The sequence below is a fragment of the Sorex fumeus genome, unplaced genomic scaffold (genome assembly GCF_029834395.1).
Source record: "Sorex fumeus unplaced genomic scaffold, SorFum_2.1 ptg000019l, whole genome shotgun sequence".
NCBI lineage: Eukaryota > Metazoa > Chordata > Mammalia > Eulipotyphla > Soricidae > Sorex > Sorex fumeus.
Window position 1 is genome coordinate 428,543 of NW_026606076.1, and position 124,053 is coordinate 552,595.

Consider the following 124,053-nt stretch of genomic DNA (forward strand, 5'->3'; position numbering starts at 1 on the left):
AAAAAAAAAAAATGAATCTTTACGGAGTGTGAAAGTCACAGGGGCTGGAGCAATATCACAGTGGGTAGGGCGTCTGCCTTGCACGTGGCCAACCCAGGTTCGATTCCCAGCATCCCATATGGTCCCCTGAGCACCGCCAGAGGTAATTCCTGAGCGCAGCAAGCCAGGAGTGACCCCTGTGCATTGCCAGGTATGACTCAAAAAGCAAAAAAAAAAAAAAAAAAGTCAGGGGGCTGGAGCGATAGCACAGCGGGTAGGACGTTTGCCTTGCACGCAACCAACCCAGGTTCGATTCCCAGCATCCCATATGGTCCCCTGCGCACCGCCAGGAGTGATTCCTGAGTGCAGAGCCAGGAGGAACCGAAAAAGGAAAAAAAAAAAGAAGAAGGGGCTGGAGAGATAGCACAGCGGGTAGGACGTTTGCCTTGCACGCAACCAACCCAGGTTCGATTCCCAGCATCCCATAGGGTCCCCCGAGTGCATGAGCCAGGAGTTTAAGTAACCCCTGTGCATCGGTGGGTGTGACCCAAAAAGCCAAGAGAAAAAAAAAAAAAAAGAAAGTCAGGTCAGTACCCAGGGCAATCCCCAGAAGCCCCGCCCTCTCGCTCCGCCCCTGCCTGGCCTTATCCAACCACAACTCTCCGTCTCTCGTGGGCGTGCTCGCCCCGCCCAGTCACTCGCGGCCGCCTTCGCAAAACCTGCCCAATCACGTACCGAACTCTCTAGGAATTCCCCGCCCCCTCACCGTCCAGGCTCCGCCCAGCAGGCGGAACTCCCTCGCAGGCCCCGCCTTCTTCCCCCGGGCGGTTCCGCCCAATCAGAAGAGACTTCCAATCGCTCGCCCCGCCCCCGCCCGCTCTTCCCAGGCCTTCGCCGCGCCCGGCGGCCGCGGCGGATGACGTCAGCAGCCCGCGCCGCCAGAAGGTCACACGGGCTTTTCCAACATGGCGGCGGCGGCGCTGCGAGGTGGCTGGTGCCGCTGCCCGCGGGTGAGCCGAGTCGTGGGGCCGGGAAGGCGGGCCCGGGGGGCTCCCGGTCCACTCGTGGTCCGGGGGTCTCGCCCTCCGCGGGGTCTTGGCTCCGCGAGCGCCGCGGGGCTGGCTGGGGCAGCCGGAGCCGAGCCGGGGCGGGGTGGCGCGGGGGGTCCCGTGCGAGGCCTCGAGGCGGACCCGGCCCGGGGGGCGGCGCTGCCCCGAGCCCGGCGGGGAGCGAGTGACCCCTCGGCTCCTCGAGATGGTGATGCAGGTGCCCGCGGCGCCCGGGGGTGGGGTGGGGGGGCAAAGGCGCCACCCCCGGACCCCTCTCACCCCCCCGCGACAGCCGCAGCTCGCGTGGACCCGCCGCCCGTGTCGCGTCGCGGAGCCCCTCGGCGACAGCGGGCGGGAGGAGGACGACGACAGGGGTCCCGGGGGTCCCCGCCAAGAGCTCGGGCAGCTCCCGGCAGCCCCGCGAAGAACGTGCTCCGTGGGGCTGGAGTGATAGCACAGCGGGGAGGGCGTTTGCCTTGCAACGCGGCCGACCCGGGTTCGATTCCCAGCACCCCATAGGGTCCCCTGAGCACCGCCAGGAGTCGTTCCTGAGTGCATGAACCAGGAGGAACCCCTAAGCATCGCCGGGTGTGACCCAGAAAGCAAAAAAAAAGAAAAGTGCAGGGGCTGGAGAGAGAGCACAGCGGGGAGGGTGTTTAGCTTGCAACGAGGCCGACCCGGGTTCGATTCCCAGCATCCCATATGGTCCCCTGAGCACCGCCAGGGGTAACTCCTGAGTGCATGAGCCAGGAGGAACCCCTGAGCATCGCCAGTGTGGCCTTCAAATTAAAGATAGGGGCTGGAGCAATAGCACAGCGGGGAGGGCGTTTGCCTTGCAACGCGGCCGACCCGGGTTCGATTCCCAGCATCCCATAGGGTCCCCTGAGCACCGCCAGGGGTAATTCCTGAGCGCAGAGCCAGGAGGAACCCCTGAGCATCGCCAGGTGTGACCCAGAAAGCAAAAAAAAAGCGAGAAATCTTGCCCTTTTTTGGGGGGGGACGTGGGTGGGTGAGATTTGGGCGAAAGTGCTCGGGGCCTACTCCCGGCAGTGCTCAGGAGTCCCTAGGTGGTAATGGGGATTGAAGTGGGTTCCAGTGCATATGTGATAAGCACCTACATTCCTGTAGTATCTCTCTGGGCCCCTAACACGTCTTGCAGAGAGGGATGGAACTGGGGGTTTCACATCTGTGAGATACACCCTAGCCCCCTTTTGCTAATCTACCCCCACTGAGAAGCAGAATTATAGGAAGGTTGAATGCTTTTTGTTTTGTTTTTTTTGGGGGGGGCTATACCCAGTAGTGTTCAGGTATCACTCCTGGTGGAGTTTGGGGGACCTTATGTGCCACCAGCGGTGCAAAGGTGAGCACCTTCCCAGGTGTCCTGTCTCTCCAGCTCAGAAGCAGCAGAATCTGGTGCCGTACCTCGAGGGCCTTGGCGACCCCCAAACTCTGAATCTAAGAAAAATCAGATGGGATCCCCAGAAAAGCGAGGAGCCCCCCGGGCAGGCAGAGAGTTGCTCTTTCTGGGTGGGGCGCCCAGCAACCCTTAAGAGAAGAATCGAAGCTCTGCGGGGCTGCAGAGATGTTACAATGGGCGTCGAACTCCCAGGAAGCCCACCTGGGTTCCATTTCCGCACCTACATAGGGTCCCCCAGAGCACCGCCAGGAGGGAGGGATCCCGGGGCACAGAGTCCTGAGCCCCTCCAGGCATGACCCCCAAACACTCCGGAATCAAAGCCCCTTTCTTCCGACGCATTTTCCTCCCCTCTCCCTAGAATCCGGAGGCTCTGCAAGGCATCAGGATCGGGGCTGTGGGGAACCCCAGCAATGGAACCCCAGCAATGCACAGGGGTTCCTCCTGGCTCTGCACTCAGGAATTACTCCTGGCGGTGCTCAGAGGACCCTATGGGATGCTGGGAATCGAACTCGGGTCAGATGTGTGCAAGGCAAACACCTTACCCGCTGTGGTATCACTCCAGCCCTAAGACTCCTTGCTTTTTATTTAGTTTTTTGCTTTTTGGGTCACACCTGGCGATGCACAGGGCTTATTCCTGCCTCATGCACTCAGGAATTACTCCTGGCGGTGCTTGGGGGACCCTATGGGATGCTGGGAATCGAACTCGGGTCAGATGTGTGCAAGGCAAACACCTTACCCGCTGTGGTATCACTCCAGCCCTAAGACTCCTTGCTTTTTATTTATTTAGTTTTTTGCTTTTTGGGTCACACTGGCGATGCACAGGGCTTATTCCTGCCTCATGCACTCAGGAATTACTCCTGGCGGTGCTTGGGGGACCCTATGGGATGCTGGGAATCGAACCCGGGTCGGCTGCGTGCAAGGCAAACACCCTACCCGCTGTGCTGTAACTCCAGCCCCAAGACTCCTTGCTTTTTTTAAAAAAAAAAAAAATTTGTTTTGGGAGCACACCCAGTAGTGCTCAGGGCTTACTCCTGGCTCTGCACTTAACAGTTACTCCTGGCAGTGCTCAGGGAACCATATGGGAGGCCAGGGTTCGAACCCGAGTCAGCTGCGTGCAAGGCAGACGCTCTACCCGTTAGACTATCACTCTGGCCCCACTTTTTAAAAGATCTTAAAAATAGTTTTATTCAAAGAAAACTTTGGAGGTGGCTCACGCCCAGTGGAACTCAGGCTCTGTGCTCAGGGATCACTCCTGGCGGTGCGTAGGGGACCCTATGGGATGCTAGTGATGGACTCGGGTCAGCCGCATGCCAGGCCAGCATCTGGCCACTGTCCTGTCACTAGAGGGCCCCGGGACACCCTCCTTTTCTCACGCGTGCACACCCCCCTGCCGGCCCCTCTCCTGAAGGGATCTTCCTCTCTCCTCCCCCCCATCAGACATGTCTCAGCAGCAGAGCCCCGTTTCTTTCCAGCCATGCCCTCATGCCACCCCCTCATGGTACCTATCAGCTGCGCCAACCTGGCAGAGAGCTACCCCTGGTGAGTAACTCAGGACCCCCAGCCAGGGGGCAGCAGGGGGTGGGCCGAAGAGAGGGCTGCTGGGGGGGGGGCTGGTCTTGGCAGGGTCTGTGCCCCGCCACCCCCGGTGTGTGTGTGAAATTGTCAGGACTGAGACCCCAGGGCTACGCAAGGGGTCAGGGGCTTTCCTTGCCGGTGGCTGGCATCCCCGCACTGCCCAGGGTCACGCCCCGTCCCCTCTAGCCTTGATCCCTGAGCTCGGAGCCCGGGCACCGCCGGGTAGGGCCCGAACTCCCACTTGGGCCACCAGGAAAATAAATTGTTGGTGGGGCTGGAGTGATAGCACAGCGGGTAGGGCGTTTGCCTTGCTAGCAGCTGACCCGGGTTCAATTCCCAGCATCCCATATGGTCCCCTGAGCACTGCCAGGGGTAACTTCTGAGCGCAGAGCCAGGAGTGACCCCCTGTGCATTGCCGGGTGTGACCCAAAAAGCAAAAAATAAAGAAAGAAAGAAATTGTTGGGTTCCGGCCTTGCGAGAGAGTCGGCCGAGGTGCTCAGCGGTTACTCCTGGCTGCGCGCTCAGGAATCACTCCTGGAGGGGCTCTGCGGTGCCAGGGATCGAACCCCAGGTGGACCGCGTGCAAGGCAAGTGCCCTGTGTGCTGTACTCTGTGCCGTGACCGGGGTGTGGGGGTGTGTGGAGATTTAGGGTAGTGAAGGGACAGTGGAAGACTAGTGCATGGAGACAGGGGAGCCTCCGAGGGACCCCCGGGGAACCAGGGAATCTGTGCTTTTGGAAACTTGAACTTCAGGGACTGACATTGTATCTGTATGGCCATGAGTTGCAACAATGTCGCAGCTTCCGCAGGCTAGCGGGAAGGGTCCTGGAGCTAGTCCTGGTTCCTTCCAGGCTCAAGTCTTCACTCCAGCCTTGGGGCTGGGCCGCTTGCTCGGAGGGCACCCCAGGTTGGACCTCTCTTTTTTTTTTTTGCTTTTGCTTTTTGGGTCACACCCGGTGATGCACAGGGGTTACTTCTGGCTCATGCACTCAGGAATCACTCCTGGCGGTGCTCAGGGACCATATGGGATGCTGGGAATCGAACCTGGGTTGGCCGCATGCAAGGCAAACGCCCTACCCGCTGTGCTATCACTCCAGCCCCCCTCTCTTTTTTTTTTTTTTTTGCTTTTGGGGTCACACCCGGTGATGCACAGGGGTTACTTCTGGCTCTGCACTCAGGAATTACTCCTGGCGGTGTTCGGGGGACCCTATGGGATGCTGGGAATCGAACCTGGGTTGGCTGCATGCAAGGCAAACGCCCTACCCGCTGTGCTATCACTCCAGCCACCCTCTCTTTTTTTTCTTTTTTTGGCTTTTTGCGTCACACCCAGCGATGCACAGGGGTTCCTCCTGGCTCTACGCTCAGGAATTACTCCTGGTGGTGTTCGGGGGACCCTATGGGATGCTGGGAATCGAACCCGGGTCAGGCGCATACAAGGCAAACACCTTTCCCTCTGTGCTAGCACTCCATCCCCTGGACCTCTCTTGAGAACTTCTATGTCCCGTCCCTGCCCCAAACAAAACCCCCATCTGTTGCCTTCTCACATTGGCTTCTTCCTTGTCCTTGTTCATGGACGCTTCCTCCATGTCATTTTCTATTATTTTTTGTGGAGGGGGGGGGGTTGGGGACTCATCACCAGTGCTCAGGGCTGACCCCTGACTCTGTGCTCAGGAGGAATGACTCCTGGCTCTGTGCTTGGGGCTGGCTCCTAGCCCTGGGCTCAAGGTTGACTCCTGGTGGGGCTCAGGGGACCCTTTGCAGTGCCAGGGTCAAACTCAGCTCAGCCGCGTGCAAAGCCACTGCCCTCCCTCCTGAACCAGCTCTCCAGACTCTCTGTGTTTTTTCCTTTCTCATTCCTGTCCTGTTTTTTATTTGTTTTGCTTTTTGGGTCACACCCAGCGATGCACAGGGGTTACTCCTGGTTCATGCACTCAGGAATCACTCCTGGCCGTGCTCGGGGGACCACATGGGATGCTGGGAATCCAACCTGGGTCAGGCAGCATGCAAGGCAAATGCCCTACCCGCTGTGCCATCACTCCAGCCCCTGTCCTGTTTTTTTTTTTTTCATTCTCTTCGGTGCCAGGGATTGAACCGCCTCCCTGGCCCTGCCTTTTCTCTTTTGTTACGGTTCGGAGGCCACAGCCAGCCGCACTGGGTGGTGGCCTCAGCTCTGTGTTCACGGTTTGCTTCCAGAGGTGCTGGCGGAGCAGGCCAGGCTGGACATGGAACCTGGAGCTTCCTCACGCGAAGCCTGATGAGACCGGAGTGATAGTACAGAGACAGGGTACTGGTCTTGCATGCAGCTGACCTGGGTTTGAGTCCTGAGCCTAGAGCCAGAAGTAACCCCTGAGTACTGCCATCCATGTGTGAGTTAAACTAAATAAATAAATAACTTCCATTTTATACACAGCCTGACCTCCAGCCTTTTTTTTTTTTCCTTTTGGGTCACACCCGGAGATGCACAGGGGTTCCTCCTGGCTCTGCACTCAGGAGTTACTCCTGGCGGTGCTCAGGGGACCCTATGGGATGCTGGGAATCGAACCCGGGTCGGCTGCGTGGAAGGCAAACGCCCTACCGCTGTGCTGTCTCTCCAGCCCCTTCACCCTTTTTTTATTTTGTTTCGGGCCCATACTCAGGAGTGCTCAGGGATCACTCCTGATGGGACTGGGGGGGGGGGGGGGTCCTATGGGATGCCGAGGATCGAACTTGAGTCTGCCTCTCTGTCTCTCCGGCCCGCCCCAGCCCTGTGACCCATGTCCCTACCCCTCATTTGCCATTCTTATTAGAGATGTGGCTCTTTGTTCAGTAGAAGGGAGAAAGTCAGGCCAGGGAGCATCGAAGCCGGAAGGCCCTTGCCTGGCCCATGGCTCACCCTGGTTTGACCTGCATATGCTCCTGTGAGCACTACCAGCAGTAACCCCAAGCATCATGGGGTGTGGGTCAAAACCCATTGTCCCTTCTAAGAAGAAGGGGAAGAAAGTCAAAAAAAAAAATCATACTGGAAGGATAGTGTGCAGCAGGGAGGGCATTTGGGGAGGCATTTGCCTTGCACGCTGTAGACCCGGACTTGGACCCCATATGGTCCCCCAAGCCTTCCAGGAGTGACCCCTGAGTGCAGAGCCAGGGGTAAGCCTTAAGCATCACTAGGTGTGCTTCCCTCCCAAAACAATTCCCTCTGGGGCTGGAGCGATATAGCACAGCAGGTAGGGCGTTTGCCTTGCATGCGGGCGACCTGGGTTCGATTCCCAGCACCCCATATAATCCCCCGAGCACCGCCAGGAGTAACTCCTGAGTGCATGAGCCAGGAGGAACCCCTGTGCAAAGCCGGGTGTGACCCAAAAAGCAAAAAAAAAAAAAGAAAACAAGTTCTTGGGGGCAGGGAGGTGCCTTGGTAGGTGAGTTGGTAGTAAATGTGTTAGTTCCTGGGTTCGATCCCTGGCACCTCTCTCTTCAACCTGCCTTCAAACCCCACCCCCCCCCCAAAAAAAAAAACAAACCAAAAACTTCATCTCTCGAACTTTCTCTCTAGTCCAGATCCTATTCTTCTGGAAACAGAAAAGGTTTCCTCTCGGGTTTGGTCGATAACATCAAACAAGAGCTCGCCAAGAACAAGGAAATGAAAGAGAGCATCCAGAAATTTCGCGACGAGGCTCGGAAGCTTGAGGAATCCGATGCGCTCCAGGAAGCCCGGAGGAAATACGTGAGCGGGGAGGGGGGGGCGCAGACGTGGGAGGGGGTGCGCGTGGTTCTGGGGGCCTTCTGTTGTGGGGACTGTGTGTGAGAGGGGTGGCATGTGACTGATGATGGCCCCCGGCGCTCTCGCTGTCGGCACTGGGCGCCCACCCCGGGGCCTCGCACCCGCGTGGCCGGGCGCTTTTGGTGTCTTGAGGACCACACCCCGCGATGTGCATGCGGGGGGCCGACTCTTGGCTCAGCACTCAGGGATCACTCCTGAAAGGCCCCCAGTGGGCTGCCGGGGATTGAACCCAGGTCGGGCTGCAGGCAAGACAAGCGTCGTCCCCGCTGTCCTGTCGCTCTGGCCCTGGCTTGGCTTGACTTGGCTTGACTTGGGTTCGCTTCGTTTTTGTTCCACTGGCGAGCGATTCTGGTCTGGGGGCCGCCCCCCCACCCCCGGCGTGGAAGTGGGGCGTCCCGCCCACAGCGCCCGCCCTCTCTCTCCTAGAAAACCATCGAGTCGGAGACAGTCCGCACAGGCGAGGTGATCCGGAAGAAGCTGGGGGAGCTCACGGGCTCCGTGAAGGAGGTACTCCTCTCGCGCCTGCCTCTCGGGGCCCCCCTCCCGGGGGGACGCAGCCCCCAACCATCAGGGCCCAGGGGCAGGAGGGGGGCAGGGTGTGCGCCCTTGGGTAGCCCCTACTGACCTTAAGATCCAGGGACCTTGGGATCTCAGCGGGGGCCGGTCCCCACCCATTCTGGGGAGAGGCAGGTGGTGGTGGGGGGCGGGGGGAGCTGGGTTTCTGGGTGGGGTGGCCCCAGGGAGCGCCGACGCCCCCATCTGTGTCTCAGTAGAGTCTCGATGAAGTCAGTAAGAGCGACCTGGGCCGGAAGATCAAGGAGGGCGTGGAAGGGGCCGCCAAGACGGCGAAGCAGTCGGCAGAGTCGGTGTCCAAGGGCGGTGAGAAGCTGGGCCGCACGGCCGCCTTCAAAGCCCTGTCCCAGGTGAGGGCTCCGGGGGGCGGGGGGGTACCTGGGGGTCCCTTGTGCCCAGCCCTGGAAGGAGTCAGTCTCGTGAGGGTGCTGCCACCAGGTCCTCTCCTCACTCCCGTCCCGACGGTGGCCTTGAGCAGCTCAGGGCCTCAACCTCTTCAGCGTGGAGCCTGGTGGGGGGCAGGGGTGGGTCCCCAGCTGATGACAACCCAATCCGTCCTCCATAAGGAGGAAAATGGGGTCTGAGAGATATTGCAGGGGGTTGGCGCCTGCCGGCATCCCAGAGGGTCCCCCTAGGCCAGAGCCAGAGTGACCCCCAGACCAAAAGGAAGTGGGGTTAAAGGTCCAGTCACGGGGCTGGAGAGATAGCACAGCGGGGAGGGCGTTTGCCTCGCACGCGGCCGACCCGGGTTCGATTCCCAGCATCCCATCTGGTCCCCTGAGCACCGCCAGGAGTAACTCCTGAGTGCAGAGCCAGGAGGAACCCCTGTGCATCGCCGGGTGTGACCCAAAAAGCAAAAAAAAATAAATAAAAGGTCCAGTCACCTCCCAGTTCATGGAGACAATTTTTTTTTCCCACTTTTTTGGGTCACACCCAACAATACTCGGGTTACTCCTGGCTCTGCACTCAGGAATTACTCCTAGTGGTGTTGGGGACCTTATGGGAGGCCTTCCCCGCTGTACTATCGCTCCAGCCCCTCACTCCCTGTGTTTGGAGAGAGGGAGCACCCTACTTGTGAGGGGCTGAGCTAGGGCCCAGGGGCCCATCTCAGGACTCCTCTGTGGCGTCCGAGGGGTCAGTTCCAGCATCGAGGGGTGTCCGGAGTGGCAGGAGGGCTTCCTGCGTTGAGGGTCCCTCATCCACCTGGCCCGGCCGTGCCGTCCCGCAGGGTGTGGAGTCGGTGAAGAAGGAGATTGACGAGAGCGTGCTGGGCCAGACTGGGCCCTACCGGCGGCCCGTGAGGCTTCGCAAACGGAAGGAGTTCGCCGGCGAGAAGCTCAAGGAGGAGAAAGTGTTCGAGCCCAACGAGTAGGTGTCTGGGTGGGCTCCCCCCACCCACCCACCCCTCCTCCAGGGGCTGTGGGCGACAGGGAAGACCAGGCCCCCCTCACCACCGCCGTCTCCCGCAGGGAGGCCCTGGGCGTCGTCCTACACAAGGACTCCAAGTGGTACCAGCAGTGGAAAGACTTCAAGGACAACAACGTGGTGTTCACGCGTGAGTGGGGGCGCCCCCGGCCCCGGGTGGGGGTTATTCCCCGGCTCCGCAGCTGTCGGGCACAGGTGGGTCCTGAGAGTCGAGGCAGGAAGGCATTTGCCGTGCACGCTGCCCACCGGGTTCGATCCCGGGCACCCCATAGGATCCCCCGGCCAGGAATAACGCCTGAGTCCAGAGCCAGGAGCGACCCCCGAGCATCGCGGGGTGTGGCCCCCCAAACAGAAAATACCGTTGGGTCCTCAGGTGTGACTGAGGGAGCCCGGCTTGGAGAGGCCCCTCTGACTCCGTCCCCCCACACCCCCAGGCTTCTTCGAGATGAAGATGAAGTACGACGAGAGCGACAATGCGTTCATCCGGGCCTCCCGGGCACTGACGGACAAGGTCACGGACCTGCTGGGTGAGGCCCCCTCGCCTCCCCCCCCACACACACCCTTTCCCCAGGCGGGTGGGCAGCCGGCCAGCCGGGTCCCAGCACCTCACCCACTCTGCGGCGGCCTGGCTGCCTCCAGGGGGCCTGTTCTCCAAAACGGAGATGTCGGAGGTGTTGACCGAGATTCTGCGCGTGGACCCCGCCTTCGACAAGGACCGCTTCCTGCAGCAGTGCGAGAACGACATCATCCCCAACGTGCTGGAGGTGGGCACCCACCCCCACCCCCACCCCCGCACCCCTAGCCTAGCGCCTTGGGCTCTGGAGGGCGTTTGGCTGAGCGGGGACGGGGCCCAGCTGGCCCCCACAGTGGGACTGGGATTCCCACCTCAACCCCCCTCCCAGGGGCGCCCACCCACTGCTCCAGCTTCTCCACGGCACCTTTCCCGGGCTGGATCAGAGGCCGCCACAGCCCACCCTCCACGAGCCCCCTCTCTGGCCTGATTTCTGGGGAGCCGCTGGCCTGAGGCCACGCCCCCGGGCTGGTCTGGTCACGCCTCTGAGCCCCGCCCCTTCCGTTGATCCCTGCCCCTCTGGGCCCATCTCTTCCCTAAGGCCCACCCCTCCCCTTAGCCCCGCCTCCCTGGGTCCCGCCCTCACCGCCCCCCCTCAAGTCTCCCCTCCCAGTCGGTGTTTCCCCCCAGGCACGGCCTTGGCTCGCTGCTCTTTGACTCAGTTTCCCCAGCTGGTCTGGAATCAGAGCCTAGCACACCTTCCGCATTCCCACCCCCTCCACGGCCCACTGTGGGGAACCCCCAGATGCCACCAAGGCTAGCGCCTCCTCAGTGCCTACTACCTGGCACCTGGAGGCGGGACCCGCCCCTGCTGCAGCCCAAACCCATCCTTGCGGGCCCCTTGGAGCGTGTATCCTCCCCCAGACACGCGAGTAGCCTCACCGCCAAAGCCTCCTCCTTCCCAGCTTAGTAATTTCCTTTTCTTTTTTCTTTTTTGGTCTTTCCCTTTTTAGGCCATGATTTCTGGAGAGCTTGACATCCTCAAAGACTGGTGCTATGAAGCTGTGAGTACCCCCGCCGGTTCTGTTCAGGCCTGAGAAGTGACGCCTCGGCCCAGGGGAGCGGCCGGGGTGCGGGGCGGGGAGGGGGGGCCCTTCTCCTGGCTCCAGGGCCCTTGTGAACTGCACGAGGGTGCAGCCCGCAGCCCACCTTGCAGCACGGGCCTCTGGGACTCAAATATCTCAGCGGTCCTCTCTCCCTCCCTTCTGTTCCTGGTACCCCTGGGGACCATCCTCGAGCACAGAGCCAGGAGTAGCCCCAGGCGTCACTGGATGTGGCCCCCGAATCCCACAATCCCTCCCCCGCCGAGTGGGGTTATTTCTCAGGAGAGATTTGAGCCATCAGAAGGTGGTGGTGGTGGTGTGTGTGTGTGTGTGTGTGTGTGTGTGTGTGTGTGTGTGTGTGTGTGGCAGAGGGGGGATTCGGGTGACCCAAGTGGCAGAAATCCAGGCCCTGGGTTTCCTGGATCAGCCTGGGGTGTGGCCCAGAGGCCCAGGGGTTGGGGTGCAGGAGGAAGGCGTGAGGAGTTCTGCTGCTCTGGTCCAGATGTGAGTGGTTGGTAGCGCTTGGGACCCAGGGCTCCGAGCGGTCCAGCTGTTGTTTTATTACTGGGGGGTCCAGCAGAACTGGAGGCACCGGGACCCCTGCCGCGTGCTGAGGGCTTGGGGGGCCGGGCGTGTGCTGTGCCTGGCACCCCACTCGGGCCTTGAGAATATGCACCCACCAGCTGCCACCCTTTGAGCCGTCTCCGGAGCGCTGTCCCCGCTTCCCGCACTCCCGTGCCTCATCGAGGGCCCTCCTGCGCCTGGGGGTGCCAGGGCTGCCCCCCCTTCCTCATGGCGCCAGACGCACTTGATGGATTCATGAGCTTTTCTCCCCGCAAGATCCCGAAAGCCGCGGAAACAGATGCCCCAGACGTCCCGCCGGGGAAGGCGCGACCCGGTGCCACCCAGCGGCTCCTGGAGTCGGGCCTGAGCGCCCTGGCACGCAGCCCGGAGGCCCGCCACGCGCTCCCAGGAGCCCAGGCGTCTGCCCCCCTGGCGGCCAGCCGCCCGGCCGGCCCCCCACCCACACCCAGCTCCCTCCTGGCCCCGCCTTCCTTGGGGTGGGCACCCCCACCCCTACCCCCACTCCGGGGCGTCTAGCAAACGCCGCCTTTTTTTTTTTTTTTAGGCTGAGTCTATTGTCCCCAGATCACAAACAACTGGGGAAAAGCAGGGGAAGAAGATGTCAGGGTGGCTTTTAAAATACTCCCCTGCGCGGTGACTAATCGCTGGGGAGAGGGGAGCACTGCGCGTGAGTGTGCGTGTGTGTGTGCGTGCGCGCGTGGTGTGTGCGCGTGCCGAGCCGAGCTGGGGCTGCCGGGCGCTGGGACACGGCCAGGCTCGCTCCCTCCCCATCGCGCCCCCGCCCTCGCGTCTGTCCACTCGCCCACCAGGGCCACGTTCCTGGCGCACCGGTCTGGGCACCGGCTGCAGAGCCGCCGTAGCAAGGCACCGGGTTGATGACGGGGGTGGGGTTGGGGGCGCGGTGTGTCCCGGGGGCCCCTCTGGTGCGTGAGGGCGGCCCTCAAGGTCATCCCCTGGCAGAGTCTGGGCAGTGTCGGGGTGAGCCCCCCACCCCCACTGCCTGTCCCGGCAGTGGCGCCCCGAGTTGGCCCTTGGTGTTTGCCCACCAAGAGGAAACCCTGGGCTGGGCCTGGGAGGCGGGGGGTGCCCACGGGAGCTCCCCGGCCTTGGGGGCACCTGCTCTGGGCTGTGCGTGTGTGCGTGCATGTGCGTGCATGTGTGTGCGTGTGCGCGCGTCTGGGTCTGTGTGTGGCTGACTGCGAGTCTGGCACCCAGCGGGCTGTCGCTGCGTCCGGCTGTCCCGCGTCTGTCGGGCCATGTGCGCGCCTCGGCCCACAGCCCCCCGGCTTGTCGTTGCAGACCTACAGCCAGCTGGCCGTGCCCATCCAGCAGGCCAAGGCCCTCGGCCTGCAGTTCCACTCCCACGTCCTGGACATTGACAACGTGGACGTAAGCGCGGGCGGGGCGGGCCGGGCCTGGGGTGGGGGGGTGGGGGCCGGCCCCGTACCTCCCGGGGGAAGAGGATTTTGGTCCGGGCAGCCCGCCCCCACCCCACATGCCCCCCCACCCCCACCCCCGGGGGAAGCAAGCTTGTCACCCTGATTTGGGGGACCTGGGGGTGGGTTCCCGACAGCCTCGACTGCAAATCACAATTAGGGGCGAAGCTCGTCCGGGTGGTGGGGCTTGGGGTTCCCTCCCGCCCCCGGGCCTGGGGGGCGGGGCCTCGTGCTGAGCCACGCCCCCCCTCACCTTCCGCCCCCCCCGCCCCCCACCCAGCTGGCCATGGGCAAGATGATGGAACAGGGCCCGGTGCTGATCATCACCTTCCAGGCGCAGCTGGTGATGGTGATCAAGAACCCCAAAGGCGAGGTGGTGGAGGGCGACCCGGTGAGTGCGGGCGCCCCCCGCGCCCCCCCTCCGCCCTCATCCCGCGTGCGTGCCCCCCCCCACCCCCGCTGACCACCAGCCCGCACCCCCAGGACAAGGTGCTGCGCATGCTGTACGTGTGGGCGCTGTGCCGCGACCAGGACGAGCTCAACCCCTACGCCGCCTGGCGCCTCCTGGACATCTCGGCCTCCAGCACCGAGCAGGTCCTCTGAGCGCCGCGGGCACCGAGCCCAGCGGGACCGGACTCGGCGCCGCTCCCCGCCCACCCCGAGCCAGCCGGACCTGGACGGGGAGCCCGAGGGGCCGCCGCCCCACCGCGCCTGCGCCTGCCCCTGCCCCTGCCCCTGCCCACCCTCCTGGCCTGGGGACTGCTGCAGGGCTGGGGTGGGGGGGTGGGGCAGACCGTGCCAAGAGCCCCGTTCCAGGGACTCCCTCCGTGGGGGCGGGGGCCAGGCCCTTTGAGCTCCGCTCATTTTTTTAACCAGTGTCCTTACCGTGTACATACGCTTGAGATTTGGAAATAAAGCACCAGCGTGCAGGAAAACGGTGTGTTGGTCGTGTGTGTGCGTGCGTGTGTGTGCATGTGTCTGTGCATGTGTGCGCGTGCGTGCGTGTGTGCGTGTGTGTGTGACCGAGGGGGGCCCGGGAACAGGACCCGCCTGCGGTGGTCGGGGAGGGGCTCCCCGTGCCGAGCTCGGAGGCTGCTGCTGGAGCCGAGGGGGGAGGAGGAGGAGGAGGAGGAGGAGGAGGGGGAGGGGTCTCCCGGCTGGGTGGGGGGAGCCGGTGGGGCCGCCGGTGGGCTTCGAGTGCCCGATTTAGACATCGGGGGGCGGGCCTCGAGGTCCAGCCACCTCGGACATCTCGCCGGGAGGCTCCGCCGCGCCCGCGGGGGGCGGCTGGCGAGGTCCCCGGCCCCGGGGTCGGGCGCGGGCGCCTCGCGGGGCGGGGAGCCGGCGGGTCCGGGGCGCGGCCCCGAGCCCCCCACGCCGCTCCCCGCGCAGGCTCCGCCCTCGCCGGGCCCCGCCCCCGTCGCCATGGGAACAGCCGCGGCGCCCGGCTCCGTCTCCGCCGCTCCAGGGGCGGGCGGGGTGGGCTGAGCCGGGGCCGCGCCGGGGCCGAGCCGGGGCCGAGCCGGGGCCGAGCCGCGGCCGCCAGCGCCGCCCGGAGAGGCCGGAGGCAGCGCCCGCGCGGGGCCCGGAGGGGGTCGGCGCCCGTCCCGCTGGAGGCCAGGGTGAGCGGCGCGCCGGGGGTCCCGGGGCGGGGTCGGGCGGCGGGGGAGGGGTCCCGGGGGCGCCCGAGCGGCGTCGCACCTGTTGTGCGCGGCCCGGCCGGGACCCCCCGAGCTGCGCGCGCGCCCCGAGCCAGGCGCCCGCGGGACACCTCGGGCAGGGGCGCAGTCCGGGGCGGCGAGCGCGCGCGGGCTGGGGCCGGGGCTGGGGGTGGGGGTGGGGGTGGGGGTGGGGGGGCTGGGGGGCTGACGGTGGGGGGGGGCGGCCGGGGCGCCGGGGGACGCGCAGCCTCGTCGCCCTCGCCCCTCCCGGGCGGCTCGGACCCTCCCCACGCTCCCCACGCAGGGCGCGCGGCGATGTGAGCCATGAGCGCGGCGTGGACGCTGCCCCCCGAGCCGCGGCCGCCGTCGACGGGGCCCCCGGTGGGCGCGGGCCTGGACGCCGAGCAGCGCACCGTGTTCGCCTTCGTGCTGTGCCTGCTCGTGGTGCTGGCGCTGCTGCTGGTGCGCTGCGTGCGAATCCTGCTCGACCCCTACAGCCGCATGCCCGCCTCGTCCTGGACCGACCACAAGGAGGCGCTCGAGCGCGGCCAGTTCGACTACGCGCTGGTCTGAGGGGCGTGGCGCCCCCCCCCCCCCCCGGGCCGGGCCCCGTCCCACCCCGCCCCGGCCCCGCGCCCCCTCCCCCCGCCCAGCCCTCCCTACGGCGCCCCCGTCTCGCCCCCCTCTGGCCAGCCCCCCGCCCCCGCCCCACTCTGTGCCTTTGTCCCTCCGTCCCCGCCCCCACCCGGCGGACCCCCGACTCTGACGCCCGTCCACCCCCCACCCCCAGCCGGCGTTGTAGGCAGGTCGCTCTCGGCTCCGGCCCAGCCTCTGACCATGAGGGCCCTGTCCGTTCCGAGAGGCGGGGACCCCCCTTTTCCCTGCCTCCTCCCCGCCCTGCCCGCTGACCCTCGGCCCCCCGGCCCCCCTGCCCCCAAGTGTTAAGCCCCTCCTTGGGCCCCTGCCCGGCGGGGCAGGCCCTCCTGGGCCCCCGGGGAGAGTGTCCGCTTGCCTGTAAGGGCCGCCGTGTCCAGGATGCGTGTGGCGTGTCCTGCCCCCGTCCTGACTCCACTGCCAGTCTGCCAGCCCCTCACAGACCCTTCTGCCACTGGGCACCTTCCTCTTCCTCCCCTGCCCTGCCTCTGATCCCCTGGTGATAATAAAAGCTGTTACTGAGCGCTCACGACCTGCTAAGTGCCTGCCTGTTGTTGCTTCGGGGGCTGGGGCTGAGGGTCTTACCCAGGAAGGTGAATGAAGAGTTAAGTGGCCCCAGGTGGGCCCACCCCGCCCCAGGACTGGGATTTGAACTCAGGTCTGACTCTTTTTTTATTTTTATTTTATTTTTTCTTTGCTTTTTGGGTCACACCTGGCAGCGCGCACAGGGGTTACTCCTGGCGGTGCTCGGGGGACCCTATGGGATGCTGGGAATCGAACCCGGGTCGGCCGCGTGCAAGGCAGACGCCCTCCCCGCTGTGCTATCTCTCCGGCCCCAGGTCTGACTCTTGAAGGGTTCTGGCTGTTGTTTTGCTTTGGCAGCCTCACCCAGGAGTGCTCAGGGCTCTGTGCTCAGGGCTCTCTTTTGACGGGGCTCAGGGTCTCTATGGAATACCCGGGGTTGAACCCGGGTCTAAAGCGTGCAAGGCAGGGGGCTGGAGAGATAGCACAGCGGGGAGGGCGTCTGCCTTGCACGCAGCCCACCCGGGTTCGATTCCCAGCATCCCATGTGATCCCCAGAGCACCACCAGGAGTGATTCCTGAGTGCAGAGCCAGGAGGAACCCCTGTGCATCACCAGGTGTGACCCAAAAAGCAAAAAATAAAATAAAATAAAATAAAATAAAATAAAGCGTGCAAGACAGACGTTTTAGCTGCTGTGCCATCTTTCTAGTCCCTCTTGTGTTTTTTGGGGGGCACATCTGGATGGCACTCTGGGGCCCCGCCCGGTGGTGTCTGAGGTGCCAGGGTCCCCCATTACGAAAGTGCCTGAGCTCCAGCCCACTGAATTCTCTCTCCCTTTCTTCTCAGCAGCTGTGGGGGGCCGCAGGCGCTCCCTGACCCGGGCTTGCGGGGAGGGGAGGGTGGTTGATGAGTAACTAGCTTCACCCCCACTCCAGGCCCAGCTGAGAACCTCCTTTTCTTTCCCGGAATCTGGGGAGCCGGGGAGGAGGGGGGGGCTGTCATGGGACAGACTCTCGGGCTGACGCCGAGCTGGGCCGGGGCGCCCTCAGCCGGCCCTTGGCGCCTGTCTCCCAGAACTGGCATGGCCTCCTGGTGCTGGCCTGGGCCTGCCAGCCTCAGCCTGGGATCCTGGCCACGGGTCTCCGGTGCTCGGGTCCCCTCCCTTGGGGTGGGGGTGGGGGCCGGTGGCCCCACTGCGTGGCGCTGGGGCTGGCTGTGCTCCACAGCCCGGAGAGGGGGTGTGCTGCGAGCAGGCGTGTTTCTATAAAAGGAAGCCTGTGTGTGAGGGTTCCGCGCCGTGGGCGGACGTGATCCTCCCCAGATGAGGGTGCGGCTGGAGAGGGACCTCTGGAGATCCGGGGTTCTGCCACCCCCCAAGGCTGGCTCTCCCCAGCTCTGCTCCCCCCCCCCCCAGCCACCTCAGTGACCATCTTCTGCTGTGATCTGTCCCACAGAGTGGCCCGCCCTGGACCCCCACCCCTCCATCCGATCACCCCACTTGGACAACTCTGAGAATCCCACCGCTCCTTACAACCATCAGCACTCCCCCACCCACACACACACAACACACACACTCGCTGGCCAAAGCCAGGCGGCCTTGGCTAGAACCAGGATGTAGGGGGTGACTTTGCAGGTGACCAGCCGGGCACAACCTCTCAGGCTTCAGGAACCCCGAGATGTCTCCTTTTTTGTGTGTGTATGTCACACTCGGCGATGCACAGGGGATAGGGGTTCCTCCTGGCTCATGCACTCAGGAATTACTCCTGGGCGGTGCTCGGGGGACCATATGGGATCCTGGGAATCGAACCCGGATCGTGTGTCACACTCGGCGATGCACAGGGGTTCCTCCTGGCTCATGCACTCAGGAACTGCTCCTGAGTGGTGCTCGGGGGACCATATGGGATCCTGGGAATCGAACCCGGATCGGCTGCGTGCAAGGCAAACGCCCTCCGCGCTGTGCTATTGCTCCAGCCCCGAGATCTGCCTCCTGATTTAACCCTCTGCCTGCACCCCTGTCCCATTTTTCAGGAAAGAGGGGGACAGATAAACTGTATCTTTATTCAATCGTAGGACACGGGGCTCAGGACTCAGAGATGGGGCACAGCAGAGTGAAGGCAGGGGGGTCCCTACTACCCCCCCCCGCCATGGCTAACCCCCATTCCCAAGACCAGCTCGTCCCCCCCAGGACCTCCCGATGACCTGGTGCCAGCCTGAGCAGGACCGAGCCTCTAGGGACTCACAAGTGGAGGGTGTCCTTTGGCCCCGCACCCCTCACCGTGGAGGGCTGGCGGCCCGGCCCAGGAGCTCCAGGGGCACCAGGAATGGGTTTAGGGGGCAGACGCCGGACACCTGCCAGGGTGATCGCGAGTCTCTGGGCTCGGTGCTCCCAGGGGGGTCGGGAGGGGAGGGGGTCGGGCTGGCCTGCTGCTCCCTGGGATCTGTCCTCGTATCTGTCACCTGGGGAGGCGACCCCGCGCTGGCAGGGTCGGGCTGGGGGGCTGTCAGGTGCTGATACTTGTCTGAGAGGTGCTGGACCAGGGCGCCGCAGGGCAGGTGCTGCAGTTCCTCGCGGAGGGCCAGGAGCAGGTCAAGGACCACCGCGGACTCTGGGAGTCATGGAGAGAGGAAGGGTCAGGGGGGCAGGGCGGTCTTGCCTCCAGAGATCCCCGTTCCGCCCAGCCGCTGCACCCAGTCAATTCTCACCGGCTGCCGAGAGCTCGGGCCCATGGCCACTGCGTGACAGGGACGACAGGTACTTATAGATCTTCTCAAAATCCACAGTGAAGTCTCCAGGGGGCGCCAGAGGATCAGGAGGGGTGGGGCCAGGCACCTCTGGGGCGGGGCCAGGGATGCTAGGGGCGGGGCCAGGCCTCTCTGGGGCGGGGCCATGTATCTTTGGGGCAGGGTCAGGGATGCTAGGGGTGGGGCCAGGCACCTCTGGGGCGGGGCCAGGGATGCTAGGGGCGGGGCCAGGCCTCTCTGGGGCGGGGCCATGTATCTTTGGGGCGGGATCAGGGATGCTAGGGGTGGGGCCAGGTATCTCCGGGGCGGGGCCAGGGATGCTAGGGGCAGGGCCAGACATCTCTGGGGCAGGGCCAGGGATGCTAGGGGCGGGGCCAGGGATGCTAGGGGCGGGGCCAGGTGGCTTGGTTGCTGCGTCTGGGGCACCAGGGACCGAGCCAGGTATCCCCAGGATGGAGCCAAGAGGGTCAGGAGCTGGGCTGGGGGCCTTGGGAGCAGGGCAGGAGGGCTCAGCGGTGGGGTCCTCTTGTCCTGCAGGAGTGCTGACAACCACCGGCCGTCCACGTGCCTTTGTTGGCTTGGGGGGTATGGAGTGCAGAAGGCTGATGGGCTCTGTGGCAGCGATGGTGAGCACCTGCGGGTGGGGGGGAAGGGTGGGCGAGACCAGGGCGGGCGTCTGAGGCTCAGGAAGTCCATGACAAGCCAGAATCACAGAGCTGTTGAGAGGAAGGGCCCAGGAGGCAAACCCACCCTCAATGGGCTCTTATCCACAACCCTGGCCCATGGGAGCCCACCCCCCACTCTGCCTGGGGGGAGGGTTTCCTGTACCTGTGAGAAGGCTACCATGAGGGCTTCCTCCAGCGGGCCTGTCATCTTCTCGACCAGATCCAGCCATACCTGAACAGGGCAGCCGGATGTACAAGTGGTCAGCCTCGCTGGGCTGCAGGCTCAAGCCTGGAGCGGGGCGCATTGAAGCCCTACTCCCCGGACCAGACTGGAGGCCGTGCCCAGCTGCCTCACCTCGATGGGGGCCGGAGTCTGCGTTTCCTGGCGCCCTGGATATACTTTCTGAATGGCTTCCCGGGCCACGCAGCCCTTAAGATGCCGGAGGAAGTCCCGGACCTGGGAAGACAGAAAAGAGAAGATGGAAAGGGCATTCCAGAATCCCCAGGCTGGCGGAAAAAGAAAAGCCCCCCTCCTCCCTGCCAGCACAGTGGGAAGGATTTTCGTGATGTTGGCTGGGTGTTGGGACAATGCCCAGCCTAGCATGGCCCCTCCGAGAGGCACCCTATTCGGCTCCATCCATCCCTCTCCATCCCTCATGTCTCCAATCTGCACACTCATTCCGGCCCATTTCTGGGTGTCTGCTTCCCAGTCACTCATGGGAGGGCATAGATTTCGCCCCGCCCATACCTCCTCGCCCTGCCCCTGTGCCTTTCACACGTGTATAACACCAGCCTTGATTTACCACCAGACTCTTTTCTTTTCTTTTCTTTTTTTTGCCTTTTGGGTCACACCCGGCAATGCACAGGGGTTACTCCTGGCTCTGTGCTCAGGAATCACCCCTGGCGGTGCTCAGGGGACCATATGGGATGCTGGGAATTGAACCCGGGTTGGCCGCGTGCAAGGCAAACACCCTACCCGCTGTGCTATTGCTCCAGCTCTTTATTTTTTGCTTTTCGGGGTTACTCCTGGCTCTGCACTCAGGAATTGCTCCTGGCAGTGCTTGGGGGATCGAGCCCGGGTCAGTCCAGTGCAAGGCAAATCGCTCCAGCCCCAGGCCTCGTTCTTTCGTCCTGCTTCCCAGGCCTCGAACCCGCAGCACTTCCACGCCAGGCCCCGTCCCCCCCAGAGCCACGCCCCGACTCGCCAGGACCGCTTCCTCCTCCCGCTCGCGCCTATTAGCCCCGCCCACCATTAGCCCGGCCCCTCTGACTCGCTGGCCGGGCGTCATCGCCCTTACCCACAAGCCTCGCCCAGGACGCGTGGACACGACTCAATCGCCCCGCCTCCTAGGCTCCGCCCACCCCTCCCCCAAGCTCGTCCATCGCCTCACGACCCTTCATCTTAAGTCATCACCCCGCCTACCCTCTTAGATCCGCCCTTTCGTAGCCCCGCCCATCCTAGGCCACGCCCATCGACTTCATTTCCCCCATGCCACGCCCCTCCGCGATGCCCCGCCCACACCCCCGCGGTCCTTATCAGCTTGCCCCCCCAGACCCAAGGACACGACCCAATCGCCCCGCCTACTAGGCCCCGCCCACCGCCCACCCCTCCCCCCGGGCTTGTCAATAGCCTCACCGACCCTTCATCTTACGTCATCACCCCGCCTACCCTCTTAGACCCGCCCTTTCGTAGCCCCGCCCACCTACTTCATCCTCCGACGCCACGCCCCTCCGCGATGCCCCGCCCATACCCCCCCGCGGTCCTCATCAGCTTGCCCCGCCCAAGACACGCGGACACGACCCAATAGCCCCGCCTCCTAGGCCCCGCCCACCCCTCCCCCAGGCTCGTCCATAGCCTCGACCCTTCGTCTTACGTCACCACCCCCTACCCTCTTAGATCCGCCCTTTCGTAGCCCCGCCCATTCTAGGCCACGCCCATCGACTTCATTTCCCCATGCCACGCCCCTCCGCGATGCCCCGCCCACAACCCCGTGGTTCTCATCCGCTTGCCCCCTCCAAGACGCAAGGACACGACCCAATCGCCCCGCCTCCTAGGCCCCGCCCACCGCCCACCCCTCCCCCCCGGCTCGTCAATAGCCTCACCCACCCTTCATCTTACGTCACCACCCCCGCCTACCCTCTTAGACCCGCCCTTGTATAGTCCCGCCCATTCTAGGCCCCGCCCACCGACTTTATTTCCCCCCCGTGCCACGCCCCTCCGCGATGCCCCGCCCACGCCCCGCGGTCCTCATCGGCTTGCTCCGCCCAAGACGCGCGGACACGACCCAATCGCCCCGCCTCCTAGGCCCCGCCCACCGCCCACCCCTCCCCCGGGCTCGTCAATAGCCTCACCAACCCTTTATCTTACGTCACCACCCCGCCCACCCTCTTAGGCCCGCCCCTTTGCAGCCCCGCCCGTTCTAGGCCCCGCCCACAGATTTCATCCTGTCACGCCCCTCCCGCGATGCCCCGCCCACGCCCCGCGGTCCTCCTCGGCTTGCCCCGCCCCCAGCTTCGCGAAACGCGTCCCGTCCCCGAAGATCCTGGTCCGGGCCCCTCCCTCCGTCCCCCTCCACGTTCAGGCCCCGTCCCCGGCCTCGCTTGCACCCGGGACTCCCCTCACCTCGGCCTCGCTCCGGCCCGGCAGCTCCCGGGCCAGCTCGGCCGCGTCCGGCTCCGGCTGGCCCCGCCGCGCGTGCAGGAGTCGCAGCAGCTGCCGCTTCTCTCGGGCGCTCCAGGCCGCGGGGCCGCTCAGCTCGCCCAGATAGCGAGCCGGGGCCGCTCGCCGCCGCTGCGGGGGCTTCATGCCGGCGTGCACGGCGTCCGCGCTCCGGGGTCGCTTCCGCGGTCGTTTCCGCGGTCGTTTCCGCGGTGGGCGGGGCTACGGAAGCCGCAGGAGCCAGAAGGCCCCGCGCGGAGGCGCAAGTCGCTGGAGGGGTGGGCGTGCGTTTGCTGGCGGAAGGGAACCACCTCCGCACAAAACGACTTGAGAACCTGGCACCCCGTGCAAGCAGGAACGCACGAGACCCACCCCTCGCTTTTTTTTTTGCTTTTTGCGTCACACCCCGCGATGCACGGGGGTTCCTTCTGGCTCTGCACTCAGGAGTTACTCCTGGCGGTGCTCAGGGGACCCTATGGGATGCTGGGAATTGAACCCGGGTTGGCTGCGTGCAAGGCAAACGCCCTACCCGCTGTGCTTTCTCTCCAGCCCCAATCTTATTTTGTGTGTGTGTGTGGGGGGGGGGCACACCTAGCAGTGCCCAGGGGTTACTCCTGGCTCTGTTCTCAGGGATCACTCTGTGGGACTTGGGGAACCTTAGGGGGGCCGAGGATCAAAATTCGGTGGGCCACATGCAGGGTCTTCTCCGTATTATTATTATTGCACGGCAGAGCCTGGTAAGCTCCCTGTGGTGTATTGGATATGCCAAAAACAGTAACAACAAATCTCACAATGAAGATGTTACTGTTGCCCGCTCAAGCAATCCATGAACAAAGGGATGACAGTTCTACAATGCATTATTATTACTTTTGCTTTTTTGGGTCACACCTGGCGATGCACAGGGATTACTCCTGGCTCTGCACTCAGGAATTACTCCTAGCGGTGCTCGGGGGACCAGATGGGATTCTGGGAATCGAACCCGGGTCGGCCGCGTGCAAGGCAAACGCCCTACCCGCTGTGCTATCTATCGCTCCAGCCCCCACCCCTCGCTTTTGACGTCCTTTGCGAACTGGAGCTGAGACTTGAGACCCTCCACCCAGCTTGGGAGAGCCACACGGTGACCCTTCCTCTGGCAGAGGGGTGGACCCTCAGCTCGGTACTCTGCGATCAGATCAGGGCTAAGAGCTTTTGTTTCTGCTTTGGGGCCACACCCGGCGGTGCTCAGGGTTTATTCCTGGCTCTGTGCTCAGGGATTAAGGCTCTGTGCCAGGATTACTCCTGGCGGGGCTCGGGGCATCCTATGAAATGCCAGAGATCGAACCGGGATCGGTGGCGGTGGCATGCAAGGGATCCCTCCAGCCCCAAGGTCCCAACCCGGCGCCCCGAGGTACAGACAGACCTCAGAACCCAGAGCTTTGGAGTCCAGATGTTGATTTGGAGCCCAGATGTAGCAGGAGGAGGAGGAGGAGGAGAAACCGGGGAGTGCAGGGTGCAGGGATGGATTCTGGTCCCAGCGGGTCGAAGGTCCAGGGCGGCTGCTACAGTCCTGGTGGGCCTGGTCCCTGGACCCCGTGGGGGGTGCCTCATCTCTGGCGAGGGACCACCCAGGCGGAGCGTGGGAGCGGATCCCACGCACCCCACCTCCCTTTCCAAGCCCATCCTTGACATTGCCTCGTCCGCCTGGCGCCTGCGGAGGCTCTCAAGGTCTCATTCGTGACTCTTGAGTGGTCCTGCGCACTGCCCACTGCGCACAGGCTAAGTGGTCCCCTCCCCCATAATTAATTACCTGCCCTACTGAGGCCTCCTAGGCTGGGGGGGCTGCTGGGAGAGGCTCTAGGAGGTGGGCGTTGGGGGTGGGGGGGTCCTGCAAGGTAGAAGCGGCGGCAGGCTGGGCAAGGGCGCCCCCTGGGGGCTGCTGGGGGCGTAGCGTAGGTCAGGAGGTGGTGGACCCCCCGCGGGGGTCCCGGCCATCCCAGGTCCGTACCTGAGCGAGCGCGCGCAGGCGAGACCTAGGCCGGCGGCCAGCGCGGCGCCCAGCACGAAGGCGGCCAGCGCCAGGGCCACGACGGCCGGGGCCGCTGCGGGAGGGGAGGGTCGCGCGGCTCGGCCCGGGGCGCCCTTGGGGGGCCCTGCGGGGAAGCGCCGAGCTGAGAGCGCGCCCCGGCCGGACCCAGAGATCCGCCCCACCCAGCTTCGCGGGCGCCGGGGAGCACTGCGGGAGGAGGGCTGCGCGCTCACGGGGAGGGCGGCGGCCGCGGCACGGTGACCACGATGGGCTGGGTCAGCTGCGTGTGCAGCTGGGGCCCGTGGGCGCTCAGGGGCTCCCCGCGGCCGGTGCCCGCGCACGCCTGGTCCGTCCTGAGGCTGGCACTGGGGGGGTGGAGGGCACGGAGAGGTCAGCGGACCCGGTCCCCGCAAGGATGCGCGCACCCCCTTCCCTCCCTTTCCGGGCCACACCCCGCGGTGCTCAGGGCTGACTCCAGGTGGGCTCCGGGAATCCCGTGGGGTACCAGGGATCGAACCCGGGTGGAAGGCGAGGACCCGCTAAACTCCTAGCCCCCGTGCTCATTTCCTGCTCCCACCGACCTGGGACCGGTTAGTGGGAGTGGAGGTGGTCTCTCTCTTTTTTATTTTTGGGTCACACCCGGCGATGCACAGGGGTCACTCCTGGCTCATGCACTCAGGAATTGCTCCTGGCGGTGCTCGGGGGACCATATGGGATGCTGGGAATCGAACCCGGGTCTGCCGCGTGCAAGGCAAACGCCCTCCCCGCTGGGTGCTATTGCTCCAGCCCCCAGAGGTGGTCTCCTGAGTTCCAGCCTGAGACCCTGTCGCCAACCGGCCTCCCAGTCCACCCGCTGTCCGGAGCTCAGGCCCGTTCGGATCACGTGATCTAGCTCCCCGGGCACCTCACCTGGGCACATCGGTACTTTTGGGGATCCCCCTCCAGTGCGCTGCTTTCCAGCGCGGCGGGGGATCCCGGCGCCCCACCAAAGGGGCTCTGGACTCCTGCCCTTGGGGTGCAAAGCCCCTCGCGCGGAACCCCAGTGCCCAGCCCGGGTCCCTGTTCCTGAAGCCCAAAAGTGATGCCTGAAACGCGGATACCCCGCCCGTTCTCCCTAAGCCCCGACGCCCCCCGAGCTCGCCCCGGGAGACGGGGTGGGCGCGGCGGGCTGCCGGGAGGCGGCGGCGGCGGCTGAGCTGACAGTGCAGGAACTGCACGGACGCGTTGAAGACGGCGCGCAGGCGTCGGCCTCGGTGGGCCGCTGCGGGAAGGGGGTGCTGATGGGGAGAAGTGGGGAGACACGGGGTGGGGGGGTAGCGCTGTCCCCCGCGGCGCTCCGGGCACTCGGCCCACACCCGCCGCCCACCGCAGTGCTGCGATCCTGCGGGGTTTCTCCCCCAGCCCCAGCATCATAGCCAGGGCAGGTGGGGGAAGCGCTTGCTGGGGATGGGGTCCTGGGGGGCGGGGGAGGGGTCCCGATGTCCATCCAGGCCGCGCACCCCTGTCCTGCCTCAGCAGACGGCTGGGGGCAGCACCCACACCCCCCTGCCTGGGGGGAGGCTTGGACTGGCAGGGTAGGGCGGTTCCCCCTCCCACTCCTCAACCTCCCTGCTGCGGTAGGACCCCCCCACCCTGCCTCTTCTTGGAGGGAGGGAGCTGAAGAGCAGGTGGAGAGGGGGTCCCCTGGGGTCCCCGTGGCTGGTCCAGGCGTGTGAGCAGCGCGACTAGTAGGAGCCCCGTGGTACTGCAGGCCCAGGGCAGAGTGGGGGCCCCCTGGGGCCCGCAGGTGGGCAGACAGGTCCTTGGCTGGGCACAGAGGGGGGACACGGCTGGGCCTTGAGCCAGGGCCCAAAGGTCAGTGGGGATTAAGGACCAGGCGCTGGAGGCGGGGTGCGGGGTGGGGACCCTCTCCGGCTGCCAGATGTGGGGCCAAGAGCGACCCCCAGCTCCAGCCTCAGACTCCCGGCCCCCCTCCCCAGGCCCACCACACAGCAGACCAGAAGAAAAGGGAGGGCTTTATTCTCAAGCATCTAAGAATTTACAAACGAGGGCGTTTCCTTTCAAAAAGGGGCCGAGGAAGCAATACTGGCGGCCTGAGAAGGGGGTTGTGGGTGGGTCCCCCACCCTGGGTGTGGGCCCGGCCAGGCTGTCAAGGGCCCCAGCCTGCCTGGTGCAGGGGTGCTGGCTAGTGAAGGGGGAGGCAGGGGCGGGGGTGACACACTCACCAAAGAGAAAATCAAGTTCAATAAAATTTTTTTTGTCGTTAAAAAAAAAAAAAAACCCACAAACCCCATGTGGCCCAGCCCCACGCCCAGCTGTGCCGTGTCCAGCTGCCCCAAGGCTGAGGGGAGCGGCCAGGCCTCCCGATGACAGCCCCTCGCCAGGAAACGCAGGGCAAGGGGGCTTGCAGAACCCCCAGCCCCCGGGGCTGGAGCAGACACGACTCGGACTTTTGCAGCGTGTGGCCGGTGGCGCTTCGCGGCTGCCGAGGGGTCACTGGGCAGGCGGGCTTTGTCCACGAGCCTCTCTGGTGGCAGCTGGTTTCGTGGGGTCTTTTCGTTTTTGTTATTCCACGTGTTGTCCACTTTTGATTTGCATGCATCACCAACGAAAAATGGGGGGGAGGAAACCCCCCAGCTCCCCCTCGGCTGTGGCGGAGGCTCCGGGGCCCTGGCTCTCCCTCCGGGGGGCTGGTCTCAGTGAGTCAAGGGGTGCTCAGGGGGGCGCATCTGTCTCCACATACCTCAGCCTTCCACGCGTCCTGCCTCTGTCCCTGCCCAACATCCCTGAACCCTCACACATCTCCCCACCCATCACTCCTGCTCCAAGAACGGTCCGGCCCAGGGCGTCCAGGCCCCCCGTCATCACCAGCTCCCTCCACACCTCCCGGCTATGCCCCCACTCGCCGCCCGGCCCGGCCCGGCCTCCTTCCCTGAAGGGCCCCTGTGCGGCCGCGGCTGCTCCTCCTCGGGCCCCCTGAGCTAGCTCCTCCTCGACTCACCCGTACCCCTAAGCTGTGTCTCCAGTCTCCAGCCCCCAGGGGGAAGCCCCTCCCTGCTCCCCGGGGTCCCCGCCTGTCGGGGACTCTCCCCCCCGGGGCCAGCGCCCCCGTCCCCTCCCGAGCAGCTCAACATGACTTTGGTAGTTTCGGAAGGTACCGACGAGCTCCGGAACGCGCTCCCCACCCGCACCCCCCGGTACAATAAAATACAATAAACTTCAAAAAGGACCCCCTGAGATCAGAGAGAGCGAGAGCGAGAGAGGGAAGAGAGAGGGAGAGAGAGGAGAAGGGGTGGGGAGGAGCGCACAGCGGCGGCAAGGGCAGCGGCTCCCCAAGGTCCTGGGGCAGGGGGCGCCCAGGGCAGGGGCCGGCGGGCAGGGAGAGGTAGAGAGGGGGCGCAGAGACAGCGTGTCTGCGGGGCGGGAAGGCGCGGGCACGCAGGCGGCGCTCTCCTGGGCCCCGAGGTTCGGCTGAATAAATAGCGAGTCCGTGCGGCGCCTGCTCACAGCCCTTCACAGTGTCTGTCGGGGCGCCCAGGGCCGGCAGCCTGGTGGCCCGTCTGTCCACGGCCGGTGGGCGGGGGGACGAGGGGCGGCGCCCCCCACCCCCGCGTGCTGTCCTCAGCCCTCAGCGGACCCGGTTCTCCCCCAGCTGGGGGAGCGGCGGGCGGGGGGCCGGGGGGCCGGGGTGGGGGGCCGTGGCCGGGCCCCTGGCCTCCCCGCCCCCGGGGTGGCCGGCTGCAGCCCCCCGGCTACCTGAAGAAGGGCAGGTGGTGTTGGCTCAGGACGCTGCTGCTGCGGGGGGACTCTGTCTTCGCCATGACGTCCTTGAACCAAGTGGCCACGTCCACGTCCAGCGTCTCGTAGCGCTTGATGAAGCTGTGTTCCTGCAGGCCGAGGTCAAGGGTCAGCGCAGGCTGGCCCAGGGCGGGGGTGCTGGGGGCAGGGGCAGGACTGGGGGGGGGGGACCCAGTACTCACAAGTAGCTTATTATACTTTGGTCTCTTCCTGTGATCTTTAGTAAGGCTGCGAGAGGCGGAGACGGGAAGCGAGTTAGTAGCCGGGCACGGTGGGGGGGGAAGGGGGGGGCTCAGCTGCCCCCCCTCCCAGCGGCTCCCCCGCATCCGTCCCACTCCTTGGAAGCTTCCTGAGAGCTGGGGTGGGGTGGGGTGGGGGCTTGCTTGGGGGAAAGGGCTCTGTCAAGAGGCCCTGAGAAGACTCGCAAGATGCCACCTCCAGGGGCTGGAGCGATGGCACAGCGGGTAGGGCGTTTGCCTGGCACGCGGCCGATCCGGGTTCGATTCCCAGCATCCCATAGGGTCCCCCGAGCACCGCCAGGAGTCATTCCTGAGTGCAGAGCTAGAGGGAACCCCTGTGCATTGCCGGGTATGACCCAAAAAGCAAAAAAAAATAAAAAAAATAAAAAAATAAGGTGCCACCTCCACTGAAAAAGCCACAGCCCTGAGCGAGACCAGGTGGACGGTGGAGGCGGCCCAGAAGCAGTGGCTGTGCGGCAAAGGCCCCCTGCTGGTCATGGCTGCACTGGGCCAGCCCCGAGGGTCACGAGTGGCCGAGCCGCACATGCCGCCCTCCCTGGACCACTCCCACGCCCGGCCGTCTCTCCACCATCACGCCTCCTTCGTGGAGCCCCTTCCCACCCCAGCTCCAGGCCCCAAACCCCTCCAGGCGCCAGGAGTGCAGGGTGTTCCCACACTCCCCCCACCCGCCGTGACCGCCCCCCAGCTCACCAGTCTTTGACGAAGGACTGGAAGTCCCCCGAGAAGTCCATGTGGCCGGGCAGGAGCGGGGGCTCCTCCTGCAGGACCTTGGTGAGGACCTCGAAGTCCGTCTTGCAGTTCTTGTAAGGGAACTGCCCCGTGGCCAGCTCCACCTAGGAGAGACCCGGGCGGGCGGGGCTGGCAGGGACACAGCGGCAGCCCCTCCCTGCTCCCTCTGTGCCCCCCAAAGACCTTCCCAACGACGCCCCCCCAGCTCCCGCAAAAAAGGGGGCCACAGCTCACCAATGAAATGCCCAGGCTCCACACGTCGGCCCGGATGTCGTAGTCGGGTTTGGTGGGGTCCGGGGGGTCGATGCGCTCAGGCTGCGGAACGGGTGAGAAAGGTGAGGCTGCGCCTCGGGGAGCTGGGGCAGGGGGCACCCCGGCCCCGGCCCCACCCAGGGGCACGCCACCCACCGCCATGTAAGCGGCGCAGCCGGCGCTCCGCGTCTTGGCCTTGGAGTCCACGAGGCGGCCGCTGATGCCGAAGTCGCAGAGTTTGATCTGGCCCCGCTCGTCCAGCAGGATGTTGGAGGGTTTGACGTCGCGGTGGATCACGCCGTGCTTCTCCTTCAGGTAGAAGAGCGCCTTGACGATCTGGGACGCGGGCGGAGACACGGGCGATGGTGAGGGTGGCCCGACGCCCGCCCGCGCCCTCCCCTCTTCCCTCCACTGCCCCCAGCTCACCGCCACTGTCATCTTGCCCAGGATCCGCTCCGGGATGGGGCCCTGCACCCGCTTCTTGAGTTTCTCTGCACACGTGCCCATCAGCTCCATGGCAATAAAGACGTCCGTCTGGGGGAGGGCCAAGAGGCTGGGGGCGGCTGGACCCTCAGGGCCCACCTGTCCCCAGGGCAGGGCTCAGAGGCGAGGCCCGATTCCCAGGGGCAGGACAAGAGCGTGGCCTTCTAGGGAGTACAGTGACTTCCAAAAGGGTGGGTGGGGGGGGGGGACACAAAAGCGTAGCCTTCTTAGGGGCGGAGCCTTTGCAGCAAGGGCGGGGCAGGATCTTTTCTCAGAGGCGGGGTCTGGCTCGCAGGGGCGTGGCCTTCTCAGGAGCAGACGCCCAGAGGCCGGAGAAGGGCGTGGCCTACTCTAGGGGGCGGGGCCCGACTCCAGGGGTGGGGCAGAATCTTTTCTCAGAGGCGGAGCCTGGCTCGCAGGGGTGTGGCCTTCTCAAGAGCAGTGACTCTGAGCGCGGACAAGGGCGTGGCCTTCTCTAGGGGGCGGAGCCTGATTCCAGGGGCGGGGCAGGGCCTTTTCTTAGAGGTGGAGACTGGCTCCCAGGGGCGTGGCCTTCTCAGTAGTCTGACCTCCCAGAGGCAGGACTAGGGCGTGGCCTTTTCTCAGGGGCGGAGCCTTTACGGCAAGGGCGGGGCAGGATCTTTTCTCAGAGGCGGAACCTGGCTCGCAGGGGCGTGGCCTTCTCAAGAGCAGTGACTCTAAGACCGGACAAGGGCGTGGCCTTCTCTAGGGGGCGGAGCCTGATTCCAGGGGTGGGGCAGGGCCTTTTCTTAGAGGTGGAGACTGGCTCCCAGGGGCGTGGCCTTCTCAGTAGTCCGACCTCCCAGAGGCAGGACTAAGGCGTGGCCTTTTCTCGGGGGCGGAGCCTTTACAGCAAGGGCGGGGCAGGGTTTTCTCTCAAAGGCGGATCCTGGCTCGCAGGGGCGTGGTCTTCTCAGGAGCAGACTCCCAGAGGCCGGACAAGGGCGTGGCCTTCTCTAGGGGGCGGAGCCTGACTCCAGGGGTGGGGCAGAATCGTCTCAGAGGTGGAGCCTAGCTCGCAGGGGCGTGGCCTTCTCAGTAGTCTGACCTCCCAGAGGCAGGACTAGGGCGTGGCCTTTTCTCAGGGGCGGAGCCTGGTTCCCAGGGGCGGAGCCTGACTCTGGGGGCGGGGCCTCATCTCAGGGGCACGACGCTCACATTGGTGATGAAAGTCCCGAAGCACTGCACGATGTAGGGGCAGTCGTGGCTCTTGAGCACCACGTCCAGGTCCATGAGGATCCGCTTGTTCTCTTCCTTGTTCCCAGAGCGCCGCATTTGCTGCACAGAGTCGGGGCTCACCTCAGCACACGGGGGACGGGTCCCCTCCATCCCCAGGTCTGGGGGCTGTGTGTGTGGGGTGGGGACAGACTCACCTTGACAGCGATGATGTGCCCCGTAGTCCGGAAGCGCATCTTCCACACCTGGCCGCAGGTGCCACTGCCCATCTCCCCCAGGTTCTCCAGGTCACTGATTTCTGCCTGGTAGCGCTGGCGGGGGGGCAGTCCGGAATTGAGGGGCTGCTGGGTCTTTGCCCAGCCCGCCCCCACCACCCCAGGGGCTGAGGGAAGGGGGTACCTGGCCCCCGATGGTTAGATAACCCGTCTGCTTCATGATCTCTTGCAGCTTCTGGTCGATCTCGATGCTGGGGGAACAGAGGGCGGCGTGGTCGTGAGAAGGGGACCCCACCCCACCCGAGTGCCTCCCGCAGGGGCGTCCAGGGGGCATCGCCCCTCCCCACGTGGGCCTGCCCCAGCTCACCTCTCCATGCTGCGGGGTGCGAACAGCGTGGACGGGAGTCCCAGCATGTGGCGGGGCCGGCTGGGGGGCGTGGGGTGCTGTGGGGTGCTCTCCGAGGACGGTGAACGGGTGCCCCCATCGTTGACCAACGGGAGTGGCAGGGCTGGGGGGGGGGAGAGCCAGGGGCAGGGAAGGGGTGAGCTCCCAGCCACCCGAGACCCAGGGCTGCCACTGGGGGGTGGGGGGGCGCTCACCTGATCCCCGTGGGACTGCCCAGGCAGGTCAGTACTGCTCTTCGCCCCCCCCCCCCCCCACAAGCCTGGGCTAGAGGAGCTGGGACTCCCCTCGGCACCCCCAGATCATCCTGAGAGGGTGCCTGCTCCCAGCCCGCCAGGGAGTGGGCTGCAGGGGAGGGGGCACCCAGAGGCTGAAGCTTCCCCCCGGAGTCTACGTTAGCAGAAAAATGAGGCCCCAAGGCTATATCCTAATGGTGCCCCCTCAGCCGGGTGCTCCCTGTGCTGGGACCGCCCCCCTTCGTTCTTCTCTGTCCAGCCCGTGCCTGGCTGGCAGCAGCACTGAGCCCACCCTGCCAGGAACCCAGGGACCCCCCCAATCCCCCACCACTGGAGGCCAGCTCATCTGTACCACTCCCGCCTGGCCTGCCGAGCTGGGGCCCAGAGGGGCAGTGGCCGGACTCCAGGCCGGGTCTCTCTACTCTGGGGGGCCCTGGCACTCCAGAGGCTGGCAGAACAGGGGGTCTTGGGGGTGAGGTGGTCTCGTTCTCCCCAGCAGCCTGCATGCAGACAGCTCGGACATGCTACAGGCAGGCGGGGCGGGCAGGCGGGCAGCGGGCGGGCAGCGGGCACCCCAGGAGGGGCAGGCGGTATTAGGGGAGGGGTGCAGACAGACAGACTTGGGGCTCAGCCGCATGGAGACAGGCCGGAGAGAGGCCCAGGCCAGGGGAGAGCAGGTTCTGGGGGGCCTGGCCCGGATGGGCAGCAGAAGGGGGTTTCCATCCCAGAGACCGGGGCCTGTCCTCCTCCCCCTGGCCCGCGGGCGCCCCTTCTCCCACCTGGCCGAAGGTGGGGGACACACAGCAGCGGAGCTGCGGGTGGCCAGGCCCTCTGTCGCCCTGTGGGGACCCGAGTGGAGGCACCCCTGACTAGCCGGCAGGGCGCAGAGGCCACAAGGGCCTGGCCCCTCTAAGAAGCAGCTCTGGCAACCCGGGGCATATGGCCAGGCCTGGTGTCCCCCGAGTGTCTGCTTCAACCACATCAGGGTCCTTGCCCTCCCTCTCTGGCTTGACAGCCTATAGAGCCCCCCACTTTCCCCTGCACCCCAACACTGGAGGACCCTCCTCACACCTCAGGGGCTCGATTGGTTCCTATCTTGAAGGCGATGGGCTGCCTCAGAATCTGGGCCCCAGAAATGAAGTGCGATGTGGGGGGGGGGTTAAGAGGGGCTGGTGGGAAGGTGGGGGCAGGGGCGGAGACGCACCAAGAGTGGGTGAGAACAGAGATCTGAAAGGGGGTGATGGGCACCGGGGGCTCAGGAGAGGGAGCCGGGGCGGGGCTGGGTGGGGCATCCCCACGAGCACTCACACACACTCACACACACACACACACACACACACACACACACACACACGCACGCACGCATGCACACCCGAGTAGCCCATCGGGAGCTGCAGAGATGAGCTCAGGACCCAATGCTCTTGCGTGCCCTGACACAGGGAGATGTGGCCAGCCCCCCTCATCCCCCCCTCTCTGTCTCACACACGCACGTACACATCACACCCCTGCTCTCCTCTTCAGCCTCCCACCGCGCCCACCCCCCAAGTCCCACTCTCTTCAGATGCTGTCCCCAAGCGGCCCTGCGGAACCTCAAACCCTGTTCTGCTCTGCCATCCCCTAAGCTCCAGGTCACTCTTCCAGGAAACCCCACGCCCACCCCCAGGAGGCCAAGTGTGTGTGTGTGTGTGTGTGTGTGTGTGTGTGTGTGTGTCCCTGTCAAGGTCCCCAGCATGCTGAGGTCTGTTCAACAGCTGGAATAGAGTCGGGGGCACCGCCCCCCCAACCTGGTTCCATAAGGTTGCTTGCACGCGTACACACACACACACACACACACACACACACACACTCATGCAGAGCACACAGGGGGCCTCAGGTGGGTGAGCGGGGGCCCCATTTCCTCCTCTCGGGGTTCCCCGCTGGAGCAGGAGCTGGAAAAAGGAGCTGAGAAGACAGCGGGGGGCGGGCCCGAGACAAATGGGGTGAAAGGAGAGAGTCGGGGCGCAGGCGCACGGGCACACACAGCGGGAGCCAGGGTGGCATTCTGCGGCCGGGCAGCGGTTAGGGGGGTGGGGCGGGGGTCAGTGGTGCAGAGGCCCAAGCGGTGATGATAAAAAGGCTGGTACCTGCTCGTTGGGACGGGGCAGGAGCAGGGCTTAGAGTGATCACAATAACTGGATGGGGGGGAAAAAGGAAGAAAAAAAAAAAAGGAAACAAAAAAAAAAAACAAAACAACACCACGATAAATCACAACAGAAACCACCCATCCGTCCAACAGAAAAAGAAATCAAACCATGACGAGAAGGGGCCGAGGGCAGAGATGGGCGGAAACCGACAGATGGGTGCATGGGATGGAGCCGACCGACAAACGCCTGGGCGAGGGGGGCAGGGGGCGGGTGGGGGGTGACAGCCTGCGTGCCCTGGGCCTCGCCGTGCCACGCTACACAGCCGGGACAGCCACCCCGTGCCCTGGACCCCCACCTGTCCCCTTCACACTGGGGGGCCAACCCTCGGGGGGTGGGGGGGAGTTGTGGGCTTCCAGGCTCTCCTGCATCACTGCCTTCAGGACCCTTTCTGGGTCCCCCAAGGGACACTCCACCCCCACCCTGCCACTCTGGGAACAACCGACACCCCCTCCCCCAGGTGCCCGCAGGGAGTGGTGGGAAAGCCAGGCTGGGTGAACGGGGGGTGCTCAGGGTAGCTGATTGCAGGAATCTCTGACCTCTGCTTTTCCCAATGACCTCTGGGGGGGAGGGGTCAGCTGTCAGCCATCGGGGGTCAGTCGCCCCAGAAGGGAAATCGGCTGGATCCAAAAAAAAAAAAAATACTTCCAGGGCAGCTCTTTGTGGGGGAAGGGGGGGCCTTGCAGGGAGGGGGACATCTATGTCAGGGACCCAGAGGGAGGGAGGGAAGCTGTCCCGCCTGGCAAGTGGCCGACCCGGGTGCCATTCCCAGCGCTGCCCAAGGTTCCCTGACCCCTGGAAGCGGTGACCCCAGAGGCGGGAGTAAGCCGGGTACAGCCTCCAACAACACACGACCCAAACCCCCCAACCTAACAGGGGCCCCCGGCCTGAGCCAATGAGGGCGGGGGCGGGGGGGTGGGTTTTCTCTCTTGGACCCAACACGGACACCAGCTGTGGCCAGGCAGCTCCTTGGCCAGCGGTCAGTGCTGGAACTCCAGATGGGGTTGGGGGGGAGGGGGAGGGCACCGCACGGCAAGGGGGGAGGGGGAGGGGTCGTCGTCGGGAAACCCACTCCAGGAAAAGGGGGACAAGGTTGGAACGGGGACAGGGGCTGGGGGGGTGCCCAGGGGAGCGGAGGGGGGGGGTCATGGGACCCCAGGTGCGGCCCGGCCCAGATGTGCGTGGGCTGGCGACAAGCCCCCCCCCCCCCCCGGTCCCCACGCAGGCAGGAGGGTGCAGGGGCACGGACGCCCGGGGCGGAGGGTCGATCTCATCTTCTGGCCCACCCGGAGGCACCAGCACGTGCCCGCGGTGGCTCCTCCCCGCAGGTGACAGATGCGCCCGGGATCCCGGGGACCCGGCGCGCGGGTGGGCCGGCAGGTGCGGGGCGGGGTCGCGGGGCGGGGGGCGGGGGCTGGGGGCACCTGGCCGGGAAGGGAGGGGGCCGCCCGGGCCCCAGGCCGCGCCCGCCGGCCCCGCGCCCTCCCCTGCCCACCCCGGGTCACCGTGACCCTCGCCCCGCGAGACGCCGGCGCGCGGGGGGGAGGCCGGAGGGGCGGGGCGAGCGCGCCCCGGAAGCGGGGGCGGGGCCTGCCGGCGGGGGCGGGGCCTCCCGCCGCCGCGCGCGCCTCGCCCGCCCCCTCCCCCACGCCGCCGCGCTTACTGGGCCGGGGCCGCTGCGGGCTGATATCCAGGTTGAGGTCGATCCTCCGCCGGGCCTCGCGGTTCTCCTGCTTCAGCTTGGCCTCCAGGCGGGACAGCTTCTGCTCCAGGGAGGACGCCGCCATCTTCCCCGCCGCCGTCGCCGCCGCGCACCGCCCGGCCGCCCGTCAGTCCGGCAGACAAACACCGCACTGCGCCTGCGCCGGGATGACCCCGCCGAGCCGCCGTCTCTCCCGGCACGGCGCATGCTCGCGGCGCGCGCCCGCCCTGCTCGCCGCCGGCCCACGGCTGCGCACGCGCACTTCGTCCCGGGCGCCGCTCTGTCGCCACCTAGAGGCCCAGCCGGGCACTAGCCCGCCCATTCAACACACCCTTGGGGAAAAGGGGGGGGAAAAACCCCGAGGCGCGCATGCGCAAGCTGCCCGCCGCTCGGGGGCGTGGCAGCGAGCCACGCGTGCGCACTGGGGCCAGACGCGGTCACACGCGAGGCGGCCCCGGCTCCTGGTGCGTCCGCTCGATCTCCTGGTTGGGTCCCCAGCTTCCTCCTCGTTCTTTCCCGTTTTGGTCTGTTTCTTCGGCCAGCCTCCGGGCCGCCTCCTGGTTCTGCACTCCGGGATCGCTGCTGGCGGGGCTGGAGGTCGAAACACGTCGGACGCGTGCCAGGCAAACGCCCTCCCCTCGGTTTTTTTTTTTTTTTTGCTTTTTTTTTTTTTTTTGGGTCACTCCTGGCTCTGCGCTCAGGAATTACCCCTGGCGGTGCTCGGGGGATCATATGGGATGCTGGGGATCGAACCCGGGTCGGCTGCGTGCAAGGCAAACACCCTACCTGCTGTGCTATCTCTCCAGCCCCTGCACTTTTTTTTAATTTTTTTGCTTTTTGGGTCACACCTGGCAATGCACAGGGGTCACTCCTGGCTCATGCACTCAGGAATTACCCCTGGCGGTGCTCGCGGGACCATATGGGATGCTGGGGATCGAACCCGGGTCGGCCGCGTGCAAGGCAAATGCCCTCCCCGCTGTGCTATCGCTCCAGCCCTTCCCCTCGGTTTTATCGCTCCGGCTTGCTCCCAACTCTTCGTTCTTGCTGGTTCTGCCCAAGTTTGGCACCTACTTAGCCCTCGCTGAATGCCTGTCACGGTCCAGACAGTGCTTTAATGAAAGCATTAAATGAAAGCCCCGTTATGCTGCCACCTCCCTATAATTAGACACCGTGGGACGCGCTTTCATTACTTGCAAGTTTCGAGTTTGGCCAAGGACAGGCGGGAGGGGCGGGCTAAGGACTCGGGGCGACTGTCGCGGGGAATCTGGGAATCCACTGATGCGATTCCTGATGTGGGCAACGGGGCTGAGGTCCAGGACCACCAGCTCAGGGACATCCCAGTGGGACATTGAAGATATCTTCCCCCCCACACACACACCCCAATCTCTTCTGAAATGCAGCACCCCCTGTCCTCCTGCTCCCACTTCTGATGACAACGGAAAAGAGTCCCCAGCACTTGACTTTTTTTTTTTTTTTTGCTTTTTGGGTCACACCTGGCGACGCACAGGGGTTCCTCCTGGCTCATGCACTCAGGAATCAGCCCTGGCAGTGCTCAGGGGACCATATGGGATGCTGGGAATCGAACCCGGGTTGGCCACGTGCAAGGCGAACACCCTACGCGCTGTGCTATCGCTCCAGCCCCAGCACTTGACTTTTGAAGGGTGATCTCTGCTGCCATAATGGGTCCTTTAACGGGTTTAGAGGAGGACGCTGGGAAAAATGCCCCCATCTTCCAGGAGGTGAGAGAAGAACTTTGGGGGGACCAGGGAGCCAGTTTCTGCCCACCAGGAATGCACCCAGCTACTTGAACGACTTCCCTAGTCCCAAGAGGACAGTATTTGGGGCTGGAGTGATAGTACAGCAGGTAGAGCACTCGCGTTGCACACAGCAGAGCCAGGTTCGATTCCCGGCACCCCAAGTGGTCCCCAAGCACCCGCCCCCGGGAATGATGCTTGAGCACTGAGCCAGGAGTTAGGCTTGAGCACAGCAGGGTGTGTCCCAGGAACAAAGCAGGAGGACTGTATTCTGCAGAGACGGTGGTGACCAAGCAGGAGGTTATGGGACCAAGTTGGCTGTACTAAGTATCCAGCCTGGTGACACTAGGACAGGTGCTTAAGATTTGTGGGGACTCCTGGTGACAACTTAAAGGTGAAGCGTCTACAAGACTGCACTGGGACGGATGAAAGGGAAGAAGAGGGGGCTGGAGCAATAGCACAGCGGGTAGGGCGTTTGCCTTGCACGCGGCCGACCCGGGTTCGATTCCCAGCATCCCATAGGGTCCCCTGAGCACCGCCAGGAGTGATTCCTGAGTGCAGAGAGCCAGGAATAACCCCTGTGCATTGCCAGGTGTGACCCAAAAAGCAAAAAAAAAAAAAAAAAGAAAAAAGGAAAGAAGAGGGGCTGGAGCATAGTACAGCGGGTAGGACGTTTGCCTTGCACACGGCCCACCTGGTTTTGATCCCTGGCATCCCAGAATGTCACCCAAGTACCACCAGGAATAATTCCTGAGTGGAGAGCCAGGAGTAACCCCTGAGCAACATCGGGTGTAATGCAAAGAGACAAAAAAAAAAAAAAAAAGGAGGGGAAGAAGAAAAAGAGAAAGTGTAGGCCAAAGAGACAATACAGGAGGTAAGGTCTTTGCCTTGCATGTAGTCAACCTGGTTTGAATCCCTGGCATCACATCACAGGGTCCCCTGAGCACTGCCGGGGGTCACTCCTGAGTACACAATCAAGAATAATCCTAGGGGGCTGGAGAGATGGCACAGCGGGGAGGGCGTTTGCCTTGCACGCGGCCGACCTGGGTTCAATTCCCAGCAGCCCATATGGTCCCCTAAGCACCGCCAGGAGTAACTCCTGAGTGCAGAGCCAGGAGTTACCCCTGTGCATCGCCGGGTGTGACCCAAAAAGCAAAAAATAAACAAATAAATAAATAAATAATCCTAAAGGGACTGAAGCAATAGCACAGCAGGTAGGGCGTTTGGTAGCCCAGATTCGATCCCTGGCATCCCATATGAGTGCAAAACCAGAAGTAACCCCTGAGCACTGCCAGGTTTGACCTAAAAATCATGAAATAAAAATAATAGTTCCTTGGGGCTGGAGCCATAGCACAGCGGGTAGGGCGTTTGCCTTGCATGCGGCCGACCTGGGTTCGATTCCCAGCACCCCATATGGTCCCCCAAGCACCGCCAGGAGTGATTCCTGAGTGCAGAGCCAGGAGGAACCCCTGAGCATCAGCTGGGTGCAACCCAAAAAGCAAAATAATAATAATAATAATAATAATAGTTCCTGAGCTACTTCTGGGCGTTGGCTCACTTATAACCCCTACTGTCCCCACCCCCCCATGAAGAAAGACAAGTGAAAACATTTTCCAGGGAAATGGCTAATTGGGTTGCATTACATGGTTTGCATGCTGAAATTACGGGTTCAAAACCCAGCATCGGGGCTGGAGCGATAGCACAGCGGGGACGGCGTTTGCCTTGCACGTGGCTGACCCGGGTTCGATTCCCAGCATCCCATATGGCCCCCTGAGCACCGCCAGGAGTAACTCCTGAGTGCAGAGCCAGGAGGAACCCCTGTGCATCGCTGGGTGTGACCCAAAAAAGAAAAAAAAAACCAGCGTCAACCAGTCCCCAAAGCACTCAATCCAGAGTAGCCCCCGAGAACCCCCAAACAGCTAGGCAGACAATGCTATCTACTTCCTCTCATAGATCAGCTAAGCTCTCCACACCCCCACTCTCATCTCCCCTTTTCAGCATCTCTGATCCCCGGATAGAGGTTAGACCTTTGACACATGCACTGGAATGGCGCCACCGACCTAACCAGTGACAGAAGAGACTTAGAAGAAATTAGCACAAGCGATCAGAACAATAGTTCTCATGGGTAGCATTTATTAAGCACCCACAGATCTGAGTGTCCTTGCAAGAGTGCAAAAAAAATGCATGGTCCACCATTCATGCACCACCTCCCACAGTAGCGCCCCCTGGAGGACCCAACGGAAACTGCTGGGTGCTGAAAATTACTAGCAGAACCTCGTGTAGGTTGTGGTGCCCGTAGGTGTATTTTCCCAAGGAGAAAATTCCCGTCGTAAATTCCATCAGAGTCCCTGCCTGAGACCCGAACTTCTTCTTTTTTTTTTTTTTTGCTTTTTGGGTCACACCCAGCGATGCTCAGGGGTTCCTCCTGGCTCATGCACTCAGGAATCGCTCCTGGCGGTGCTCGGGGGACCATACGGGGCGCTGGGAATCGAACCTGTGTCGGTCAACGCCCTACCCGCCGCGCTATCACTCCAGCCCCGAGACCCGAACTTCTTCAGCTGTGGCTCACAACTGGTCACATCGCTGAATGAGGGGGGTCGCAGAAACGATCGGGCAACAGAGGTTCCTGAACATGCAATGACCAAAATTAAATCAGAGCCAGTGGGAGAAATTCAGATGAGCACATGCTTTGTATGTGGGGCCCAGTTCCATCGCCGGGTCAACACAGTTTCCAGACGAGAGGAACTCCTGAGCACGGAGCATGGAATACACAACCCCCCGCAAAAAATATATATATATAATCCAAATTCAACTGTGTCATAAATTCCAGGTAGTTTCTGGCAGTGCTCATTTTTATTGCATGTCTTCAGGCGAAAAGGGGTCCCTCGTGGAAAAACTCGAAGGGGAGAGAGGTCAGCGGGCAAGGCCAATCCTGGTTTGAACCCTGGCATCACATGTGGTTCTCCTAGCACCGCCAGGGGTCACTCTTGAGCAGAGAATCAGGAGAAGTCCCTGAGCACCACTGGGTACAGCCCCCCACCCCATAGAAACAAGATCGCGACCCCCATCCCAATAGCCTCATTTAGACCCCCAAAGATCCTGCCAGCCAACACATCCACACACAGCCCTGGGTCACCTGCTTCAAAGTTACGCGGGCTTCTGAGTTACCGACAAGTTCCTGGTCTCCTTCCAAAGTTCCTAAGTCAATTTTTAGGGGTGGGGCCTGGAATGTTACGGTGTGTTCCTGGGTTTTGTTTTGCTTTAAGGGCAACGAGGTTGATCTTATTGCCTTGCCAAACATGAGAACCATTTCCCCCCCTCCCCCCCAAGTCCGTAACCTGCAGAGCAAACCACATATAAATAAGGAAATCGCATCAAGTTAGGGGCAAGGGACTTTTTCCGTGGCGTCTGTGTCCTCTCCTTGGGAGAGAACCCCAGATACAAGCAATTAGGTTGCAGGGGGGGGACAGGGTTGAAATCCCATTGGGATGGTCCCCTCCCCCCGTAGGTAGTGACGTCGGAGGAGGACTGGGTGGGAGGCGGGGGGGGGGGGGGGGGGGGAACAGGAGAAGCACAGCCTCACCTGGCCCCGGGCAAGGGCGGGGTGGGTGGGGGTGGGGGCGGGGTAGCCAGGCCTGCCAGCCGGAGAACACAGGGGTGGGGTGTCTCTGAGGATCCCACGGTCTGAGTTAATCCCTCCATGACGTACCACCCCCAATCCACAGCGTCTGCATCTCCCCAAACCAGTCTTGGGATCTTGCCTGGGCTCCGGGCTGGCGTATTTGCGACTTCTCTCCTGGCCCCTGGCCCAGGTGGCCGCCTCCCTTCCAAACCTTCCAAAAGAGCCAAAGCAAGAGCCAGCAAGGGATGGAGGGGGCGGGGCCGGCTGGAAGCCCCGCCCACGAGACGCCCCGCCCCTCACTCCTCCTCCATCCGGTCCGCACCTCAGCGGGTAGGGCATCCTACAGGGCCGGCAGGGATGGAGGGGGCGGGGCCGGATGAAAGCCCCGCCCCTCGACGCCCCGCCCCCTTCACTCCTCCTCCATCCGGTCCGCACCTCAGCGGGCAGGGCTTCGTATAGGGCCGGCAGGGATGGAGGGGGCGGGGCCGGATGAAAGCCCCGCCCACGAGACGCCCCGCCCCCTCTCTCCTCCTCCATCCGGTCCCGCACCTCAGCGGGCAGGGCTTCGTACAGGGCCGGCAGGGATGGAGGGGGCGGGGCCGGCTGGAAGCCCCGCCCACGAGACGCCCCGCCCCCTCACTCCTCCTCCATCCGGTCCGCACCTCAGTGGGCAGGGCATCCTACAGGGCCGGCAGGGATGGAGGGGGCGGGGCCGGCTGGAAGCCCCGCCCCCACGACGCCCCGCCCCCTCACTCCTCCTCCATCCGGTCCGCACCTCAGCGGGCAGGGCATCCTACAGGGCCGGCAGGGATGGAGGGGGCGGGGCCGGCTGGAAGCCCCGCCCACCCCACGCCCCGCCCCCTCACTCCTCCTCCATCCGGTCCCGCACCTCGGCGGGCAGAGCATCGTACAGGGCGTCCTCCACCAGGAGCCCGGCTCTCTTGAGCCCCCCGCAGCTGCCGAGTTCCTCGGGCAGCCCTTCCAGGCGGTTGCCCTTGAGCTCCAGGCGGCTGAGAGCCCGGAGGGCCCCGACCTGGGGCGAGAGCTGGCTCAGATGGTTGTAACCCAGCAGCAGAGTCCGCAGCTTGCGACAGCTGAAGAGCTCCTCGGGCAGCGTCTCCAGGGCGTTGTAGGAGAGCGCCAGGTGCTGCAGGTTCTGGAGCAGGCCCAGCTCGGGGGGCAGCGCCCGCAGCCCGTTGTGCGCCACGTCCAGCAGGCGGAGGCCCGAGCACATGCCCAGCTGGCTGGGAAGCGTCTCCAGCTTGTTGTGGCTCAGGTACAGCTGCTCCAGGCCCCGCAGCTTGCGCACGTGCTCGGGGACGTAGGCGATCTGGTTGTGCCACAGCCGGAGCGTCACGAGCTTGCGACAGTGCTGGAAGCTGAGGATCTCCTCGATGGAGCGCAGGTGGTTGTCCTGGAGGTCCAGCTCCTGCAGCGCGCCCAGGCTGAAGACGGCGTGGGGGATGCGCTCCAGGCCACAGGCCACCAGCTCCAGCTCGCGCAGCGCCGCCAGCTTCTTGAGGCTGTTGAGGGCCACCAGGCGCGCCCCGTCGTTGTGCAGGCTGAGCCGCTGCAGGTGGCCGGCCACATCGGTCACGCTGGCCGGCACCTTGCCCGCGTTGCTCCGGAGAGACAGCACCTTGAGCTGTTTCAGCTCCCGCAGGCTCTCCAAGTTGGCGGCGCGCGCCAGTTCCGGGGGGAAGAGCCCCTCCAGGTGCAACTCCTCCAGCCCCCGCAGACCGAACACCCAGAGGGGCACCTCCCGGAGTTCCTCGCACTTGACCCGGATGACCTTGAGGCGGTCCCGCAGGAAGATCTGCGAGGAGAAGGGCAGCCGGGCGGGCGAGTGCAGCAAACTGAGTTCCTGGAGCTGGACCAGTTGGGAGAGGCCAGGGGGGAAGGTGATGTCGCCCACGGCTTCCAGCCGCAGCGCCTCCACCTCGCTGCCCAGCTCGAACACAGTGTCCGGCAGGCCCGGCAGCATGCACAGTGCCAGCTCCTGCCGGCCCCGCGCGTTGCGCTGCAGTTTCTGTCGCAGCTTCTCGGGCGTCCACTCGTGGTTGAGGTTGAGCTGTTTGAGGCGGCTCTCACTGACCTCGGAGAGGAAGACGGCAAAGCGCTTGGAGTAGAGCGAGTCGTACTGGTCGATGAGGTGGAGCATGAAGGCGAAGTCGTTCTTGACGTCGGGGATGTCGCCCATGCCCGTCTCCTCGCGCACCGAGCGGAAGGAGTACTCCTTGAGAGGTCGGTGGAAGAGCCAATAGAGGGTGTAGAGGCACGTGAGCCCGTAGACGCACACGAAGGAGATGTAGCAGAAGGCCAGCTTGGAGAAGAGGTGGGCCTTGGTGTGGTTGCAGCAGAAGCTGGCGTAGCCCGTCACCTCGGACGTCTCCACCCGGCACGACACCAGGAAGCTGATCTTCTCCACGTAGACCACGTTGTAGACCAGGATGGCCAAGAACTTGCAAACCTGGGGGAGGCAGGACGGCGGTAAGGCGCTGGCCTTGCTCACAGCTGAGCCTGGTTTCTGTCGTGGGGCCCACACCAAACGGGGCTCAGGGCTGACTCCGGGCTCTTTGCTCAGGGATCGTTCCTAGTGGGTCTCCGAGGACCCTGTGTGATCTTGGGGGATTGAATCTGTTGCATGCAGAGAAGACAACCTACCCACTAGACTCTCTCTCTCTCTCTGGTCCCTGATCCTGGTTTGATCCCTGGCACTGGATAGGGACCCCGGACCACTGTCAGGAGTGATCCCTGAGCTCTGAGCCAGGAGTAGGCCTGGAGCACCTCGGGTGTGACCCCAACCCCTCAACTCCCCATGTGCACCCCAAATAACTTGCAAACTGGGCCAGGGCCATGGTACAACAGATAAGGTGCTTGCCTTGCACGTGGCCAACATAGGTTTGATCTCCGGAACCCCATAGCGTCCCCAAAGCACTGTCCGGAGTTATCCATGAGCTCAGAACCAGGAAGAAGCCCCGAGTACCACAGATGTGGCCCCCAAAATCAAAAGAAAGAGTGGCCGGAGCCATAGCACAGAGGGGAGGGCGCTTGCCTTGCACATGGCTGACCCAGATTTGATTCCTGGCATCCCATATGGCCCCCTGAGCTCGCCAGGAGTAATTCCTCAGCACAGAGTCAGGAGTAAGCCCTGAGCATCACCAAGTGGGGCTGGAGCTATAGCACAGCGGGGAGGGCGTTTGCCTTGCACGCAGCTGACCCTGGTTCGATTCCCAGCATCCCATATAGTCCCCAGAGTACCGCCAGGAATAACTCCTGAGTGCAGAGCCAGTAGGAACCCCTGTGCATTGCTGGGTGTGACACAAAAAGCAAAAAAAAAAAAAAAAGTACTAACCTTAAGCACTGTCTGCCGGATGTACATAGTATACAGGATGTCCCCTTCTTCTACATGGACACGGAACTTCTTGACCTTCTCAAACAGGGCCTTGGCCTGTTCACCCTCCTTCTTGTCCAGCAGGGTGACCACCGGCGGCTCAGTCACCACCTTCTCGGGCTCGGCCAGCACTTTCTCCTTCTCACCCTCAGCCGCCTTCCCTGGCCCGGTCACAGTGACCACCGCTGCCGCTGCTGCCGCCCGGCCGACCACAGGGCCTTTGTTATTCTCCCCAGAGACCTCAGACAGGGCCCGTGTGGTCCAGGGCGAGTCAAAACACTTGCCCAGGATGGAGATGAAGTGCTCGATCTTGGAGCTGGTACCCGGGAACTTGAACCAGAAACTGGTGCACACCATGAAGATAAGCGTGTGGATGACCACCAGGTAGGGGAAGTACTTGGCGTACCAGTGCAGAGCCGTCTCGTAGCACAGCTGGTTGATGAAACTATACTGTTGCAGGTCCAGGTTGTTTTTGAGGCCGCTGACCTCCCGCAGGCCGTCCCCCTGCTCTGTGACCCCCCTCGGGAGCAGCTGCTGGCACGGGGCTTCCGACTGATTCTCCCGAGACTCGTGACTAGGCAGACAGATGATCTTGTCCTGGGTCACCTGAAGGGGTGTGGGGTGAGGGGAGAGGATCAAAGAGAGCGAACGAGAGAGCTGGCGCTGGCCCTCCCTGTGTGGCCAACCTGGGTTCGAGCCCCAGCATCCCACAGGGTCCCCTGAGCCCCGCCAGGAGTGATCCCTGCGTGCAGAGCCACGAGGAAGCCCAGAGCACCGCTGGGGGTGGCCCCGAGACAAACCCCAAAATGAGGGTGGGGCTGGAGAGATAGCACAGCGGGTAGGGCGTTTGCCTTGCACGCGGCCGACCCGGGTTCGATTCCCAGCATCCCAGATCGTCCCCTGAGCACCGCCAGGAGTAACTCCTGAGTGCAGAACCAGGAGGAACCCCTGTGCATCGCCAGGTGTGACCCAAAAAGAAAAAACAAAACAAACAAAAAACCAAAAATGAGGGTGAAAGAGCTTTGCTGGCCCTGAGAGTTGTTGTAGGGATGGACAGAGGCAGGAGAGAAGCGGGTGAAAGGCGGAAGGGACCTTTCTTTCCGAAAGCTGGTTGGAATTTCAGACTCTTAGTCTGATAGTACTTTGTGACAGCTTAGGTTTGGATGCTGCCAGGTTTTTTCTAGATACTGGGAGGAGAAAACCCAGTACTAGGACCAGAGGCAGACAGAATACAATAAAGTTAAGCAAATGCTTTGCAAGTAAGTGGGAGGCACCCTGCAGAATTCCAAACACTGTATTTTCCCTACCCTCAGCACCCTGGGTGTGGGCCCCACACAAAAGCAATCAAAACCCCCGGTATCACAAAAGAAAGGGCAGGGACCAAAGAGATAGCACAGTGGGTGGGGGTTAGGCTTGCCTTGCACGCCTACTGGCTGACTCTTGCTTCCATAATCCCTGGGACCCCATAGGCTTTTCCTAAGCCCTGCCTGTGGCTGATCCGAGTTGGAGTCCCCAGCATCCTATAGGGTCTCCCGAACAACTTCAGGAGTCCTTTCTGAGTGCAGAGCCTGGAGGAAGCCCTAAACATTAGTGGGTGTGACCCAAAACCAAAAAAGAAAAGAAAGGGCTGCCCATCCCAGAGGTGCCACTGGAGGTGCTGGCAGGAATGGGAAAGTGTCAGAATGGGTCTGGGTGGGAGTGTCCTGCAGTCATTTCTGGACTCCCGGCCCACCCTGACCAGGCTCTGCCCTGATGACCCAGCCTCCCCAAGCCCCGCTCCCGATCAAGCCCTGCCCCATCAGACCCTGCCTAGGTTGGGCACCGCCCCACAAAACCCAGCCCCGCCCACAACACCCCTCGACCAGAACCCGCCTCCCCAAGCCCCGCCCATCAAACCCTGCCTGGATTGGGCATTGCCCCACCAGGCCCCGCCCTGAACAGGCTCCGCCTCCCCAAAGCCCCGCCCCATCACACCCTGCCTGGATTGGGCATCCCCCACCAAGCCCCGCCTCACCAGACCCCGCGCTTCGAACAGGCCCGCCTCCCCAAGCCCCGCCCATCAAACCCTACCTGGATTGGGCATTGCCCCACCAAGCCCCGCCCCCGAACAGGCTCCGCCTCCCCAAAGCCCCGCCCCATCAAACCCTGCCTGGATTGGGCATTGCCCCACCAAGCCCCGCCCCCGAACAGGCTCCGCCTCCCCAAAGCCCCGCCCCATCAAACCCTGCCTGGATTGAGCATTTCCCCACCAAGCCCCGCCCCAAACAGGCCTCGCCTCCTCAAGCCCCAATCAGACCCTGCCTGGAATGGGCATTGCCCCACCAAGCCCTGCCCCTAACAGGCTCCGCCTCCCCAAAGCCCCGCCCCATCATACCCCGCCTGGCTTGTGCATCACCCCATCAAGCCCCGCACCACCAGACCCCCGCTTCGAACAGGCCCGCCTCCTCAAGCCCCGCCCATCAGACCCTGCCTGGATTGGGCATTGAGCCACCAAGCCCCGCCCCAAACAGGCCCCGCCTCCCAAGCCCCGCCCATCAAACCCTGCCTGGTTTGGGCATTGCCCCACCAAGCCCCGCTCCACCAAACCCCGCCTCCCCAAGCCCCGCCCCATCATACCCCGCCTGGATTGGGCATCCCCATCAAGCCCCGCCCCACCAGACCCCGCCCCCGAAGCCCCGCCCCACCAGACCCAGCCCCGACAGGCACCGCCTCCCTAAAGCCCCGCCCCATCATACCCCGCCTGGCTTGTGCATCACCCCATCAAGTCCCGCACCACCAGACACCCCCCCTTCAAACAGGCCCGCCTCCCCAAGCCCTGCCCATCAAACCCTGCCTGGATTGGGCATTGCCCCACCAAGCCCCGCCCTTAACAGGCTCCGCCTCCCCAAAGCCCCGCCCCCATCAAACCCTGCCTGGATTGGGCATTGCCCCACCAAGCCCCGCCCTGAACAGGCTCCGCCTCCCCAAAGCCCCGCCCCATCAAACCCTGCCTGGATTGGACATTGCCCCACCAAGCCCCGCCCCAAACAGGCCCCGCCTCCCAAGCCCCGCCCATCAAACCTGCCTGGATTGGGCATTGCCCACCAAGCCCCGCCCCGAACAGGCCCCACCTCCCAAGCCCCGCCCATCAAACCCTGCCTGGATTGGGCATTGCCCCACCAAGCCCCGCCCTGAACAGGCCCCACCTCCCAAGCCCCGCCCATCAAACCTGCCTGGATTGGGCATTGTCCCACCAAGCCCCGCCCCACCAGACCCCGCCCCGACAGGCACCGCCTCCCTAAAGCCCCGCCTGGATTGGGCAGCGCCTCCCCAAGCCCCGCCCCTTACCTGCAGGGTGCAGCCGAAGACCCCAATCATGAGCATGGCCACAGTGAGGTATTCTGCCAGCACATCCCACCAGGGTTTCAGCACCTTGAAGGCAGGTTGCTGCTCCGTGAACTGCTTAAACTCGGCCACGGGAATCATCCTGCGAATGGGGAAGAGGAGAGGGAGAAGGAAGGCGTGGGGTGGTGGGTCTGGAAAGGACCCCCGGGCTGCGTGGGTCCCCGTGGCCTCTGAGCCCCGCTGTCCCCCGCCGCCCCCGCGCCCCCAGCCTCACCTCCTTCCTTCCCCGAGCCGAGTGCTCAGCCCTTGGCCACCCCTGGCCTGCGGTTCTCTTCAGCACCCAGGAGTGGCCGAGCTCAGGGCCCGGGCTGTGGCCTCCTGCCGGAATCCTGCCATGTCCAGCCCACCCGTGGCGCCGAGCCCGGACGGGCCCGGCCCCTCTGCCCAGATCCAGACACCCCTGGGTCGGGCCCTTCAGCTCCAGGATTCAGGCCGAAGCTCGGGACTTCCGGGGCGTGGGCCACCCCCTCCTGCCCCCTACAGGGACACACTGGGCACCACCTCCAACCGGAAAAGCCGGCTGGGGCCTGGTTCTGGTTACGGGGCCCCAAGGGCAGGGATTGGCAAAGCTGGTCATTCCTTTGGGGGGGGTTGTTGGGGTGAGCCCCAGAGGGGGGCAGCCCGGAACACTGAACACCTGGGTTTGTGGAGGGGCCCAGTCCCCGGCTCCCGGGTGGATGCCAGCGCCCCCCTCCACACCAGGAGGGGCGGGCAGGGTGGTGGTGCCAGGATGGCTGGAGGCAGAGGTTCCGGATGTGGGCATGACTCTGGGAGCCAGCCAGCGTGACACCTACGACTGACAGGGCCAGGCCTGGCAGCCGGACTCCCGGGCAACTGGCCCACTCCGTCTGTCCCTGGCTTTCATTTTGCACCAAGGTATCATTAGTCCCCGAGCCAGACAGACAGCCATGCCCCACGCGTGTCACATGGGGGCAGAGGTGGAACTGGGCTGGGGCCTCCCCCCGCTCCCCCTCTCCCCGGGGTTGCTGGAGCAAAGGGAGGGCACACTTTTTTGTTTGTTTGTTTGTCTGTTTTTCTGTTTTGGGCCACAACTGGCGATGCTCAGGACTTACTCCTGGCTCTGCACTCGGGGATCACTCCTGGCGGGGCTTCGGGGGCCCTAATGACATACCGGGGATCGAACCCAGGTTGGCCACATGCGAGGCAAATGCTGTACTATATCTCTGGCCCCCCCCATTTTTTTTCTTTTTGCTTTTTGGGTCACACCCGGCGATGCACAGGGGTTACTCCTGGCTCTGCACTCAGGAATCACCCCTGGCGGTGCTCAGGGGACCATATGGGATGCTGGGAATCGAACCCAGGTCGGCAGCGTGCAAGGCAAACGCCCTACCCGCTGTGCTATTGCTCCAGCCCCTCTCTGGCCTCTTTTAAATATTAAAAAAAAAAACATCTGGGGCGGGGAGGGACACAAATCCTATAGGACTCCGACACCAACTACCCTATCCTGGAGCCAGGATCCCCCAACCAATGCCCTGTTTGCCCCCCACAGGGATCTTGAAGATTCAGGGCACAGGCTGGGCAGGAAAAGGGGCCCCCTGCAGTGGAGTGGCAGGGAGATAGCTTGATGGCTGGGGCATGGACCACGTGCAGGAGGCTGGGTTCCATCCCGAGCACTGAGCTGTGAATAGCCCCTGAGCACCACCAGGCATAGCAAACAATATTTTTTTTATAAAACACACACACTCACACAGGGGGCTGGAGCAATAGCACAGCGGGTAGGGCATCTGCCTTGCATGCGGCCGACCCTGGTTCGATTCCCAGCATCCCATATAGTCCCCTGAGCACCGCCAGGGATAATTCCTGAGTGCAGAGCCAGGAGGAACCCCTGTGCATTGCCAGGTGTGACCCAAAAAGCAAAAAAAAAAAAAAACACACATACACATATATGTGTGTGTGTGTGTGTGTATATATATATATATATATATATGTATATTTCAGCCAAAGAAATTGTACAGCGGGTAGGCCACTTGCCTTAACACAAAGGTCCCTCAAGCACAGTCTAAGAGCCAGAACTAAGCCTGAGCATAATTGGGGGTGGTCTCCACACACACGTGTGTGTATGTGTGTGTGTGTGTGCACATTATACACATACACACATACACACAAAGCCAGCAGAGGCCTGGTTTTATACGCACACACACACACACACACACATAGGTGGAGAAAGATTATGAAGGTGAAGAGCGTGGCTTGCACACAGCTGACCCCGGTTCGATCCCCAGAACCACATACAGTCCCTTGAGCCTGCCTGGGTGACCCCTGAGCACCACTGTGTGCCGTCCAAACCCTCCTCCCCTCAGATACAGAGAGAGGCGAGGGTTCAAGAGATAACTCAATGGGCTGGACACGTTTTGGGGTTTCCTTGTTTGTTCGTTTTTTTGGGGGAGAATCCAGGCAGCTCAGGGAGTTCACCTAGTTGGGGCTCAAGGGACTATATGGGTTGCCGGGGATTGAACCAGGTTAGCTGTGTGCAGGGTAAGCGCCCTCCTCATAGTCCCATTGCTTCGGCCCCAGAGCACATGCTTTGTTCATGGGAGCCCCAAGTTCCATTTCAGGCACTGCATCTGGTCCACCAGCACCCCCAGGAGTGATCCGCCTCTCCAAGCACCAAGCCTGAGTAAGATCTGAGTAGCACTGGATGTGGCCCCCGAGGTAACAGCATCTAGATGGATCTCTCACTTCACATCCGTCTCCTGGGAAGGGCCCTGTCCCCCAACCCCGAGCCACACCTCAGTCCATCTCTCGCCCAACTCCAGCCTTGAACCAGGGGGGCGGGGCTGCGGTGGGCGGGGATTCAGGGCAAGGCCTCGCCCACTTGGGAAGGACAGGATCCAAGGACAGGATGGTGCCCAACCCACCCCTTAATCCCATCCCACCTCAATACCAGGGATGGGCCCGCCAGGGGCGGTCACAAGCCTGCCCACGCCCAGACTCCTGGGCCCCCTGACTCAGGCCCTGAGTCACCCAGAACCAGGGAGACATACGGGGGTAACTGGGGAGGGCAGAGGGTCCCTCCCACTACCGCTGACACCTTATCCCCAGGGGAACGCCCACTGACTGACGTCACTCGTGGACAGTGTCATTCACCAGGGTGTCCAATCGCCGTGGCCTAGGACCGGCCCGGGCAGAGGGCTCAGAGCACTGATGTAGGGCTTTGCTGATGGGGACCCCAGCTCCATGCCAGGCTCTGCTCCATCCGGACCCCTCTAGGAGAGACCCACCAGCACCGGGAGTGGCCACCACCTCTCTGTCCCCACCGACATCAGCACTGGGAAGGGCCCCTGAGCCCTGCTGGGTGTCCCAAGAAAAATACCCATGGGGTGTCCCAAGAAAAATGCCCATGATAACTCAAGAGCACCCCAGTGGCTAGTTTTTTCTTTTGGGTGTTGGTTTCAGGGCCACACCTGGTGTTGCTCAGGGGTGTCTCCTGGCTCTGCACCCAGGAATCACTCGTGGCAGACTCAGTGGATCCTACGGGATGCCGGGGACCGTAGGAGGGTCACCCCATTGCCAGGCAAACACCCTGCCCATTGTATTGTCACCCCACCCCGCTAGCTGTATCTTGTCCACAGCAAAAGAAAACCGTGGAGGGTCAGAAAAATAGGGCAGAGAGTAAGGAGTTTGCCTTGCACATGGCAGACCAGGGTTCGATTCCTGGTACCCCAGAGGATTGCCTGAGCCCCAGAAGGAGCGATTCCTGCACGCAGACCCAGGAGTAAACCCTGAGCACCACGGGATGTAACACCCCCACCCTCCCCCCAAATAAAAGAAACTGTAAAGGATGCATGGTGGGGGACTGGGGTGGGGGTGGGGACAGCCTGAACTCATGGGACTCCAGAACCCGCCAACCACCAATTGTTCCCCTTGCCTTGGTCCTGACCCTGCCAGCCTGACCATCAGTGAGTGCCCCCTCTACAAGAGGAAGGATATACAGATGCCTGAGGATGGATGGCTGCACTCTGGGGCCACACACTCACGGCACCCAGGTCACATCTGTCAGCTCTGCCACTCGTCACCCCAGATCTGAAGGCAGACGCGACACGGCCGGGTCCCTGTGAAGGGCGGCGTGGTTCCCAGGGAGCAAGGTGGATGCGAACACACAGTCAGAGGCAGACGGGTGGGGGGGGGGGGAAGAGCCGCGGGGGGGGGGGGTATCATTATCTGTCTCCATGACTCAAACCCCGTCATCCGGAACTGGCCATTAAAGTTCCAGCAGACACAGGCTGCCCCCCCACAAACACAGTGTGTCTGAACAGGGCCGTGGGAGGGTTCAGGGAAAAGAGTTCTCAGAGGAGGTACCCCCCCCCCGAAAAAAAAAATCAGGCTGAGCAAATATTTCCAGTGTCCCAAATTGAGTCCTACTGGATGAGGAGACCGGGGTGGGGGAACCTCCTTTTTCAGGGGGAATGGACGAAGGATTCCTAACTCCAAGTATTACACATATTATTGGGGGCTCAACTGACTTTTACATCTAAATGCTGACACACCCATTTTATTATATATATATATATATCCCATTCTATCCCATAATTTTTTTTTATTTTTGGGTCACACCCAGCAATGCTCAGGGGTTCCTCCTGGCTCTGCACTCAGGAATTACTCCTGGCGGTGCTCAGGGGACCATGTGGGACGCCGGGGCTTGAACCTGGGTCGGCCGTGTGGAAGGCAAACGCCCTACCCGCTGTGTTATCGCTCTGGCCCCCTATTCCATAAATTTGATCCTTTAAAAAACTGGGGGGTCCAACCCAGCAATGCCCAGGGCTTACTCCTGACAGGGCTCAGGGGAGCCTATGGGATGCCGGGGATCGAACCTGGTTCAGCCACGTGCCAGCAAGCATCCTTCCCGCTGTCCTATCACTGTGGACCCTGTATGTTGTTTTGATTTGGGGGGTGCTATGCCCTGTGGACTCACATGGTCCCAGAGATGAAACCAGGGTCCCCACTTGCTCAGTCTAAGTTCCTGCTCTTTGAGGGCTCCTTGTCCCTGCACACACAAACACACACACACACACACCTGCGCTCTCCGCCCCTCCCCCGCCCCAGCCCCTGCAGTAACCTGTATCTTGAGGTCTTCGTAGCAAAGTGGGATTTTTGTTTCATACAAGGGAGCACTGGGGTGCGAGAGAGGGGTCCAGGGACCCCCCCAAATAAGGGGCACTCTGAGGACCCGAGAGACCCTGATGTGGGGAAGGCTCTTATTTGCCTTGCGTGTGGCCCACCTGAGGTTCGATCCCAGGCTCGGCAGAGGGTACCCCAAGCCTGAGTACTACCAGACTGACCCCCCCCCCAAAGAAACACACAACCAAGAAAGCCCGACTCCCAATCTGGCCACCCCTGAGCTTTAGTGAGGGACGGAACCTAGGGTCTCTGGCACACTCAGCAAATCTCTCACACATGCCCATCCACCCAGTACTTTTCCAAGCTGTCCTGCCCAGACTTATTTTTTTTTGGGGGGGGAGAGGGTGCGGAACTGGGGGCCTCTTGAGGTACAGGAACCCCTGGGGGGGTAGGTTAGGGGGGAGGCAGTGCTCCTGGTGACCACGCCAAGGACATGGACACATGGACGGACAACCTGAGGAAGTTCGTCTCCAGCCGGGGAGGAGGTGGGAAGGAGTGAGCGCCCCCTCCCACGCCCCCTTACCTCCTGGGGGATCCCCAACTTTTTTAGACCGGCACGCCAGGGTCCCGGGCCAAGACGGGGCCGGGCCAGCCCTGCAATTGCCCGACAGGCGCCTTGGGCCAAGTCTGGCTGCCACCGCCCCCACCCCGGACTCCTGCCCCGCCCACCAGGGCCCCCCAGAACCCGAGCGCTGCGCCCCCCGCCAGATCCCCGCCCCGGCCCGCCCCGCCCCTGCCCCCCAGCCCAGCGGGGCCACTCACGCGCTGCTCCCGACGGGACACTGGGCCCAAGTCCTGGGTCCCTGGGAGCCGGCGGCCGGGGACTCCCGCAGAGCTGGGGCGGCCGTGGGTGAGTCAGGGCGGGCGGGCCGGACCGGACCCGGGAGCCGCCCCGCCGCGCCCGCCCCGCCCGCGCCCGCCCAGCGCCGCCCCCTCGGCGCGCCCGGGGACGCCCCCCGCGCCCCGCGCCCGGGCTCCGGCCCCGATCGGCGTGGACGGGGCGAGCTCCGCTGGTGCGGCTGGGTCCGAGGTGGACCGGGGGCGCCGGGGAGGCTGAGAGTTTAGCTCCTGGGTGGGGAAAAGGGGGATCAAGGGGGGCCAGCACCCCCTCCCCTCGGGGAACGTGCTCCCAAGAGGTGGTCACCTGGCGCGCGTGTGTGCGCGCGCGCGCGCGCGCGTGTGTGTGTGACACCTGCGTTCTGGGGAAGGGGTGACCCCGCTGCCTCCTTTGGCCACTACCCAGCAGGTGTCTGCCCACTGCTCTCACCTACCAACCTCAAGGCTGGCCCTTATTTGGGCAGGGTGGGCTTTGCACCGTGGAAGGATGCTCAGGGCTGACTCCTGCGGAGTCCGTCCTGGTGGGTGGGTGTCAGGGGACCCTGCGAAGTGGCCAGTGGCCGGGATCCAGCCAGGGTCAGCTGAGTGTGAGACACTTGCCTTCCGGGCTGTCTAATCTCGGTTTCCTTTGGGTTTTGAGTTTTGCAAACCACACCCAGTTGTGCTCAGGGCTGACTCCCGGCTCTGTGCTTGGGGATCAGTCCTGGTGGGGTTCAGGGGAACCTTCTGCGGTGTTGGGGGGTCGAACCCAGGTGGGGTCAGCTTCCGGCCACGCAAATGCTTTAACCACTGTACAACCCCTCTGGCCCTTGGGGCTCAGGCTTGGAGTCTAGCTCCTCTGGAAAAAAAAAATGGACTAGAACCCCTCCAGGCCCCACCCCGCCTCAGTCTCCTGAGTCTGGGACAGGCACCAGGGGGACAGGTCAGGGCTAGGACAGAGGAGCTAATCTCCTAATCCATCCCTCCGGGCTTGAAGCAGGTGTTGTTTGATTTGGGACCACACCTGCTGATAATACAGTGGAGAGGGCTCTAGCCTAGCATGTGGCCGAGCCAGGCTCAATTCCCGGCACCTGATAGGGTCCCCAGAGCCCACCAGGTATAATTCCTGAGCGCAGAGCCAGGAGTCAGCCCTGAGCCCCTCTGGGTGTGGTCCAAAAATCTTAAAAAAAAAAATTCCTTTGGGTCCTTGATTGCAAGCATGTGCCCTTTAAGTTTGCTCGGGCCCCAGTGTCTGAACCTTGATCTTCTGGGTGGACAATTCCTAGGGGCCACAGGGAAGGGGCCAGGGCTAAGGTGGTTTCTCTTTTTTGTTTTTTTTTTCCTTTTTGGGTCACACCCGGCAATGCACAGGGGTTCCACCTGGCTCTGCACTCAGGAATTACTCCTGGCAGTGCTCAGGGGACCCTATGGGATGCTGGGAATCGAACCCGGGTCGGCTGCGTGCAAGGCAAAAGTCCTCCCCGCTGTGCTATCTCTCCAGCCCCTAAGGTGGTTTCTCTTACAAGACCCCCTGGACCAGCCACCAATAGCAGCCACTTACCGCCGAACCCCAAGTCTGAAGACAAGTAAAAACACTTTGTACCAGGGGCTGGAAGATAGCACAGTGGGTAGGGCATTTGCCTTGCACGCGGCCGACCCGGGTTCGATTCCCAGCATCCCAGATGGTCCCCTGAGCACCACCAGGAGTGACTCCTGAGTGCAGAGCCAGGAGTAACCCCTGTGCATCGCCAGGTGTGACCCAAAAAGCAAAAATAAATAAATAAATAAAACCAAAAAACAAAAAACACTTTGTACCGAAAGAGGTTGAAGCTTGGCAGAGATCAGGCAGTCCCTGAGATTATGCGGGAGGAGGAACTCCTGCATGCAAAGCCCGAGTTTGAGCCACTTCAGCTGACTCTGCAGGCCCTGAAGTCCCAATCTTTCTCGATAAGGGAATCTCCCTGTTCTCCGAGCCTCTGTCCCCCGGAGGCAGGCCAGCCCAGGGAAAGGCAACAGGCCAGGAGATGGTATCGGTTTACAAGAATTGATGGGCCCAGAGGGCCCAAAGGACAAGGACCATCCCAGAGGGAACTCATTCTGGAACTTTCTCCATTTCTGGTTTCTCCTCTCTTTGTCCTCTCTACCTCTCCCAGCCGAGCTGTTTCCAGGTTTTTCATTTGGTTTGCTTTGGGCGCCACGCCTGGCAGTGCTCAGGGCTGCCTCCTGGCTCTGGGCTCAGGGATCTCCCCTGGCGGTACCAGGAATCGAACCAGATCTGACACGTGCAAGGCAAACGCCCTACCTGCTGTGCTATCTCTTTGGTCTGTTTCCCAGTTTCTAGTTTGCTTGGGGGCCACTCAGCTGTGCTCCTGGGTTACTCCTGGCTGGGCTTGGGGCACCCGATGTTGTGTTGGGGATCAAACCCGGGTACTCTTGCCACAACCCCTTCCTTCTGACTTTCCCTGCATATGTGCAGGCACTGAGTGCTCAGGGGAGTTCTTAAAGCACCATGCCCTGGGGCTGGAGCGATAGCATAGTGGGTAGGGCGTTTGCCTTGCACGCGGCTGACCAGGGTTTGATTCCCAGCATCCCATCTGGTTCTCTGAGCACTGAGTGCTGAGTGCATGAGCCAGGAGTAACCCCTGTGCATTGCCGGATGTGACCCCAAAAAGAAAAAAAAAAAGCACCATCCCAAGGAGACTTGGGGTGGAATGGCTTTTCTTGGTGACACAGTGATATATTTTGTAGACCTCTCCGGAAATGTCACCTTCTGTCCATTGGTGGTGGTGACCATGAAGTCACTTCCAACATCTCAGAACCAGTGAGCTGGAGACTGGGTATTTGCCCAGCAGGCAAATGGGCCTGGGTTCTATCTCGGGGACCACATGGGGTCCCAGCAAGCCCCTGGGCACAGAGCCAGGAGTGAACCCTGAGCTCAGGCCTATGTGACCCCAAAACAAAAGAAAAAAACAAGAAGGAACGTTGGAACTCTAAATGGTCACAATATTATAACCATGTTTCCTAAATGATAATAATAATAAAAATGAAGATAGAGGTGACCTCTTTTCTGTCTTGCTATTCCGGTCTTGCATTCTTTCTTTGTTCTTGGGCCATATTTGTTGGTGCTCAAGGCTGACTCCTGGCTCTGAGTTCAGGGAATCCGATGGGATGTGGGAATCAAACCCTGGTCTGCCGCATGCAAGGTGAACGCCCTCCTTGCTGTGCTAAAAGGTTTGGCCCCGGGGCTGGAGGGATACCACAGCAGGTAGGGCGTTTGCCTTGCACTCAGCCAACCCGGGTTCGATTCCCAGCAACCCATATGGTCCCCTGAGCACTGCCAGGAGTAATTCCTGAGTGCATGAGCCAGAAGTAACTCCTGTGTAAAGCCAGGTGTGACCCCCCCCCAAAAAATTAAAAATAATAAAAGGTTTGGCCCCAGACCTCTCTTCATTCCCACCAATAGTGTTGGAGGGTTAGTTTTTTTTCACATGAATAACACCCAGCCTTTGGGGGATGAGGGTGGCCACACTTGGGGGTGCTCTAGGATTATTCCTGGCAGTGTTAAGGGTACCCGGCACTGGTAGGGACTGAACCAGGCTTGACTGCAAGCACTTTAATCCTCTTTGGCCCATCCTTTTAATTATTTATTTTTAATTATTTTATTTATTTATATTTTTGCGTTTTGGGTCACAACCGGCAATGCACAGGGTTTACTCCTGCACTCAGAAATTACTCCTGGTTGGGGCTGGAGCGATAGCACAGCGGGTAGGGCGTTTGCCTTGCACGCGGCCGACCCGGGTTCGATTCCCAGCATCCCATATGGTCCCCTGAGCACCGCCAGGAGTAATTCCTGAGTGCAGAGCCAGGTGGAACCCCTGTGCATCGTCAGGTGTGACCCCAAAAGCAATAAATAAATAAATAAATAAATAAATCTTGGCGGTGCTCAGGGGACCATATAGGATGCTGGGAATTGAACCCGGGTCAGCCGCGTGCAAGGCAAATGCCCTACCCACTGTGCTATCGCTCCAGCCCCCTTATTTTGTTTTACTTTACTCGTATTTTTTTTGCTTTTTGGGTCACACCTAGCGATGCACAGGGGTTACTCCTGGCTCTGCACTCAGGAATTACTCCTGGCGGTGCTCAGGGGACGATGTGGGATGCTGGGAATCAAACCCGGGTCGGCTGCGTGCAAGGCAAACGCCTTCCCCGCTGTGCTATCTCTCCAGCCCCAAGCCCCTTTATTTTAAAAATTATTTTAGTTTTCGGTTTGGGGGCCATACCTGGCGGTGCTCAGGGCTTATTCCTGGCTGTGTGCTCAGGGAATCACTTGGGGGCTTGGGGGATCCCATGGAGTGCCGGGGATTGAACCCAGGTAGGCTGTGTGCAAGGCAAGTGCCCTCCCAGCTGTATTATCGCTCTGCAACTCCCTAGCAACCCCCGTTCTTTCCTCACCACATTCTCTTTTTATTGAGTCACCATGAGATACACTTACAAAGCCTGTTCTTTTATTTTTTTATTTTTTTTGCTTTTTGGGTCACACCCAGCAATGCACAGGGGTCACTCCTGGCTCTGCACTCAGGAATCACCCCTGGCGGTGCTCAGGGGACCATATGGGATGCTGGGAATAGAACCCGGGTCGGCCGGGTGCAAGGCAAACGCCCTTACCGCTGTGCTATTGCTCCAGCCCCATGTTCTTTTATTTTTGAATTCTTTTCATCTGAGGGTCATTCCCAAGATGCTCAGGGCTTACTCCCGGCTCTGTACTCAGGGATCACTCCTGGTGGGATTCAAAATTTTGGAGACCAAACCAGGGCCAGCACGTGCAAGACAAGAGCTGGAGAGAGAGGACAGCAGATAATTTTGAATATAATTGTACGTTTATGTTATTTTAAAATAATTGTGGTAATGAGTAAACATAGTGTTTCAAACGCACCATTTCTAAACACTTCCCAGGGGCCTGAAACACATTCACGGGTTGTGCCACCCACACCCTCACCCTCCCACCCTCCTGTTCTAGAACTTTCTCTCTGACTAGGGAAATGACTCAAAGGGCTGGAACATATGCTTTGCAAGAGGGAGATGTGGGATGGATCCCATAAACAGAACTCTCTCATCTATTCCAACTGCAACCCTATCCTACTCACCCTTCTTCCCTCCTCCCCGGGCGGTGCTCAGGGCACCATATGGGAATGGCAGGGATGGAACCCGGGTCAGCCACATGCAAGGCAACACCCTCCCAGCTGTACTATCACTCGGGCCCCTAGACATACTTTTATTTAAAGTGTTTTTTTTGTTTTTGTTTTTGTTTTTGTTTTTTTGCTTTTTGGGTCACACCTGGCTATGCACAGGGGTTCCTCCTGGCTCTGCACTCAGGAGTTACTCCTGGCTGTGCTCAGGGGACCCTATGGGGTGCTGGGAATCGAACCCGGGTCGGCCGCATGCAAGGCAAACGCCCTACCCGCTGTGCCATCTCTCCAGCCCCTATTTAAAGTGTTTTTATTCTATTTGTGTCACAACCGGGGATGCTCAGGATGACTCCTGGTCCTGCACTCAGGAATCGCTCCTGGCGGTGCTTGGGGGAACCATATGAAATGCCGAGGATCGAACCCGGGTCGGCTGCATGCAAGGCAAACGCCCTCCCCGCTGTACTATTGCGCCCGCCCCTAGACCTAAGTTTTAAATTCGCATAGATCCCAGACATTTGGTCTCCCCCAAGCCTGGCTTGGCCATGCCTCCTTCCTGTGTGCCCTAAAGATCTCTTTCCCTTTCTCTGTTCCCCTAAACCTGGACTGCGATTCTGGAATTCAAAGCAGTCACACCCTCCCCGCTCCATCCCCGCCCCTCCTCAATTACGTTAGGGACTTTCCTACTTTCCTGGGGTCCGGGGAAAGCCTTAAGAGAAGAAAGATAGCATAGTGGGTAGGCGTTTGCCTTGCACGCGGCCGACCCGGGTTCGATTCCCAGCATCCCATATGGTCCCCTGAGCACCGCCAGGAGTAATTCCTGAGTGCATGAGCCAGGAGTAACCCCTGTATATCGCCGGGTGAGACCCAAAAAGCCAAAAAAATGAAAATTAAAAAAATAAATAAATTCTTGGGGCTGGAGAGATAGCACAACGGGTAGGGCATTTGCCTTGCACGCGGCCGACCCGGGTTCGATTCCCAACATCCCATATGGTCCCCTGAGCACCGCCAGGAGTAACTCCTGAGTGCAGAGCCAGGAGGAACCCCTGTGCATCGCCAGGTGTGATCCAAAAAGCAAAAAAAAAAAAGAGAGAGAAGAGAGAGAAGAGAGACCGAGGCTCCTGGGACTTGGGGGTGGCGTGGGGGGTGGGGTAGGGGACAGGCCTCCGCCGTCGCTAAGGAGCGGACCGGGAATCTGGACGCCGAGCGGTGGGATTGGTCGATCGGCCGTTGTCCCGCCTCCCGGTTGCCGGGCTGCAGCCTATCCGCGTGCAGGCCGGCCTGGGCCGCCAGGTGTTTGCAGAGCCGGCCGGTGCAGGTGTGCGTAACCTGGGAGCATCGAGGGAAGGGCCGATCCGGGACCCCCTCCGGGACCCCGGCGCCCCTCCGCGCGGGTGCGCGAGATCGCCGGGCGGGAGGCGGCCCCCAGCGCCCCCTCCAGCCCGCCCCTCCCGGAGAGGCGCGCGTCGGCCCCTCGCGCGCTCCCGCTCGCCGCCTCCCGGGGTCCCGATCACGCGCGCGCGCCCCCCGCTCCCCGCCCGCCCGCCCGCCCGCCGCCGAGGGGCGGGGCGCCCGGATCTCTCGGCGCGGCCGCCCGCATCCCGCTCGGCTCGCCCGGCCCCCGCGCCCCGCCGCGCCCCAGCCCAGGCCAGCCCGCTCGGCCCCGGAGCCCGAGGTGAGAGAGCAGGTGGCGGGGCGCCGGAGCCCACCCGGGACCCCCGGTGGGGGAGGGGACGGGCCCCGGCCGCGGCTCTTTGTCTCCCGGAGCCGGTGCGCGGGCAGCCGGGGCCGCTCCGGGTCCCTGGCAGGTGCCAGCATCCCCCGGGAGGCCCCGAGAGGGACCCCTCCCCGCTGTCGCGCGCCCCACGACCCCCACCCGCCGCGGGCTGTGGCTTGGGAGGGCCGGGGGGGCTGGCAGGGGCGCGGGTCTGGGGTCCAGCAGGGGAGCCGAGGTGGAGGAGGAGGAGGGGGAGCCGGGCCTGGGGGAGGGCGCTGGGGGTGTGGGTGGGCGTTGGGTGTGGGTGCCGAGTGGATAAAGGAGGATGGGGTGGGACGGACGCGGAGCTGGGCGATCGGGGCGCCCGGAGGTGGCGAAGCTGGGGAAGGGGCGGCGAGGGGGTGGGGAGGGTCGGGGGTGGGCCAGTCCTGATCGGGGGGGGGGGGTCTGTGTATCCATTCAGGTACGAGATGGACAAGAGGAACAAGACCAAAGTGGGGGCTGCCACGCGGACCCCCGCCTCCCGTCCCCCCGGGCTTCCGACCCCCAGACCCCCGGGGTCTCCTCGGCCCCTCCCCCCAGTCACCAGTGCTGCGCTCCGAGTTCTGGGAGCCGCAGGGGCCGCGGGTCGGGGGCCTCTGGCCCAGCGTGCGCCGGGGACCCGGGGCCCGGCCACTGCTGCCGAGGCTGTCCCCCGGGGGATGGGATCGCCGCGGAGCACCGGGGCCGGCCCGCGGAGCCCAGGTAGGCAGCCACTTCTCACCGAGTCTTCTTCCCCCCTTTCACCTGGCATACCCAGTGAAACTGGCTTCTCCCTCCTTCCCCCCCAGCCTCCAGAGCCCCTGCAGCTGGCAGAGAACAGACTCCTGCGAAGACTTCTGGCCCGGGCTTAGCCACCGGTGGGGCACGCGCCAGTGGGCCCACCAGGTAACACGTCCCCTTCCCAATCTCCCCCCACCAAGGGTGAATGTCTCTTCCTACATTTTATTTTTAATTTATTTATTTATTAAATTTGCTTTTTGGGTCACACCCGGAGATGCACAGGGGTTACTCCTGGCTCTTCACTCAGGAATGACTCCTGGCGGTGCTCGGGGGACCCTATGGGATGCTGGGAATCGAACCTGGGTCAGCTGCGTGCAAGGCAAACGCCCTACCCGCTGTGCTATTGCTCCAGCTCCTCTTCTTACCTTTTAGGTCTTTTTTAAATTTTATTTTATATTTTTTAAAAAAAATTTTTTGGGGGGTGGAGCCACACCCAGGGATGCTCAGGGGTAACTCCTGGCTCTGCCAGGCATCTTTCCTGGCCGGCTCAGGGGGACTATATGGGATGCCAGGGATTGAACCTGCCAAGTCATTCCTTACCCATGTACTATGACTCCAGCCCTGAGACTTTTTGGGTGTGGAGGTGGGGATTGGGAGGGTGGGGAGTCAGTGGGTGCTGAAGATTAAATTGAGGTCTTCCATATGCAAAGACTCTTTCTCCTCTCCAGTCCAGTCCCTGACCCTATTTCGATTTATTTATTTTTCTGAGTCATTCCCAGTAGTGTTCAGGGCTTACTCCTGGCTCTGGGTTCAAGGATCACTCCCAGTGTGGCTCGGGAGGACTATGGGGTACCAGGGATCGAACTGGGGTCGGTCATGCCCCAAACAAGCACCCTATCTGCTGTATTACTAGTCTGGGCAGCTCTGCCATTCAATTTTATCCCAGAATTGGGGCATTCTGCAGATGACTGGGGGCCAACTAGACTATTTTTGGTTATTGCTTTGGGGTCACACCTAACTGCCCAGGGCTTACTCTTGGTTCTGTGCTCAGGGATCACTCCGGGAACCCTAGGGGGTGTCGTGATTGAACCTGGCTTGGTCACATGCCTGCAAGCTCCCTTCCAGCTGTACTATTGCTCCAGCAATAGCACAAAAGACTATTGATCTGCCGAGGGTTTAGAGATGCACCAGGTCCCAAATGGAAATGTGGATTTGGAGGTCTTGTGTGCAGCTGGGGTGCTGCCCTGAGTGTGACCCCCTCTTGTTTCCAGGTTAGGGTCTCTTGGACAGAAGGGGCCTCGTCCCCTGGCAGAAGAGCCTGTGGACCCAGGAAAAGCCCCAGAAGTTCTCAGGCGCAGTGCCCTGGGTCCTGGAGCTCGGAGAGGTAGGTGATTTGGGATAAACGAAATTTCTGGGACCCTGAGATTTCTGGGACAGGTGGGAGACCAGTCCGGAAATGCCCAATGACTCCCGCCTTCTTGTGATTTCTCCCCAGAATCTTCTGGGCTCGCCCCAGGGGCTTCCTCCCCAGCCCTCTCTCGCCGGGCCCGGCCTGCAGGTGCTGATGGGGGTCTGCCTCGCACCGCTCCGAGTGCCCGGCCCAGCAAGCCCCCAAATGAAGCACCCAGGAAAGCTGGGAGCGTCGCCCCTGAGCGCAGCAGAGCTGAGCAGAGCCCCACGACCAAGAGGCGACCAGGCGCCGGCGGGGGTCTCCAGAGGCCAGTCTCGCGCCCCCTGGGCTCCAGCACCACCACCCCTCTGTCCTCCCCTGCACGCTCCGGGGTCTCCTCCGCTGCGGGTGCACCCCGCGCTCTGGGCCACCCCTCCCAGCCCAAGTCCAAAGGGCTGCCCACTATGCGCCCCCCGCAAGCCACACCCCCAAGGAAGGGAGCCCCCTCGGCCCAGGGCCTTGCTCCCCCCTTGGCCACACCCGCTCCACCGGGTCGCAAGTCGCAGCTGCCACAGTCGCGCCAAGTCACGGCCACTCCTCTGCCAGATGCGCTGCCACCCTCGCCGCCCACGACGCCCCCTTCCCAGGCCCTGCCGGCTCCGTTGGCCACGCCCCTTCCACTAGCTCCTCCCTCCCCACCCGTCCCTCCGGGCCTGCAGACCCTCCCCTCTCCTCCGGCCACGCCCCCTCTGTCAGCTCCGCCCACACCCCTGGGCGCCTCCTTGGAGGGCTCTGCCTCGCCCCTGGCCTCCCCGAATTCCCCTTCTTTACTCACTCCATCAGCTTCCTCCTCCCCCCCGAGTGTGCCCCCCACACAAGTCTCTCCGGTTGTGTCCCCCCTTCCGCCTCTCCCCTCCCCACTGGCCACCCCTCCTCTGCCAGCCCCTCTGCCACCAGCCTCGGCCCTTCTTCAAGCCCCCCTTTCTCAGGCAGCCATCCTGCTGAACCCGGCGGCTGCCCTGTCCACACCCCTCCTCCCAGCTCTTTCCCCCCTGGCCACGCTCCAGACCCTCGGTTCTCCCGCGTCCACGCCCCCGCCTCAAGCCACGCCTCCCTCCCTGACTCCGCCCCCCTCGCTGGCCCCGCCTTTGGCCGCACTTCCGCCCTCTCCGGCCGCACACCCTCCGCGGAGCCCGTCTCCGGACGCTCTGGCTCCCCTGGCTTCTCCGTCGCTGCACGCCCCTTCCTCGCTCCTGGCCACGACCCGTCCTCAGATCCCGTCGCCTCGGGCCACGAGCCCGCAGCAGGCCTCTTCGTCCCTGCTGCCCCTGGCCCCTAAGCAGCCTACCCCTCCTGTGGCCGCGCCCCTCCTGCTGGCCACGCCCTCTCCCCAGGCCCCGCCGGCCCTGGACTTGCCCCCTCTGCAGACCCTGCCGTCTCCTCCTGCCTCGCCCCCTCTGCAGGTCCCCGCCACTCCCCAGGGCTTGCCCCCTCTTCCGATCCCTCTTTCTCCTCCTGCTTCACCCTCTTCACCTCCCTTAGCCTTGCCCTCGACACAGGCTCCACCTTCTCGGGTCTGGTCTCCGCTGCAAGCTCTTCGCTCTCCCAATGGCTCACCCCCTCTGCAGGCGCCTCCCTCTCTTACCAGCACGCCCCTGCCACAGACTCCACCTCCTCTGGCCTTGCCCCCTCTGCAGGCCCCGCCCTCTCCCAGGGCCACGTCCCCTTTGCAGGCCCCGACCCCTCCCAGGGCCACACCCCCTCTACAGGCTCCGCCCTCTCCCAGGGCCACGCCCCCTCTACAGACACCATCCTCTCCCAGGGCCACACCCCCTCTACAGGCTCCACCCTCTCCCAGGGCCACACCCCCTCTACAGGCCCCACCCTCTCCCAGGGCCACACCCCCTCTCCAGGCCCCGCCCTCTCCCAGGGCCACACCTCCCCTACAGACCCCGCCTGCTCTGTCTGTGTCACCGCCCCCTTCCACGACCACGCCCCTTTCTCAGGCTCCGCCTCCTTTGGTCTTGCCTCCTCTTCAGTCCCCTCCTCTTTTGGCCTCCTTCCCACAGCCTGCACCTTCTCGGCCCTTATCCCCTTTGCTGGTGCCTTCTCCAGGCTCACCCACGCTGCAGGCCCCTCCCTCTCCTAGGACCACGCCCCCTCCACAGCCCCCGCCCTCTCCCAGGGCCACGCCCCCTCCACAGGCCCCGCCCTCTCCCAGGGCCACGCCCCCTCCACAGGCCCCTCCTTCTCTGGCTGTGTCCCCACCCTCCGTGACCACACCCCCTCGTCAGGCTTCCTCTCCTTTGGCCTTGCCCCCTCTGCAGAGCCCTCCCTCGCTGGCCACGCCCCAGCCGCAGGCTCCTCCTTCTCTGGCCACGCCCCAACCACAGACCCCGCCCCTGGCCACGCCCCAGCCCCCGCCCCCGCCCGCTCTGGCCACGCCCCAGCCCCAGGCCCCCCCTTCGCTGGTGCTGCCCCCTCTGCAGTCCTCCCCTTCTCCACCCACCTCCCCCCCGCGGCAGGGCCCCCGCCGCCCCCCGACCCCGGGTCCCGATGCCCCGATCCCGGGCCCACGGCTGACCCTGGCGCTAGCCCCGGTGCCGCCGCCGCCTTCCCGGAGCCCGTCCAGTACGCTGAGCGGCCCGGACCTGGCGGGCCACAGCAGCAGCGCCACCAGCACGCCCGAGGAGCTGCGCGGCTACGACAGCGGGCCCGAGGGTGGCACCGCGGCCTCCCCGCCCGCCGACGCCGAGCTCGCCGCCTGCCACCCCGCCGCCTGGAGCCGAGGTCCCGCGCCGCCGCTGGCCCTGCGGGGAAACCCGGGTGAGTGGCGCGCGCGGGGTGGGGCACGAGGCTCGGGAAGCGCCAGAGCCACCCGGGGCGGGGACGCGACCCCGGGACAGCGGCGTGGGCGGGGCGCGTGCGAGCGTGGGCCGCTGTCCTGCGCGGGCGCGGGGCTTCCCGGCTCGCGCGACCCTCCCTCCAGCCTGGGCTCTCCACCCCGCAGGGGCGCCTCTGCCGTGGTCTCCTGCGGCCGGATCGGGCTCCGCCGACGGCCTGTGCACCATCTACGAGGCGGAAGGACCCGAGTCGGCCACGGCCACCCCGGACACGCTGGACCCCGAGTCCGGGTCCTGCGCGGGCGCGGGCAAGGCGGCGACGGGCGTGGGCGCGGGCGCGGCGTCGCGGGGCGCGAAGCCCGCGCGCCTGGGCGAGCTGCCGCTGGGCGCGCTGCAGGCCAGCGTCGTGCAGCAGCTGCTGAGCCGGACGCTGATGCTGGCGGCGGCCGAGGGGGCGGCGGGGGGCGGCCCCGGCGGCGCGGGAGGGGGCGGCGTGGCGGGGGGGGCCCGCACCGCGCTCAGCGACGCCGAGCTGGGCCGCTGGGCCGAACTGCTGTCTCCGCTGGATGAGTCCCGCGCCAGCATCACCTCGGTCACCAGCTTCTCCCCCGACGACGTGGCCTCCCCGCAGGGGGACTGGACAGTGGTGGAGGTGGAGACCTTCCACTGAGCCGGATGCTAATCCAGTCCACCAGCCCTCGCCCTGGCATTATGCCTCTTAGCCTCCCGCACCCCTTACTGCTCCTGGAGTTGTGCTCTTGGGGGAGGGGAGGGGGGATTGTTCTTAGTCCCCTAGGACCCCGATCTTTCGACCTAGACTTAACGTCCCACTCTCCTCGCTGCCCTCCCCACATAGCCAACGCTTTGTCTGACCCGAGTTTGCAATAAAGCCGGAATCTTCGGCCAGCGCGCCTTTGAGGTCTTTCTTGGGGACTGGGGGACTCCTATGGGATTCCGGGGTGATGCCAGGGGCCAGACCAATGAGATGTGCAGGCGTTGGCTTGTGGCTCTGGCTGGCGATGAAGCAGCTCTGTGAGTAGTAAGAAGGGGAGTCTCCATCCTCATGCCGAACCCCGGCTTCCCTCTGGCTTGATCCTGATGGGAATGTGAGCTGTACATGGCCCCCAAGTCGGTCTTCTGACTCTGGAGGGTCTGGTAAAGGGGGGTCCAGTCTGGTTTATCTCAGGTCCTCGGAAGACCCAAGAATCCTCTTCCTCTTTCTGTCTCCCAGGAATCTCCCTTGTCCCCCGTTTGACTGATGTCCTCCCCAATCCCCTCCAGCCAGTCCTTGCCTGGTGCTCCCTCCTTGTCTCTTTTTTCTTTTTGGGTCACACCCGGCGATGCACAGGGGTTACTCCTGGCTCTGCACTCAGGAATTACCCCTGGCGGTGCTCAGGGGACCCTATGGGATGCTGGGAGTCGAACCCGGGTCGGCTGCGTGCAAGGCAAACGCCCTACCCGCTGTGCTATCGCTCCAGCCCCCTCAATTGTCACTTGTCACTAGGCAGAGACCACGGCCCCCCACCAGGGGGCTGGGGCCACAGTAAAGAAGGGAAGTGGAGGCTGGGGGACGCCCCCCTGTGCTCCCCCAGCTAGGAGACTTGTCCCTGGAGTCCCTCAATAGTGTTCTGGCTTGAGTCTTGCGTTTTCCCAAGTATCCATATGGGAGCTGTCCCCCACCCCCACACTGTAAGCCCTTTTCTGCCTTTGAGCCGCTGCTTCATTTTGCAAATGACAGGACAGCCAGGAGGGAACCGCACTCCACAGGGCTTCTTGGAGGACCTGTGTCTGCGCATCCACTTCCCCTAGCTGGGGTCCTAGCACATATCCTTGAGTGGGGCCCCCTCCTGACCTAGAGTCTGGGGAGAAATCAACTCAGTCCCAAAGAGATACCTCCATGCCTGGGAACCAGGTGGAGTGGTCTTTTTCGGGGCGCACGGGGCTACACCTAGCAGTGTTCAGGAGTGACCCTTGGTGGTGACTGGAGATGGGAACTTGGTCCTAGGTGGCAAGTGTCTTAACTTATGTGTTCTCTTTGAGCTACGGGATTTTTTTTTGTGCTTTTTGGGTCACACCCAGCGATGCTCAGGGGTTACTCCTGGCTCTGCGCTCAGGAATTACGCCTGGCGTTGCTCAGGGGACCATATGAGACTCTGGGAATCGAACCCGGGTCGGCCGTGTGCAAGGCAAACGCCCTACCCGCTGTGCTATTGCTCCAGCCCCAAGCCATGGGATTTTTTTTTTTTTTTGCTTTTTGGGTCACACCCAGCGATGCTCAGGGGTTACTCCTGGCTGCGCTCAGGAATTACGCCTGGCGTTGCTCAGGGGACCATATGGAACTCTGGGAATCGAACCCGGGTCAGCCGTGTGCAAGGCAAACGCCCTACCCGCTGTGCTATTGCTCCAGCCCCAAGCCATGGGATTTTTTTTTTTTTTTTTTGCTTTTTGGGTCACACCCGGTGATGCTCAGGGGTTACAGAGCCATGGGATATCTTTCTTGTTCCGCTTCTGCTCAGGGCTTTACTCCTGGCAAATATTCTCTCTTTTATTGGGGGGGGAGGGGGGATTTGGGCCACTGCTGGATGTGCTCTTGCTTTTGTGCTCATGGATCACTCCTGCACATGCTCAAGGAGTCCTATGGGGGGCGGGGGTGCTGGAGTGACAGCACAGTGGGTAGGGCATTAGCCTTGCATGCGGCCAACCCGGGTTTGATTCCCAGCATCCCATGTGGTCCCCCACATCCCATGTGGCACACTGAGGCATAATTCCTCAGTACAGAGCCAGGAGTAAACGCTGGGCATCGCCGGGTGTGACCCAAAAAGGAAAAAAAAAGGGGGGGTCCTATTGGAGCATGGGGGACCAAATGGGGGCTGAGTTGTGTCAAGCACCTTAACCACTGCACTGTTGCTCTAGTCCCAGCTAACATTTTTGTTTTGGGGTCACATCAGCAGTGCTTGGCAGGTAACCGCTGGTGAACCACAGGTAACCAGATAACAGTGGCAGGTAACCACTGGCAGGGTCAACTATGTGCAAGGTAGGAGATCTCCCCGCAGTCCTATAGCTCTGGACCCATTATTATTTTTTTTTCCTTTTTGGGTCATACCCGGCAATGCTCAGGGGTCATTCCTGGCTTTGCACTCAGGAATCACTCCTGGCGGTGCTCGGGGGGACCATATGGGATGCTGGGATTCGAACCCGGGTGGGCCGCGTGCAAGGCAAACGCCCTCCCCGCTGTGCTATCGCTCCAGCCCCCCAGTAAGTATTTTTTGTTTTCTCTCCTTTCAGCATCTAATTTAGTCCCTGCGCTAAATGCTACTCCCAATTCTCTTAAATGTCAAGGGTTTTTGGTTTTTTTTTTGCTTTTTGGGTCACACCTGGCAATACACAGGGGTTAGTCCTGGCTCTGCACTCAGGAATTACTCCTGGCGGTGCTCAGGGGATGGGATGCTGGGACTTGAACCCGGGTCGGCTGCGTGCAAGGCAAATGCCCTACCCGCTGTGCTATCGCTCCAGCCCAATGTCAAGGGTTTTTCATGGGCCTGGGAGGGGAGAACCCCAAATGCTGCATACTGGGACACGGAGTCTGCGGGACACACTGAGGACCTACCATGTGCTCCATGCTCTGAGTGGCTTTGTGGGGTTACATGCACGTGTGTCACGAGTCTGTGGGGACCTGGCACCTCGCTGTCCCTTGCCACCACCAACCCCACCCCAGGACCGGGGGCACCGGGCGACCCGGGGCCGTGTCAATACATTTTTATTTTTCGTTCTTCCCGCCTGGGCGACATGTGGAGAGTGTGCAAAAATGGTGATGGGCAGTGTGGGCGCGCCCCGCCGTCACCCACCCTGGTCCCCGGGTCTCTGAAACACGGAGGAGGGGACACCCAGGAAGTGGGAGCGTGTATCAGAGCGTGAATCCCCACCCCAGGAAGCGCCGGGGAGATTGCATGTGACGCTACTGCTGCTGCTTTTTGGGGTTCTGGGAGCACCGAGAGACTCCACCGCGAGGGTGGTTGAGGCCCTCGGGGGGTGGGGGACCGCGGGGGTGGGGGACACTGTTGGACTTTGGCACTGGTCTCACTTGTCACTAGGCAGAGACCACGGCCCCCCACCAGGGGGCTGGGGCCACAGTAAAGAAGGGAAGTGGAGGCTGGGGGACGTCCCCCCCCCTGGGCTCCCCCAGCTAGGAGGAGGCTTGAACCCCTCATCACTGCCAAGGCGGCAAAATGGGAGTGTCACACATGGGGAAAGGTGGGGCGGAAATGTCCACTTCCGGGCAGCCGGTCTGCCCTCGCCCCCCAGGGGCAGAGCCGGGAGCCCCCTCAGCTGACGCTGCACGGTCGTGGGGACTTTGGTTTGGACCGCAGGGGCCGTGCTGCCTGCACCAGGCTGTCCCCCACCCCAGCAGCAGCTGCGGCTGCCAGAGGCCGGGCCCGATGGACCCTGCCGGCCCCCTTCCGTTCTCAGGCCTCCTCCAGCCCGGACCCTTCCCAGCAGGGCACACTTGTCCGGCAGAACTGCGCGGGGCAGGCGGCTGACCTCCCCGTCTTGGCTCGGCTTCCTGCCCTCGCTGCTGTCCCCCGGGGCCAGCGGTCCAGGCCCGGCCCGGCCCTCCCCTAGGCGTCCAGCTGCGCTGGGGGCGGGCTGCGGGCGGGGAGTTCCAGAAGTGGGGTTCGCGCCGAGCCCCGCGGCGCCCCCGGCCCTGGCTCCTCCGGGCACGGCCTCAGTTGTCCAGGCCCTGGCTGTAGGGCGCGGCCAGCTCGTCGGCGTCGCTGTCCGAGCTGCCCTCGCTGTCCTTGGGCGGCCGCTCGAGGCGGCGGAAGAAGCGCGCGTCGCGGGGGGACAGCGGGTACAGGGCGCCCTGCAGCGCCGCGCCCACGCCCAGCAGCTCCTCGTCCGACGACGGCAACGAGTCCTCGTCCAGGTGGCGCGCCAGGCCCAGCCCGTCGAAGGCCAGCGGGTCCTCGAAGGCCGGCGGGCCCTTCAGCAGCCGCACCTGGGGCGGGCGGGGAGGCGGCGCTGGAGCCGGGCGGGGAGGGAGCCGCGCGCGCCCCCCCGCCGCGCACCCCCACCCCTTCCCGAGCCCGAGCCCCGCAGGCGCCGCCCCGCGCTCACCTCCGCCTTCAGCTCCTCGATCTGGTCCTTGAGCTCGCGGATGTACTGCGACGAGTCCGAGTGGTTCAGCTGGCCCTGGATGCGGCCCTCCTCCCGCTGCGGGAGCCGCCTGGTCACCGCGGGGCGGGTGCCCGACGGGTCTCACCCCTCCCCGCCCCGGTCCAACCCGGGCCCCGCCCCAGGGCTTGGCCCCGCCCCGAACCCATCCAGGCCCCGCCTCGAAGCCATGCCACGCCCCTTTTACCATAGGCCCTGCCTCTCCCCTCCCAGGACCTAACCCCGCCCCAGACGACCCGCCTGGTCACCGCGGGGCGGGTGCCCGACGGGTCTCACCCCTCCCAGCCCCGGTCCAACCCAGGCCCCGCCCCGGGGCTTGGCCCCGCCCCGAATTCACCCAGGCCCCGCCTCAAAGCCATGCCACGCCCCTTTCGCCCTCGGCCCCGCCCCTCCCCCAGGACCTAGACCCGCCCCAGACGACCCTCCTGGTCACCATGGGGCGGATGCTCGAAGGGTCTCACCCGCCCCCGCCCCGGTCCAACCCAGGCCCCGCCCCAAAACCATGCCACGCCCCCTTTCGCCCTCGGCCCCGCCCCCTCCCAGGACCTAGCCCCGCCCCAGACGACCCGCCTGGTCACCGCGGGGCGGGTGCCCGAAGGGTCTCACCCCTCCCCGCCCGGGTCCAACCCAGGCCCCGCCCCAAAACCATGCCACGCCCCCTTTCGCCCTCGGCCCCGCCCACTCCCAGGACCTAGCCCTGCCCCAGACGACCCGCCTGGTCAACGCGGGGCGGGTGCCCGAAGGGTCTCACCCCTCCCCGCCCCGGTCCAACCCAGGCCCCGCCCCAGGGCTTGGCCCCGCCCCGAACCCACCCAGGCCCCGCCTCGAAACCGTGCCACGCCCCTTTCGCCCTCGGCCCCGCCCTCCCCTCCCAGGATTTAGCCCCGCCCCAGACTTGGCGCCACCAATCGGACGTAGGCCCCTCCCCCGGCCCCGCCCGGCCGCTCACCTGGATCTCCAGCTCGGCGATGCGCTGGCGCATCTCGGCCACCGCGGCCATGCTGTCCGCCTCCCGCAGCCGGACGGCCATCACCTCCTCTTTGCTCTGCGGGGCGCGGGGCAGAGAGGGCGGGTCACGGGGCGCGGCCGAGGCGGTGGGGGGGGGGGTGGGCGGGCGTGGGCGGGGCGCGGACCTTGCACTCGGCCTCGGCCTGCTTGCGGCGGCTCTCGCTGAGCTGCGTCTGCAGGCCCTTGTTCTGCGCCGCCAGGTACTGCAGCTTCTCCTGCAGCGCCGCGCGCTCCGCTTCCACGCGGTTGAGCAGGTTGCGGTGGATGTTGTCCTGCGGCCGGAGACGGAGGCCTTAAGCCCTCGCGCCCCCGGGGTGGGGGTGGGGGGTGCTCCGGCCCCCCCCCCCAGTTGCAGCCTGCGACCGCCGGCGCCTCCCGCGGGCCGCACCTGCGTCTCGAGCTCCACCACGCGCTGCCGCAGCTCGCGGCCGTCGGCCAGGGCCTGGGCCTCGCGCAGACGCACGCTCATCAGCTCGTCCTGCAGCTCGCCCGCCACGAGCTTCCGCGGGGACTCCTTCCAGCGGCCGCCGCGGGACAGGTGCGCCTGCGGGCCGAGGTGCGCGCTCAGCCCGCGAGCCCTGCCGCCCGGGCCAGCCCTCGCGCCGGGCCCTCACCTGCCAGGTGTCGGCGAGCTCCTGCAGCTGGCGCTTGAGCTCCCGCGCCGAAGCCACCGCCTCGCCCTCCCGCACCTTCAGGGCCTTCAGTTCCTCCTGCAGCTGCGCCACGTTGTTCTCGTCGGGCAGCGCGCTGTTCCGCTGCAGCGAGGCGGGCGCCGAGTGGGCGGGGGGCCCGGGCCGCGGGGGCGGCCGCGCGGCCCGTCCCGCTCGCCCACGGTCCCGTGTTTCTCTGTCCCCACCCTGGACGAGGCCTCCGGCAGGGGGAGCGGACTGCGGGGCGGTCGCACAGGGAGCACGCTTACCCCCGCCCCCCACCCACCCACCCCAGATGCACTGATACGCCCCCTCGAGAGGTCGTCCCGTTTGCAAAACGGGTGTCATTTCTAGGAACTGCTCTCTGGTGCCTCTGTCCCGGGCAGCTCTCGGCAGCGATCCAGGTGCCGCCCTTTTTTCAATCGAAAAGCCGAGAACTTCTGCATGACCAGGCCAGGGATGCGGCCCTTCGTCCCAGGGAAGCCCTCACCCCAGAAACGTTTTGTCCTGGTATCCTGGGGACACGTGTCCTCCTGACGTGAAGGCGGGAGCTAGAAGCTTAGCTGCAGCAGGGACACTTGTGGGGGGGCACCCCAAAGGGATAGGCTGGGGAAGGGGTTGGACCACTGCTCCCACCCAGCGGGTGGGCCTGCTGCCCCCTACTCGAGGAGCCCCTAGGTGGCCTTGCTGGGGGCTTCTCTGCCTTCATCAGGGTCCCTCCACAGGCTTGGAAACCAGCGGGCTGGGGGGACTCTTAGGGAACTCACAAAAGCCATCACAATTGTGGCACTGTGCCTTGACATGACACATAGGACATGGCACTGAGGTTATGCCCTCGTGTGTGTGCGCGCACATGTGTGTTTATGTAAGTGAGCATGCACGTGTGTATACGGCCATGTGCATGTGTGTACATATAAGTTTATCTGCGTGTTGCCTGTGTGTGAGCATTTTGTAGATGTGCACATGTGTATGACTGCATGTGGTGTTTTCATTGATATTTGCAGGCCACACCTGGCGATTCTCAGGGGTTCCTTCTGGCTCTGCATTTAAGAATCCCTCCTGGCAGTGCTCAGGGACCCTATGGGATGCTGGGATTGAACCGATGTCAAGCGCATGCAAGGTAAACACCCTCCCCGCTGTACCATCACTCTGGTTCCCTGGATATGTTTTTTGTTTTTGCTTTTTTTTGGGGGGGAGTCACACCTGGCGATGCACAGAGGTTACTCCTGGCTCATGCACTCAGGAATTACTCCTGGCGGTGCCCAGGGGACCATATGGGATGCTAGGAATCGAACTCAGGTCGGCCGCATGCAAGGCAAACGCCCTACCCGCTGTGCTATTGCTCCAGCCCCTATCTTTAATTTGAAGGCCACACTGGCGATGCACAGGGGTTACTCCTGGCTCATACACTCAGGAATTACTCCTGGCGGTGCTCAGGGGACCTTATGGGATGCTGGGAATCGAACCCGGGTCGGCCGCGTGCAAGGCAAATGCCCTACCTGCTGTGCTATCACTTCAGCCCCTAAAATATTTTTTTTCTTTTTGGGTCACACCCAGCGATGCACACGGCTCACTCCTGACTCTGCACTCAGGAGTTACTCCTGGGCGGTGCTCTGGGGACCCTATGGGATGCTGGGAATCGAACCCGGGTCGGCCGCGTGCAAGGCAAACGCCCTACCCGCTGTGCTATTGCTCCAGCCCCATCCCTGGATATGTTTTTATGCACGCGTACGCACGTGTATATACGCACAAGTGCTTGCATCCATGCACACGTGTGTATACACATGCACACATGTGTCACATGTTACAAATATGAATGCATGCTTCTGCGCATGTATGTATGGCGTGTACATGCGTGTGTTTACAGGCACGTGCATATATGTGATGTGTGCATCTGTATTGTGCGAGTGTGTATTTGTGTAGTGTGTTTGTGTAGCGTATTTATAAATGCGTCTCTATGTGAATATGCACCTCCAGGGTTGGCCACTGGCCTCCCCTGACCCAGCGTCCCTTGTGCCTGGCTCCTGGCACGGTGACAGTGGAGGTGATGGCGGGGGCCCCTGCGCACCTTTTCCATGTCCAGCACCTTGTCCTGCAGCTCCCGCAGGGCGCCCAGCGTCTCGGCCTCTCGCAGCCTCGACTGCTCCAGCTCGGTCTCCAGGTGGGTCACAAAGTCCTCAGTGAGCCGCGGGTTCTCCTGGAGGCAGGCACGGGGCTGCTGCGGCACCGGCTTGGACAGGGTGGTCGCTCCCTGCCAGCGCCAGTGAGTCCAGATTGGGAAGGGGGGTCCCCTCACAGAGCACCCCCACACTCTGGGGGTCAGAATTTCCTCTCTGACGGGGCTGGTGCTCTGGCTCAGGGGTCCAGATACTTGCTTGGGTGGCAACTTTTTTTTTTTTTTTTTTTTTTTTTTTTGCTTTCGGGTCATACCCAGCAGTGCTCAGGGGTTACTCCTGGCTCTGCACTCAGGAATTACTCCTGGTGGTACTCAGGGGACCATACCTAAGGGATACTGGGGATCGAACCTGGGTTGGGCCATGTACAAGGCAAATATTCTCCATGCTACACTAATGCCCTGGCTCCGACTTTTTTTTTTTTTCCTGCCACTGGCTCCTGGCTCTGCACACAGAAGTCACTCCTGGCGGAGCTCAGGGGACCCTACAGGGTGTGGGGAAGGAATCCAGGCTGGCCTTGTTGCAAGATAAGCACCCACCCCACTGTACTCTCACTCTGGCTCCGTATTTTTTTTTTTTTGCCTTTTGGGTCGCACCCGGTGATGCACAGGGGTTCCTCCTGGCTCTGCACTCAGGAATTACTCCTGGCGGTGCTCAGGGGACCATATGGGATGCTGAGAATCGAACCCGGTTGGCCGCGTGCAAGGCAAACACCCTCCCCGCTGTGCTATCGCTCCAGCCCCTGGCTCCGTATTTTTACCTTATTCCTGAGAAAGCTACGCAGAGGGAACCTTCTGGATTTTTTTTGGGGGGGTGTGTGTCACAACTAGAATTGCCATGGCTACTCCCAGTTTGGTGCTCAGGTGAAGATGAGGTGCTGGGGCTTGAACCTGGGCCGCCCACAAGCAGAGCCTGCACAAAGCCCTTGGAGTTGGCCCAAGGAGACCTGCTGAAGGGATCATGGCCAAGGGCTGGCCAGGGTCACAAGAGTGGCGGTGAAGGAAGGCGGCTGGCCTCCTGTCTACCGTCACCCACTCACCCCCTTTTCGAAACAGGAAGGGTGCAGGTGGTGTTTTTCCTTCTTTTTTTTTTTTTTTTGCTTTTTGGGTCACACCAGGCAATGCACAGGGGTTACTCCTGGCTCATGCACTCAGGAATCACTCCTGGTGATCCTCGGGGGACCCTATGGGATGCTGGGAATCGAACCCGGGTCGGCTGCATGCAAGGCAAACACCCTACCCGCTGTGCTATCGCTTCAGCCCCAGGTGTTTTTCCTTCTCACACCTGCAAGGTCAGTGTTCTATCACTGGAACCCCCAGCCCCAAACAGAAAGGAATGGGGAAGAGGTTTCTGGGCTAACTTTTTTTTTTGAGAGGGGGTGTGGTTTGGGCCACACCTGCACAGCTGACAGTGTTCCGGGCTTACTCGTGACTCTTTGTTCAGGGATCAGCCCTGGTGGTGCTCGGGGGACCTCATGGGATGCCGGGGATAGAACCTGGGTTAACCGTGTACAAGGACAATGACCTCCCTACTGTCCTATCACTCTGGCCCCTGGACTTATTTTCAGGCTCAGTGCCGAGAGATTTCCAGTGGGGGCCCTGGGTACGGCTGGGGTTCAGTCGTGAAGATCAGCGTGGCTGAGGGAGACGACAGGGGCCTGGTGGGTTCCCCCATCTTTTGTCCTAATGGCAGTTCTCTGGGAGACTGTCTCGGCTCCCCGCGTCTTCACCTGCTCCCCCAGAGGGGGCCTCCTCTGCTGGGTTTCTTCTCAGGCCCCCTGGGATCCCACAAAGCAGGTGCTCCTCCCTGGGCCCTCCTGGGTTCCCTAAGGGCCTCTTAGGGAAACGGTGCCCCGGGCACCCCTTCTGCCATCCTTCCTCCCATGCTTGCAGGATCTCCCTGCCTCACCTCTCTGTTCTCTTTGGACGGGCTCAGCTTTCACGTCTCCCTAAAAAGGTCGTGTCCTGCTGGAGCAATAGCACGGTGGGTAGGGCGTTTGCCTTGCACGCAACCGACCTGGGTTCGATTCCCAGCATCCCATATGGTCCCCCGAGCACCGCCAGAAGTAATTCCCGAGTGCATGAACCAGGAGTAACTCCTGTGCATCGCTGGGTGTGACCCAAAAAGCAAAAATAAAATAAAATAAAAAGGGGTGTCAAGGGGCTGGAGTGATAGTAACGAAACGAAAACGAAAAGGCCCTCCCGTTGATCGTCGATTTGCTCGAGCGGGCCCAGTAACGTCTCCATTGGAGACTTTGTTGTTACTGTGTCTGGCATATCGAATATTCTCGGTAGCTTGCCGGGCTCTCCGAGAGGGGCGGAGGAATCGAACTTGGGTCGGCCATGTTGGCCGCTTGTGAGGCAAACGCCCTACCCGCTGTGCTATCGCTCCCTTCGATAGCTCAGCTGGTAGAGTGGAGGACTATAGACAGCAGTACTGTGAGACATCCTTAGGAGTGATAGTGAACCCCCCAAAATAAAAACAAAAAAAGGTGGTGTCAGGGGTCAGAGCAAATACTACAGTAGGCAGGGCATTTGCCTTGCACACGACTGACCTGGGTTCGATTCCCAGCATCCCATATGGTTCCCCAAGCACCTCCAGGAGTAATTCCTGAGTGTAGAACCAGGGGTAACCCCTGAACATTGCTGGATATGACCAAATAAGCTAGGGTCGGAACAACAGGACAGTGGGGAGGGCATGTGTCTTGATGCAGCTGACTGGGCACTCCAGCTGGTCCCCCAAATCTGCCAGGAGTGATCCCTCGGTGCAAAGCTACAAATAAGCCCTGAGCACCACCGGACGTGACCCTAAAAATCCCCCCCAAATTAAAATAAGGTTGTGCCAGCACTGTGTAGGCTGGAGTTCTGAGGTAGTGGGAGGTACACCTGGAGGAGGAAGATGAAGCCCGAACACCCTGTTCCTGTTCTTGGGAGCAGAGTGAACCCCAAGTACCCAGCCACACCCTGGGGTTAAGTCTCCAGATCACAGATGATTTTTCTTTTTCTTTTTTTTTTGGTGACAACTGATGGTGCTCAGGGCTCACTCCTGGCTGGGCTCAGGAGACCCAATGGGATGCCGGGGATTGAACTGAGGTTGGCTACATGCAAGGCAAATGCCTTAACTATCTATTCAGCACCCGCAGATGACCCCCTACTCTGTATCAGAGATTGGATTTGGAACTTCATGCATGCTCGACCACTTTACCACTGTTTTTGGGGAGCGTACCCTCAGCCCTGAATAGCAGGAGGTGGACGGGGCCTGGAGCTTATGGTGGGAGTACAGGGCGGGGCTTGGGGGCCCGCAGCTGCCTGTGGATTTATTAGATAAGGGGACTCTGTATCTGGGTTTCTCCCACCATTGGATCTAGAGTTTTTTTTTTTTTTTTTTTTTGCGGGAGCACACCAGGCAATGCTCAAGTGTTACTCTGCACTCAGGATTCACTCCTGGCGCGCTCTGGGCAACCCTATGGGATGCTGGAGATGGAACCTGGGTCGGCCGGGTGCAAGCAAGCACCCTACTGGCGCTGGATCTAGAGTTCTTGACCCCACAACGCATGATGACTCAGGTCAACGGGACCCAGGCCTGGGCACTAGAGGAGGGAGCCCTCTCTTTCTGGTCCTCTGTACTAGCGCCAGTGTGGCAAGACTGGCCCCTGGGGGAGCCCAAGAGCCCTTGTGATCTCGGGGAAGAGGCCGTGAACCGTGGCCTTTTGACTATCCGGTTCCCAGGGCGGTGGAGGGAAGAGCAGAATCCCCTTCCCGACCCCCGCCCCGCCTTGGAGGGCTGCTCGCAGCTGGGGTATGTATGTGCACCAGGCCTTGGATGCACTTCGCTTTCCGCCCCACTGCCAGGCCCCGGTCTAGGCTTAAAAGCCAGGAGCACCAGGGCTGGAGCGGGCCGCTGCCAGCCTGTAAAGGCGCTGCGATGGGCTTGGCTACAGGAGGCCACGCCCACCCGAAGTCCCGGGCTAGAGCGGGCGGCTGCCAGCCCGGGAAGGAGCTGCCGTGGGCGTGGCTACAGGAGGCCACGCCCACCCGAAGTCCCGGGCCAGAGCGGGCGGCTGCCAGCCTGGGAAGGCGCTGCTGTGGGCGTGGCTACAGGAGGCCACGCCCACCCGAAGTCCGGGGCTAGAGCAGGCGGCTGCCAGCCTGGGAAGGCGCTGCTGTGGGCGTGGCTACAGAACGCCACGCCCACCCGAAGTCCCGGGCTAGAGCAGGCGGCTGCCAGCCTGGGAAGGCGCTGCTGTGGGCGTGGCTACAGGAGGCCACGCCCACCCTAAGTCCGGGGCTAGAGCGGACGGCTGCCAGCCTGGGAAGGAGGTGCTGTGGGCGTGGCTACAGGAGGCCACGCCCACCCTAAGTCCCGGGCTAGAGCGGACGGCTGCCAGCCTGGGAAGGCGCTGCTGTGGGCGTGGCTACAGAACGCCACGCCCACCCGAAGTCCCGGGCTAGAGCAGGCGGCTGCCAGCCTGGGAAGGCGCTGCTGTGGGCGTGGCTACAGGAGGCCACGCCCACCCTAAGTCCGGGGCTAGAGCGGACGGCTGCCAGCCTGGGAAGGAGGTGCTGTGGGCGTGGCTACAGGAGGCCACGCTCACCCGAAGTCCAGGGCTAGAGTGGGCGGCTGCCAGCCCAGGAAGGAGCTGCTGTGGGCGTGGCTACAGGAGGCCACGCCCACCCGAAGTCCCGGGCTAGAGTGGGCGACTGCCAGCCTGGGAAGGCGCTGCTGTGGGCGTGGCTACAGGACGCCACGCCCACCCAAAGTCCGGGGTTGAAGCTCAGGACTGGAGTGGGCGGCTCCCAGCCCGTGGGCGTGGCCACCACCGGCCCCGCCCCACTCCCCGCCCCCTACCTGCTGTTCCTGCAGCTGCCGGATGGTGCTCTGCGCCTTCTGCAGGTCCTCGGTGGCCGAACTGCACTGCTGTCGCACCACCGCCAGCTCCCGCTTGATGACATAGTTCTCCTCGGCTTCCTGCGCCCGCGTCACCTGCCCCTGAGCACAGCGAGGACAGGAGGTGGCCTATGACCCTCGGGTTCCCGTTCCCCGGCTCCGGTTACCCAGCCAGGCCAGAGGCGGGACGGGGAGGGAAGAGGGATGGAGGCTTCGGGCCAGGAGAGCCTGGGATGGGGTGACTCCCATCCCCCACCCCCCACCTCGGGGACTGGGCTGCAGGAGTGGCCAGGATCTGCCAGGGCCTGAGTGGGGAACTGGGGTGCCCCAGGCTTCTCCCCGGCTGGCCCAAGTGCGGAAAGTAAATCTTGATCCAGAAGCTGGACTCTGTGTGCATGTGTGACGCGGGGGCGGGGGGAGCGGTGTCCCCAGTCTCAGGGGGGCCTCCTAAGGCCAGCTGGGGAGACGGGACTGTGGGGTTTTCAACCGCCTCCCCTCCCCGCAATCTCATCCCCTCGCGCCCACCCAAGCAGGGCCCCCATTCCAGGCTCGGAGCCACCAGGGAGTGGGGCAGAAGCTTCCAGAAAAAAAAAAAGCCATGCAAGATGAGGCGCCAGAAGCAATGCGGGAAGATGCCAGGTTTGGAGGAAGGAGCAGAGAGGCATGATGGGCTGCAAGGCGCGAGCGTGTGTGTGTGTGTGTGTGTGTGTGTGTGCACGCGCAGGTGCATTCAGGGAGGCTCAGAGCAGTATCCGGGGTGAGCCCCGAGTTTCTGAGCCGCCCTGGACCCCCCCTCCCAGTGTCCCTGGTCAGAGGACACTGCACTCAGACACCAGACACCTCCCACGCATTCCCCTTCCCCCACCCCCTGCGCCACACACACACACTCTGTCTCCCCACCCCGAGGAGTCTCCCAGATGCCCCATGCATGGCACCGGGCTGCCGCCCCCGCGCCCTCCCCATCCCAGGGATGGCAGCGGCCAGGGAAGAGGCGGTCACTGGCTGTGGTGAGCGGGGGACCACGGAGGCACGTGGAGGAGGAGGCAGAGAAACTACAGTACCTGGATCAACCTATCAGCCAGGGCCGCACTCTCCTACCCAGACGAGGGGGGTCCGAGCGACAGGGGGAGGAGGCAGAGCGGAAGACGCGGGGGTGGGGGTGGGGGGAGACGGGATGGGGAGAGATAGACAAGAAGCACTTGTCACTAAGACACGCGAGCGACTATCTCTAGAAGCAGGGAGAGAGGAGTGAGCCCCGAGAACCAGACAGAGGACCCTGGAGGAAGACCCAAGCCAGCAGCAGCTCCGTCCTGGAGAGGGGTCTGTGTGCAAAGGGGAGACGGGGGGGGGGCGCCTGGTGATGTGGAGGGACCCCTTCTTCCCTTGCATCTTTTCTCTGTTTGGGGGGCGACACCGGGTGATGCTCAGGGGTTCTACCTGGCTCTGCACTCAAGAAATTACTCCTGGCAGTGCTGGGGGGGGGGGACCCTCTGGGATGCCAAGGATCGAACCCGGGGCGTCTGCATGCAAGGCTAGCGCCCTCTCCACTGTCCTGTGGCTCGCGGTCAACCCGCTTGCCTCTTACAAACAAGTTGGGAGCTGGCAGCCCCGGTACCCCCTTCCCTTTATTTTATTTTGTTGCTTTTTGGGTCACACCCAGCGATGCACAAGGATTACTCCTGGCTTTGCACTCAGGAATTGCTCCTGGCGGTGCTCAGGGGACCCTAGGGGATGCTGGGATTCGAACCCGGGTCGGCCGCATGCAAGGCAAACGCCCTACCCACTGTGCTATCCCTCCAGCGCCCCCCACCTCCCCTTAAAGCCTGACTGTGCCCTCTTCACCTTCCACCCCGATCCAGGTGGCCCAGGAGGGCAGGGGGCACAGGTGGACTGTGAGGTGTATGGTTAAGGGGGGGGAACTCCACCCCCACCCCCAAGTCAAATTTTCCCCAGTCCCTGCGGGTCCCAACATCCCCCCACCCCCCCACGCTTCAAGGGCCAGCTGACGCGCTGTGGGCGGGGTCCCCTGCGGCCGGGCCCGGAAGGGGCGGTGCCACAGCCACTGGCCACGCCCCTCACCTTCTCCAGGGTCTCGATTCGCTGTTTCAGCAGTCGGTTCTCCGTGCGCAGCCTCTGCCGGGGAGACGGGGGAGGCAGGTCAGGGGTCTGGCGATCACACAGCGATGGGCCTGGGACCCACTCAGGACCCCCACAGCTGTCACTTCCCGGACCGGCGGTCCTGAGACCCGGGCTCTGGCTCCCACCCTTGATGGTGCTGCGGGGGGCAGGGGGCGTAGGGGGTGGTGCTCTCCGTGGTGCTGGGGTGCAATCAGGGGTTCTCACGTGCAATGATGCCCTGCAGCCTATGAGATTGCTTTCTGGTCCGGCTGCTAAATTTTGGATTGCTATATATATATATATATATATATTTTTTTTTTTGGTGTGTGTGTGTGGTGATGGTGGTGTGCTCAGGGGCTACTCGGGCGAACGTGTACCCCAGAGGGGAGAACCGGGGGACAGCTGCATGCATTGCGTTGCTGTTTCTGCTTGGAGGTCCCCCCCCCCCCGACCTTTTGGAAAGCAGGGAGGCAGTCTGACGTTTGTCGGTGTTTGGGAGACCCTATGCCCCGGTACCCTCAGCTCTGGGATGGGCATCACTCCAGGTGGTGCTGGCGATCCGAGGAGGCGCCTTTCCTGGAGCAGGGGTTAACGTGCTGTGTATGTGCTGTTTTGTTTTGTGTCACACCCAGAGGTGCTCGGGGCTTCCTCCTGGCTCTGCGTTCAGGGATCACTCCTGGCAGTGCTGGGGGACCATAGAACGTTCTGGGGATGGTTGGCTGCGTGCAAGGCAAGTGTCCTCCCCGCTGTTCTATGGCTCGAGTCCCTGTTTGTGAAGTGGGTATTATTATTATTATTATTATTATTTTGCTTTTTGGGTCACACCCAGCGATGCTCAGGGGTTACTCCTGTCTCTGCACTCAGGAATTACTCCTGGCAGTGCTTGGGGGACCATATGGGACACCAGGGATCGAACCCACATCAGCCGTGTGCAAGGCAAATGCCCTACCCACTATTCTATTGCTCCGGCCCCAGGTATTATAATTATTATTAGTTTGGGAGCCGCACCTGGTGATGCTCAAGGGTTATTACTCCTGGCTCTGTGCTCAGGAATTATTGGTGTTGCTCAGGGAACCATATGGGATGCTGGGCATCGAACCTGGGTCAGCTGCGTGCAACTGACCTGCTGTACCATCATGGGCAGGGCGATTTCTTCCCTCCCTTCTGTACTATCTCGCCAACCCCTCACGAAGAAGATATTATTGGGCTGGGAGCTGGCTCAGAGGGTTGGCACGTGTGCTTGGCATCTGAGGGGGCCCTGGGTTCGATGTCCAGCCCTGTGTGCCCAGTGGTGTTGGCCGGTGGTCCCTGAGCTCTGCTGGGGAGAACAGAAGGTGAGGAGAAGCTGCGATCTGAATCCTGTTCTTGTGGGATCAGCCCCGGAAGATGATGAGGGGCCAGGGTTCTTTCCTTCCACTCGGCCAACCTGGGTTGGATGCTCAGCACCACACAGGGCCCCTGAGCCCTGCCAGGAGTGATCCCTGAGTGCAGAGCCAAGAGTAAGCCCTGAGCACTGTTGGGTGTGCCCCCCCCCAAACAAAACAAAACAAAACAAAAAAACCCAAAAAAGATGAGGCCCCGTTGGCCTATGGGTTCATGTCCACCCATTTGGAGGAAAGTGGGGGACCCTCATTTTCTTCCACCACTTACACACAGTAGGTGCTTCATACATGCTTGGGTGGGAGGCGGGGGGGGGGGGCAGGCAGGGGGGGTGTGGGGGTGATGCCTGAGTTTAGAACCTCCTCAAGTTCTAGAATTCCCCGTGAGGCACCCAGGGGCCAGGACGTCTGCTGCTACTGGGGGTCTCGGGGCTTAGATGAAATCTTCCCCGGGGGGTGGGGGTCCCCTCCATCTGCCAGCTTCCCCCAATCCCCTCGAAGCACTCTGGGATCGGATCCTTCCCTATAGCGGTACGGGGTGGGCAGCGTGTGCTAGGCAGGGGCGCCCCCTAGCGGTGGCCACTGCGAACCAGGCCAGGCGGGAGGGATCCTGGGGTGATGTTCCGTCCCTCCACAAGCCCCCTTGTTCCTGGACCCTTTTTTTTTGCTTTTTTTTTTGGGTCACACCTGGCGATGCGCAGGGGTTCCTCCTGGCTCTGCACTCAGGAGTTACTCCTGGCGGTGCTCAGGGGACCATATGGGATGCTGGGAATCGAACCCGGGTCGGCCGCGTGCAAGGCAAACGCCCTCCCCGCTGTGCTATCGCTCCAGCCCCAAGAATTTATTTATTTTATATTTATATTTTTATTTTTTTGGCTTTTTGGGTCACACCCGGCGATGCACAGGGGTTCCTCCTGGCTCTGCACTCAGGAGTTACTCCTGGCAGTGCTCGGGTGACCATATGGGATGCTGGGAATCGAACCCGGGTCGGCCGCGTGCAAGGCAAACGCCCTCCCCGCTGTGCTATCGCTCCAGCCCCAAGAATTTATTTATTTTATATTTATATTTTTATTTTTTTGGCTTTTTGGGTCACACCCGGCGATGCACAGGGGTTCCTCCTGGCTCTGCACTCAGGAGTTACTCCTGGCAGTGCTCGGGTGACCATATGGGATGCTGGGAATCGAACCCGGGTCGGCCGCGTGCAAGGCAAACGCCCTCCCCGCTGTGCTATCGCTCCAGCCCCAAGAATTTATTTATTTTATATTTATATTTTTATTTTTTTGGCTTTTTGGGTCACACCCGGCGATGCACAGGGGTTCCTCCTGGCTCTGCACTCAGGAGTTACTCCTGGCAGTGCTCGGGTGACCATATGGGATGCTGGGAATCGAACCCGGGTCGGCCGCGTGCAAGGCAAACGCCCTCCCCGCTGTGCTATCGCTCCAGCCCCAAGAATTTATTTATTTTATATTTATATTTTTATTTTTTTGGCTTTTTGGGTCACACCCGGCGATGCACAGGGGTTCCTCCTGGCTCTGCACTCAGGAATCACTCCTGGCAGTGCTCGGGTGACCATATGGGATGCTGGGAATCGAACCCGGGTCGGCTGTGTGCAAGGCAATAACGCCCTACCCGCTGTGCTATCTCTCCAGCCCCCCTTGTTTGTTTTTGAGTCACACCATGTGGTCAGGGGGTTATTCACTGATCAATACTCCCGCGGGGGGTGGGGGGGAATCCCCGGCCGCTGGGCACAGCCCGACCCCTCCCTCCACTGAACCGTCCCTCCTGCTTGGGACTCACTTTGATCTCGATCTGCTCCTCCATCTCCTTGCTTTTCATCGCTGCATACTCCTTCTCCAGCCTGAGGAGGATATTTTTTTGGGGGGGTTGGGTGGGAGGGAAGACGCGTCTAGACTCCCAACCTGGGGCGGCACCCCCTCACCTCCAGGACCCCGCTTGGCCGGGACTCACCTCTTCATTTTCTTCGGGTTGTACTTGACCTGGTAAGCCTTGAGGATCAGCTTGTCTGGGCAGCTGTCGAACTGGTGGGGGATCACCCTCTGGAAGTACTGGGGTGGGGGACACCGGATGGGGGTCACCAACCAACCCCAGACTCAACAGCTGGGGGGGCAGGGGATGCTTGAATCCCTGCTGCCTCCAGCTGGTCTGAGGGACAATCTTGGGGGGGGAGGGGCAGGAACCAGGGTCAGCCCCTGGCACAAGGTTCTGATCAGGGTGGGAAGCCAGAATGGGGTGTGCGGGGCTGGAGAGATGGCACAGCGGGGAGGGCGTTTGCCTTGCACGCGGCTGACCTGGGTTCGATTCCCAGCATCCCCTAGGGTCCCCCTGAGCACTGCCAGGAGTAACTCCTGAGTGCAGAGCTAAGAGTAACCCCTGGGCATCGCCAGGTGTGACCCAAAAAGCCAAAAATAAATAAATAAATAAATAAAATAAATAAATTCTTGGGGCTGGAGAGATAGCACAGCGGGGAGGGCGTCTGCCTTGCACGCGGCCGACCGGGGTTCGATTCCCAGCATCCCATATGGTCCCCTGAGCACTGCCAGGAGTAACTCCTGAGTGCAGAGCCAGGAGTAACCCCTGTGCATCGCCGGGTGTGACCCAAAAAGCAAAAAATAAAAACAAAAACAGAATTGGGGAGGGGGGGAGTCCATGGACTGTGAAGACACACATGGGAGGACCCAGGAGAGCTTAATAGGCAGCACCGAGCACTGTCTTAGCATGCAGGAAGCCCGGTTTATTTATTTATTTATTATTTTCTGGCTTTGTGGGTCACACCTGGCGATGCACAGGGGTTACTCCCGGTGGTGCTCAGGGGGAATCATATGGGATGCTGGGAATTGAACCCGGGTCGGCTGGGTGTAAAGGCAAATGCACTACCCGTTGTGCTATTGCTCCAGCCCCGGAAGCCTGGGTTTGATCCCCATACTACGCGGTCCCCCCACTAAGCACTGCTGGGAGCAAGCCTGGAGCACTGAGCTGGCAGTCCCCTCCGAGCACTGCTGGGAGGGAGCACAGGCGGCCCCGATAGTTAATGAAAGCCAGGACAGGGTGGAGTCAGGGGGGCCCCGGGGAGTGATCTGATGAGGAGCTGGAGGAGAGGAAGGTGAGGAGGGTGAGGAGAAATCAGGGGAGCTGGGACCACGCATCAGGGGGTTGACCTGGAGGCAAGCCCCACCCCCAGCTTCAGCCAAAGGGTTAATAAGCGCGGCTGCTGGGGGCCCCAGCTCACTGTGGCCCTGGGGTGGGGGGGTTGGGGGCAGGCGAGATGAGATCCCGCTCTCCAGCCCAGCTGGCCTGCTCTGGCAGCCTGGACAAAGGCCGCCCGTGTCCACGGGCACAACTGTGCCCTTTGTGAATTCTTCCCTCTAGCACCAGCTGGAGGGGGCGCGGCCCGGGGCGGGGCCAGAAGGAGGCGGGGCCCGGATGGGGCGGGGCGTGTCCGGAGTCTCAGCAGCCTGGACCCCCCCCTCCCCCGCCACCCCCAGCCCTTCTGTATACCCCTTACCAGGCCAGATTTGGGGTTAGGGAGGGGAGTGGGTCGATGGCTGGTATTGCTAATTTGTCCGCTGGGACATTATGCTGGTGTGTGTGTGTGTGTGTGTGTGTGTGTGTGTGTGTGTGTTTGTGGAGAGACAGTGAGAGAGAGAGCTGGGCTGAGCTGGTGTGTGTGTGTGTGTGTGTGTGTGTGTGTGTGTGTGTGTGTTTGTGGAGAGACAGTGAGACAGAGAGAGCTGGGCTGAGCCCAAGACCAGCGCCCTCCTCCCTGTCCTAGGGCTCGGCCCCCTGGGATGTCTCTTGGGCATCTCCCCTGCACGCCCCCCGCCTCCGTGCTGACCCACCTGGGACATGCCCTCCATGTCCAGCTGCATCAGCTCCGTCTGGTTCACCTGCAGCAAGGCCAGGCCCACCCGGAACACGATCTCCAGGCCCTGCAAAAGCGGGGAGGCGGCTGGCTCAGGGGGCCGTGCTCCGGCCTCCTTCCAGGACCCGGTCCGGATGGTCTCTGGGCCCGGGGCAGGGGGTTTGAGGGTGGGGGTGGGCACAGGAGGGTCCCTGCGTGGGGATAGGCCTCACCTCGTACATGAAGATGTCGAAGACGCGGGTGGCCACGGGCAGAGGGAAGGTGGTGAGGAAGAGGGTGAGGAACCAGGACGAGGCGTACATGGACGTGTGGAAGCTCTGGGAGCGGAAGTGGGTGTTCAGGTCTGGAAGTTGTTCCTGTGGGAGTGCAGGCAGGTGAGCACTGCCCCGAGGAGAGCCCCGCTGGTCTCCCTCCACCCCAAAGTGCTGACCTTGGGGCACCCCCGCCTCCAGGGAGCCCTCCCTGATCTGCCCTGCGTGCTCTGCACCCTCAGCAGAGGCAGGTGAATATAAGGACTCATGGTTGGGAGGGGTTTGTTTTTTTTTTTTGGGGGAGGTGCTTCAGCAACTGTGCTCAGTAATTACTCCTGGCTCTGCACTCAGAGATCACTCCTGGCAGGGCTCAAAGGACCCTATGAAATGCTAGGGATCGAACCCGGGTCAGTTGAGTGCAAGGCAAGATCTCTCCGGCTCCCGTGCTCACAGAGGGATCCTCATCACTGCCCCCAGAGGCAGCTGGGGAGGCTGGGGACAGGGAGGAGGGGGTGGTCCCAAAGTCAGGGAGAGAGAGAGGTACCTCTAACTCCTGATCTTGGGGGCCACTGCGCCCCTTTCCCAGGAAGACTTGCCTCTACGCTACTACTGGGAACTCTGGTCAGATGGCCCTGAACTCCTGACTGAAGGAAGGGGCAGAGACTGGGGAAACCGAGGCAGGGGATGGCGTTAGGACCCTGCTGGGTGTCATTCACCAGAGTGCAGACTGCCCGCTCCACACACACACCCATCCCTCCCACCCCCCCAGGTGACAGCTACCTCTGCAGTCCCATTTCTCTGGCCTCGGGTCACACGCTAGCCAGCAGGTCCCCAGGAGAGACAGCGTTTCCCCATAGTGAGGGGGACCCTCTCAACCAGACCCCCCCCCCACCATGTCTGCTGAGGGCAGGAGGAAGCTGGGACATACATGCGTGTGCGTGTGTGTGTGTTTGTTTGGGGGACACATCCAGCTACAACCAGAGGTTACTGCCAGTGCTGTGCTCAGGGATCACTCCTGGCCATGCTCAGGGGCCCCTAATGGGATGCCGGGAATTGAACCCGGGTCCGCTGTGTGCAAGGCCAGTGCCCTCCTCGCTGTCCTATCTCTCCAGCACTGTGGGACCCCGCCTCTCCCCCCCGGCTCTGTTCCCCCCACCAGCCAGGCTGGCAGACACATTGGTCTCTCTGCTTCGCCTTGGCCCAGCTGACCGCTAGAACCAGGGGTGTCAGGTCCAGCCGAGCCTGGAGCTCTGGGAGTTTCAGGAGGTTCCGCTGTCCCTGGCACGGCCCCTGGCCATCCCCAGACGCTGCCCGGCCCGGCCTCACCTGCAGCATGTACTCGAACTGGTAGATGCAGAGGCCCAGCTCGGCCATGCTAGGTTTGAAGAGCTCCCGCAGGCGGTATTCCTGCATCAGCCGCACGAAGACGCAGAAGGCCTCCTCCTCGGGCATCTGCGGGGACCGAGAGCCTGGGCAAGGGGGGGGCGAGGTGGGGGGCCCTTTCTCCTTTCCCTGCCTGGCCAGGGCCGCCGGCCTGGACCCTTCCAACAAAGCCACCAGCAGAGCCGGGGAGCTGTTCTTTTTTTTTTCTTTTTGGGTCACACCTGGCTTTGCACAGGGGTTCCTCCTGGCTCTGCACTCAGGAATCACTCCTGGCGGTGCTCAGGGGACCCTATGGGATGCTGGGAATCGAACCCGGGTTGGCCGTGTGCAAGGCAAACGCCCTACCCTCTGTGCTATCGCTTCAGCCCAGAGCCGGGGAGTTGGTTCTCCAAGGCTGCCATGGAGGGTACGGCCCCAGATTCCATCCTTGGCACTGCGTGGTGTCAAGGCACTGTGTAGCATGGAGGAAGGAGGCCATCCTCACCGAGGCAAATCATCATCCCCCTCACTGATGCTGTATTCTGGAGAGTGGGATGCTGGCCCGGCTGAGCTCAGGGAACCCTGGGGTACTGGGACTCCCGGCTTCTCTCCAACCCTTTGACCTGTGCCCCCATTTCCGCTTTCCACTCCTTCAGCTGAAGTCACCCCAGAAGGCTCCCTGGCACAGATGGAACCCTCTTCCCTCCCCCTTCCAGCGTCTCCCTTCTCTCCTTCTCCATCCTTGAACCCCAACTCCAGCCCAGGTCTCTGGTCCACCCCGGGGAGCTCCCTGGGCCTTGTGGAAGTGCCGGGGGATAGGAGAGGTGGCTCTCGCAACTGGCCCTGCCCACTTGGCTTGGGGACAACCAGTGGTTGTGGATGGATGGGGGGCCACCCCCGTAGCTTGTGTCCTGGTCCTGGGGGACACGTACCTGCATAAGCAGAAGGCCCACGATGAAGGCGCTGCCCTGGCAGTAACCCACTTCTCGGTCCACCAGTGAGTAGGCCTGTGAGGGGACACGGTGCGGGCGTCAGGGCTGGGGCTGCAAAGACGGGCCCCCTCCTCCTTGGTGGCCCACTTGTCAGGGACACTCTCATGACATTGTTTGATTCTGATGGGGAGCGTCACATCCAGCGGTTGCTCGGGGCTGACTCCTGGCTCTGCATTCAGGGATCCCTCCTGGCGGGGCTCGGGGGACCCTGTGGGGTGCCTGGGATCGAACTTGGGTTGGCTGCATGCAAGGCCAGCGCCGCACCCACTGTACTATCTCTGGCCCCATGACATTGTTTTATTATTATTATTATTTTGGCTTTCGGGGTCACATGCAGTGGTGCCCAGGACTTACTGGGACTCAGTGGACCCTGTGGGGTGCTGGGGGGCCCAAGTCAGGTCCACTGCATGCAAAGGCGAGCAAGTGCCTTCCCCACTGTGCTATTGCTCCAAGACCCGCATAACTGCATTATTATTATATTATTATAATTATTATTTTTTGCTTTTAGGGTCACACCCACTGATGCACAGGGGTTCCTCCTGGCTCATGCACTCAGGAATCACTCCTGGGAGTGCTCGGGGGACCATATGGGATGCTGGGAATCGAACCTGGGTTGGCCGCGTGCAAGGCAAACGCCCTCCCCGCTGTGCTATTGCTCCAGCCCCTTATTAATATTATTATTATTGTTCGATTCTTCCGCCCCTCTCAGAGAGCCTGGCAAGCTACTGAGAGTATCGCGCCCACACGGCAAAGCCTGGCAAGCTCCCCGTGACGTATTCAATACGCCAAACACAGTAACAAGTGTCACAGTGGAGACGTTACTGGGGCCGCTCGAGCAAATCGATGAACAACGGGAGGACCGTGACCGTGATTATTATTTGGAGAAGGGGGCACAGCCAGTGGTGCTCAGGGCCGACTTCTGGCTCTGCGCCCTGGGAACCCCTCCCGGAAGGGCTGGGGGTGCCAGGCCCGGGCCACCGGTACCTTCATGACGTTGAACAGGACCTCCTGGCCCAGGCTGTCCTGGCCCTTGAAGAAGTCGTGCTCCGGGTAGGTGCGGGCGATGTCGCGGCGGATGAGTTTCTCACAGGGCGAGGACATCTTCAGCAGCTCCGAGTACTGGTTCTTGACCGGCATGTCGGTGGCACTGCACAGGAGCTGCCACACGATGGCCCGGAAGTGGTGCGGGATGCCTTTGCGGATCAGTTCCTGGGGACGGCGTGGGGGGCCGGGCTGGATGCGGGGAAGTGGGTCTGGCCCGCACCCGCACAAGGGTCCACGGTGTGTGTCTTCAACCCTCTCCCTTACCACCCCCACCTCCCGGGGGACCGGCCCATCTCCACTCAGGCTGTCTGCCGCCCAGGTTGGCACCCTCACCCCTGGCCACACCACCCTGTGGCCGGAAGTGCCACCCAGGCCACCCTCGGCCCAGCCATCCGTGGCTGGAAGTACCACCCCGGCCACCCCCAGTCACACCATCCCGTAGCCGGAAGTGCCACTCAGGCCATCCCATGGCTGGAAGTACCACCGGGCCAGCCCCGGTCACACCATCCCATGGCCGGAAGTGCCACCGAGGCCACTTCCCCATCACACCAACCTGTGGCCCCAAGTGCCACCCAGGCCACCCTTGGCCCAGCCGTCCCGTGGCCGAAAGTGCCACTCAGGCCACCCTTGGCCCAGTCATCCCATGGCTGGAAGCACCACCGGGCCAGCCCCGGTCACACCATCCCATGGCCAAAGTGCCACCCAGGTCACCCTCGGCCCAGCCATCCCGTGGCTGGAAGTACCACCTGGGCCAGCCCTGGTTACACCATCCCATGGCCGGAAGTGCCACCGAGGCCACCCCCATCCCACCAACCCGTGGCCCCAAGTGCCACCTAGGCCACCCTCGGCCCAGCTGTCCCGTGGCCAGAAGTGCCACCGAGGCCACCTCCCGTCACACCATCCCATGGCCGGAAGTGCCACTCAGGTCACCCTTGGCCCAGCCATCCCATGGCTGGAAGTAACACCTGGGCCAGCCCCGGTCACACCATCCCATGGCCGGAAGTGCCACCGAGGCCACTTCCCCATCACACCAACCTGTGGCCCCAAGTGCCACCCAGGCCACCCTTGGCCCAGCCATCCCATGGCTGGAAGCACCACCCGGGCCAGCCCTGGTCACACCATCCTGTGGCCGGAAGTGCCACCGAGGCCACCCCCAGTCACACCATCCCATGGCCGGAAGTGTCACTCAGGCCACCCTTGGCCCAGCCAACCAGTGGCTGGAAGTACCACCCAGGCCAGCCATGGTCACACCATCCCGTAGCCGGAAGTGCCACCCAGGCCACCCTCGGCCCAGCCATCCTGTGGCCGGAAGTGCCACCCAGGCCACCCTTGGCCCAGCCATCCTGTGGCCGAAAGTGCCACCGAGGCCACCCCCATCACACCAACCCGTGGCCCCAAGTGCCACTCAGGCCACCCTTGGCCCAGCCATCCCATGGCTGGAAGTAACACCCGGGCCAGCCCCGGTCACACCATCCCATGGCCGGAAATGTCATTCAGGCCATCCTTGTCCCAGCCAACCAGTGGCTGGAAGTACCACCCAGGCCAGCCCTGGTCACACATTCCGTGGCCGGAAGTGCCACCCAGGCCACCCTCGGCCCAGCCGTCCCATGGCCGGAAGTGCCACCCAGGCCACCCCCCATCACACCAACCTGTGGCCCCAAGTGCCCCCCAGGCCACCCTCGGCCCAGCCGTCCCATGGCCGGAAGTGCCACCCAGGCCACCCCCCATCACACCAACCCGTGGCCCCAAGTGCCCCCCAGGCCACCCTCGGCCCAGCCGTCCCGTGGCCGGAAGTGCCACCCAGGCCACCCCCCATCACACCAACCCGTGGCCCCAAGTGCCCCCCAGGCCACCCTCGGCCCAGCCGTCCCGTGGCCGGAAGTGCAGCCAGGCCACCACCTTGAGCAGCTTCTCCTTCCGCCGCCGCCACTCCTCCCACTCGTTGGCGATCCGGCCCCACAGGATCCACGTGTCTTCCTCCAGGTGGCTCAGGTTGGAGGAGGCCGAGGAGCTGGACACGAGCGACGAGCCGCTATTCCGCCGGGAGCCGTTCATGGAGCGCATGGACTTGGAATCGGCCTCCAGGAGCCTGGGAGAGGGACCCGGGGGGTGCCCGGGGACGCGGCTCAGTGGGACCCACTCATCCCGCAAAGACGGGAAAGGACGGGTGCTGGAGGGGTCCTGGGGAGCGGGGACCCCCCTGGGTATGTTTGCTGGGGAGCGGCTCTGACAAAAAGCAGGCTGGAGTGTCCTCAAGGAAGGAAAAGTCGGGGCTGGAGCGATAGCACAGCGGGTAGGGCGTTTGCCTTGCACACAGCCAACATGACCGACCCGGGTTCGATTCCCAGCATCCCATATGGTCCCCCCAGCACCGCCAGGAGCGATTCCTGAGTGCATGAGCCAGGAGTAACCCCTGAGCATCGCCGGGTGTGACCCAAAAAGCAAAAAAAAAAAAAAAAGGAAGGAAAAGTCTGGGGCTGGAGTGACAGTCCAGTGCGGAGGGCATTTGCCTTGCACGTGGCTGACGCGGGTTCGATCCCTGGCATCCCATGGGGTTCCCCGAGCACTGCCAGGAGTTATTCCTGAGTGCAGAGCCAGGGGTAACCCCTGAGCATTGCCGGTGTGACCAAAAAAAGGCAAAAAAAGAAAAGAAAAAAATGTCAGAGCAATAGGACAAAGAGGAGGGCGTTTGCCTTGCAAGTCCTTAACACAGGTGTGGCTCCTTCCTCCCTTTTCTTCCTTCCTTCCTTCCTTCCTTCCTTCCTTCCTTCCTTCCTTCCTTCCTTCCCTCCCTCCCTCCTTTCCTTCCTTCTCCTTCCTTCCTTCCTTCCTTCCTTCCTTCCTTCCTTCCCTCCCTCCTTTCCTTCCTTCTCCTTCCTTCCTTCCTTCCTTCCTTCCTTCCTTCCTTCCTTCCTTCCTTCCTTCCTTCCTTCCTTCCCTCCCTCCCTCCCTCCTTCCTTCCCTTCCTTCCTTCCTTCCTTCTTTCCTTCCTTCCTCCCTTCCCTCCCTTCCTTCCCTCCTTCCCACCCTCCATCCCTCCCTCCCTCCATCTTCCTTTTGCTTTCTTTGTTTCTGTCTGTTCTGAGGCCCCATCCGTGCTAGTCGAGAGCCCTCCCTGCTGTCCTATTGCTCTGGTCCCTCCTTTTCGCTCTCTGGGCCACTCAGGAATGCTCAGGGGCTGTCCAGCTGTCCCCAGCAGCCCTCCAGCTTTCCTTTCATGGTCACCAGCTCCTCGCAGGGTCTCCCCACATGGATAACAAACTTGCCCTCCTGGGAAGCTGAACAGGGGTGGATGGGCGGGCCCCCCGGGCAGGGCCCGAGGTTCTAGTGGGCTCCCAGCAGCGGCTTCCCAGACTAGCGCCTTGATTCTCAGCCTCTTCATCTACTTGCCTAGTGGTCGTCAGCCCCCCACACCCTGCCCAGGGACTTCCTCTGGAGGCTCCCCAGTGCCCCCCACTCACCGATTCTGCTCCTCCAGCTTGGCCAGCAGCTCGAGCTCATCGGGACTGAGGTTCTCCGAGTCCGAGGTCGGGGAGCAGGTGGGGGCCGACAGGGCCTCCTGGGAGGAGGAGTCGGGGCTCAGAGTGGGGCTGGCCATGGCGGGCAGCTTTGTCAGCCGTGAGCTGGGGCCGGGTCACAGTTCTGTCTGGGGATGGCGGGGCAAGAGAGGCGTGTCAGCACTGGGTGGGGTGTTCACCCCGTTCTTCCTGTCGGGGCCAGAGGGGCCCGTTCCCCTCTCCTCACGGCAGGCTGCCCCCACATCTGCTCCGTCTGTCCATGCGCCAACCCCTCCCCCTGCACCCCTAACCCAGATGACTCCCCGCTATTCCTTCTGCCCCGGATCCTGGCTCCGGGATGGGCCCGTGTCATCCGGATGTTGGGGACAGGGGGATAGCAGGCTGGTGTCCACAGCTTGTTCCACTGTCCCTGGACAGGGAGACCACATTGGAGAGAGAGAACAGGGGTTAAGGTGCGGGCCTTGGGGTCTTGGAGCGATAGCACAGCGGGTAGGGTGTTTGCTTTGCACGCGGCCGGCCCAGGTTCAATTCCCAGCATCCCATAGGGTCCCTTGAGCACTGCCAGGAGTAATTCCCGAGTGCAGAGCCAGGAGTAAGCCCTGTGCATCACTGGGTGTGACCCAAAAAGAAAAAAAAATATTTAAGGCGCTGACCTTGCATGCAGCCGACCCTGGTTCGAGCCTTGGCACCTCCTAGAGTCCCCTAAGCACTGCCGGAAATTTCTCCAAAGCACAGACCCAGCAGTCGACCTGGAGCACCGTCGGATGTAGCCCGAGTACCCCCTTTTTGGGGAGTTGAATCCAATGGTTCTTGGGTGGCGGGCCCTTCCCAGAAGCGCTTGGGGGACCATATGATGCCACAGAAGGAACTCAAGGCTGCTGCATGCAGTACCCGTGTCCAGCTCTTATCCTGGCCAGTGTCTAGGGCTACCTTTGAGGTCCCCTGAAGACCAAGTCTTTTGTGTGTGTGTGTGAGAGGTGGAGGATTTGGGCCACACCTGGCAGTGCTCAGGTGTTACTCCTGATTCTGCATTCAGGACTTCCTCCTGTTGGTGCTTGGGGGACGCTGTGGGATGCCGGGGATCGACTCTGGGTTGGCAGCATGCCAGCCAAGTGCCCTATCTGCTTTACTATTGCTCTGCACACACACACACACACACACACACAGCCTTTTTGCTTGTTTGGTTGATTTGGGGCCATAACCAATGGTACCCAGGAGGACTTACTCCTGGCTCTGTGCTCAGGGATCACGCCTGGCAAGCACAGGAGACCATACAGGGCACCGGAGACAGAAGTTGGGCCAGTTGCATGCAAGGCAAATGCTCTCCACGCTGTACTATCTCTCTGCCCCTCCCAAAATTTTGTTTTTGGCCCAAACCTGGTGGTGCTTGGGGTGGGGTGGCGGGGAGTTATACCTGGCTCTTAGTGTAGCAGTGACCCCTGGCAGTGTTTGGGGGACTTGAATGAGGTGCCAGGAATCGAACTTGGGTTGGCCGTGTGCAAGACAAGTGTCTTTCCCTCTGAGCTCCCTCTCTGGCCCCTGCAAAGCACATCATGACGTCCCATGAGTCAGCAGGGTCGGAGGTCAGGGAGCCTCACGGAAGCCTCTGCCTCGTTGGCCCCACCGCCGACTTCCCGCCCGTGGTCTGCCCCCGCGTCTCACCCTCCTGTCGTCTCATCAACCAAAGTGGGCTGCTGGCACGGCCAGAAGCAATTATTCTCCACTGTTAATTGTCTGGCGCTGCTGGGGGCCAGCACTCAGCTCTCTGGGGCGCCGGTGACACAGTCAAAGTGCCCGGAACTGGTGGCGGCTAGACGGGCAAGAGCTTCAAGCTTGGGTGGGGACCCAGCCAGCTGCCGTGAGCGTGGGCATCAAGGGACCCCCGCTCTCCAGGAGAGCCCTGTCCAAAGCCGGGCTGTGCTGAGGCACGAGTGACAGTCCAGCAGGGAGGGCGCTGGCCTTGCATGTGGCTAACCCAGGTTCGATTCCCGGCACTCCATGGGGGTCCCTGGAGACCCATCGGGAGTGATCCCTGAGCGGCAGAGCCAGGAGGAAGCCCTGAACAACAAGGCCAGGTGTAGGCCACCCACCCCCGCCCCGCTCAAATCAGTCCAGAAATACAAATGAAAAAAATTAAGTGAAATGGGGACTGGAGAGATAGCACAGCAGGTAGGGCGTTTGCCTTACACGCGGCCGACCCGGGTTCGATTCCTAGCATCCCATATGGTCCCCTGAGCACCGCCAGGAGTAACTCCTGAGAGCAGAGCCAGGAGTAACCCCTGTGCATCACCAGCTGTGACCCAAAAAGCAAAATAAAAAAAATTAAGTGAAATGAATTTCCACACTTCAGTGGGGAGACGGCGGGAAGATTTCACAGCATGGAAGATTTAAGGAGTATTGGGGGGAACTCAGAGAAAGAGACCCCACGTGGTCCAGATCCACCATCTCCTTGAGGATCTAGGGTTCCCCATCACCCATCACCGTACCACTGCCACCCCCAAAGAGGATTCTGTTCTGGGTTTCTGGTTCAAAACGCTGGCATGCGGGGTTCAATCCTCGGCTCCACAGGGTCCCTGAAGCGCCATCAAGAGTAACCCACAGAGGGGCTGAAGTGATAGTACAGCAGGTAGGGCGTTTGCCTTGTACACACCCAACCAGGGTTCAATTCCCAGCATCCCATATGGTCCCCCGAGCACCGCCAGGAGTGATTCCTGAGTGCAAAGCCAGGAGTAACCCCTGTGCATCGCTGGGAGTGACCCACAAAGAAAAAAAAAAGAGTAACCCACACAAGCACTGAGCTAGGAGTTGCCCCTGGGCACAGATGGATATGCCCCTTCCCACCCAGAAAATAAAACAAGACGGAAAATTTCCCCAAAGCAAACCCTGCACCGGGGCCTTCTGGGAACAGCACTGGCTAGTATAGTCCTGTCACTTTGAGGTGTGAACTGCACACCGGAAGCAGAAAGGGCTGAAGTCCATGGGCTGAGACTCACATTCCTTTTTTTGGGTTTGTTTTTTTTTGGGGGGGGCACACCAGGTGATGCTCAGGGCTTACTCCTGAATCAGTGCTCAGCGCTCACTTGTGGCGGTGCTGGGGACCCTACGGGATGCTGAGGATCGAACCAGGGTCGGCCACATGCAAAGAGCCTTACTGGCTGGCTTACTGCTCTGGCTTGGGGTTTCTTTTTATTTATTTATGTATTTATTTATTTTTGGGCTTTTTTGGGGGTTTCTTTTTATTTATTTATTTTTTGCTTTTTGGGTCACGCCCAGCGATGCACAGGGGTTCCTCCTGGCTCATGCACTCAGGAATCACTCCTGGCGGTGCTCAGGGGACCATATGGGATGCTGGGAGTCGAACCCGGGTGGGCCACATGCAAGGCAAACACCCTACCCGCTGTGCTATCTCTCCAACCCCAAGAATTTATTTATTTTATTTGTATTTTTTTTTTGGCTTTTTGGGTCACACCCGGCGATACACAGGGGTAACTCCTGGCTCATGCACTCAGGAATCACTCCTGGCGGTGCTCAGGGGACCCTATGGGATGCTGGGAATCGAACCCGGGTCAGCCACGTGCAAGGCAAACACCCTACCCGCTGTGCTATCTCTCCAGCCCCGTTATTCTTTTTTAATTATTATTATTATTATTTTTTACTATCGTTGTGGGGGCTATTTCTGGTGATGCTGGGGACCAAACCTAGAGTCCTGCACCTGTCCAGCATGGGCTCCCCAGCTCCAAGAAGCCCAGTCTTTCTGGCCCCGCCCACTTCCGGTGTCCGGGGCTCACTTCCGGCTCGGAAAACACGCGCCCCCCCCCACACACACACATTCCAGACACGTGGGTGCCGTCTTTTCTGCCGTGTTCCGTGGGGATCCCGAGCATTCCAAACCCAGGGATTGAGAACCTTGGCTGGAAGGAGCACCCTGGGGTGAAGATGCTTGCCTTTGCATTCCATCAGTCCGGGTTTTATCCCTGGTACTCTGGCAGTGCAGCTGGTACGCCCCCCCAACCCGGCCCCATTATTTCCCAAGAATCTTGCCTGAAACCACAGCACCCAAAAGGAGAGAGAGAACCAAAGGGAATGCCCTGCCATAGAGGCAGGGTGGGATGGGGGGATGGGGGATGAGGGTGCGAGGGATACTGAGACCCGTGGTGGTGGAGAATGGGCACTGGTGGAGGGATGGGTACTCGATCATTGTATAATTGAAACCCAAGCACAAAAATTTGTAAGTCTACAACTGTACCTCATGGTGTTTCACTAATAAAAATTAAAAAAAAAAATCTTGCCTGAACACAGGATCAGCCCCTGGGCACCAGTGGGGGACCCTGCCCGCCCACCACCTCCCCAAAAAGGATTTATTTACTTTTGAAATTTAGCTTCTTGGGGCTGGAGTGATAGCACAGCGGGTAGGGCATTTGCCTTGCACGCGGCCGACCCGGGTTCGATTCCCAGCATCCCATATGGTCCCCTGAGCACCGCCAGGGGTAATTCATGAGTGCAGAGCCAGGAGTAACCCCTGTGCATCGCCGGGTGTGACCCAAAAAGCAAAAAAAAAAAAAAAAAAAAGAAATTTAGCTTTTTTTTTTTGTGGTTTGGGGACCACACCCAGCAATGCTCCTATCTCTGCATTCAGGAGTTTCTTCTGGCGGCGCTTGGGGGACCAGATGGGGTGCTAGGAATCGAACCTGGGTCTGCCTTTCTGTACTACTGGGTCAGCAAGGCTGTACTACTGCTCCAGCCCCTATACGTTCATTTCGGTTTTGGGGGGCCATATCCGGCAGTGCTCAGGGCTTACTCCTGGCTCTGCTCAAGGATCACTCCTGGCGATGCTCAGGGTACCATATGGGGTTGCCATGGCTCGAACCCAAGTCCTCTGAGGGCAAGACAAGCACCCTACCTGCCATATTATCTCTCCGGCCTCTTTATTTATTTTTATTTTATTTTATTATTATTATTTTTTTGCTTTTTGGGTCACACCCGGCGATGCACCGGGGTTCCTCCTGGCTCTGCACTCAGGAGTTACTCCTGGCGGTGCTCCGGGGACCCTATGGGATGCTGGGAATCGAACCCGGGTCGGCTGCATGCAAGGCAAACGCCCTCCCCGCTGTGCTATCTCTCCAGCCCCCGGCCTCTTTATTTTTCAGGGGGTTTCTCCCTGCAGTGTCAGCGAGGGAACTGGGGGCTCCAGCAGGCAAAGCTTGTGCTCCAGCCCTGGGAACCGTCTCCCTGCTGGCCCCCACTACCCGCCCCCCCCATTTGATCATTCATTCAAGCTTCTAAGGCGGCAGCTGGCATTTTAGTAGGCGATGGAGAGGTGTCAGCTGAGCACAGGAAGACAAACATTCCCGCTGCTGGGGCCTGAGATTAAGGTCAAGGGCTGCCGTGGGAACAGCAGCGCCCTGACAGACATGGGCAGGGCACCTCACCTCACCTCTGCATCCCCACATATATCGCCCTCCACTTTCCTTGGGAGCACAGAGCCCGGGAACCCCCCCGCCCCTCCTCCAGGGGTCATTTTGGTCACTTCCGGTCTCACTTGCCTCCCCTCAAGGTCAAAAGCTCTGAGCAACTGTCCCAGACCGGAGAAGCCCGACAGTAGGACAAGATGGCATGTGGCATTCTGAGGCCAAAAAGAAGACATTTTGGGTCGGGGATGTGACTCAGTGGTAGAGCACCTGGCTTGTGGAGAAGCCTGTTTTTTTGTTTTTTTTTTTGCTTTTTTGGGTCAACACCTAGTGATGCTCAGGGGTTACTCCTGGCTCTGCACTCAAGAATTATTCCTGGGAGTGCTTGGGGGATCTACATGGGATGCCAGGATTTGAACCCAGGTCCGCCGCGTGGAAGGTAAACGCTCTACCCACTGTACTATCACTCCAGCCCCAAGAAGCCTGTTTTTTTTTTTTCGCTTTTTGGGTCACAGCCGGCGATGCACAGGGGTTACTCCTGGCTCTGCGCTCAGGACTTACCCCTGGCGGTGCTCAGGGGACCATATGGGATGCTGGGAATCGAACCCGGGTCGGCCGCGTGCAAGGCAAACGCCCTACCCGCTGTGCTATCGCTCCAGTCCAAGAAGCCTGGTTTTACCCCCTTATACCCGCAAGAAGATAAAACAGTGGGGAGGTCTTTTTTTTTTTTTGCCACCCCAGCAATGCTCAGGGGTTACTCCTGGCTCTGTGCTCAGTGATCACTTCTGGTGGTGTTCGGGGACCATATGGGATGCTGGGATTAAAAAAAAAAATCTCTCCAGTGAGCCCCCTCCCCCATTTTTTTGAAAAATTTCCAATAGATAAAGTAAAGTAAAGGCCCTCCCGTTGATCATCGATTTGCTCGAGCGGGCCCAGTAACGTCTCCATTGGAGACTTTGTTGTTACTGTGTCTGGCATATCCAATACTCTCGGTAGCTTGCCGGGCTCTCCGAGAGGGGCGGAGGAATCGAACTCGGGTCGGCCATGTTGGCCGCGTGCAAGGCAGACGCCCTACTCGCTGTGCTATCGCTCCAGCAGATAAAGAGGAAGGAATAAAATATGAAGGAAATAAGGACTTTAAATGGGTTTGGAGAGAGTTCAATGGGAAGCAGTGAAAATCAGGGGTTTGGTGCCACACCTAGTGGTGCTCAGGGCTTACTCCTGGCTTTGTGCTCAGGGTTACTGGTGGTGCTCAGGGGCCGGGGATGGAACCCAGATCTGCGGTGTGCAAGACAAGTGCACTCCCCCTGTTCTCCTTCCTGCCCCCTTACCCGGGGCTTCTTCCATGATTGTGTGATATGTGCACCAGCGCGTGGCAATTGTGTCTGTGTGGTGTGTGTGTATGGGGGGCACTGTGTGTGGGGGCTGTGTGTGTGATATGAGTGTGGGGACTGGCGGGGGCTGTGTCGTACGTGTGCGTGCACTCTGTCTGTCTGTGTGTGATCTCTGTGATGTGTGTGGATGTGGGTTGTCTGTGTTGCGTGCTATGTCTGTGGGGGCTGTGTATGACAAGCGTGTGATGTGTGTGTGTGTGTGTGTGTGTATGTGGTGGGGGACTGAGTTCGATCTGTGTGTGTGGGCCGTGTGTACGTGATAGGTGTGTGTTGGTGTATAAGCTATGAATGTCTGTGTGTACACGACTCATTCCTGATCTCCTGGCCTTACTTGAGGACTTGGAGCCAGTGGCAGAGGTTCGAACCCTTCCCCACCCCTCATCTCTCTCTGAGCCCCCCGAGTTGGAGCACTTCCAAGGCAGTCCTGTGGGAAGCAGGGCTGGAAACGGTATGACTTCCCAGGTTTGGCGGGCAGGGATGACCCGCTGTATTGATGGACTGATTTAGGATTTTGCTTTTTCTGTTTTACTTTTAATTAATTAATCAATTTGCTTTTGGGTCACACCCACCAATGCACAGGGGTTCCTCCTGGCTCTGCACTCAGGAGTCCCTCCTGGCGGTGCTCAGGGGACCCTATGGGATGCTGGGAATCGAACCCGGGTCGGCCGCGTGCCAGGCAAACGCCCTCCCCGCTGTGCTATCGCTCCAGCCCCCTCTGTTTTACTTTTTAAATGTTTAATATGTTTTTGTTTTGGGGGCCGCACTTGACTCGGCCTTGTGCTCAAGGATCACTCCTCGGGGGACCCTCTGGGGTGCTGGGGATTGAACCCAGGTGGGCCACGTGCAAAGAAAGCGCCCTCCTCTGGATCCAGCCCCTTGATTAAGTTTTGCCTTGTGTGTGTGGTGGGGGTCATCCACTGCTGGCGGTTCTCACAGGCTGCTTCTGGCTCGGTGCTGGGAATCAGCCTGGGCTCCTCCTACATGCAGTGCCCGACTCCAGCCCTCTGAGGTCCCTGCCCACTCCATTCCCAGTTGCACTTGTTTCCTGGTGGATCAAAAAGTCCCTGGGGGGCGTGGGGGGGCCTCCCCAGCTGTCTCACCACTAACCGGATCCCCAGTATATTCCAATATTTGTGGCATGAATAAACGTCCTCTCTCGGGGAGGTTCCCTCCCCGAGCGGTGGCCTTGTTTCAATATGAAACACAGTACAGCTGGGATCATAAATATTGGTAATAACAGCAGCGGCAGTGAGTGCCCCCAGGGTGAGAGGCGGGGGGTCAGGGGCCAAGTCCCTTCCCTCCTGACCTACAAAAAAGCCTCCCAGCCCTGGAATGTCACCTGCTTCTGTGTGGACCCAAGAATAGGCTTGCGGGGCTGGAGAGGGCGGAGCAGGTAAGGCGCCTGCCTGGCACCCGGCCAACCCGGGTTCGATCCCCGGCATCCCAGACGGTCTCCCCCGAGCACCACCAGGAGTGACATCTGAGCACAGAGCCAGGAGCATCGCTGGGGTCAGCCCCCAGACAAACCAAGAATAGGTCTGCTCCCAGCTGCCCCTCCTTCTTCTCTAGTTCGGGGTCCCCGACAGGGCGAGGTGTTAGACGTGGTGGTGGCGGCAACTTGGGGTCAGGCGTGTGGCTCACCTCTGTCCCTCCCCCACCACCGCATGCTCCCTGGCCAGGGGTCACTCCTGAGCACGGAGCCAGGAAGAGTCCCTGAGTACTGTGGGGTGTGGCCCTTAAACTCCCTTCTCTGTCCCCCTACAGACAAGTGCTATCTCATCGAGGAGCTTGAAGACCAAGACAGGACCTGTGCAGGCAGGCCCAGAGTGGAGCTGAGCTGGGGGCCTGAGGGGAGGCAGGAGCACCCTGCTCTAGGGGGGGACCCCAAACCCCACTTCTCTCTGTGGAGGGGCTCCAGGCCCTCACTCAGATGCGGGTGAGGGCTGTGAGCTGGACGCCCAGGGCACCTGCTGGCCAGGGGCAGGACACAGACCTCAAGGGATCATGTCATAATAAAAATTAAAAAGAGAAAGGTAGGGGCTGGAGAGATAGCACAGCGGGGAGGGCGTTTGCCTTGCATGCAGCCGACCCGGGTTCGATTCCCAGCGTCCCATAGGGTCCCCTGAGCACCGCCAGGAGTAACTCCTGAGTGCAGAGCCAGGAAGAACCCCCGTGCATCACCAGGTGTGACCCAAAAAGCAAAAAAACAAAAAATGAGGTGAGAGGGGCTGGAATGATAGCACAGCGGGGAGGGCGTTTGCCTCGCACGCGGCCGACCCGGGTTCGATTCCCAGCGTCCCATAGGGTCCCCTGAGCACCGCCAGGAGTAACTCCTGAGTACAGAGCCAGGAGGAACCCCTGAGCATCGCTGGGTGTGACCCAAAAAGCAAAAAAAAAAAAATCAATTAAGGGTTGGGAGCAACAGACAGCACAGCGGGGAGGGCGTTTGCCTCGCACGCGGCTGACCCGGGTTCGATTCCCAGCATCCCATAGGGTCCCCTGAGCACCGCCAGGAGTAACTCCTGAGTACAGAGCCAGGAGGAACCCCTGTGCATCGCCAGGTGTGACCCAAAAAACAAACAAAAAAAAAGGGATCATGTCAATCCCACGGCCGACCCAAGTTCAAATCCTCCACCCCTCTCGGAGAGCCCAGCAAGCTACCGAGAGTATCTTGCCCACATGGCAGAGCCTGGCAAGCTCCCTGTGACATATTCGATGTGCCAAACACAATGGAGACGTTCCTGGACCCGCTCGAGCAAACTGATGAACAACGGGAGGACAGTGGCAGTCAATCTCGTGGTGCCTTGCTGGCACCTATGGGGACCACTCGCTTCTGTGGCCAGACAGAGTTCACCAGGCTCTGGCTCTGAACTAAACTCCCTCCTTCCACAGCCGGGAGGGTGCTGGCCTTGCACACGGCCGCCCCGCGTTCGATCCCCGGCACCCCATAAGGGTTTCCCTGAGCACTGCCAGGAGTGATCCCCGAGCACAGAGCCAGGAGTCAGCCCTGAGCATCACCAAGTATGTCCCCCTCCCGATCCCCCAAAATAGAGTTCTCAGTATATGTGGGCGGGGGGCGGGGAGGACACAGGTGAAAACGTGCAGGGATGGGGCCACGGCTCAAAGACAACTGGGCCAGTTGGCAGGACTGGGGGACCATCCCCCCCAACCAGGAAGAAAATGAAGGTGCAAGGGGACCATGGCGGGGGGCTGGGCGGGGAAAGGAGGAGAGATTGTCTGCTGGAGCAGCGGTGGAGGGGTTCGCTGGGCCGGCCGTGGTTGGCTGCCTTCCCAAGTTCAAGTTCATGCACGGGTCGCTTTCCTGGGGGCTGGGGGTGGTGTGGGTGCCCTAGGATGAAGCTGGCTTGCTGCAGCCCACAGCCCCCGGCACCTGGCCTCCCGGGGAGTGCCTCTCCTTGGCCCCTCCTGGGTGCTCTGTCCTCCGGGCCCTGCCTGGCCCGAGCCCCCCTCAGTCCGCTGCACGGGGCAGCGTCAGGGCCCATGTGATGGGCCAGGGAGATGCGGCATGTGGAGAATTAAATGAGATACTATGGGGATAAGACAGCGCTTGGCCCTGTCCTCTCCCTGTCAACCCTCCTGCCACTCCCTGCTCTGTTCTAAGGTCCAGAGGGTCGCTAGGGGCCGCTGGGAACACGGCCAGGGACCCCATCCTTGTCAGAGCCCCTGCCTCCATCCATTCTGAGTACGAGCACTGGACGGGTCCCCTGAATCGAGCAGCAAGAATCACATCTCCTGTTCCCCACCACAGTCAGGGCTGTGGGGGAGTAGGGACCCCCGTGAAGGAAGGAAGTACGGTTGACGCTCACACCCCCGTGGGAAGCCTTGTTTCCTTTCAAGAGAGCCCCCAACCACCCCCTCCCGTCATTTCTGGGGATCCTTCTGGCCCTGCGGGGTCAGCACCACAGTCGGTACCTGCGGCGGGGGAGGGGCAGGACATGAGAGTCCCCTCCGTGCCCCGCGACCTTCAGGACACTTCCCTGTCCCTCCTCCCAGCAGCAAAGCCCAAAAACAGACCTCGAGGCCTCCTGCACGCAGCATCCCTCCACCCTTCCACAGCCCTGGGTCTCCCCAGCAGACCCTCCCTCCCGTCCCCCTGCCCCATAACCAGCCTCCAGACAGCAGCCAACACCCCGACTCCATCCAGGCAGGGGCCCCCCGGGAACACAGACACAAGCCACTGCCTCCCCGCTGGCCGGGGCCTCGGGGTCCAGAAGGACGTTCAGCCCCCACCACCTCACCCACCTCCTGAGCTGCCCCTCGCCACAAAAAGACTGGGGCATGAATTCCCCGTCCCATTTTCCAGATGGGGAAGTCGAGGCTTTTCCTTCCCAGGCCCCTCCCGGCCCCAAATCTGGAGGTCTTTACAAAGGAACTGGTTCCTCGGGGGGGGGGGGGAGGGACGCAGGAGAACACTGGGGGCACTCTCTCCACCCCACGCCCCCGGGGGGGGGGCTTCTCCTCATTTTCCCAGCATTCCCGGTCACGTGACTTTGTGGGGGGGGCCCCCACCCGGGCCAAGCCACCTGCATGTCTTTCACCACCCGGAAGCCCAGGAGCACCCCCAGTTGGAACTGAGGATGTGAGGCTGAAGGAAGATGTACAGGGAGACCAGGGGTGTGTGTGTGTGTGTGTGTGTGTGTGTGTGTGTGTGTGTGTGTGTGTTAGGGGGACTCTCGCTCACCCCACTGCCCCCACCCGGACCCCGAGCACATTTATTTCTCCCTCTGGAAAGTGCTCCCAAAGGAGAGGGCTGCCTGCCTGGTCCAGCCAGCGACCCCCTGCTGGGGCGGGGTGGGGGGTGAGACCCCAGACCCCAGGCTAGGAGGGCTCCACCTGCCACCGCTACCAGACACTTCCTTTTGCAAAATGCAATGCCCAGGGGTGAAAGAGCGGGCAGGTGTTGTCGGGGGGCTGCCCCCACCTCCGGACAGCGCGCCCCCACCATGGTCTGCGGCGCCAGTGGGCGTGGAGGGGGTGTGGAGGTCGGTCCTGCTGGTCTGAACCCCCGGCCAGGAAGCTGGGCTGCATCAGGGATGCTTCTGAAGGACACCTCGGTGTCGGGGAGAGCAGGCGACCGTCCCTTCGGGGAAGGGGAAAGGGCAGAGACTGGCGGGGAAGCTGCCAGATTCCGGGTCACCCTCTGCCACCCTCCAGGGCCTCCGCAGGAAGTGGCCAGCTGGGGAAAGCCAGTGGGGCTGGACACTGGCTGGACACTGGGTCTGCCTGGGCTGGCACTGGCGTTGGGCGGGGGGTTGGGGGGGCGGTGCCCAGAGGCGGGTGGAAGCCTGGATGGGTGTGGGGTCGTCGGGGGCACCCGCTGGCTTGGGTCTGTGTGTGGGGATCCCCAGTGTGTGTGTGTGTGTGTGTGTGTGTGTGTGTGTCGGGGAAGGGGGTTACTCCAGGACTTGTGCAAAGGGGGCTGGACTGTCTGTCCGCAGGAGCTGTTGAGGTTAACGGGCATCCTGGTGTGAGAGCTGCTGGTTCCCAGGTGTGTGTGTGTGTGTGTGTGTGTGTGTGTGTGTGTGTGTGTCGGAGAAGGGGGTTACTTCAGGGCTTGTGCAAAAGGGGGCTGGACTGTCCGTCAGCAGGAGCTGTTGAGGGTTTTACGGGCATCCCAGTGTGAGTGAGAGCTGCTGGTTCCCAGGTGTGTGTGTGTGTGTGTGTGTGTGTGTGTGTGTGTGTGTGTGCACGCATGCACACGCGCACACAGACACCCCTGTCATAGGCACATCCATGGACAGGGGGCCGGAACATCTGTTGGAGGGTCCTGAACAGGAGGAGGTGGGGAGCTCTCCAGGGCTGGGGGTTCAGTGGGGGGATGCTCCTGGCCTGTGCTGGGGGACCCCCGAGAGTGGGTGTCCTTGCCCGGACCCCTCCGGTGGGAGCCGGGGCTGCAGGCTGAGGTCGGGCAGGGAGGGGAATCCTGATAAGCCCGTCCCGGGGAGTCAGACAGGATGGGGTGGGGTGGGGGGGTGGCCCTGAGGCTGCAGTCTTGGGTGCGGAGACACGGATGGGTGCCGCGATTGGGGTCCAAGGGAGGGACAGGGAGGGGGACCGGGGGTCTGCCAAGGGTCAGGATCCTGGAGAACGGGACTGGGGTGGGGATGTGCACACGGTGGGGGGGGGGGGTGCAGGTGTGCGGGGTGGGGGTTGGGGGGACCACGGGAAGGGTGTGTGTGTGTGGGTGGGGGGGTGGTCCTGAGGGTCAGGGGAGAGGCCGGGCCGGGGGTCCCGGGCCCCGGGGCGCCTCCTGGAGAGGGGGCGTGGTGGGGGAGGGGGCAGCCCCCCGGGAGGGGGGGCCCGGGAGGGGCCTCCCTCGAGCGATCGGGAGGCTGGGACGAGGCGGGTCTGCGTTGGCGGCGCTGAGGACCCCCCAGCGCGGGTTTCCGGGGCGAGGGGACCCCCGACTTGGCGTTTTTCTTTCCCCCCTTGCCCCCCGCGGGCCGCAGCGCGGCTGAGCAGGCGCCCGGGGCGGGGGGGGGGAGGCCCGGCCCCGCGCCGCCTCCCTCCTACCTGCGCCGAGCACGCCGCCATCGCCGTGCCTCGCCTGGCCGTCCCGGGCCGCGCCTCCGGACCCCCGTCGCGCCGCTCGCCCCGCAGCCCCGGCCCGGCCCCCTCAGCCGCCCCCCGGGACCGCGGCCGCCGCCGGCTCCGCCGCTGCCATTTCACCCGCTGACAGGAGCCGCGGCCCCGCCCCCGACGCCCTGTCGGCCAATGCGCCGCCCCCGGGCTCCCTGGCCCCGCCCCCCGCCCCGGAGCGACGGGGCGCCCAGCCAATCGGCGGGCAGCCCGTGGAGGGGGCCCTGGCTACAGCCAGCAGGTGCCCGCCTCCGTGGCGGGCAGCGAATCGAAAGGAAGGAAGCCGTGACGGACGGGGGCTTTCACCTATAGGAATGGAGAATCCCGGTTGAGGAGCATCTGGCAGGACCAATAGCGAGTGCAGAGGGGCGTGTTCCTGAGGGAAGGCTGCGGCCCTGAGGACCCATCGACAGAGAGAGACCGGAGTTGGGGAGTAAGCCCGCCCAGAACCGGGCTTCCTGCCCAATAAGGAGGCGTCCTGGGACGTCCATTATTATCGGACCCGCAGAGCTCAGCCATGGCAACTGTTGGTACTCTAGAAAGAAGATTGACACCTCACTGACCAATGGCGTTGAAGGAGGGCGGTGACGCGACATTCTGGCCAATGGGGCGGCGCGATGATTGTGCCGGTCTGCGGGGCTTGAGGCCTGGATTGAATGAAATAGGGGAGGGGCTGAGGGGTGGGCGTGGCTTAGGCGACGGCGGGGCGGGGCCAGGTGAGGGAGCGGCTCTAGGGAGGTGCCCGGAGTCTCTATGGCTAGTCTGGAGGTGCCGGGACCTTTTGCTGGCCTGCGCCCGCTCTTGCTGCAAATCTTGCTGCAAAAGCCGGGTTGTTGTCAGAAGGCAAACACCCCAGAACACAAACGCTCCTTCCCTGCCCTAGAGAAAGTATCTCCGAGGGCCAGATCCCTTCAAAGTTCTGATCAGTGTTAGCATAGCTTATTTTTTATTTTTGGGGGGTCACACCTGGCGATGCACAGGGGTTCCTCCTGGCTCTGCGCTCAGGAATTACCCCTGGCGGTGCTCAGGGGACCCTATGGGATGCTGGGAATCGAACCCAGGTCGGCCGCGTGCAAGGCAAACGCCCTGCCCGCTGTGCTATCTCTCCAGCCCCAAGCTTATACTGACCCATGGGGACTCCTTGTAAATTTTTTTTGTTTGGTTGTTTGGGCCACACCTGGCAGTGCTCAGGGATGACTTCCGGCTCTGCGCTCAGAGATCACTTCTGGCGGGGGTCAGGGGGCCCTAGGGAGTGCCGGGGATCAAACCAAACCTGACCTCAGCTGCATGCAAGGCAAGCAGCCCTACCTGCTGTACTATCTTTTTTAGCTTTTTGGGTCATACCCAGCAATGCTCAGTGGTTACTCCTGGCTCTGCACTCAGGAATTACTCCTGGCGGTGCTTGGGGGACCATATGGGATGCCGGGGATCGAACCCGGGTCGGCCGCGTGCAAGGCAAACGCCCTACCTGCTGTGCTATCGCTTCGGCCCTTGTACTGTCTTGATAACCCCAGTATGTGAAGCTTTTTTTTTTTCTTTTTGGGTCATACCCGGCGATGCTCAGGGGTTCCTCCTGGCTCTGCACTCAGGAATTACCCCTAGCAGTGCTCAGGGGACCATATGGGATGCTGGGAATCGAACCCCGGTCGGCCGCATGCAAGGCAAACGCCCTACCCGCTGTGCTATCGCTCCAGCCCCCTGAAGCATTTTTTTAAGAAGGTTATATCATATTTTATTTTTCTTCCCCCCCCCATTTTGTTTTTCGTTTTGGTTTTGGGACAACACCTGGCGATGCTCAGGGATTACTCGGTGCTCTGTGCTCAGGGACCACTCCTGGTGGGCTCAGGGAACCCTATAGGGTACCAGTATAGAATTCGGGTCCGCCACCTGTAAGGCAAGAGCTCAGCCCACTCTACTATCACTTGGGCCTCTGTGGCACTGTAGCACTGTCCTCCTGTTGTTCATTGATTTGCTCCAGCGGGCACCAGTAATGTCTCCATTGTGAGACTTGTTATTACTTTTTTTGGCATATCGAATACGTCACGGGGAGCTTGCCAGGCTTAACCGGGTGGTTGAGATACTCTTGGTAGCTTGCCGGGCTCTCCTAGAGGGGCGGAGGAATCGAACTCGGGTCAGGCGCGTGCAAGGCAAACGTCCTATCTGCTGTGCTATCGCTCTAGCCTCGGGCCTCTGTATAAATCATTAAACAACAACCACAACAACAAAATTTGTTTTTCGCTGATAGCTAAGTTGTCGTTTATAAAAAAAACAATTGTACTTGGGCCGCATCATGTGACGCTCAGGTACTACTCCTGGCTTAGTGCTCGGAGGTCCTTCCTGGTGGTGTCAGGGATCAGTCCCATGGGGATGCGTGGCCACAAGCAAGGCCCACGAAGCAGCGAATGGGTATCTATTCTCTGGATGTATTTCTAGGGCTAGAGCAATAGCACAGCGGTAGGGCGTTTGCCTTGCACGCAGCCGGCCCGGCCGAGCAGGGTTCGATTCCTCCGCCCCTCTTGAAGAGCCTGGCAAGCTACCGAGAGTATCTCACCCGCACGGCAAAGCCTGGCAAGCTCCCCGTGACGTATTCGAGATGCCAAACACAGGAACAACAAGTCTCACGATGGAGACGTTACTGGTGCCCGCTGGAGCAAATCCCCTCTTCTGTCCCAGAGCAAGTACCCCTACTCACTACTTCCAATTTATTTCAAAATAAGATATCTTTACTGACTTCCTTTTGGGGGGAGGTGCATGGTTTTCTGAGCTCATTGAAATTATAACTCATTCAGAGGCTATGTTTTTGCATCTATAAAATGTTATATGTGGCTCAGTGGGGGAAAAATAGCTTATAAATATCTTATAAATCCATCGATTTAGTTAAACCAGAAATTCTCCCATCCAGAGGGGAGAATTTCAAATGGCAAATCTGCTACGTGTGATTTAACATGAAAAAAGTGATAAATTATACTTTCTGTGTAAGTATAACAGCAGCACGGAAATGTGATATTTAAATTCGTCTTGGAGCTGTTGGAATGTGAGTACTATCAAGCCTTTTCTTTTTCTGCGTGCTTTGGGCTGAGAATATAAGACAGGACCAAGGTTTAGAGGAACTGAAAAATTCTTCCTGGCCTTTCCTGTGACCAAGTATGAAGAAAAAGCCTTCTCTACAATTCACAGATAAGATGAGGCCAGAGCGGGGCTGGAGCAATAGCACAGCGGGTAGGGCGTTTGCCTTGCACACGGACGACCCAGGTTCGATTCCCAGAATCCCATATGGTCCCCTGAGCACCGCCAGAAGTGATTCCTGAGTGCAAGAACCAGGAGTAACTCCTGTGCATCACCGGGTGTGACCCAAAACAACAACAACAACAAAAGATGAGGCCAGAGCAATAGAACGGTGGGAAGGGTGTTTGTCTTGCACGCAGCCCACCTGGGTTCGATTTCCAGCATCCTATATGGTCCCCTGGGCACCACCAGGGGTAATTCCTGAGTGCAGAGGCAGGATTCACCCCTGAGCATCACTGGGTGTGACCCAAAAGCAAAAACAAAAACAAAAACACAAACAAAACAAAAAGACCCCTAAAGCATACAGTTCACATATAAGATATGGGACTGGAGAGATAGATCAGTGGGTTGAGCTCAGACTTTGTATGCAGGAGGTTGGGGGTCTCTGATCTCTTGTCCCATCCTGTCCTCCAGGAGTGGGCCCTGAGTATCTCTAGTTGTGACTCCAAAGAAAAACTAAACAGAAAACAAGGACAGGATATAAAGGATCTCTAATCTCCTCCCACCCCACACACACATACCCAGTGGTGCTTGGGGGGCTGCCGGTGTGCCAGCTCTTTTAACTGTATCCCTGGCCCCAACAATCTCTCTGATTTGACATTAGAATCAAATTAGAGGACTTGGGAAGATGACTGAGAGCCAAGTGCATGCTAGACAAGCAAGCATGGCCCTGTTATCTCTCTGGTCTGGAGTGTGTCTGTTGCATGTTGTAACCAAATCCCCAGCACCACATAGTCCTGGAGCACTGCCCTGGGAGCAGCCCTGAGCACAACTGGGTGTGGTACCCAAGTCCCACAAACGCAGGAATCTGCTGTTGTAGCTAATCTGTTGGATTATTGCTACAACTTTTGATGTCGGATTTCCGGGGATGAAACTGCCAGTAACAGTACTTAATTGTTGCTGTTTGGGATGAAATTTTTTCCTTCCTTTATTTATTTTTTTTTCTTGAAGTGATGGAGGTTTCTTTTTTTTTCTTTTTCTTTTCTTTTTCTTGGTTGGGTTGTGTGTGTGTGTGGATGGGGGGGGGGGGTGGTATGTTGGGCCGCATCTGATTGTGCTCAAAGCTTATTTCTGGCTTCGTGTTCAAAGGGCTGGAGTGATAGCACAGCGGTAGGGCGCTTGCCTTGCATGCAGCCAGCCCGGCCGAGCCGGGTTCGATTCCTTTGTCCCTCTCAGAGAGCCCGGCAAGTTACCGAGAGTATTCAATATGCCAAACACAGTGATAACAACAACTGTGGAGGAGACATTACTGGGCCCGCTCGAGCAAATCGAATCGATGAACAACCGGAGGACAGTGACTCCTCAGCATTGTGACCTTGGGTTCCATCTATTTTGCCAAGAACGGGAAGCTTTCATCCTTTTTCTCTCTTTCTTCTGGGGTGGGAGGTGTTGTGCAGTGCTGGGGCATCCTGTAGTGTCAAGGATGAAAAGCAGCATTCTTTTTGTGTGTGTGTGTGCTTTTTTTTGGGTCACACCCGGCGATGCACAGGGGTTACTCCTGGCTCTGCGCTCAGGAATTACCCCTGGCGGTGCTCAGGGGGCCATATGGGATGCTGGGAATCGAACCCTGGTCGGCCGTGTGCAAGGCAAACGCCCTACCCGCTGTGCTATTGCTCCAGCCCCTCTCTTTCTTTCTTTCTTTCTTTCTTTCTTTCTTTCTTTCTTTCTTTCTTCTTTCTTTCTTCCTTCATTCCTTCCTTCCTTCCTCCCTCCCTCCCTCCCTCCTTCTTCCCTCTTTCTTTCTTTCTTTCTTTCTTTCTTTCTTTCTTTCTTTCTTTCTTTCTTTCTTCCTCCCTCCCTCCCTCCTTCTTTCCTCTTTCTTTCTTTCTTTCTTTCTTTCTCTTCTTTCCTTCCTTCCCTCCCTCCTTTCTTTCTTTCTTTCTTTCTTTCTTTCTTTCTTCCTTCCTTCCTTCCTTCCTTTCTTCCTTCCTTCCTTCCTTCCTCCCTCCATCCCTCCCTCCATCCCTCCTTCTTCCCTCTTTCTTTCTTTCTTTCTTTCTTTCTTTCTTTCTTTCTTCCTCCCTCCCTCCTTCTTTCCTCTATCTTTCTTTCTTTCTTTCTTCCTTCCTTCCTTCCTTCCTTCCTTCCTTCCTTCCTTCCCTCCCTCCTTTCCTTCCTTCTCCTTCCTTCCTTCCTTCCTTCCTTCCTTCCTTCCTTCCCTCCCTTCTTCCCCTTCCTTCCTTCCTTCCTTCCTTCCTTCCTTCCTTCCCTCCATCCTTCCTTCCTTTCTTCCTTTCTTTCTTTCTTTCCTACTTTCCTTTCTTTCCTTCCTTTTTTCTTTCCTACTTTCCTTCCTTTCTTTCTTTCTTTCTTTCTTCCTCCCTCCCTCCTTCTTTCCTCTATCTTTCTTTCTTTCTTTCTTTCTTTCTTCCTTCCTTCCTTCCTTCCTTCCTTCCTTCCTCCCTCCATCCCTCCCTCCATCCCTCCTTCTTCCCTCTTTCTTTCTTTCTTTCTTTCTTTCTTTCTTTCTTTCTTTCTTCCTCCCTCCCTCCTTCTTTCCTCTATCTTTCTTTCTTTCTTTCTTTCTTTCTTTCTTTCTTTCTTTCTTTCTTTTCTTTCTTTCTTCCCTCCTTCCCTCCCTCCCTCCTTCCCTCCCTCCCTCCTTCGCTCCCTCCCTCTCTCTCTTCCTTCCTCTCTCCCTCCCTCCCTCTCTTCTTCCTCCCTCCCTCCCTCCCTCTCTTCTTCCTCCCTCCCTCCCTCCCTCCCTCCCTCCCTCCCTCCCTCCCTCCTTCCTTCCCTCCCTCCCTCCCTCCCTTTCTTCCTTCCTTCCTTCCTTCCTTCCTTCCTTCCTTCCTTCCTTCCTTCCTTCCTCTCCCTCTTTTCTCAGTGCTCAGGGGCCATAAGGGACATCAGGAATCAAACCTGGGTCGGCAGCATGCAAGGCGAGCGCCCTCCCTGTTCTCCTGGTGCTCCAGCCCCATTAGCGCTGCTAAATTGATGATTGTTTCAGTTCTTGTTAAGAGCTTGTGAGTGGTTTGAATTAGGGCTTCAGTTTCAGTCATTTGTGGAAATGAAACAGGGTCTCACCATTTACTGAAGGCGATATTCCCTTTTCACACCATTGAACGCACTTTTTCCTTTAAACAATTGTAAGAAATCAACTGACCCCGCAGAGGTCTCATTTCATACTTCGAATTTTTTGGGGGAAACACCCAGTTGTTATCAGGAGTTACTCCTGGCTTGGTGCTCAATATCACTCCTAGCAGTGCTCAGAGGACCCATGGGATGCTGGGAATCAAACCCTTGTCCGTCACATGCAAGGCAAATTGTTCTGGCCCCTGGACGCAATTATTTTTTTTTGCTTTTTGGGTCACCTCCTGTGATGCACAGGGGTTCCTCCTGGCTCTGCACTCAGGAGTTACCCCTGGCGGTGCTCAGGGGACCATATGGGATGCTGGTTATCGAACCCGGGTCAGCCGCGTGCAAGGCAAACGCCCTACCTGCTGTGCTATCACTCCAGCCCTGGACTCAATTTTTTGTCATGTAGATTTGTACATTAATCCTTAGGTAAGAATCATGCTATTTTAATTAATGCTGCTTTTGGATTATTTTTTCTTTCTTTTTTTTTTTAACCGAGTCTTATGATATTTCCCCCTTTGACAAGATTGTTTTGTCACTTGGAGGTCCCTTGCAATTTTGAATAAATTCAAAGATCAGCTTTTTCATTTCTTCTTCTTCTTCTCCTTTTTTATGGGTGGGGGTTCACACCCAGCGGGGCTCATGGTTTACTCCTGGTGGGGGCTGAAGAAATCATATATCATGGAAACTGGGGATTGCACCTGGGTCCATTGTGTGCAGGCAAACGCCCTACCCATTGTACTACCTCTCTGGCCCTCATCTGTATCCATTTTTTCTTTTTTTTTTTCAAGGTCTTAGAGGTTTTCCCATGTTCTTCCTTGAGCATGTATCTCACTTGCTCTGTTTCTTTTTTCTTTTTCTGCTTCTTTTTTTTTCTTGTTGGGTCACACCCAGCGATGCACAGGATGCATCCTGGCTCTGTACTCAGGAATTACTCCTGGCAGTGCTGAGGGGACCATATGGGATGCTGGGAATCAAACCTGGGTTGGCTGCGTGCAAGGCAAACGCCCTACCGGCTGTGCTATCACTCCAGCCCCTCTTTTTTTCTTTTTTAAGGGGACAGTAGGAGAGCAGGTGGCCAGCATTTACGTGCATGGGTTCAAGTGCCCCGCTTGCCAGGCCAGAAGGAGAAAGAAAGAAAAGTAAGAGACAGAGACTGAATTCAGCCAGTTTCCTTGGTGCGTGAAGGCAATTTAGACAACCAATTCCTCTAAGGCTTTTGTCAAAGGCTGTAGCGGGGGGGGGGGGGGGGGGGGCGGGGGGGGGCTGGAGTGATAGCACAGTGGGTAGGGCGTTTGCCTTGCACGTGGCCGACCTGACACGGGTTCGATCCCCACCATCCCATATGGTCCCCTGAGCACCGCCAGGGATAATTCCTGAGACCCAAAAAGCAAAATAAATAAATAAATAAATAAAATAAGGCTGTCGCAGTTTCCTTTTTTTTTTTTTTCCTCTTTGGGTCACACCCAGCGATGCTCAGGGGTTACTCCTGGCTGTGCACTCAGGAATTATTCCTGGCGGTGCTTGGGGAACTATATGGGATCAAACCCAGGTCGGTCATGTGCAAGGCAAACTCCCTACCCACTGTACTATCACTCCAGGCCCTGTCGCGGGTTCTTGACCTCAAGCAGTCAAAATGGAAAGCAAAGGACAAGAGCAGACATCAAGAACTACATTCAAGCTGAGATAAGTACCAGGAGGTTTACTCCATGGCTTGGAGGCCAGCCGGGCACTCTAGGGGAAAGGGCAGCTCAGATAGAGAAGGGAGCACCAAATAAAGGGTGTTTGGAGGATCCTCCCAGGATGGGAGAGGCATGCTGAAATTAGACTCTAGACTGAACATGATTCCCACTCAATGTCTCTTTTGCAAACCACAGCACCCAAAAGGAGAGCAAAAGGGAATGCCCTGCCACAGAGGCAGGGTGGGATGGGGGGATGGGGGGTGGAAGGGATACTGGGATTCGTGGTGGTGGAAAATGGGCACTGGTGGAGGGATGGGTACTTGATCATTGTATAATTGAAACCCAAGCACAAAAATTTGTAAGCCTACAACTGTACCTCATGGTGTTTCACTAACAAAAATTAAAAAAAAAAAAAGAACTACATTCAGGGTCCGGAGTGATAGCACAGCCGGGTTCGATTCCCAGCATCCCATATGGTCCCCCAAGCATGGCCAGGAGTAATTCTTGAGTGCATGAACCAGGAGTAACCCCTGTGCATCGCTAGGTGTGACCCAAAAAAGCAAAAAAAAAACCAAACAAACAAAACAACAACAACAACAAAAGAACTACATTCAGGGGGCTGGAGCAATAGCACAGTGGGTAGGGCGTTTGCCTTGCAGGTGGCCAACCCGGGTTCGATTCCCAGCATCCCATACGGTCCTCTGAGCACCGCCAGGGGTAATTCCTGAGTGGAGATCCAGGAGTAACCCCTGTGGATCGCCAAGTGTGACCCCCCCCCAAAAAAAGAAGTACATTCAGGACCAGAGCAGTAGGACAGCGGGGAGGGCGCTTGCCTTGCACACGGCAGACCTGGATTCAATCCCCAGCATCTCATATGGTCCCCAGAGCACTGCCAGGAATGATCCCTGAGTGCAGATCCAAGAGTAACCCAAAAAGGAAAAAAGAAGAACTCCATTCAGGGAAACAGAAGAGAAAGAGGAGCAAGTTAGGGACCCTTCTGGGAGGGGTCTCCGAAGGCAGGGTCCCCTCACTTGCCGTTTCTTTTTTTTTGCTTTTTTTGGGGGTCACACCCGGCAATGCACAGGGGTTACTCCTGGCTCTGCGCTCAGTAATCACCCCGGCGGTGCTCAGGGGACCATATGGGATGAGGGGAACCGAACCTGGGTCGGCCCCATGCAAGGCAAAAGCCCCACCCGCTGTGCTGTTGCTCCAGCCCCTCACTTGCCATTTCTTTGCTGCTTTTTTTCCACCTAGAGAAACCTGTGTCCTCTCCTGAACACACACTTCTCCCCCTCTCCCCTCACATCTTTCTAAACAAGTTTCAAAGAAATCTTTCTTGCTTCACACACACAAACATGTGAACTCGTGCACACACACACACACATGCCACAATCCTGGTACTGGAGTGATAGGACAACGGGTCAGGCATTTGTCTTGCATGTGGCCGACCCAGGTTCAATCCCCGCATCCCACAGGGTCCCCTGAGCATCACTGGGAGTTATTTCTTTCTTTCTTTCTTTCTTTCTTTTTTTTTTTTGCTTTTTGGGTCACACCTGGCGATGCACAGGGGTTACTCCTGGCTCTGCACTCAGAAGTTACTCCTGGCAGTGCTCAGGGGACCATATGGGATGCTGGGGATCGAACCCAGGTTGGCCACATGCAAGGCAAACGCCCTACCCGCTGTGCTATCTCTCCAGTCCCTAGGAGTCATTTCTGAGCACAGAGCCAGGAAGAAGCCCTGAACTTCGCTGGGTGTAGCCCCCAAAACAAAACACCTTTATCATATACTGATAAATACCTATAAAATACCTTACTTTATTACTTTGTATTGTTCTCCAGAACTCCCTGTATCTGTTCCAATTATTTATTTATTTATTTATTTATTTATTGCTTTTTGGGTCATACCTGGTGATACTCAGGGGTTACTCCTGGCTCTGCACTCAGGGATCACTCCTGGGGGTGCTCTGGGAACCCAGTGGGAGGCTGGGGATCGAACCCAGGTCTACCATGTGCAAGGCAAATGCCCTACCCTCTCTGTACTATTGCTCTGACCCTGAGCTCTCTCTATCTTTTAGACTGAATCTAAAAGATTAATTTTTTAAAAAAATTTATTAATTATGGTCACAGCTAGCAGTGCTCAGGGTTGACTTCTGACTTGGTGCTTAGGGATCACTTCTGGCAGGGTTCAGGGAAGCCCACGTGGTGCTGAGGATTAAACTTGGGTCTACCACATGTAAGGCAAGTGCCCTGACACCCCAGAGGCTCCCCTGAACCCCACCCGGAGTGATCCCAGAACACAGTGGCAGGAGGAAGCCCTGAGCACCACCAGGGGTGACCCCAAGAACCACAGACAACAGCAAGCAAAAGAAGTTAGACTTCAGAGCTGGAACGATCGCACAGCGGGTAGGGCGTTTGCCTTGCAGGCGGCCAACCCGGATTCGATTCCCAACATCCCATAGGGTCCCCCAAGCACGATCACGACGATCACGACCATCCTGTTATTCGTCGATTGCCTCGAGCAGGCCCCAGTAACATCTCCTTCGTCCTAGCCCTGAGATTTTTAAGAAAGTGCCATATTCAAGGCTCTTTCAGAGTTAGGAGAATGAGACCCATCATTGTTACTGGTATTTGGCAACCTGTTGCTTGCTGTTGTCTGTGGTTCTTGGGGTCACCCTGGGTGGTGCTCAGGGCTTCCCTCAAGCAGAGTCAGGAATAATTTCTGAGTGCAGAGCCAAGAGTAATCCCTTGAGCATTGCTGGGTGTAACCTAAAAAGAAAAAAAATAAAGAAGTTAGACTTTATTGCACAGTGGAACTTCTGGAGTGGGGTCCCCTCCCCGATGCTCAGGTCTCCCCTTTCCTGCCCTGTGTGGCACCCCTTAATGCCCAGGTCGGAAACATCTGCTCCGTAGCACATGTCTTCCTGGCAGTGCCAAGAACTTCATTTCACGCCCCTTGGACTTTCCGGGGGAAGTGTTGCCACCATCCTCATCCCTGTTCTGCTTTCTGGGTGGAGGGAGGTCCAGGTCACAGTGGCACAGGCCGTCCTGGGCGGGACAGACACATCAGAAAAGGGCTGGAGAGAGAGGAGCAGAGAGCAGGGGAGGATGGAGGAGATGTTCACCCCCAAGGGGCCAGGAGACCCAGGTGAGGCTGGGGGTGCAGACGGTGGGGCTCTGGGGTCCAGGGGGGAGCCCTGGCTGGTTGCAAGCTGGAGAGGCTCAGCTGGAGACCCCCTCGGTGGGGCGTGTCTGTCCCATACAGAGGACACATTGGAGAACCAGAGGTTGATGGAGGACAAGGCTGGAATATTCCAGAACTTGAGGAGGTGGTCAGGTAACTGGGTGGTTCAGCCGCCTGGGGAAGGGGGTGGGCGGGAGGCGTGTCTGGCAGGGGTGCACGGGACATTGGCGGGCACAGACTCAGCCCTGCCCTCGGCCACTTCTGCAGGGCGCCTGCCCCGGGTCCGTCTCCGTCTCGTTCAGCTGCTCATCTCCATGGGCCTCTTCATGCTACTAGTGACCATCCTGGCCCAAGGTGAGTCCAAGGGGCCGTGGGCTTGGAGTCTGAGGCCCCTTTGGGTTCTCTCTCTGGTACGTTAGTTCCCTAAAGGCATAGGGATTTGACTCCATCTGATCTGCTGTGTGACATTGTCCCTCCTACACACCCTCTCTGAGCCCATTTCCCACTCTGCAGAATGCAGCTCTGTACCCGCATGGGAACTGATGCTCTCAGGATCCCTGCATGGGACGCAGAGTCACGAACGGTTTGGGGGGGAGAGCCACTCACGGGGGCTTCTCTGCTCTCCTGTAGTCTCCAGATTCCACCAGTCCCTGCAGAACTGGCCTGGGGCCCGTCAGAAAAGCCAGAGCCCAGGTGAGGAGTTGGACAGCACATAGTCGAGTGGGGGGGATCCCAGGCTGCAGGGCCTGGAGAGAGACCCCCAGCTCAGGGGAAACGAGGGAGAGCTGGGTGGGCTGGAGCCCCGCGTGTGCTCTCTGGGTAGAGCTATTCTGTGAGCCTCACTCTTCCCGTCTGTAAAATGAGCTCTGAGGGGGCCGGAGTGACAGCCCAGAGGGGATGGCGTTTGCCTTGCATGCGGCCAATCCAGGTTCGATCCCCGGCATCCCATAGGATCCTCTGAGAGCCACCAGGAGTCATTCCTGGGTGCAGAGCCAGACAAAAAGGAAACAAAACAAAACAAAAAACAAAACAACCAGAACAACAAAAAAAAATAGGGGGAGCTTCGCGGTCTCTGTGAGATCTGCCAGCACATCCTCCTGGGGACTGTCCACCCTTGGTTGGTGCTTGACACTGAGTCCTTGCCTGCAGATATGCAGAAGCAGATTCAAGACGAACTCGAAGTCATCGGCAAGCGGCTTGCTCGGATGAATGGCACTCTGGGTACGTCAGGAGGAGGACCCGGTCAGGAGGGGCGTGCAGGGGCCCGGAGGCTTCTGGCTACAGGCTTGAGGAGGGCGGGTGGGCTGGGGACCCTTCCACGAAGGACCCCATGCTCTGAGCTGACACAGCACACTGTGACCCAGCGCCCCCCACTCCGGGATCTGACGCTACCCTTCTCCCCCAGACAGACTCTGCCGCCAGTGCCCCTGGGGCTGGCAGCTCTTCCAGGGAAGCTGCTACTGGTTCTCCAGGTCCCAGACCGATTGGGCGTCTTCAGACCCTGCCTGTCAGAGCATGAACGCCCGGCTGGTGGTCGTCAACAGCGTCTCCGAGGAGGTGTGGCCCATTGGCTGGTCTCAACACCCTCTCTGCCACCTTCCTGGGAGGTCGAGTCCAATAGGTGTAGGATGGACCATGGGTGCAGTCAGGGAAGGCTTCCTGGAGGAGCAGGAGGAAGGTCCCGTGATAGGTCATGTATGAGAGCCACTGCAGTGAGGGCAGATGGGGCCTCTCTCCACCCCTCACCCCATCCCGGGAAGGAGACTCAGCACTGCACACACAGCTGCTCTGGTGTCCTGGGGTCGGGCTGCGTCCAGACTGCAGATGGACTTTCCTGGGTGCAGGGTCTGTGGGAGTGTGGACAGGGGTGCTCAGGGCTGTGTTGGGGATCTTCCCTCTGATGTCCCCCATTTTCCACCCACAGAAATTCCTCCAGTCTTGGGAGGTCCGGCACGAGAAAAGAACTTGGATCGGACTCAGTGACCACCACGATGAGGCGTCCTGGCAATGGGTGGACGGGACCCCTTTCCAACTCAGGTGACCCCTCCCAAACACTGCCTTGGGGTCGGAACATGGAGGGGGAATCCCCGACTCCAAGCAGAGCGTGCGATCGATTTCTGGGATCGCCACCCCAGTTTCCCGGGCCACGACAGAGAGGCCCATTCAAGAGCCAGGCCCAGGAATCAGCCATTTACTCCCATGTCATCGGAATCTTGATTTCTTTTTTTTTTTTTTTGCTTTTTGGGTCACACCCAGCGATGCTCAGGGGTTACTCCCGGTTCTGCACTCAGGAATTACTCCAGGCAGTGCTCAGGGGACCCTAAGGGATGCCAGGGATAGAACCTAGGTCTGTCGAATGTAAGGCAAATGCCCTACCTGCTGTGCTATTGCTCCGGCCCCAGATTCTTGATTTCTTTGGTTTAAGTCACATCCAATGGTGGGCAAGGCTTAGGCCTGGTTTTGTGACCAGGGATCATTCATGGTGGGATTCAGGGGACAAGATCCGATGCCAGAGATGAAACCCCAGTTTGCTGCGTGCGAGGCAAGAGCCGTCCCCGCTGTGCTATCTCTCCAGTCCCTTATAGGAATAAATTTTTACAACCCTTTCTTTGGAGCTGGAGTGATGGGACAGCGGGGAAGGCACTTCCTCTGCATGTGGCCACATGGGCTCAGTTCCCAGCACCACTGATGATGTCCTGAGCCCCACCAAGGGTGACCCCTGAGCACAGAGCTAGGAATAAGCCAGGAATAAGCACTGGCAAACGTGGCCCTGACACCAACTACACTAACAATCCTGCCTCGGAATTTCTCCCCTCCTCTTCGAAACTGGCTGCAAAGTGCCAGAGCGCAGCTCTTCAGGGAGCGGGGCAGTGGTCTTGGATCGAGCTGAGGACAGGTCAGTGGGGGACTCATTGCATCACTGCTGTTCACAGCTTCTGGAAACCAGGAGAACCCAACAACGATAATAATGAAGACTGTGTGGAATTGTACAATGATGGCTGGAACGATGACAAGTGTAGTAAAGAGAAGCCGTGGATTTGTGAGAAGCCCGCGTTGTCCTGCTCCCAACCGTGATGACCATTGTCCCCCTCGGTCAGGCTGCTCTGGGGCTCCGTGAGGCGCTCCTGCCCCAACTGTGGCTTTCTCCTCCTGGACCCTGGAGATCCCCAGAGATCCCGAGACCCCCTTGCCCACAGCCCGCCCCCCCATCGGTTAGAGGTCACCCCCTCCCTTGGGTGCCTTTTTCTCCTCTCGGCCCCAGTGGCATCCCCTGAATAAAGTCACACACTGGATACTGTCGTCGTTGAACACGGTGTCTGTGCTTTCGCCGCTGCTTCAAGTGCTCTTGTCGATGACATTTGCTGTTTGCTACGACAGTTTTTCTTTCTTCTTCTTCTTCTTCTTCTTCTTCTTCTTCTTCTTCTTCTTCTTCTTCTTCTTCTTCTTCTTCTACTACTACTACTTTTTAATTTTTTGCTTTTCGGGTCACAGTAGGCGATGCACAAGGGTTATTCCTGGCTCATGCACTCAGGAATTACCCCTGGTGGTGCCCAGGGAACCAAATGGGATTCTGGGAATCGAACCCGGGTCGACTGCATGCAAGGCAAACACCCTACCCGCTGTGCTATCACTCCAGCCCCTGTGCTATCATTTTTTAAATTTTTATTTTATAAGGTGGTTCCCAATATTTGATTACAGTTAATATTCAAACACCAACCCCATCACCATGACACCTTCCCAGCACCAAATTTGGGATGTTTCCATCCCAAGGCCAATCCCTGTCCCACAGCACAACCGAAATAATATATTTTATATTGTTTGTTGTGGAAAACCATTTTATGATGTGTCTCGTATGCGAGGTTCAGCCCGAGCACTGGGGAATGGCCTTGAGTGTGGTGGCGGTTGGGTTCTGGAGGTTTTCGGCTACTGGAGCTGGGTCCCTTGGGGCAGGGAGGGCTCTCACCTAAGCCCTCTGGGGTGCCCCGAGTGAAACAGCCTGGTGCGGAGTTCGGTGGCATAGCTATGGCAGGCGTCATGTTGCTTTCTTCTGGGAGAAAAAGCCGTGTGATCTGGATGGCGGCCGATGAAGAAATTAATGGCGCCAGCAGGAGGTGACTTATGGTGGTGTGACCCATCCATTCATTTCTATACCTATCAATCCATCCATTCATCTACACATTACGCACCCACCACCAACCCACCCACCCATCCACCCATCCGTCAACCCATCCACTACCTACCCTCCACACTTCCCATTCATCCACCCGCCAACCAATCCATCCAACCATTTATTCATCCACCCATTAATCCATTCATTCATTCATTCATTCATCTACCTATCCTCTTTTTATCCTTCCATGCATGTATCCATCTATACACTTACCGATACATCCATCTACTCACCCACCAATTCATCCATCCATCCATCCATCCATCCATCCATCCATCCATCCATCTATCCATCCATCCATCTATCCAATCTACCTTCTCTATGGAAGACTTCTTCATATGAAAGTCTGGTTGACTTAGGGCAGTACTGGCTTACTCTTTTTTTTTTTCGTTTTTGGATCACACCCAGCGATGCACAGGGGTTACTGCTTGATCCACATTCAGGAGTTACTCCTGGCGGTGCTCGGAGGACCATACGGGATGCTGGGAATTGAATGCTGGTCAGCCACGTGCAAGGCCAATGCCCTACCTGCTGTGCTCTCATTCCAGCCCTGCTGACTTACCCTTGGATTCAGAACTTCAGCGGTTTTTATGCTTTTTTGGGTGGGGGCGACATAGCTTATTCAAAACAAAGGGATCTGATCTTGTCACTCTCACAAATGAGGTTTCACACAGTCAGTTTTGACTGGTGCGCTGTTTCTCCAACAGTGCTTGGTGCACCTTGCCTGGGAGGTGTGGACTTCTCAGCCTGCCTTCTTCCCAGGATGTATGTTAGATAGTTTTGAGGGTGCAGCAGGAGAGAGATAATACAAGGGTTAAGGTGTTTGCATTGCATGCAGCTGACCATGGTTCAATCTCCAGTGCTGTATCAGATCCTAAGAAAGTGCCCAGAAGAGCTGGAGCGATAGCACAGCGAGTAGGGCGTTTGCTTTGCACGTGGCCGACCCAGGTTCGATTCCCAGCATCCCATATGGTCCCTGATCACTGCCAGGAATAATTCCTGAGTGAAGACCCAGGAATAAGCATTGTGCACAGCCGGG

The 124,053-nt window shown here is 60.9% G+C and overlaps 9 protein-coding genes across 13 annotated transcripts; 4 read left to right on the top strand and 5 right to left on the bottom strand.

Moving 5' to 3' along the window:
- Positions 1 to 856: 856 nt before the first annotated feature.
- Positions 857 to 14,336, top strand: TIMM44 (translocase of inner mitochondrial membrane 44). Its single transcript, XM_056113182.1, has 13 exons — positions 857 to 989; positions 3,883 to 3,984; positions 7,551 to 7,721; positions 8,205 to 8,285; positions 8,552 to 8,701; positions 9,580 to 9,719; positions 9,821 to 9,906; positions 10,211 to 10,303; positions 10,416 to 10,540; positions 11,301 to 11,351; positions 13,275 to 13,364; positions 13,692 to 13,802; positions 13,895 to 14,336. The coding sequence occupies exons 1-13, from the start codon at positions 945 to 947 to the stop codon at positions 14,012 to 14,014; spliced, it is 1,365 nt and encodes a 454-aa protein (XP_055969157.1). The 5' UTR covers positions 857 to 944; the 3' UTR covers positions 14,015 to 14,336.
- Positions 14,337 to 14,990: 654 nt separating this feature from the next.
- CTXN1 (cortexin 1) lies at positions 14,991 to 15,670 on the top strand. Its single transcript, XM_056113207.1, has 2 exons — positions 14,991 to 15,033; positions 15,377 to 15,670. Exon 2 carries the CDS (start codon positions 15,397 to 15,399, stop codon positions 15,643 to 15,645), a length of 249 nt encoding a protein of 82 aa, XP_055969182.1. The 5' UTR covers positions 14,991 to 15,033; positions 15,377 to 15,396; the 3' UTR covers positions 15,646 to 15,670.
- A 2,782-nt stretch (positions 15,671 to 18,452) lies between these two features.
- SNAPC2 (small nuclear RNA activating complex polypeptide 2) lies at positions 18,453 to 22,513 on the bottom strand. Its single transcript, XM_056113210.1, has 6 exons — positions 22,280 to 22,513; positions 20,012 to 20,113; positions 19,820 to 19,888; positions 19,513 to 19,625; positions 18,953 to 19,197; positions 18,453 to 18,855 (listed from the first exon to the last, which is right to left on the bottom strand). The coding sequence occupies exons 1-6, from the start codon at positions 22,460 to 22,462 to the stop codon at positions 18,521 to 18,523; spliced, it is 1,047 nt and encodes a 348-aa protein (XP_055969185.1). The 5' UTR covers positions 22,463 to 22,513; the 3' UTR covers positions 18,453 to 18,520.
- Positions 22,514 to 24,148: 1,635 nt separating this feature from the next.
- On the bottom strand, positions 24,149 to 27,185 carry TGFBR3L (transforming growth factor beta receptor 3 like). Its single transcript, XM_056113240.1, is given in 5 exon segments — positions 24,149 to 24,444; positions 24,546 to 24,669; positions 24,671 to 24,748; positions 25,493 to 25,581; positions 27,131 to 27,185. Coding segments are annotated over 5 exon segments (642 nt in total).
- Positions 26,318 to 35,991, bottom strand: MAP2K7 (mitogen-activated protein kinase kinase 7). 2 transcript variants are annotated; one of them, XM_056113184.1, is made up of 12 exons: positions 35,737 to 35,991; positions 34,017 to 34,064; positions 31,622 to 31,763; positions 31,439 to 31,505; positions 31,237 to 31,350; positions 31,022 to 31,141; positions 29,786 to 29,893; positions 29,516 to 29,695; positions 29,342 to 29,422; positions 29,069 to 29,211; positions 28,301 to 28,346; positions 26,318 to 28,207 (listed from the first exon to the last, which is right to left on the bottom strand). In XM_056113184.1, the coding sequence occupies exons 1-12, from the start codon at positions 35,858 to 35,860 to the stop codon at positions 28,073 to 28,075; spliced, it is 1,308 nt and encodes a 435-aa protein (XP_055969159.1). In that variant the 5' UTR covers positions 35,861 to 35,991; the 3' UTR covers positions 26,318 to 28,072. The 2 variants fall into 2 exon arrangements, with proteins under 2 accessions (XP_055969159.1, XP_055969160.1); XM_056113185.1 differs by lacking the exon at positions 34,017 to 34,064 and having other exon boundaries at positions 35,737 to 35,986.
- Positions 35,992 to 42,013: 6,022 nt separating this feature from the next.
- On the bottom strand, positions 42,014 to 48,010 carry LRRC8E (leucine rich repeat containing 8 VRAC subunit E). The gene is made up of 3 exons (XM_056113170.1): positions 47,873 to 48,010; positions 44,507 to 45,151; positions 42,014 to 43,621 (listed from the first exon to the last, which is right to left on the bottom strand). The coding sequence occupies exons 1-3, from the start codon at positions 48,008 to 48,010 to the stop codon at positions 42,014 to 42,016; spliced, it is 2,391 nt and encodes a 796-aa protein (XP_055969145.1).
- Positions 48,011 to 61,485: 13,475 nt separating this feature from the next.
- PRR36 (proline rich 36) lies at positions 61,486 to 66,583 on the top strand. The gene is made up of 6 exons (XM_056113241.1): positions 61,486 to 61,528; positions 61,615 to 61,711; positions 62,818 to 62,930; positions 63,042 to 63,742; positions 63,926 to 65,762; positions 65,947 to 66,583. The coding sequence occupies exons 1-6, from the start codon at positions 61,486 to 61,488 to the stop codon at positions 66,447 to 66,449; spliced, it is 3,294 nt and encodes a 1,097-aa protein (XP_055969216.1). The 3' UTR covers positions 66,450 to 66,583.
- A 3,771-nt stretch (positions 66,584 to 70,354) lies between these two features.
- EVI5L (ecotropic viral integration site 5 like) lies at positions 70,355 to 107,740 on the bottom strand. Of its 4 annotated transcripts, none has more exons than XM_056113168.1 (20): positions 107,552 to 107,740; positions 94,159 to 94,256; positions 92,597 to 92,786; positions 90,638 to 90,862; positions 89,594 to 89,668; positions 88,626 to 88,751; positions 87,261 to 87,404; positions 87,026 to 87,115; positions 85,137 to 85,234; positions 84,966 to 85,026; positions 81,751 to 81,804; positions 80,733 to 80,765; positions 79,633 to 79,773; positions 74,678 to 74,806; positions 72,574 to 72,714; positions 72,348 to 72,503; positions 72,085 to 72,231; positions 71,901 to 71,996; positions 70,895 to 70,990; positions 70,355 to 70,775 (listed from the first exon to the last, which is right to left on the bottom strand). In XM_056113168.1, exons 1-20 carry the CDS (start codon positions 107,570 to 107,572, stop codon positions 70,503 to 70,505), a joined length of 2,394 nt encoding a protein of 797 aa, XP_055969143.1. In that variant the 5' UTR covers positions 107,573 to 107,740; the 3' UTR covers positions 70,355 to 70,502. The 4 variants fall into 4 exon arrangements, with proteins under 4 accessions (XP_055969143.1, XP_055969142.1, XP_055969141.1 ...); XM_056113167.1 differs by having other exon boundaries at positions 94,159 to 94,339; XM_056113166.1 differs by having other exon boundaries at positions 94,159 to 94,343; positions 107,552 to 107,739.
- Positions 107,741 to 118,756: 11,016 nt separating this feature from the next.
- Positions 118,757 to 122,029, top strand: LOC130022431 (CD209 antigen-like protein E). The gene is made up of 7 exons (XM_056113203.1): positions 118,757 to 118,807; positions 118,925 to 118,996; positions 119,111 to 119,197; positions 119,993 to 120,068; positions 120,253 to 120,400; positions 120,768 to 120,880; positions 121,777 to 122,029. Exons 1-7 carry the CDS (start codon positions 118,768 to 118,770, stop codon positions 121,916 to 121,918), a joined length of 678 nt encoding a protein of 225 aa, XP_055969178.1. The 5' UTR covers positions 118,757 to 118,767; the 3' UTR covers positions 121,919 to 122,029.
- The last annotated feature ends 2,024 nt before the right edge of the window (positions 122,030 to 124,053 follow it).

Coding starts and splice junctions, on each gene's coding strand:
- TIMM44 (XM_056113182.1), top strand. CDS start 945: ATGGCGGCGGCGGCGCTGCGAGGTGGCTGGTGCCGCTGCCCGCGG. Junction 9,907..10,210: donor CAACAACGTGGTGTTCACGC/GTGAGTGGGGGC, acceptor CCACACCCCCAG/GCTTCTTCGAGATGAAGATG. Junction 10,541..11,300: donor TCATCCCCAACGTGCTGGAG/GTGGGCACCCAC, acceptor TTCCCTTTTTAG/GCCATGATTTCTGGAGAGCT.
- CTXN1 (XM_056113207.1), top strand. CDS start 15,397: ATGAGCGCGGCGTGGACGCTGCCCCCCGAGCCGCGGCCGCCGTCGACG.
- SNAPC2 (XM_056113210.1), bottom strand. CDS start 22,462: ATGAAGCCCCCGCAGCGGCGGCGAGCGGCCCCGGCTCGCTATCTGGGC. Junction 20,114..22,279: donor CGGGCCGGAGCGAGGCCGAG/GTGAGGGGAGTC, acceptor CTGTCTTCCCAG/GTCCGGGACTTCCTCCGGCA. Junction 19,198..19,512: donor ACTCCTGCAGGACAAGAGGA/CCCCACCGCTGA, acceptor TAGCATCCCTGG/CCCCGCCCCAGAGGTGCCTG.
- MAP2K7 (XM_056113184.1), bottom strand. CDS start 35,860: ATGGCGGCGTCCTCCCTGGAGCAGAAGCTGTCCCGCCTGGAGGCCAAG. Junction 29,696..29,785: donor TGGGCAAGATGACAGTGGCG/GTGAGCTGGGGG, acceptor CCCGCGTCCCAG/ATCGTCAAGGCGCTCTTCTA. Junction 28,347..29,068: donor CAGTCCTTCGTCAAAGACTG/GTGAGCTGGGGG, acceptor CGCCTCTCGCAG/CCTTACTAAAGATCACAGGA.
- LRRC8E (XM_056113170.1), bottom strand. CDS start 48,010: ATGATTCCCGTGGCCGAGTTTAAGCAGTTCACGGAGCAGCAACCTGCC. Junction 45,152..47,872: donor TCTTCGGCTGCACCCTGCAG/GTAAGGGGCGGG, acceptor ACACCCCTTCAG/GTGACCCAGGACAAGATCAT. Junction 43,622..44,506: donor TCCGGCAGACAGTGCTTAAG/GTTAGTACTTTT, acceptor TGCCTCCCCCAG/GTTTGCAAGTTCTTGGCCAT.
- PRR36 (XM_056113241.1), top strand. CDS start 61,486: ATGGGATCGCCGCGGAGCACCGGGGCCGGCCCGCGGAGCCCAG. Junction 62,931..63,041: donor GGGTCCTGGAGCTCGGAGAG/GTAGGTGATTTG, acceptor ATTTCTCCCCAG/AATCTTCTGGGCTCGCCCCA. Junction 63,743..63,925: donor AGGGCTCTGCCTCGCCCCTG/GCCTCCCCGAAT, acceptor CCCCTTTCTCAG/GCAGCCATCCTGCTGAACCC.
- EVI5L (XM_056113167.1), bottom strand. CDS start 94,295: ATGGCCAGCCCCACTCTGAGCCCCGACTCCTCCTCCCAGGAGGCCCTG. Junction 72,232..72,347: donor TGGTGGAGCTCGAGACGCAG/GTGCGGCCCGCG, acceptor CTCCGGCCGCAG/GACAACATCCACCGCAACCT. Junction 70,991..71,900: donor TCGCCGAGCTGGAGATCCAG/GTGAGCGGCCGG, acceptor CGGCTCCCGCAG/CGGGAGGAGGGCCGCATCCA.
- LOC130022431 (XM_056113203.1), top strand. CDS start 118,768: ATGGAGGAGATGTTCACCCCCAAGGGGCCAGGAGACCCAG. Junction 118,808..118,924: donor CAAGGGGCCAGGAGACCCAG/GTGAGGCTGGGG, acceptor TGTCCCATACAG/AGGACACATTGGAGAACCAG. Junction 120,881..121,776: donor GGGACCCCTTTCCAACTCAG/GTGACCCCTCCC, acceptor TGCTGTTCACAG/CTTCTGGAAACCAGGAGAAC.